The sequence below is a fragment of the Schistocerca serialis genome, chromosome 2 (assembly GCF_023864345.2).
Source record: "Schistocerca serialis cubense isolate TAMUIC-IGC-003099 chromosome 2, iqSchSeri2.2, whole genome shotgun sequence".
NCBI classification, from domain to species: domain Eukaryota; kingdom Metazoa; phylum Arthropoda; class Insecta; order Orthoptera; family Acrididae; genus Schistocerca; species Schistocerca serialis.
In genome coordinates this window covers 302,194,789-302,338,967 of record NC_064639.1, presented here as the reverse complement: position 1 = coordinate 302,338,967, position 144,179 = coordinate 302,194,789, and the positions used below count along the sequence as shown (strand labels likewise).

Here is a 144,179-nt window from a genome sequence, read left to right as displayed (position 1 = left end):
GCATGGATGTTTGTGATGTCGTTAGGTTAGTTAGGTTTAACTAGTTCTAAGTTCTAGGGGACTAATGACCTCAGCAGTTGAGTCCCATAGTGCTCAGAGCCATTTGAACCATTTTTTTTGAACTGATGACCTCAGATGTTAAGTCCCATAGTGTTCAGACCTATTTGAACCATTTTTTGACTCTACCTCGAATAGACCTCTCCCAGTGAGCCATTACGGCAGACAGTCTGATGTGTAATTCTGCTGGCCGCTCTTATACTGATTCCAGGAGAGGAGGTAAACATATTTACGTCAAACGGAGCGGCAGACGCAGAGGCATGCGGCGCAGCCGTGCTGGCTCGTCCCGGGCTGTTGGCCCACCAACGCCACCGCCAGCGCGCTCACTTGCGTCTCGCCTCGGCCAGCCTGGCTGGCCCGTAGCTCGCGAGCCGCGGCTAGTACAGACCCGGGCCGCATGGCCACGATCATCCCTTGAAGGATCAAAAGTTACACCTAACCTACCCAAGTCTGTAGTACAAATTAACGCAGCTACAGCTATTATGCTATAAAATGTGCAGGCACGCCTACAGTTGACGATTTATTCAAATATTTGACGAACAATACTTCCAAAAATACATTCATTTTAAACATAGCTACCACAAAATATTTCACCCAGCTAGCAATAGCATGACGCAGGAAACTATACTTTTTTGTAAGCGCTGTGCAGTAGATGTAGCCTTAAGAAAACCTGTATTCAACCACGACAACTAAGCGGAATGTAAAAGTAAACAGGTTTGGCGGCAGCTCCTCCAAATAATAGTATATACTTATTATATAATACACGTTTTGTGCACTTATAACATGTACTTAGTGTCTCTGAAACAATACGTGCTGCACGACGGAAATTACTTTCTGCTGAGGCACTTCATTTGCATCTCAATGATACACGACTACTAGAGAACATTGCTCTTAACGGCAGTCAATCCACTTGTAAATTAACATCATGATATCGCAGATATTAGGCAACACGTTACTAGGGATGAGTAAGGCCTTAAGGTTTGCAACTAAACATGCTACTCCTGGCTACTACTGAATATGAAGTTGATTATTAATGTGTCTTCATAACCATGTGTGCGGCGTTCGACTCTCAGTCAGCATAGACGTTTTCGTCACCTTATTTCTAGTTAAACGTGTGCACATCTCGCTGATGGTGGACCAACATTGGAGATTTCTCGTCTGTTCCTGGCTAGACAACAACGGCGGTAGGCGCTGGGTTCGAATCACGGTCAGGCAATACAACTTCAGTCGTCATTTAAGGTTCCAACCCTACTACTGGTGACAAACTGTGATATCTACATCCTGATTTTACGTACTTATTCAACAATCCGATTAGGTGCTGGGTTCGCATCCTTGTCCCCAGCATTACATGATGGCATTTCAATTTTAAACATGTGCATCCTTCATTCCTTGACAATACAACACTATACAACGTCTTTCGAGGTTAATTACCAAGAAGGTAATTGTCATGTTAGGGTTCCTGCTTTCGCACAAAATTTATCGTCATTAACGTTCAAGTTTAGAATTGATAACTGATACTGGTGCAAACGTTAATATTTGACGTCTCTTTGTGCCTAGTGATCGAGTCTCGATAAGGCACAAAGCTTTGCTTGGTTAACAATGGCTTTACGTTCTGGGTTTGCATCCGGATCTAGAACAAAGACGTTGGTCATGTCATTTAAAGTACAACTTCGTGTACAAGTAACTGTTGATGAGTAATGTGAACAATGATATTACTTGTAATTCGCAGTTAAAGTTGGGATTTCCGTAGAATGGTTTCCGCCGTTACTCACGTTTTCTTTTAACTGCTTAGTATTACATAAAGTCGATGCGAATCCACTCCCCGTTGAACGTTGAACGACGTTCAGCATGTGTTGCGTAAGCCTTTCAGACAGCAAAGAACTTGTTTCCAATTGCAATACAACTTTATAAATCCATATACTGTCTCAAATATTTAATTGTGCCTAAGGATTACAGAACGATTTATGTGACAAGACTAGTTGTCCCATAACATTTGAAATGTCACTTGTTGTAATTAAGTTTAGTTTCGAAACGTTAAGGACTGTCTGATCTCTTCTGTACTATCGTGGTGTTACTTTACATCTGGACAGACTATCGTAAAGACCAGTGTTCTCTAGTAGTCTCTAGCGGTACACATTGTGTATCTTACAACGACTGTACTGTGGACGGTTTGGACGACTTGCAACACAGATATGCAATGTTGGTTGCATACATTCAGGTGCAGCCTACACGTTGGAACTCAGGGGTGACCCACTTTTTTTGCTGTCGAGTGTACATATGAATATTTAAATTCTTCTTACTGCCAAGGAAGACATCATTTTTGGTGTGATTTATGCTGTCATTGTCAGAGAGAAGACTGACCATGTTCTTTAAGAATAATCGCAAATCAGAGAGCTCGTCAATTGGATTCATACTCTTACTAAAAGCTGTGTGCTATTAAGCACTTTAGATCAGGTATGAACAGATGGACGTACAAGGTGTCTGTCGGAGGAAGGGAGGTATAGGACTACCAAACTCTGGCATACTCAGACATCCACTGCATAACAGCTGTAGAAGCATAACACCACATCTGGAGAAGGACTTGAAGTCATTGCTATGTTGATAGGACTTAGGAAATTTCACATGAGATAAATCTTGCATATGAACTGTTGCACTGTCAAAGACAGGCTTAACATTTCACGAACTTTCTGTTGTTGTCACCATGTTAGAGAGAAACATAGCAATCCACACTTTCAGCTGCTGTCGAACATAACAATTCATCATTAGAAGAGACAAAATTTGTGATGAGTATGGTTGCTCAAAAATTTGCGAATGTTGCATGGGGGCTTAATTATATTATATGAATGCAAATACTTTTTATTTTTTTATGTCACTGTCTGTCCGATTACGAAGTCTCGTAAACGGTTGGGCCTGATTAGTATTAGTACGCAATCTGACTGCATAGAATAACAACAAATAATGAGAGAAAACTTCCGTTAACTCAATTAATTAATTAAGTCCCCAGCAACTATAAAACCTACGAAACAACAAAACACAAGTGTAGTTGTTCTGTGTGTGGAAGTGTGATTCAACGTACACATCTGGCACGGTTCTTCCTCAATAGGACCAGATATTTTAAACATCATTTATATTGAAGTAATTAGAAAAAACCAGAAATACTATAATTGAACATAGAAACCAGAAATACAGTCTAATACAAGAGCACGAGCCAGATGCTTTGTTGACTGAACCTGTAACCAATAGGCATTATTGTTCAAGACATTGAAATAATACAAAAAAAAAGGAATTTTTTTACCTTCATATATATTGACGAAAAGCACATTACAGCATCCCTAATCCAACAATATCTGGTGTCTAGCCCATCAAAACAATATGACAACATCTGAACAAGCACTCTCCACCACGACTTCTCGACAAGAACTGCCAGTGGAGGTGGCTGAATAATACTCTTTGGCGCAATCTCTGGCGCTGTGGCTCAGTGTAGCCACCTTTCATATGCCCCTCCTCCACGGGCTAGAATTTGATGGTATTTTTGCCAGCATTGGTGGTGAAAATACCACCAAATTCGTCAAAAGAAGAAAAAAATTACAGACAAAAATAAAAGATAATATTAATAAGTAAATATCACATAACCAAATAAATTTTGGCTTTGCACTGACCCTTCAATAACCTAATATATAAAATACAGTAAGGAATACAAATGCTTTCATACATATGATTTTACATAATAGTTTACATAAGTATTATTCAATCAATGGCACCCAGTAATGTTGAGCAGGTGCAGACACCAACAAGTGACATCATTTCAGTAGAAGCAGTCCATCAGTGGCACCCAGTAATGTTGAGCAGGTGCAGACACCAACAAGTGACATCATTTCAGTAGAAGCAGTCCATCAGTGGCACCCAGTAATGTTGAGCAGGTGCAGACAGCAACAAGTGACATCATTTCAGTAGAAGCAGTCCATCAGTGGCACCCAGTAATGTTGAACAGGTGCAGACAGCAACAAGTGACATCATTTCAGTAGAAGCAGTCCATCAGTGGCACCCAGTAATGTTGAACAGGTGCAGACACCAACAAGTGACATCATTTCAGTAGAAGCAGTCCATCAGTGGCACCCAGTAATGTTGAGCAGGTGCACGCACGTACAACAGTTTGAAGGCACACACAATTGCTTTTACAAAATTATTCTCAATGCTCTTACACTAAACATACAAATTATAATAAACACACAAGTGATATCAGATAATTGTCATATTAACTATTACAAATACACAAATACCAGTAAACCTATAATAATGATGGGTGTCAGTGCAAGCCACAACAAACAAGTAAAATAATATTTAGGAGATAGGTCGGTACCAATTATTTGGGATTAGGAAGGGGAAACACACAAAACACACTCACTCATCTTTCTTCCACATGAAGTACTACTGTGTAATTAAATAGTGTTAACTGTGTAAATGCAATTCTGTCCAAAATTTTATGTTCAACTTGTGTATCAAGTAGTAGTGGCAGCAATGTATAACAGTCAATAATAGTTAGTCAACGTCATAGTCATCATGTCAAGACCAATGTTTGCCAAGCCAAATCAAAATGTACGATTTCTGAACAACTGTCAGTGTGCCAAGACATGCAAATGCTTCCCCTCTCCAAAAAAAAGTATATACTGCTTAGTGACTTAACAAAGTGTGTGTGTAGGCTATCTTCCTTCTACTTGAGTGTTCTAGTCTGCCAACTTCATCCTCCTTGTTCCATATAAATCAACAAAAAAAATATGCTCCTCACTTACTTTACCTCTTATCCACCAAAACTCCAATAATCATCAGCATCACATAATCTTAATACTTCAATAATACCTCTTACGTCGATACATATAAACCTTATCATCAATATCATTTACCTTACCTCTTGTCCACGAAAACTCCAATAATCATCCACTTCACACAATCTCAATACCTCAATAATACCTCTTCAGTACGTCGATACATATAAACCTTATCGCCAATATCATTTCACTTCCATAACAACTCTTTCCTCTAGTCAGTCTCCTCGAACAAGTACTGACAAAATCCTAGAGCAAACTTCAATTCATCATCCCATACAATCCGAAGACACAATGTCCACACACAACCTCTGTGTAATCCATCTGACCCAAATCTTCTACTCATTATGAATCATAAAATACATTTTGGTTACCTTGTCCACCATTAAATAAAAGAAATGCATACATGACCTCTAACAGCCTTTAGTTTGAATAACTTTCAGTAAGGAAGTACGAGTGCGGAGTGTGAATGATCATAATATTTCACAGTGTGTACACCACTTTAAGAAATATGGCAAAACGGAAGCAAACATGTGGAGTATTTCTTGTGTCAAGTGTCACTTGCTATTTCAATTGCTCACGAAGAATGCAGTGTAATGACTGTCAATGGTCTAAACCTAGTGTTGGTATTTCATGTCGTTAGCTTCCTTCCTATTAGCATAAATTTATACAGCTTCCATAAAACCTCCAGCTTATGTGACTTCAATGAAGTTTCTTGTACCAATGTCGTTCGTAGAATTATAGCAGTTCATTTTCTTATCTTAAAATATAAAGCACTGAGCGTAAGCAAAACATGCAATAGCGAGTAAATATACCAGTAGAGAACAGAATGTCAACAAGTGGATGCAGCACAATCCCTACAACGAGGCTCTGCCAAGCGAACAATAATTAATACCATAGTGTAACCTAAACTCTATGTTCGTACACCGTAAATCAGAATTTCTATATACCAAATTAAAGAGTAGTTATGACAACAAAACAGAAATGTGTAAATATGCAATCCATACGCAAAGCAGCAAATATATATCTTACATAATAAACAGGTCATTAGCATCATATCAGCATAAGCAAATAAATGTTCATATGTAATCTTAATAAGTAAACATGAAGGCGCAAGCAGATAAATCACAAAGTATAACTTACATACATAACCATATCAGCACAACTAATCAGGTGACAATTATAATTTAAATAAATAAGCACAGCAGGCACATAATAAAAAAAAGTGACATCAGTGAAAAAGCAGTGCAGCCAAGCGATGCATAATATATACAAGTAACAACCCTGTTCATTAATAATCATTGCCAAAATCAGTTAATGTACGCAAGCACGTCGCTTCACAAGTAAATTCATAGAACATGAAATTTAGCACAAAGTATGAATCACGTAATCGGGAGCAGCAAATTACGCCTAAAGTACGTACCTAAGTGGTAATATGTTACCTGAAAAATAAACTCAATTAGTCGTTACCTTTTTAGTTTATTAGTTTCTTCTTCGAAATTACATTCTTCCTGAAAATTTTCTCGATAGCAAGTCCTCTTAACGTCGGACACACACAGAATTTACCTGAAGGTCTTAAATATTTTATACAACCGTATCCTGAAAAATACTGAACGTTAATAACATAATTTATCAAGTCACTATAGCTTTATACTGATTTTAATCAGAGAAATTCGACTGTGTATTTGTTTATGGCTGTCAGTGCATTCGCACTGAGCGCTCGATCAGCTGTAGATACGTGTGACGTAGAAGTAATTGTTTGCGGTCGACGACTCCCTTGTGCGGCGCGCAGACTTGACTGTTGCTTTAAGTATGTGCCGCCGCCAAAACACAGCGCGGTATCCTTGTATTCTCTGCATGTTTACATGTAGCTGTTAGTTTCTCAAAGTATGTCATTCCACAAAAATTTTAACGTTCGATATATGATGTATTCCCTTAGAGCGCCGAGATTTAAGAGTTTCTACTTCGACAGTGTTATCATGAATGATTTTGCGAATCCTATATGGACCGTTATAAAGCAGAAAAAAATTTGCGACACAAGCCCTTTCCTTTGTGAGACAAACGGTGAGACTTAATTAACACCTTTTGACCAACTGACAATGTTTTTAAACGACCAGGACGTTTAGCTGATTTCTCTCTTCTAGCAGCCGCAGATGCAATATTTCGTAGAGCCAGGTTGACAACTTCAGAATGCCGCAGTTTCCGTGTAGGCGGAAAAGCAACGATTCCAGAAATGCGATTTGTCGGTGCTTTATTTTTTAATATCAATATCGGCGGTAAAGAAGTTGAATCATTAGGGAGTTCATTCAGAATGTTTTGAAAAATATGAAGATACTGATCCCACGTTCTGTGATTCTGATGACAATAAAGTCGACACAATTTATTCATTTCCTTCATCCATCTCTCTGAAGCGTTATATTGAGGGTGAAAAAGTGAAATGAAAATTGGTTTAATCTACATCTACATCTACATCTATACTCCGCGAGCCACCTTACGGTGTGTGGCGGAGGGTACTTATTGTACCACTATCTGATCCCCCCTTCCCTGTTCCATTCACGAATTGTGCGTGGGAAGAACGACTGCTTGTAAGTCTCCGTATTTGCTCTAATTTCTCGGATCTTTTCGTTGTGATCATTACGCGAGATATATGTGGGCGGTAGTAATATGTTGCCCATCTCTTCCCGGAATGTGCTCTCTCGTAATTTCGATAATAAACCTCTCCGTATTGCGTAACGCCTTTCTTGAAGTGTCCGCCACTGGAGCTTGTTCAGCATCTCCGTAACGCTCTCGCGCTGACTAAATGTCCCCATGACGAATCGCGCTGCTTTTCGCTGGATCATGTCTATCTCTTCTATTAATCCAACCTGGTAAGGGTCCCATACTGATGAGCAATACTCAAGAATCGGACGAACAAGCGTTTTGTAAGCTACTTCTTTCGTCGATGAGTCACATTTTCTTAGAATTCTTCCTATGAATCTCAACCTGGCGCCTGCTTTTCCCACTATTTGTTTTATGTGATCATTCCACTTCAGATCGCTCCGGATAGTAACTCCTAAGTATTTTACGGTCGTTACCGCTTCCAATGATTTACCACCTATGGCATAATCGTACTGGAATGGATTTCTGCCCCTATGTATGCGCATTATATTACATTTATCTACGTTTAGGGAAAGCTGCCAGCTGTCGCACCATGCATTAATCCTCTGCAGGTCCTCCTGGAGTACGTACGAGTCTTCTGATGTTGCTACTTTCTTGTAGACAACCGTGTCATCTGCAAATAGCCTCACGGAGCTACCGATGTTGTCAACTAAGTCATTTATGTATATTGTAAACAATAAAGGTCCTATCACGCTTCCCTGCGGTACTCCCGAAATTACCTCTACATCTGCAGATTTTGAACCGTTAAGAATGACATGTTGTGTTCTTTCTTCTAGGAAATCCTGAATCCAATCACAAACCTGGTCCGATATTCCGTAAGCTCGTATTTTTTTCACTAAACGTAAGTGCGGAACCGTATCAAATGCCTTCCTGAAGTCCAGGAATACGGCATCAATCTGATCGCCAGTGTCTACGGCACTGTGAATTTCTTGGGCAAATAGGGCGAGCTGAGTTTCACATGATCTGTGTTTGCGGAATCCATGTTGGTTATGATGAAGGAGATTTGTATTATCTAAGAACGTCATAATACGAGAACACAAAACATGTTCCATTATTCTACAACAGATTGACGTAAGCGAAATAGGCCTATAATTATTCGCATCTGATTTATGACCCTTCTTGAAAATGGGAACGACCTGCGCTTTCTTCCAGTCGCTAGGTACTTTACGTTCTTCCAGCGATCTACGATAAATTGCTGATAGAAAGGGGGCAAGTTCTTTAGCATAATCACTGTAGAATCTTAAGGGTATCTCGTCTGGTCCGGATGCTTTTCCGCTACTAAGTGATAGCAGTTGTTTTTCAATTCCGATATCGTTTATTTCAATATTTTCCATTTTGGCGTCCGTGCGACGGCTGAAGTCAGGGACCGTGTTACGATTTTCCGCAGTGAAACAGTTTCGGAACACTGAATTCAGTATTTCTGCCTTTCTTCGGTCGTCCTCTGTTTCGGTGCCATCGTGGTCAACGAGTGACTGAATAGGGGATTTAGATCCGCTTACCGATTTTACATATGACCAAAACTTTTTAGGGTTCTTGTTTAGATTGTTTGCCAATGTTTTATGTTCGAATTCGTTGAATGCTTCTCTCATTGCTCTCTTTACGCTCTTTTTCGCTTCGTTCAGCTTTTCCTTATCAGCTATGATTCGACTACTCTTAAACCTATGATGAAGCTTTCTTTGTTTCCGTAGTACCTTTCGTACATGATTGTTATACCACGGTGGATCTTTCCCCTCGCTTTGGACCTTAGTCGGTACGAACTTATCTAAGGCGTACTGGACGATGTTTCTGAATTTTTTCCATTTTTGTTCCACATCCTCTTCCTCAGAAATGAACGTTTGATGGTGGTCACTCAGATATTCTGCGATTTGTGCCCTATCACTCTTGTTAAGCAAATATATTTTCCTTTCTTTCTTGGCATTTCTTATTACGCTTGTAGTCATTGATGCAACCACTGACTTATGATCACTGATACCTTCTTCTACATTCACGGAGTCGAAAAGTTCCGGTCTATTTGTTGCTATGAGGTCTAAAACGTTAGCTTCACGAGTTGGTTCTCTAACTATCTGCTCGAAGTAATTCTCGGACAAGGCAGTCAGGATAATGTCACAAGAGTCTCTGTCCCTGGCTCCAGTTCTGATTGTGTGACTATCCCATTCTATACCTGGTAGATTGAAGTCTCCCCCTATTACAATAGTATGATCACGAAACTTCTTCACGACGTTCTGCAGGTTCTCTCTGAGGCGCTCAACTACTGCGGTTGCTGATGCAGGTGGTCTATAGAAGCATCCGACTATCATATCTGACCCACCTTTGATACTTAACCCAGATTATTTCACATTCGCATTCGCTAATAACTTCACTGGATATTATTGAATTCTTTACTGCTATAAATACTCCTCCACCATTGGCGTTTATCCTATCCTTGCGGTATATATTCCATTCTGTGTCTAGGATTTCGTTACTGTTCACTTCCGGTTTTAACCAACTTTCCGTTCCTAATACTATATGCGCACTATTTCCTTCAATAAGAGATACTAATTCAGGAACCTTGCCCTGGATACTCCTGCAGTTTACCAATATTACGTTAACTTTTCCTGTTTTTGGTCTCTGAGGACGGACGTTCTTTATCAACGATGATAATGTCCTCTCTGGTAAGCCGTCAGGTATTTTATCGTTTCGCCCAAGGGGGGGTCCCTCTAACCTAAAAAACCCCCGTGTGCACGCCACACGTACTCTGCTACCCTAGTAGCTGCTTCCGGTGTGTAGTGCACGCCTGACCTGTCTAGGGTGGCCCTACAGTTCTCCACCCAATAACGGAGGTCGATGAATTTGCAACCATTATAGTCGCAGAGTCGTCTGAGCCTCTGGTTTAGACCCTCCACACGGCTCCAAACCAGAGGACCGCGATCGACTCTGGGCACTATGCTGCAGATATTAAGCTCAGCTTGCACTCCGCGTGCGATGCTGGTTGTCTTCACCAAATCAGCCAGCCGCCGGAAGGAACCAAGGATGGCCTCAGAACCCAAGTGGCAGGCGTCATTCGTTCCGACATGTGCTACTATCTGCAGCCGGTCACACCCAGTGCGTTCAATAGCTGCCGGAAGGGCCTCCTCCACATTACGGACGAGACCCCCCGGCAAGCACACCGAGTGCACACTGGCATTCTTCCCCGACCTACCCGCTATTTTCCTAAGGGGCTCCATAACCCGCCTAACGTTGGAGCTCCCTATAACTAATAGGCCCGCCCTCTGTGACTGTCGGGACCTTGCCGGAGAATCGGCCACTGGCCCAACAGGCGAGGCATCCTGTGGTGGCTCGGAAACGATGTCATCACCACTAGGAAGCACCCCGTACCTGTTGGAAAGGGGTAAGGCAGCTGCCACGCGGCCAGATCCCACCTTCGCCTTTCGGCCAGGCACGCGCGAGCCCACCACTGTCCGCCATTCACCCTGGAGTGATGGCTGACCGGTAAGATGCTCACTGCCGGAAGACGCAGCGACATCAGGGGTTCCATGTGATTCCAAGGCCACCGAAGTAGGCATAGGTCTCACCACAGTTGCCCCAACGCCACTACGAGCCGACGCCTGCGCCTCGAGCTCGATGAGCCTAACAGACAAAGCCTCCACCTGCCCCCGAAGAGTGGCCAATTCTCCTTGCGTCCGCTCACAACAACCACAGTCCCTACACATGACTTTGTTTACCCTACTCAATACGGTGACAAATTCCCAAGATAATCTTCTGATGAGCTACTCTGATAATCAAGAAACACTCACTGAAATACGAGACGCGAAAACTACGCTAGGTTTTCCCAGAAAAACTATTTAAAAGCTAAGCGCAGCAAATAAGTACAAAAACGCTTTATACAAACAGTACTCGCTGCTGCTGGTGCTCTCGCTCTGGCTGTCACAAGACAGTAGAGTACGAAGCCAAATTTTAGAACGAAACTGTGATCCATTATCTGATATAACCTTATCAACATGACCCACTTCTTGAAGAAAATGTTTGATGAAAGCGTTAGATACTGAACGAGCTGTTGCTTTGCGTAAAGGTGTAAAACACACATATTTTGATGTCAATTCCACTGCTATCAAAATGTACGCAAAACCATTAGTAAAACGAACCACTGGACCTAACAAATCGACTGCAGCCATGTCCTTTAATTTCGCTGGAATGATAGGAAACAACGGTGCTCTGTGAGAAATAGTTGGCGGCTTAGCCTTTTGACATAATTTGCATTTGGTAAGAACAGATCGAATACGTTTTTCCATATTACTGAAGTAGCAATTTTCTCGTAATTTATGAAAGCATTTTCTGGGACCAAAGTGTGCATAACTGAAATGTGTGTACCAAATGAATTTATTAACCCACTCATCAGGAATACAAACTAACCAAACAGAGTTGTTGACCGATTTTCGTTTAAAAAGAATATCATTGCGAACTGAATAATACTGTCTAATCGCTACGCTTTCATTTCTCCTCCACTTCTCCTTAATGTCCTTCCAGATTGGATCCTTATTTTGCTCCTTAGCGATGTCCTGGAGCGAAGACGAAATAAAATTCTCAAACGCAACACCTTGAATATACATCAAACAATAATTGTTTTCTTTGCAGTCCTCCTCAGCACTCTGTTTCAAACCCACAGGTGGACGTGATAAAGCATCAGCAATAATATTTGAAGAACCCTGTAAGTAAACAATACTAAAATCAAATTCCTGTAGATACAGCGCCCATCGTGACAATCTTCCATGTGTTAATTTTGCTGACATAAGAAGTTCCAGAGCTCGATGATCGGTGTAAACCTTAGTATGCCTGCCATACAAAAAGATGCGAAATTTTGTGAAAGCCCATACAACAGCCAAAGCTTCAAGTTCCGTAATCGAATAACTCTTTTCTGATTTAGAGAGAACACGACTTCCAAATGCAATAGTTTTCTGTACTACAACGCCGTTTTCTTCTATCTCTTGAAATAAATGAGCACCTAGGCCTTTGTATGATGAGTCCGTCGCCAAACAAAAATCTTTAGATAAATCCGGATGTGAAAGAAGTGGAGCAGCAACTAAAGCATCACGAAGTTGTTCAAATTCTGACTGAGCTTCCTCATCCCAACACCAATTACAATTATTTCCAGATAGTTCACATAAACGAGGTGTGGCCAAATCGTCCAATCTAACGAAGCGTCTAAGAAAATTACAGACACCAAGGAAACTACGAACATCACGTTTTGTAGTAGGGACAGCATAATTACGAATAGCATCTAGTTTCTCTGGATCAGGAAGAATACCGTCTGTAGAAATAATATGACGAAGAAATTTCACCTGAGAACGATCAAATTCAGATTTTTTCAAGTTCACTGTAATGCCAACTCTTGCAAAAATACGTAATAATGAATCCAAAATTTTATTATGCTCACTCCAAGAACGTTTAGCAATAAGAATATCGTCAACATATGAAGTAATATTGTCACGAAGATAAACAGGTAAAATTTCGTTTAAACTACGAATGAATGCTGCTGAAGATACAGTAAGTCCAAACGGTAATTTCCGAAATTGCTTTTGGGTAAAATAGTCATATCCGGTTATTTTTTACCGACTCTCTAGATAGATTGATAGTTGAAGAGTTGTTTTGATAGATACAAAGAATAGTAAAAGAGTAGGCAGCAGTGCAGAAAACGAAAACGGAAATAGCACTACTACAGCTCGGGGCCCTGTGCACGCTACGGCACATATTCACTTAGCGTAGTGAATCCCTTGAGGACGTTAACAGCCACACGTAAATTCCAGTTTGTGACTTAGTGGCAAATTTGGCGGATGTGCGTACGTAAATTGATCTAACCATGAACATGGATGTATGTCATTTTTAGAATTGCGAAAGATCTTAAATTTCCGAACAGTTAAGAAGTGTTTATAGTCAAAGTTTTCTCCTCGTGGCGACAGAGACCTACCGCGTCTGTCCCAGTCCGAATGTCGATTATTGTCAAGTTCGCGCGCCTGGCGCTCTCTTGTTGCATCCCGTAAATGAAATAAATTATTGTCTTCAAAGCCCTCTGCTTTCTGTGATTCTAAATTTCTTCTGCTGTCTTTTCCTACGATTTCGCCTTCAATTTGTTTGACTTGCTTTTGTAATGCCTCAAATTCCCTTTTAACGCGTTCATTAAATTTTCCCTGATTTTCAACATGCTTATTTATGTTCTGGTACTCTTCTGTTTCTTTATATGGCAATGGAGCTGTATCATACGAATCTCTGTCCCCATTTAATCTAAGACTTGTCAATTTATCTGCAATCTCCTCAACTATTTCTGATAAGTCACCTATTTGTTCCTTCTGTTTATGTACGTCTTCCGTAACTGTCGCGACTCGGGTTTCAGTATTGACACATTTAGTAGTTGATTGTTCATACTGTTGTGTTAAGTTATTTATTCTGTCATTTGATACGGATGCATCGATTCTTTCAAATATTTCTTCCTTATCGTGTGCACGTTGTAAATTTAACTCTGAAAATTTTTGTACTATCGCGCGATCTCTTCCTTCCTGTTCTCTATCCTGTTCTTTTTGTCTGATTTTTATTGAAATTAATCTATTATTGTGAGCAGTCAAAATCGGTTGTACTTCTTCTCTAATTTCTTTCTTTGATTCATCTTTCGTATTTTTGAAACATGTCCCTATTCGTGAGTCTAATCGTGTTGTCAAAGTTTCCATCTTCGTTTTAATTCTTCCTATCTCAGTTTTAATTGTTCCTATTTGTGAGTCTAACCGTGTTTCCATTCGTGATCCCAAATTTAATATAGCACTCATCAACTGCTCCATATCTTCTGTCATTAATCTCGTATTCTGAAAATTTTTTGATTTTCCGGACTATTTTCCCGACTTATTAAATTGTTTTCAACTTCATTATTCATCATCCTGTTCTCCTGTGTTGGCGAGTTCGCCAAGTTAACAATTTCGTCATTCTCACTATTCATCATTTTTGCCTTATTTATCGATCGCGTAATCATTTACAAAACATACAAAACTCGTCACTATACGAAAATTACACACAATGACACTTTATCACCAACAATATCATTCACACGAGATGCTTCCCTCAAACACGATTAACGAACAATTGAAATCTTCATAATTGCACAAAATTGTCAAACCCGTATACACGACAACAAAAATTAAATTCTGCAAAAAATACCATTAGAAGAATGACAATTACCAAATCTACACATGCAATATAGACTACAATTACTAAACTACTAATTACTACAACAATACTACTGTCTGCTATTTATACAATCAGAAGAATTCCAAGGGACGATCCGAAGCAGCGGTCGCCACGTGCGTGGGGGCTTAATTATATTATATGAATGCAAATACTTTTTATTTTTTTATGTCGCTGTCTGTCCGATTACGAAGTCTCGTAAACGGTTGGGCCTGATTAGTATTGGCTAAAATGGCTCTGAGCACTATGGGACTTAACAGTTGTGGTCATCAGTCCCCTAGAACTTAGAACTACGTAAACCTAACTAACCTAAGGACATCACACACATCCATGCCCGAGGCAGGATTCGAACCTGCGACCGTAGCAGTCGCGCGGCTCCGGACTGAGCGCCTAGAACCGCTAGACCACCGCGGCCGGCTGATTAGTATTAGTACGCAATCTGACTGCATAGAATAACAACAAAGAATGAGAGAAAACTTCCGTTAACTCAATTAATTAATTAAGTCCCCAGCAACTATAAAACCTACGAAACAACAAAACACAAGTGTAGTTGTTCTGTGTCTGGAAGTGTGATTCAACGTACACATCTGGCACGGTTCTTCCTCAATAGGACCAGATATTTTAAACATCATTTATACTGAAGTAATTAGAAAAAACCAGAAATACTATAATTGCACATAGAAACCAGAAATACAGTCTAATACAAGAACACGAGCCAGATGATTTGTTGACTGAACCTGTAACCAATAGGCATTATTGTTCAAGACATTGAAATAATACAAAGAAAAGGAATTTTTTTACCTTCATATATATTGACGAAAAGCACATTACAGCATCCCTAATCCAACAATATCTGGTGTCTAGCCCATCAAAACAATATGACAACATCTGAACAAGCACTCTCCACCACGACTTCTCGACAAGAACTGCCAGTGGAGGCGGCTGAATAATACTCTTTGGCGCAATCTCTGGCGCTGTGGCTCAGTGTAGCCACCTTTCAATGTACAGATGAATAATGCAAGATGTCTGCTGGAGTGAGGGAGGGAGACTGTCCCTTTACAGGTGCCATCCTGTTCCACACCACACAGGCCACTGCATGTGATGTGATGAATTCTAAGTTGATAATGTGGCGCTGGTCCGTTCAGAGTCGTACCTAACAGGAGAAAGCGAAAGCGACTGGTCTGGGACCTGAAGTTGTTACTCATGTGGTACTATGTGTATGCGGCGAGCTATGACTGATGATAGCGCTCAGTTACATGTGATTAGTTAGCCTGGGCCGACGACTCTGGTTCATGAAGAGCAGTGTGGGCTAGAATTGCGAGTCATGATGTGGGATGAGGTAGTGATAGTAGCCGGGAGCCGGGAACCTGATGGGGAAACGAACATTCCTTTGTCTCAGGTGAGAGACGTCAGAGAAAAACCCAGTGCCCATCTTGGATTCTACACTTACCGCAAGTACCTACTTCTGTCAACTTGAAAATACACCATCTTTGGTTTTCTGCCAGTCTATTTTTATTACAATAGCCCTTTTTCCACAGGGATGTCATAGCGGTGAGAAGGGAGAGGGGACCACTAGCATAAGTGGGCCATTTTGGACTTCCTACTATTTTATATAGAGCTATTTGCCCTATTAGTAGAGGTCTCACAACAGTGCGTGATATCATAGGGGAAGGGTGAATCTGATGTCATCAGTGATGTAATAGAGGAAGGGGGTGGTGGCATGCTTTGTTCCAGAACTTTCCTAGCCTACCTACTTCTTCCAACAAGTCGAGAGGTGCTATTCAATGGCCAAAGCATTGTGTTCAGAGTTCAGGTTAACCTGGAGTATCTGCAGGAAGTTTTACTTTGCGGTGAATCAGTTTTATCTGCTATGAAGAAATGTGAGGATGAAAGAAGGAGGCTCAAGAAAATAAAAACGATTACAGATGTAGTTCGGCTAGCTGCCAGGATCAGTGAGCTCCTCGTACAGCGTTTATGACTCCAGCATATCGATAACAGAGAATGACTACTGTCTACATAGAATGTGCTTTCCTGTCATTAATAAATTTTCATTTGAGCATGCATATGTCATAATTTTGAATCTTATACAATACCGTAAGTATATCAGAACCTGAGACCGGAAAAATCTTTGCGACCTGAAGGAAAAGTTTGTTTTTGTAACATATAGTGATTGGTACATTATATGGCATGATTAAAATATTCCAACCAGTAGCAAACATTGAAACCATGCATGTAAATTTCCAGTGCCAGTTTCAAACTACTCAACTGTCCGTTAAGTTGGGACCATACATGGCCCTCATCTGCTGGTGAATTTCTTCTGCGTTATAAACCTAACCTGAATAAAAAATAACATTTCGAAGTTCATACTAGCTTGTTATGAGCTTTTTCCGTAATGATAATCTCTATGGGAGTCAGTTGGGATTTCACAGACAGAGATCTTGTGAGAATCAGGTGCCGGCTGCTGTGGCAGAGCGGTTATGGGCGCTTCAGTCCGGAATCGAGCTGCTGCTACGGTCGCAGGTTCGAATCCTGCCTCGGGGATGGATGTGTGTGATGTCCTTAGGTTAATTAGGTTTAAATAGTTCTAAGTCTAGGGGACTGATGACCTCAGATATTAAGTCCCATAGTGCTTAGAGCCATTTGAACCAGTTTGAGAATCAGGTAGCTATGTTTGTCCATAAGGTCAAGAGAGTTGTAAGTAACAGTGCCATGTTATCTGGCTTTGCGAAGGTGAGCTGTAAGATTCCATCCTGTTGCTTAGACAACAAAACCTTAGCGAGTACTGGCCAGCTTCGTGAATACATTAATAAATGTCCATCAGATGTAACGTGGAAACATATTTTCAATGGGACAAAACCGTCAGATGCGACAGCTGCTCATTGTAACAGGGTTTACTGCAGGGTAGGAGTGGGCGAGTGTTTCTCCGCCGGAGGTTGGCGCTGGAATGTGTGCAGAAGGCAGCCAATCAATTGATAGAACATTTTTATTGGTGAACCCAAACAGACTGGGTTCAGCACATCTGAAACAGACTGCAGGCAATGGGTGATGATCCTAAAACTTCAGCATTCAGGTACTAGCGTGTCGATGCAGGTATCTCCCATGGTTAGTAGCGGCGGCCTGGCTACCACAGTATCCTGTAGGATGGCGGCTGATGGCTGTGGGGTGGCGAGGCAACGTCCGAGTGCATGGGCTGGACACTTTGACCAGCCACTCTGTCACAACACAGACGACCCAGCTGTGACGTTGACAGACTGGTCATGGTCGTTTAAATCCTTTTTCCACCTACTGATAGTCGTGGAAGGCTCCCTACAACTTGGTCAATTCAAAACATCTGAGGCGGGGTCGGTGTCCTAGTGTAGCGTAATCGATAAATCAGTCACTAATGAGACGGAAATACGCGTGGCGTGCGTCACATGGTAGCGCCGATGCAGAAGCTACACTACTGGCCTTAACATTTGCTACACCACGAAGATGACGTGCTACAGACACGAAATTTAACCGACAGGAAGAAGATGCTGTGATATGCAAATGATTAGCTTTCCAGAGCATTCACACAAGGTTGGCACCGGTGACGACACCTACAACGTGCTGACCTGAGGAAAGTTTCCAACGGATTTCTCATACACAAACAGCAGTTGACTGGCGTTGCCTGGTGTAATGTTGTCGTGATGCCTCGTGTAAAGGGAGAAATGCGTACCATCACGTATGCGACCTTGATACAGGCCAGATTGTAGCCTATCGCGATTGCGGTTTATCGTATCGCGACATTGCTGCTCGCGCTGGTCGAGATCCAATGACTGTTAGCAAAATATGGAATCGGTGGGTTCAGGAGGGTAATACGCAACGCCGTGCTGGATCCCAGCGGCCTCGTATCACTAGCAGTCGAGATGACAGGCGTCTTATCCGCGTGGATGTAACGGATCGTGTAGCCACGTCTCGATCCCTGAGCCAACAGATTGGGACGTTTGCAAGACAACAACTATCTGCACGAACAGTGCCACAACGTTTGCAGCAACATGGACAATCAGCTCCAAGACCATGGCTGCGGTTACCCTTGACGCTGCATCACAGACAGGAGCGCCTGCGATGGTGTACTCAATGACGACCCTGGGTGCACGAATGGCAAAACGTAATTTTTTCGTATGAATCCAGGTTCTGTTTACAGCATCATGATGGTCGCATCCGTGTTTGGTGACATCGCGGAGAACGCACGTTGGAAGCGTGTGTTCGTCATCGCCATACTGGCGTATCACCTGGCGTGATGGTATGGGGTGCCATTGGTTACACGTCTCGGCCACCTCTTGTTCGCATTGACGGCACTTTGAACAGTGGACGTTACATTTCAGATGTGTGGCTCTACCCTTCATTCGATCCCTGCGAAACCGCATGTTGTAGGTCCTGTGCGGGCCTTTCTGGATACAGAAAATGTTCGACTGCTGCCCTGGTCACCACATTCTTCCGGTCTCTCACCAATTGAAAACGTCTGGTCAACGGTGGCCGAGCAACTGGCTCGTCACAATACGCCACTCACTACTCTTGATGAACTGTGGTATCGTGTTGAAGCTGCATGAGCAGCTGTACCTGTACACGCCATCCAAGCTCTGTTTGACTCAATGCCCAGGCGTATCAAGGCCGCTATTACGGCCAGAGGTGGTTGTTCTGGGTACTGATTTCTCAGGATCTATGCATCCAAATTGCTTGGAAATGTAATCGCATGTCAATTCTAGTATAATATATTTGTCCAATGAATACCCGTTCATTATCTGCATTTCTTCTTGGTGTAGCAATTTCAATGTTCAGTAGTGTATGTTCTCCACCGACAGATTGTTCAATGTTCTTCAGAAATATGTCCTGAATTTTTGTATAGGGATGTGTGGTCTGCTGAGACCCCTGACAGAGTAATAAGGGAACTGCTATCAAAATTAACATTTTTTCTAGCAAAATAATATTCACAATAGTGTAGAAAAACTGTAATATATAATCATCAGAACCTACAACACCAAACACTCATTTATGCAGCAAATCACACATGAAACAAGAGTACAGCAATGTGGTTGTCGTTGCTATGAGAACACTCGGCATAGTGATGTGCTGTGTCAAGTGACACCTTTGTTTTGCCTGTGGCCAGAGAGTTTTGGCGTCTTTTCATGGCAGTGCGCCTTCAGAAGGCAGGCTGTTCTCTCAGATATTTATGTGAGAGCTGCTGGGGTCGAGGTGCAAAGACGGAAGAGTCAATGTATTAGCTGAGTGGGCGGCGAAGGAGCACAGAGACTGCTGCAGAGCTGGTGTACCGAGAGCCTGGACTGGGAATCCAATAACGGTTGACGTGAGGTGTGTTACAGAGCCTGGACAGGAGGGCAGTTGGTGTCCTTCCCAAGTCAGTCATTCCTGAGCGTACTCGAACAAGGGTTCCCATATTACAAGAGGAGCATTAGCAGTGCCCTTTAGTGACTGACAGTGGAATATTGCTCGGATGAGTTGATTCAAACGGTGTTTAGTGCACAATAAAGGGCACAAGTGGTGTGAACTGAGTGTAACAATTTACCAGCCATATTCCACACAGATCGACTGTGTTCTAATTGTGGTGTCGAGGTCACTGTGCTTTCATGCTGGATGTAATTTTGTTTCCTTAAATGATAACTGTGTTCATCTCGTCTGTTATTATTACACTGAGAGAGTAACCAGAGTTGTACGAGTATATGCTATTGTACGGAAAATGATTTGCTAGTTTTGTGTAAGTAGTGTTTAAGCTGGTGGGCAATAGTGTTGCTAGTAGTAAGTAGCTGGTGAAGGGAGTGGTTAGTAGAGTTAGTACTTAGTTTAAATGTAAATATATAAAAGCCGAGTTGAAGTTGAAAGCTGCCTTCTTGCTTTAGTATTTATATTAAGTGGTTTTGTTTGCCAGCTATTTTCATTTTATTGTTATTGTATATTGTTTGTCAAGAGGCCGAATATTGTGAGTTGTTTGTATTCTTGCTGTTGTTCCCTATTTAAGTGTTACTCAGGTGGTGTTAATATCGAATGGTTTTATTACTTTGCTGAAGAAATCTTAATTCACTTATTATGCTGTTCCATGCCCATATTTCAGGGCCTGTAACTGGACTACATACACTCCTGGAAATTGAAATAAGAACACCGTGAATTCATTGTCCCAGGAAGGGGAAACTTTATTGACACATTCCTGGGGTCAGATACATCACATGATCACACTGACAGAACCACAGGCACATAGACACAGGCAACAGAGCATGCACAATGTCGGCACTAGTACAGTGTATATCCACCTTTCGCAGCAATGCAGATTGCTATTCTCCCATGGAGACGATCGTAGAGATGCTGGATGTAGTCCTGTGGAACGGCTTGCCATGCCATTTCCACCTGGCGCCTCAGTTGGACCAGCGTTCGTGCTGGACGTGCAGACCGCGTGAGACGACGCTTCATCCAGTCCCAAACATGCTCAATGGGGGACAGATCCGGAGATCTTGCTGGCCAGGGTAGTTGACTTACACCTTCTAGAGCACGTTGGGTAGCACGGGATACATGCGGACGTGCATTGTCCTGTTGGAACAGCAAGTTCCCTTGCCGGTCTAGGAATGGTAGAACAATGGGTTCGATGACGGTTTGGATGTACCGTGCACTATTCAGTGTCCCCTCGACGATCACCAGTGGTGTACTGCCAGTGTAGGAGATCGCTCCCCACACCATGATGCCGGGTGTTGGCCCAGTGTGCCTCGGTCGTATGCAGTCCTGATTGTGGCGCTCACCTGCACGGCGCCAGACACGCATACGACCATCATTGGCACCAAGGCAGAAGCGACTCTCATCGCTGAAGACGACACGTCTCCATTCGTCCCTCCATTCACGCCTGTCGCGACACCACTGGAGGCGGGCTGCACGATGTTGGGGCGTGAGCGGAAGACGGCCTAACGGTGTGCGGGACCGTAGCCCAGCTTCATGGAGACGGTTGCTAATGGTCCTCGCCGATACCCCAGGAGCAACAGTGTCCCTAATTTGCTGGGAAGTGGTGGTGCGGTCCCCTACGGCACTGCGTAGGATCCTACGGTCTTGGCGTGCATCCGTGCGTCGCTGCGGTCCGGTCCCAGGTGGACGGGCACGTGCACCTTCCGCCGACCACTGGCGACAACATCGATGTACTGTGGAGACCTCACGCCCCACGTGTTGAGCAATTCGGCGGTACGTCCACCCGGCCTCCCGCATGCCCACTATACGCCCTCGCTCAAAGTCCGTCAACTGCACATACGGTTCACGTCCACGCTGTCGCGGCATGCTACCAGTGTTAAAGACTGCGATGGAGCTCCGTATGCCACGGCAAACTGGCTGACACTGACGGCGGCGGTGCACAAATGCTGCGCAGCTAGCGCCATTCGACGGCCAACACCGCGGTTCCTGGTGTGTCCGCTGTGCCGTGCGTGTGATCATTGCTTGTACAGCCCTCTCGCAGTGTCCGGAGCAAGTATGGTGAGTCTGACACACCGGTGTCAATGTGTTCTTTTTTCCATTTCCAGGAGTGTATTTAAATCGAGTTTGTCAAATTGCTTTTTTGTTGCTTGTCAAGGGCTTTTTTGGGGATAATGAATATTATTAGTCAAATTAACTCCACACATGTGCATTTGCCAGCCCGAACACCAATCTGCCAAAATCCTACACTACGGTTTGTAGGAGAGCATGGGTGGTCACTGTGTAGTGTGGTGCCAGAGGCTCATAGTATTAAACTGTGAACTAGAGGTAGTGACTTCTTGTCGATAGTTGATGGATAAACTAGGTTTGTGTTGAAAGATTTATAGGTGAGAAAGGCAAGCATAGTAATTATAATTAGCGATTTGTTACCGGCACGTTCTATGTACGGTAGCCAGATGAATTTATACTTAGTAGTTAGAGACTAATTTGAACCCACTGATAAGACACGGATATCAGAACAGTTGGGAAGCATGTGGAAAATGCAGTTTGGCAGGGTACTCCACTCATTCGCAGGTGTTTTGAATATCAAGGAATTTTCAGTAGATTCAACACCTGCTACAGACAATTGTTTGTTTAATATGGTATTATTGATGGAACAGAAGCAGGTTTTGCATTAAGAGATGTGTAATTCTTGCGGAGAATTTATCTTCTTGCTAGAGGTAGCTTCGAATGTGGCATGGTGACGACCATAAAGGAAGGGGATAGTTGAAAGGGATACCGTAGAAACTTTCCACTAACGTTTATATAAAAGGGGACCTCTACAAGGCCAGTTTGGGAATTGACTGATCTATATTATGGACGAGAGAAATGAATAAATGAGGCATCCAGAGAGTATGCTAGCTGGGTTCATACAACCACGTACACAATTTATCTTCACGACACTGAGAGCAAGGTGGTAACTAATATGATGGGATGATATCATGGAAAGCTTTAGCCCAGCTGTTTTCGATCAGCCCCCATACACCTTCAACGATTCAGAAGATCTAGCATATCATACTGAAGCGTCTAGTTTGTACTTATGTGGGCCAAGTCAGGGATTGTGAACAGGGTGTGAGAAGGAGATTCAAAACTTAACGACTGCTTTCGATGTGGTTTGGTAGGACATATCCAAAGAGATTACCCACAGCATAAGAAGGCGTTGGGTACTAGCTGTTGACCACATCCTAAGAGTGCAGCGAAAGGTGTCGATTCGAGAGCTGTACTTGGAGAACATAAAGCATGGTTTGTGCACCAGTGACATAGGATACCATTTGTTTCCTCTGAAATTAATAATGAACCAATATGTAGTGTGCCTGACACTGGTAGATTAGTGACAGTAGTGAGAAGTGGTGTCAAACCCACCAGGGAGTGTGTGCTAGCCAAAGTTGGATACTGATATCTTGTATGTGGCAGCCAATTCTAGTGCAGTGTGGATGTTGCGGTAGGTTTTTGCGTAGTTCAGAATCTGGAAGTTCACTTATAAATTCAAGCTAAGAGTAGAGAAGGGGCTATTCACATAACTGATTCTGTGGTCTGATGTAACTCGTAGGATGGGACAGTCCAAATTGTGCTCAAGATCACTTCACCTTACAGTTTTAAAACAATCTAACATTCTCATTTAGCCTTCAGTTTTAATCTCCTGTAATGGCATTAAACAGTGGGAAGGAGGAAGTGATGTAGTGCAATTACGTCACCTATTCCTGAGTCAGACAGAACAATTGCAGCAACTGTGCAATTAATTTTATGTGCTAACTGATAAATTAGATCTCACTAATGTAATTAAATAGTGGCGTGAATTAATTGATACTTTGTTAGTGAGATGGCTACCATGTTACTTACTGTGAAAGTGCGCGAAAGAATTAAAAGGTTTATTACAAGAGATGTTGCAGCAAGGAATTATTCACCCTTAAAGTTGCCATATTCTGCACCCATTTTTCTGGTGTCAAATCCATCTGGCAAATCTCAGCTGGTAGCAGATTACTGTAAACCTAAGTAGGTGTTGCTACCACACTAACATAAGAGATTTGGCTCGTTGAACAGCTCACGTGTTTTTCACTACCTTAGATCTGAACCACGTGTTATAAAATCTCTTTGCATGAGGAATCGAAGCACGTCGCGGTGTGTTCCACTGATGGGAATTTGTTTGAGCTTAATAGGATGCCATTTGGGCTCACAACTTGTGTAGCAGTGTTAGGCAAGCTCTCGGGTATGTAGATTTTAGGATATCAGGTACCGTTTTGTGTGCTTTTTAGTAAACATTGGTGGGAACGTATGAAACAATGGACCACTTAAGGAAAGAGTTCACGCACATTAGGAAGGCAACACTGGCAGTCCGACCGGTAAAGGCAAGGGTTGGCTTCCCCGACATGTCATTTCTAGGGCATAGTGTGTCGTCAGTGGAGCTAGACATTGATCTAGAATGTCCCCTGCCGAGAAATGTCAAGGAAATAGCAAGATCTCTGAGAATGGTTAATTTAAAAAAAAATTGTACCGAATTTCGTTCAAATGTTTATGCCTGTAAATAAGTTATGAAAATTGGGTTGCAAGTTCGAGTGGGGTGAGTGAAACAAAGTGGGTTTTGAGGAATTAACTTAGGTCTGGTGGGTGCTCCTTTTTTAGCTATATCAGACTGATAAGAGTTCACCAAGCAAATTACTGTCTCGGTGGCCGATGTACCAGCCGTACTGCTTTAAGAGTATTCCGAGGGTAGAAGACTAGTATTGTATGTCTCCAGAGGACGAACGCTATTGGAAAAGAAGTACCGTGTTTACAAGGTCGAGGCTTTGGCAGCTATGATCGCCCTGGACAAATTTAGGTTCTATCTAGAGCGTAAACCCTTCCAGTTACGCTTTGAGTTGGGTGTAGGCGCCGCTGAGGCACACAAGACGCATCACTAGGTGGACTACTGAACTTCGGATTTTAAATATGAGATAAGACACGTAAGGAGGTACATAAAATATTAATGTGGACAGGCGGAGTTGCATGTTTAAACAAGATTAAGAAGAAAATGAAGTGAGTGGACCAGATCAGGATAATAAGCCACAGGGTGCGAATCACATTTTGTGTGATTTCATAGCATTGCTGAAGGATATCACCCAGTATCAGGAAAAGGATGTGTTCTTAAGGGAAAATAAACAGAGAATAGATGAGGGGAAGTGATTAGGCCACATTCAGTCAGGAATGGTATAATGTAATGTAATACTGCGGGTTGCTAAAATGTAGACTTTCATGGCCGAAAATGTCATGTCCATTATAATTATCCGGGCTGTTATGCCGTGGTCGGTTGATGAATTCTGTGTCAATTCCCAGGAGATCAGAGAAAGGTGTTGTAGGGCCTTGACACAGAATTCATCAAACGACCACGGCATAACAGCCCGGCATAATGGACAATACTGGGGGTTGTAATCATCATCACAGGATAGTGGTGCCCACAGAAGTTACACCCAGTCTATTCACCAGTTCTCAGCAGTCACCTGGGGACATACGGGAATTTGTGAAAGGCGTACCAGGATCCACAAGGGGTGCGTATTAAAGGGTATGGAAGGGCATATTATGACAATAGTGTGAGCATGCAAAAAATGTTCCACTAGTCAACCCTAGAAGATACTAAGCACTGCTTCTAAAGCAGTAGAAACTCCGATGGAGCAATTCTATTCCGATTGTATGGGTCCGTTTCTCAGGTCAAGGGCAGAAGACTCGTGGATACTGGCTGAAGAGAGTTTCCGGTACCTTTTGTCGTTGCAGAGTGTTGGTTTCTGATAATGCCGCAACATTTACCTCCGGAGTTTTCAAGGAGTCTGTTATTGGATTGAGAATCAAGTACTCTATAGCATGGCTTATTAACTGCTCTTTTCGTTTGTGGAAAGAGTGAACTGGAGGGCTATCTTGATTGCTTATTATTATTCTGACCACACACATTGGAATAAAACTCTGCTTAATTTTTACCTTTAACAGAACCAGGCACGAGACGCAGAAGGACCACTGGCGGGATTAATGTCTCCATTTAGAATTAACTCCCCATTGTCTATGTTGTGGTCGATTGAGGATTTCTCGCTCTGTAAGGTATCACCTAAGGAGATCAGAGAAAGGTGGTGTAGGGCCTGAAGAAATACGAGGGAGTTCAATAAGTAATGCAACACATTTTTTTTCTCGGCCAATTTTGGTTGAAAAAACCGTAAATTTCTTGTGGAATATTTTCAAACATTCCCGCTTCGTCTCGTATAGTTTCATTGACTTCCGACAGGTGGCAGCGCTGTACGGAGCTGTTAAAATGGCGTCTGTTACGGATGTGCGTTGCAAACAACGGGCAGTGATCGAGTTTCTTTTGGCGGAAAACCAGGGCATCTCAGATATTCATAGGCGCTTGCAGAATGTCTACTGTGATCTGGCAGTGGACAAAAGCACGGTGAATCGTTGGGCAAAGCGTGTGCCATCATCGCCGCAAGGTCAAGCAACACTGTCTGATCTCCCGCGTGCGGGCCGGCCGTGCACAGCTGTGACTCCTGCAATGGCGGAGCGTGCGAACACACTCGTTCGAGATGATCGACGGATCACCATCAAACAACTCAGTTCTCAACTTGACATCTCTGTTGGAAGTTCTGTCACAATTGTTCACCAGTTGGGATATTCAAAGGTTTGTTCCCGCTGGGTCCCTCGTTGTCTAACCGAACACCATAAAGAGCAAAGGAGAACCATCTGTACGGAATTGCTTGCTCGTCATGTGGCTGAGGGTGACAATTTCTTGTCAAAGATTGTTACAGGCGATGAAACATGGGTTCATCACTTCGAACCTGAAACAAAACGGCAATCAATGGAGTGGCGCCACACCCACTCCCCCACCAAGAAAAAGTTTAAAGCCATACCCTCAGCCGGTAAAGTCATGGTTACAGTCTTCTGGGACGCTGAAGGGATTATTCTGTTCGATGTCCTTCCCCATGGTCAAACGATCAACTCTGAAGTGTATTGTGCTACTCTTCAGAAAGTGAAGAAACGACTTCAGCGTGTTCGTAGGCACAAAAATCTGAACGAACTTCTCCTTCTTCATGACAACGCAAGACCTCACACAAGTCTTCGCACCCGAGAGGAGCTCACAAAACTTCAGTGGACTGTTCTTCCTCATGCACCCTACAGCCCCGATCTCGCACCGTCGGATTTCCATATGTTTGGCCCAATGAAGGACGCAATCGGTGGGAGGCACTACGCGGATGATGAAGAAGTTATTGATGCAGTACGACGTTGGCTCCGACATCGACCAGTGGAATGGTACCGTGCAGGCATACAGGCCCTCATTTGAAGGTGGCGTAAGGCCATAGCATTGAATGGAGATTACGTTGAAAAATAGTGTTGTGTAGCTAAAAGATTGGGGAATAACCTGGTGTATTTCAATGCTGAATAAAACAACCCCTGTTTCAGAAAAAAATGTGTTGCATTACTTATTGAACTACCCTCGTATATTGGGGGCCATGAACAAGGGGCTAAGTATTACAATCGCCCTAATCCAGGGCTTAACAACTGGCCGGTTTTGAGCGCGAGTACTCGCGTCTGCTCAGGCATGTGCTCGCGAGCAGGTGCAAGGTCGCGGAGTAGGGTGGGAGGGGAGGGAGGGGAAATGCGCGCGCACGTTTGAATAGGACCGCAGCGTGCCTATTGAATTCGCGCCGGCTGTGTAACGTTTAAAGTACTACGATCAGATCTAACAGTCACTTCGCTGGTTAAGAATCATGTCAAGTCGCCGTTGTGTAACCCCAACCATGCTTTCGCAGCTCAACCCCCATTGGGAGGAATAGTATCTGTTTACAGAAAAAGATGGTGTTGCAAAATGTTTAGTATGTCACAAAACACTGAATTCTTTTAGGAAATTTAATTTGCAGCGACATTATATGTCGTACCACGCGAAAGACTACGGAAGTGGAAAATGTGATGGACCAGATCGTGCACAGGAAGAAGATCTGGACGACGAAGAAAAATCAACTGAGGCAGCTCTCAGAGTGAGTTACAAAATTGCTTTGCTTTTAGCAAAATCCCTGCTCCCCTTCACTGATAGCGATTTAACAAAAGAATGTTTGGTAGTTGCAGCGGAACATTTGTGTCCATCTCAAGTTGAACAGTTTCGGATTGTGCCATTATCTAACATGACCATTATGCGTCGCATACAGGACATGGAAGATGACGTCCAGAGCCAGATTGCAAATATCTTTAAAGATTTTATGGAGTATTCTCTAGCTCTGGACGAAAGTGTTGATATCTCTGGAACAGCGCAGCTTGGCATATTTATTGCAGGTGTTAATGGAGATCTTCACGTGAGGCAGGAGCTCCTCGATGTAGTAGCCATGAAGAACACTACAACCGGAGGTGATATTTTAAGTAGCGTTGAAGAAAGTCTTGCAAATATAGGATTGTCGTGGAATTCTTTTGTTTCAGTGTCTACAGACGGTGCACCAGCGATGACAGGGAAAAAATCAGGTTTCGTTGCGCTGTTGAAGGATAAAATGCAAAAACTGACCGTGCCGAATGAAATAAGAGGCGTTCACCGTGTGATCCACCAGGAAAACTTATGTGCAAAGAGTATCACTCTAAAAAATGTGATGAGTGTTGTTGTTCGTACAACCAATTATATAAGGAAGCATGGGCTACAACACAGGCAATTTAAAAGCTTTCTTGAGGATGTAGAAAGCCAGTATGGTGGCCTGCCTTATTACAGCGAGGTCCGCTGGCTTAGTCGTGGCGAATTATTAAATCGATTTTTTTGCCTATTAGATGAGATAATTATGTTCATGGAAATAACTAACATGTGTGTTCGTGAATTGAAAGAGCCTTCATGGAAATGTGATCTCGCGTTCTTAGCAGATTTAACTAGCCATCTTAATGCTTTGAGCATTTCACTACAAGGTAAAGATCTGCTGATTACTCATTTCATAGATCGAATACGAGCTTTTAAAATGAAATTGACACTTCGGGTGAGTCAGCTGGAAACAGAAAATCTAGCTCATTTTCCTAAATTATCATCCATGCAAGATGTTCACAAAGACTGTGAACGCTATTCACATAGTTCAGTTGCCCTTAAGGAAGAATTTGATCAACGCTTTCAAGATCTGACAGCACTAGACAGTGATTTTGATCTTTTCTCCTATCCATATTCAGTGAATATTGAAGAGATTCGTCCTGAGCTGCAACTAGAAATTATTGGCCTGCACTGTGACAGAGAATACAGAGACAAATTTCAGAACAAGAAAAATATTTTGGAATTCTACAGACACTTCCCTCAGGATAGATTTCCTCGTTTGCACAAACTGGCGCCTACAGTAATATCAATGTTCGGTTCCACGTACGTTTGGAACAACTGTTCTCTGCAATGAAATGTAACAAGACGCGCCTGAGAAACGCATTGTCTGATCGAAATTTAAACTGCACGCTGCGCCTACAATGCACAAGAACAATTACTCCGAACATAGACGCAATTGTAAAGGGCAAAAAGTACAAGATAACCGAGAATCCCACACTTCAGTGACACCTTTTATTGTGTAGCAGTTCACAAATTAATACGAATGTAGAGGCATACACTAAGCTAATAAAATTATGTGGCACGTGTACATTCTCCTTTATTTGTTTCATTTGTCGCAGTAATAATTCGTGAGTGATATCCCTGCAGGTGGCCGCGGATTTACATTGACTGGCGGCAGCTATGGTGTGCCCCACGTGACTCTCCCCACTCTCCGCTCTGGTCCGGTAGTGGGGGTAGCGTGCTCGCGCTGCTCCGTGCTCGCGCCTTGCTGCTCACAGCTTGCTCCACGAGCACTTATGTTGTGAAGCCCTGCCCTAATCGATTTACAGTGTGAGGAACAGGTGCATGTGAGGAAGGTACAGCTGATGAGAAAGCTCCTTTCGAAATTATTCAGTTTGTGACTCCAGTTTGTTTTAATTAAGGACATTTCTATGGGTGGTAATGTAGGGCTCAGATCTCACAACTTAAATCGACATATAATCAATAATTGACGTTGTAATTTGTGCAGCCTTGTGATATTACTGCAACTTGTTTATGCCAGAGGGTGGCATGCTTGTACAGGTACCGACACAAGAACCACATGGGCAAAACTATGAGCATGGAGAAATCAGCGTGGTCAGCCAGTGCACAACAAGTGAACACGAAGCCTACTGAGGATTTGTTGTGCCGAGGAGCTGGGTTAGGGACTCCCCTTATGGTCGACGTGGGCCGTGGCCGCAGGGTGTGGACACAGACAGGACAGGAGGGCGGTTAAAGTCTCCTGGGTGGGCGACAGAATGACGATTCCTTGGTATACGTGGATAAGGGCTCCTGTATTACGAGGGGAGCACTAATGGCGTGCTTTAGTGGCTGTCTGTGGTATGTTGATTCAATGCTGTTCGTATGCTATTTAGTGCACGGTGAAAGGCACAAGCGATGGGCACTGAGTGTAACGACTTCTCAGACGTTTGACACACAGAAGGACAGTGTGCCCAATGTGTTGTTGAAGTTACTAAATTTGCTTACAGACTGGGCGAACGTTTCTCTCGAAGGTAAAGCTATGTTAATCTCGTCTGTCATTATTATTACTGTAGCTATTGTACCGAGAGTACTATTGTAATTTTGTGCAGATAGTATTTTAGTTGGTTGGTAGTAGTGTCGCTAGTACTAAGGAGCTGGTGAAGGTAACTGTTGGTAAATCCAGTATTTAGTTGAAATGTAAAAGTATGAAACTCTAATTAAATCTGAGAGCTGATTTTCTGATTTATGTTTGTATTGAGGGGTTCTGTTGGCAAGCTATTTTCATTTTGCAACTATTACATATTGTGAAGTGTTTGTGTTCTTTTTCTTACCCCTCAGATTTAATATTACTGGGTGCTGTCATTTTCAGTTTTTATTTTTGTACTGAGAAAAGTCTTAATTCATTTATTGCGTTTTTCTAATTCCCATATTTCAGGAACTATAACTGGGTCTGTCTGCCAAACTGGTATTTTGTTAATTGTTGTGGATGATGTTTTTGGTTTAATAAAAATTATTTGCCACTGTAAGCGCATGTCTGCGCAACCCCCAATCCGAATCCCACTGACCCTTCCCCTCAAAACCTACGCTGCACTGGCACTGTGTCGCTCTTCCATTGCATTCAATAAATACATACACGAGGTGCTTATTGGTCAACTCCTAATCAGTAACCCTAAACACAGCGTTAAATGCGTAACTAACATTGACGGTAAAACAAAACCGAGACGGGAACGTGTTGTACTGAACGCAGGTACAGGGCGAGGAATAAAGTGGGAGTCAATGTTGTCAACAGTAAACACCGCGAGTGAACTGATTTGGTGCCTTTCGTAGTTACTCTTTCATATTACAAAAATTTGAAGTTTAAGTGCTGCACCACATTAAAGATCCTCCAAAAATTCCTCAGTCTTAGCGTGCATTGCTGTCCTAAACGTCACAAAATGTGATGTTGGCGTCTCACATCATTAGATCTTCGTATTATTCAATATTTGATTGCGATAGGGAAAGGCCATGCAGTCTGCAAACTTTTTAGAGAGCAGACCTTAGAACTACAGTTTCGATCAGTGAATGTCTCATCCTTCGTATCTCTGCATCACCAGTAACGTCACCTAAGTAGGCCTAAGATCCAAAGTAATAAAAATCTATGTTTGTCAGTCAGTAAGGTCCGTTACATGATATACAGAGGGGTCCAAAAAAATGTATCCACTGTTTAAAAGTCCTAACTTGCAAACTAATTGACGGAGTTGTCTCATTTTTGGTGAATGTGTAGCTTAAAGTCCAAAAGATATCACTGTAGGCGTCAGTAAGGTCCGTTACATGATATACAGAGGGTTCCAAAAAAATGTATCCACTGTTTAAAAGTCCTAACTTGCAAACTAATTGACGGAGTTGTCTCATTTTTGGTGAATGTGTAGCTTGAAGTCCAAAAGATATCACTGTAGGCGTTCGAAATGGTCACCATTAACGTCCACGCAGAAACGATGCCGCCGAACTGCAGCACCAACTACTGACTGCAACATGTTCAGTTGGATATTTGCCCATGAGTGTACGATGGATTCTCGAAGTTCATCCAATGTGCGTGGCTTTTGTCGATAAACGACGTCCTTTAATGTTCCCCAAAGGTAAAAGTCCTGAGGAGTTAGGTCTGGGGAACGTGGTGGATACTCCAAAGCACCTCTACGGCCTATCCATCTTCCTCTACGGCCTATCAAGATACGCCCTAACACAATTTTGATAGTGGGCTGGGGCACCATCTTGTTGAAAGTAAACTCTTCCGTCTCCATACAAGTCTCGGATGGCAGGTAAAATGGATGTCTGAAGCTTCTGAAGGTACCTCACCGGTAACTGTGCCGTCAAAGAAGAATGGCCCAATCAAGCCCCAGCAAGACAACCCACATCACACATTTAGTCCTGGCAAATTCACAGCTTTGTCTACATGGACGTTCAGGTTTTCGGCGGCCCAGTAGATGCAATTGTGGTGATTTACTGTACCATTGAGTTTGAACTGTGCCTCATCAGACCACACAGTCATCTGTGAAAACTCTTCATCGTTGCGCACCATGTTAGTAAACCACTCGCAGTACTCCATTCTACCATCTGGGTCGTTCATTGCGGGGAGCAATTGTGGGATGTAGCACTTCCACTTTGCTGTCTTCAAAATTCGCCGAACACTTGCGCGACTCACTTCAGTTTCACGGGCACACTGTTTCACAGACTTCTGTGGTGAGCGAGTGAATTGCTGTAACACACGACGGGAATTAGATGGACTTGTTACTGTTACAGGTCGTCCAGATCGTTGTTTGTGTACATCTTTAACACAGCTTTTGGCTTCATATTTGTCTCGAATGCGACGAATCGTTAAACGTGTCGGTGGCTCTGTTTGATACTCATTTCGCCATTGCCGTTGAACTTCATTAATGTTTTCGTACTTAAAATACCACTTCAAAACTGACTTCTTTTAATCGAATGTAAGCCTTGCGCCAGCCATGTTTACTCGAGTAACTAGGTGCAGCTAAGAACAAAACACTGACTAGAATCTAAGCCTTGCGCCAGCCATGTTTAGTCGAGTAACTAGGTGCAACTAAGAACAAAACACTATCTGGCGACTGTCATCTGACAAAACAAAACAACGCAGTACAACGCTTGTGTGGCGATTGCCGGAACTACAAACTATTGCACTATCAAAGATGAAACAACTCCGTCAGTTAGTTTGCCAGTTAAGGACTTTTAAACAGTGGATACATTTTTTTGGACCCGCCGAGGCTGCCGGCCGGTCTGTTTATCGTGAAACAACGCCTTATCGTACTTTCCTTCCTACGAGGGTGCAACAGAACCAAAAACATACGAGATTCTCTCCCAAGCTGCCAACCTAAACAGCTTAGGCACAGGCTACCCAAAAGAGCAACTTTTACAAAGTGTAACGTGTGGCAAGGTGACATGTCCGATTCTGCGTCCGTATCCTTTTCAGCGGTCATTATTCCTTAGGATTTGACCCCTTCTGCAACCGATTAGGATTTGCTCGGTGTTGCAAGCGAACGCGTTGAAGACATAACCATCTTTGGATCCGCGCACTATTTTTCCACCTCATTTTAAACTTCTTAGTGTCATTTTTGCAGCCTGACGGGTACAGCAGTGGATAGCCAACAAGAAACCGTACAAGAGGGCTGCTCTCAGTTTTTGTTTTCTGGTCACACAGCCGCGTTTGCACCTGGGGCACTCACATGATGCCTGATAATGGCTGTTGGCTGAAACATATTATGTGCTTAGGAGTGAATTAAAGATAAGTGTAATGATGAGCCCTTCTTATGATTGCTAATGCATCAGCCGACTAGTCCAACTTCATAATAGCTGATTATTCAAATTAAACCTTTGCTTCACGTGACAGTGTACACAGATAACAACAGGATGAGTAGAAAAACAAATAAGATAGTATGTAAAAGATAAAGAAGATACTGCCTCAATCGTGTTCTAGATAAAGCCGCTTACATCAAGAAACTACAAAATATTGTGCAACGTACTGTGTGTAACCCCAATGTCTCATACATTACAGTCATCGTCTTTGTAAAATCTAGTAAGCTAAACTTGACTCTGATCGCTTTTCCGAGACTGGGCCAAGTGAACAAAGTCTTGCGAAGAAAAGTGCATGAATTCACTGTTCTACTGGCCTCAAGGGATAAACTTAAAAAGGAAAATGAACATCTGGATAAAGCGAGAAGTATGGTAAATAAAAATTCGATGGAGGTTAGTGAAGTGAAACGGAAGACACTAAACGTTTCTGTTCGTGAAAGTGAATGATCACGTCATCAACTAAAGATAAAAAGGAGTGAAAAGTCGAAAGAAATACAAAGGGAGTTAGTATAAGGTACTTTGTAACACAGCCATTCTCTTGGGAGATATCATTGCACAATGTCGGATGTTTAAAGATAATGTTGATAAAGGTAGAGAAAATGTATCGGTATGGAGGAATCGAAGAACAATTAAAATTACGTAAAACTGGTTTCTTGGGAAAGCGGGTTTGATATTGTTTTTTGGATCTACAATGGTAAGATTGGTAGAATACAGATCTCTGTAGCCATTGGTGATCAGTTAGCTGTCTTCTTCATTTTAATATAACTGCTGAATCATCGCACGTCACCAATCTGCCTTATACTGTGTGTTTAAACAAAGGCGTCCGATTGTCATATGGAGATAGTGTGGGTCAAAATTGGAAAGAAGTATAAGCGGAGAATATATCCGGAAACAATGCTTGCTGAGATATAAGACACTCTACTTGTGTCCAGAGCGCCCCGTGCTCATGACGCGCCGTTCTGTCTTCTTATACGATTTGAAGGTCAGTCAGTGTCCGGATATCTACTTCGCAAAGGAGTGCGAAGCAATTCTCAAAAAGCACGTAAAATTTGCGTTTGGAGTTTACAAGATATCCGACCGCTATTTCAAATTCCATATTTACTGAAATAGTTGCTAATAGCTGAATGAGTTCGCGAGTCTCTTATAACGTAAAACCGTCAGCACGACCACACCATAAATGATAACAAATATAAATGTTAATTAATGAATACTGAGTCGCAATTTTTCATAAAAATAACATCTGTTGATTTTTAGTTAGCTACTAATCATGAAATGGTAGGGAGCTTGGATGAGGGAGTGGTACGATGCTGAGTCAAAATTAAAAAAGGAGTTTAATAATATATAATTGCCGCAACAGCATTTTAAAAATGACGAAAAACAAGTCACTAGAACCATTGTAACAGCCACTATAAAATCTTTAATAATTACGACAATGAAAATGACTCCATTTACAATTATCTTTAAAGTTTGTAGACGAGATCTTCATGCAAGGGAATCAATGTTAGCGAGCTCACAGGTTTCCAAACAATAACTCACAGAGGAGCTGAAAACAAATGGTACGATAATATAAGGCAACAAGCTTGAGCTTGCTCAGACATAACTCCGTCCCTTCAAATTTAAAACCGCACAGAGTAACATTAAAACCAGAGAGCCGCAAATTGCATCCCAGAAGATCTTCTAAGGCAGTTACAATGTTCACTAAACAATTCAAGTTTGCATAACTCTCCGCAGCAATCTTGAATTAAAGGAACTACTGTAGCATTTAAAGGAAAACGAATGTTGCAAAATGGTTGGCGGTTTTAACTCTTGAGGTGTACAACAAAAGCACTTTAATTAAAAAAATAAATTTCTTGTGAATGGATGAGTACAGAAATGACATTTCAACAGAACGATCAGTATTAAAATACAAAATTCTGTTTTTCCTTTACAAATAGGGTCATAATTTTTACGAAGAGGCTGATCCACATACAAATCTATGGCAAATTTAACCCTGAACGGAGAAAGGTAAGCAGAGAGAACCCAAAGTGAATTCCGTCCAAGGAACATGGCATTTCACGAATGGCAACAGCCGTTTTCGTCTTTTAGCTACACAGAGGTGCTCACCGTTACCTCGGTACGCCTTTGTTTGGCTGTAAGTTAATTCCAAGAGCACAGCATCCACAATAAAGGCAGTAAAAATAAAAATATATAAACTTGCCGACTCGGAAGAGACAAACGCGGATCATGTAGGCACAGGAAAGCAATGATTCTTCAGCTGTCGTATTCATGCAGTTTCCTTTGTAAGCCCATCCTTAGCTGCATGTAAATACTGGTACCACAACATCTACGGGCAAGGAAGCCAAAATGAGAAACGGGCCGTCTTCGAAGACGTGAACTCGCGATTATAGAAGCTGAAGGAGGCAATAATCCTCCAACTGTTGTATGCACTCTGTTTCCGCAGCCACCGATAACACGACGATTTGGACCGTATTCGATGAGCTACCACAGTTTGTAAACAGAATGCCCGACTGACAGAGCAGGAAGGAGTGCCCATGTTGTTAAGTGAGATCGGCGAGCGATTCCTTACCCTCTCGTGAGACGCTGAACAAACTGTCGGTTGGAAACGCCCAGCAAAGAAGTTCCATGACCGGGAAGAATCGATTGCGCAATATATATGTAAATTAGTGAGATGAGAAAAATGAAGTAATCAACTTACTTCGGTAACACTTAACAGTCTCTGAAAATAAGGAAGTGTTTTATTTGCCTCGTGGTACCCGTGGTCTAGGGGTAGCGTCTTTGATTCATAATCAAAACGACTTCGGTCCCGGGTTCGATCCCCGCCACTGCCTAATTTATGATAAATAATCAGTATTGGTGGCCGAAGACTTCCGGCATAAGAAGTCAGTCTCATTCTGCCAACGGCCTTGTCAAAGAGGGCCGACGAGCGGATAGTGGTTCAGGGCACTCTCTTGTCCTAGGGGTGGGAAATTGCCCCTAAAGGCGGAAGAATCAGCAATGATCAACGACATGAGGATGCAGAAGGCAATGGAAACCACTGCATTAAAGACACGTAACGTGTATCCACAGGACATGTGGCCTGTAATCGAAGAAGTCTCATGATGATCTCTCCATTGGTAAAATATTCCGGAATAGTCCCCCATTCGGATCTCCGGGAGGGGACTGCCAAGGGGGAGGTTACCATGAGAAAAAGGTTCAATAATCAAAGGAAGGATAACGTTCTACGAGTCGGGGCGTGGAATGTCAGAAGCTTGAACGTGATAGGGAAACTAGAAAATCTGAAAAGGGAAATGCAAAGGCTCAATCTAGATATAGTAGGGGTCAGTGAAGTGAAGTGGAAGGAAGACAAGGATTTCTGGTCAGATGAGTATCGGGTAATATCAACAGCAGCAGAAAATGGTATAACAGGTGTAGGGCTCGTTATGAATAGGAAGGTAGGGCAGAGGGTGTGTTACTGTGAACAGTTCAGTGACCGGGTTGTTCTAATCAGAATCGACAGCAGACCAACACCGACAACGATAGTTAAGGTATACATGCCGACGTCGCAAGCTGAAGATGAACAGATAGAGAAAGTGTATGAGGATATTGAAAGGGTAATGCAGTATGTAAAGGGGGACGAAAATCTAATAGTCATGGGCGACTGGAATGCAGTTGTAGGGGAAGGAGTAGAAGAAAAGGTTACAGGAGAATATGGGCTTGGGACATGGAATGAAAGAGGAGAAAGACTAATTGAGTTCTGTAACAAGTTTCAGCTAGTAATAGCGAATACCCTGCTCAAGAACCATAAGAGGAGGAGGTATACTTGGAAAAGGCCGGGAGATACGGGAAGACAAAGATTCCGAAATCAGATACTGGATTGTAAGGCGTACCCAGGAGCAGATATAGACTCAGATCACAATATAGTAGTGATGAAGAGTAGGCTGAAGTTCAAGACATTAGTCAGGAAGAATCAATACGCAAAGAAGTGGGATACGGAAGTACTAAGGAATGACGAGATACGTTTGAAGTTCTCTAACGCTATAGATACAGCAATAACGAATAGCGCAGTAGGCAGTACAGTTGAAGAGGAATGGACATCTCTAAAAAGGGCCATCAGAGAAGTTGGGAAGGAAAACATAGGTACAAAGAAGGTAGCTGCGAAGAAACCACGGGTAACAGAAGAAATACTTCAGTTGATTGATGAAAGGAGGAAGTACAAACATGTTCCGGGAAAATCAGGAATACAGAAATACAAGTCGCTGAGGAATGAAATAAATGGTAAGTGCAGGGAAGCTAAGACGAAATGGCTGCAGGAAAAATGTGAAGAGATCGAAAAAGACATGATTGTCGGAAGGACAGACGCAGCATACAGGAAAGTCAAAACAACCTTTGGTGACATTAAAAGCAACGGTGGTAACATTAAGAGTGCAACGGGAATTCCACTGTTAAATGCAGAGGACAGAGCACATAGGTGGACAGAATACATTGAAAGCCTCTATGAGGGTGAAGATTTGTCTGATGTGATAGAAGAAGAAACAGGAGTCGATATAGAAGAGATAGGGGATCCAGTATTAGAATCGGAATTTAAAAGAGCTTTGGAGGACGTACGGTCAAATAAGGCAGAAGGGATAGATAACATTCCATCAGAATTTTTAAAATCATTTGGGGAAGTGGCAACAAAACGACTATTCACGTTGGTGTGTAGAATATATGAGTCTGGCGATATACCATCTGACTTTCGGAAAAGCATCATCCACACAATTCCGAAGACGGCAAGAGCTGACAAGTGCGAGAATTATCGCACAATCAGCTTAACAGCTCATGCATCGAAGCTGCTTACAAGAATAATATACAGAAGAATGGAAAAGAAAATTGAGAATGCGCTGGGTGACGATCAGTTTGGCTTTAGGAAAAGTAAAGGGACGAGAGAGGCAATTCTGACGTTACGGCTAAAAATGGAAGCAAGGCTAAAGAAAATCAAGACACTTTCATAGGATTTGCAGACCTGGAAAAAGCGTTCGACAATATAAAATGGTGCAAGCTGTTCGAGATTCTGAAAAAAGCAGGGGTAAGCTATAGGGAGAGACGGGTCATATACAATATGTACAACAGCCAAGAGGGAATAATAAGAGTGGACGATCAGGAACGAAGTGCTCGTATAAAGAAGGGTGTAAGACAAGGCTGTAGCCTTTCGCCCCTACTCTTCAATCTGTACATCAAGGAAGCAATGATGGAAATAAAAGAAAGGTTCAGGAGTGGAATTAAAATACGAGGTGAAAGGATATCAATGATACGATTCGCTGATGACATTGCTATCCTGAGTGAAAGTGAAGAAGAATTAAATGATCTGCTGAACGGAATGAACAGTCTAATGAGTACACAGTATGGTTTGAGAGCAAATCGGAGAAAGACGAAGGTAATGAGACGTAGTAGAAATGAGAACAGCGAGAAACTTAACATCAGGATTGATGGTCACGAAGTCAATGAAGTTAAGGAATTCTGCTACCTAGGCAGTAAAATAACCAATGACGGATGGAGCAAGGAGGACATCGAAAGCAGACTCGCTATGGCAAAAAAGGCATTTCTGGTCAAGAGAAGTCTACTAATATCAAATACCGGCCTTAATTTGAGGAAGAAATTTCTGAGGATGTACGTCTGGAGTACAGCATTGTATGGTAGTGAAACATGGACTGTGGGAAAACCGGAACAAAAGAGAATCGAAGCATTTGAGATGTGGTGCTATAGACGAATGTTGAAAATTAGGTGGACTGATAAGGTAAGGAATGAGGAGGTTCTACGCAGAATTGGAGAGGAAAGGAATATGTGGAAAACACTGATAAGGAGAAGGGACAGGATGATAGGACATCTGCTAAGACGTGACGGAATGACTTCCATGGTACTAGAGGGAGCTGTGGAGGGCAAAAACTGTAGAGGAAGACAGAGATTGGAATACGTCAAGCAAATAATTGAGGACGTAGGTTGCAAGTGCTACTCTGAGATGAAGAGGTTAGCACAGGAAGGGAATTCGTGGCGGGCCGCATCAAACCAGTCAGTAGACTGATGAGCAAAAAAAAAAAAAAAAAAAAAAAAAAAAAAAAAAAAAAAAAAAAAAAAAAAAAAAAAAAAAATGGTTCAAATGGTTCTGAGCACTATGGGACCCAACTTCTGAGGTCATTAGTCCCCTAGAACTTAGAACTACTTAAACCTAACTAACCTAAGGACATCACACACATCCATGCCCGAGGCAGGATTCGAACCTGCGACCGTTGCGTCCTCGCGGTTCCAGACTGCAGCGCCTAGAACCTCACGGCACTTCGGCCGGCGGCCTCGTAGTCAACAACTTTTTTGTTGTTTTCACTGTCTACCCATATTAGTGATTCCATGTAGTATGAACATTAAGGAGGGGTGTTGTCCACCCTTCACCTTTATGAAGTCTTAATTCCACTGGTGCCGGGGTGGCCGAACGATTCTAGGCGCTACAGTCTGGAACCGCGGGACCGCTACGGTCGCAGGTTCGAATCCTGCCTCGGGCATAGATGTGTGTGATGTTCTTAGGTTAGTTAGGTTTAAGTAGTTCTAAGTTCTAGGGGACTGATGACCTTAGAAGTTAAGTCCCATGGTGCTCAGAGCCATTTGAACCATTTGAACAATCCGCTGGTATCAATTTCATTAATGTGTCCGAATGACTATTTCTCGAATGGTAGCCCATTGTTCCTGAAAAGCCGAATTCAAAAAAGTAATGATGTTGGACATTGGGGTCTGGTGTGAAGTGAGTCTTCTAATTCACCCGAAACATATTCCATTACGTTCAAGTCGGGACTCTGGACACGTCACTCCATTCCAGGAATGTTATTGTCCACAATCCATTGCCTCACAGATGCAATCTTATAATAAGGTACATCGATTGCCTCCGAACTTTTCTGTGCTTACGCAATACACAATGCTGTGAAATATGTTCACATCCATATAGCATGACCACCTCCGGACTTCGCTGTCGACACTGTTGGCATGATAGCAGGTAACGTTTTCTATGCATTCGCCAAACCGGAACCCTTCCACCGGATTACCACTGAGTAGAGCGTGATTCATCGCTCCAAATCACTAGTTTCTGGTCACTGTCCAGTGGCGTCGTTCTTTAGAATACCGCAAGTGTCACTTGACACTGATACACAAATGTGTGGCTTACGCGGAGCTTGTCTGCCACTGTGCCTCCATTCTTTATAGCTCTCTATGGACAGACATTGTGCTAGCTGTGCTGATGGTAGCGTTTTTGAACCCACGAAAGACTTCTTCCGCTGATTTCACCCAATTTTTTTACAACCGCCCTCTATAAACCTCGACGGTCCCCGTCCGTCCGAACACGAGGTTTTACCTGATATTAGTTTAGCTGTGGCTGTTCTTTCGCGTTACCATTTAACAACAACATCACCAACGGCTTACTTGGGCAGCTTTAGAAGGGTTGAACAGCCTCTGATGGGTTGTTACTAATGTGAAATCCAGTGACTAATTCACTTTAGAAGTGAATCCATTCTGCTGTCACTTCTTCACTACTGACAGCACAACACTCCCGGTCTTCTTTTATATGGCGGGTCTGCCTCTCGAGACATCTAGTGGTCAGTTTTTCGTTAATGGTGACGTCCGTATTCCTTTTGTCAAGTAGTGTAGCATTCTGCTTTACGACGTTAACCGCCTGCACGCCGGGTGACCTCCTCAGCGCCGCATTTCACATGAAAATGTGTGCAGAGGTTGAACCAGCGACTTGCTGATCTGGTACTCCTCGAATAGTTCGGAAGGCTGCGAAGCGACTGTCGCAACAGGCTGAAGATGATCTTGAAGAAGAAGATGCGATGGACATCCGAAATCCATAGCCAAAATTTTATGCATAAAGTCGGTTTCACACAGTGCGACAATACTGGGTGTAAATTTTAAGTTGACAAACAAGAATAACTCGAAAAAATAAGCTTCACACGAAAAAATGTGTAGAATCCAAAGTTGATTATTTTCGAGGGGGACATCTGCTGGTGCTAAAATTATCCCGCCGTCCCAGCCCCCTGGGGGTGGGGCGAGAGGCAACTTTAAAATTTCAAATGGGAACCCTCGTTTTTTATTGCAGAATCAGATTCTACATAAAAAACTACGTACATTTTGTCTTAAACATTTGTTTTAATTCTTGTAGAAGAATTCAAGAAAATCCATGTTCTCATTTTTGCGTGGAAAATGGTTATGGATAAATAAAAAATACTTATTCATTTCGTAAATTTTGATTCGCTAAAACTAAAATTCTCCCTCTCTCCCCATAGGGTGGGGTTTGAGAGAGAGGAATTAGAGTTTTACAAATGTTGACCCAAATATTAATTTTTTCCGCAGATTCGGATGTTTTGTTTGTTTCGTGGTCATGAGGCCACACTACTTTTAATTATCAAATAGATCATCTGACTAGCTAACTAACTAACCAAACATACTACTTACTGACGAGTGAACTCATTAACTAAATGAGAACATGGATTTTCTTTAATTACAGCGCCTAATACCAAGAATGAAAACAAATGTTTAAGACAAAATGTACATAGTTTTATGTAGAATCTGATTCTGCAATAAAAATGGGGGTTTCCATCTGAAATTTTAACGTTGCCTCCCGCCGCCCCACCCCCAGTGGGCTGAGGTGGCGGGCTAATTTTAGCACCAGCAGATGTCCCCCTCGAAAATAATCAACTTTGGATTCTACACACTTTTTTCGTGTGAAGCTTATTTTTCGAGTTATTCTGGTTTGTTAACTTAAGATTTACACCCTGTATACTACCACAAAAGCTGCCTATAGGCACACGGTAATCCCCTTGCGGTCATGGAAGCAAGATATCAGCTTCGCTTTAGTATCAATGTGTGTACAGTAATTGTGGGTAATAGACTTATAGGGCCGTAAACTTCACAGATTAAATTAACAATTTCTGTTCGACAAATTACACATCTTGCCTTTGCAGAAAGAGAAGTTGCGAGGTATGTGCACGACTGGGTAGCACCTCAATTAATACGCCTCGTAGACGGTACCCACAATAAACGTTTAGTGAATTACAGATAGGTCGATAATGTCCAGTAGCATGACTTTCCGACACATCCGACCTTAGCCAGATTTAGGGCTAAGGCTTTAATATCACTGACGTATTCCATTCTCAGCGATAACTTGTACACGTTACCGGAGAGTGGTGTCCCATGTGTGTTGGAGAAAATCTGAGAGCAGCCAGGATGTAAGCTTTGTATTTACTTTATGTATAACTGAAGTACTGAATATTCTTTTCCAAAAACTTTCTCCTCGTGTACCGTGTCCTTGAGATATCGTATTCAAATGCTGAGCAACAGTGACTGTTGTTTTTCCATGTTCTGCACTTGTGAACAGGTTCGCGAAACAAAACTTTAATTTTAATGACATGCTGAATGTGAAATAATGAAAACGAATGTAATTAAATCTCAAAAGAAGCTATCTGTGTGCTCAGTGAAAACTATTTAACTGAAACTTAATAATGAAGTACGTTATAGAAGTTACATAAAAGAAGTGCAGTGTCTAACTTGAAATATACTCAAAATAAAATACTGCTCAACTCTGAAGAAAATAACTCTTCAATATCATCAACGTTGTTCAATGTAAATTAATCTGCTTACTTAGCACAACACCTGAAAAGCTGGGAACAGGAGACCTCAACGGAGACTTCTGCCAGTCCGCTCTTCGCCTCAGTTTCTCCTCTAGCAAAATCACTAACGCCAATTGCAGAGCAAGTCGCGTTAATTATGCGTCACTTTCCAGCACCGACCAGTGCCTGCTCTGGGAAGTGAACAAATTCCCACAAAATTTCCCTTCCTCTCAACTTCTGCTATTTAGCTACTCCCAGGCCACCCGTCAAGGTTAGCATCCGCATAAAACACCAATTTTTCCGAAATTCTGACTCCCAGGAGAGTACTTCAAATTCCTTGGTCCTACGTTCCCATCGGACACTGACGTATTTCATTCTGTCACTCTTCACCTGATTTACTTCAGACTCTGAATACTTCCCTGGGATAAACTAGCCTCCAGTAAATTGACGTGTTTCCACAAAGTTTTCATATGGCATGAATTACTTTAAAACCATCACCCAATATTAATTATTCCAATACGTCCATACTATACCCTCTACAAGATGCATTGTGCCTTGTCAGTCATTTTTGTTCAGCTCTACTGTTCGCTCAACGTGAGTTTGGTGATGTTTAATGACTTCATATAAGGGGCATAGTTCTTGCCATCTTACACTTTAATTATTCTTGAGTAATTATTTGGGCCTTCAGCCGACAAGATACTTCAAGTTTTATTAAGATGCTCCGACATCTGGTACAGCAAAACATCCTGCTACTCTCTTGAGCCCATTAGTAGTAGCTCAGCATTTACATTTTATCAGGAACTCAATGGATTTTGTACCTCAATTACAGGGCTGCGTCCCGAATCCTTTTTGTAGTTGACAGATGGAGGGATAGTAACTGGATAGTTTAGTGGCCGATGGGCATCGTCGTCACTCGTGCCGCTGTCGTCATCCGGTGTGGCGGTTGGGGGGGGGGGGGCTCTTCCATGCGGGACGCGCATATTGTCAGCCATGAAAATAAAGTCATGGCGGAAAGGGGTCCCCGACTTAAACCCCATTGAGCACGTCTCTGGGGTGCGTAGGGGAGACGTATTTTGCAGCACGTCCACACACACAAACAACCGTCTAGCAGTTGTTCACTGCGCTCTTGGGGGAATGGAACGACCCATCACAAGAAAGGCCAGTATGGGAGACTTTGCAGAGCGTGCATTGCCTTCCCTGGTAATCACGCATCCCTTTAAGAACCATGTTCTGCCTTTTGTAATGTCAAGGAACCATAATAAATTGAAGTGGATGCAGTTAATTAGCGTCTTACTCAAAATTCCATCCAGCTATGCTAGTTGGCGGTAGCGTGTCATGGGAAAGCCACTTCCGTCCTTAAGTTTTTCACACCACTGTACTTGGAAACTAAACGTGTTGAATGTCTGACTAAAAGTAATAACTGATTGCAGAGCAATCTGTAGATATTATAAAAATGCATGCATGTATGTATGTCTATACATGTGTTATGTTCCACATTACCTCCTAAACCACTGGAGCGATTTGAATCAAATTTGGTACACGTATCACTTACTGTCAGGTAACAATTTCTGTGGAGTTGAGAACCGCCTACCTAACATGGTTCAGAAGATATGATGTCATAAAAATGAGATTCGCGAGAAACTACCGCGTTGTGCATGACGTTTAACATTATTACTTGTTTGCTGCTTTCTCTGTTCACAACATATCTGCCAGACAGTATCCACATATCCCACTGAACATTCACAGTACAGAAATATATCATCGCACGACACATACTTCAAGAGACGTGACGTCTTAAACACTGAGCTGTGCGATAGAATTGGAGCAGCATGCGCGAAGTTTTAAAACGTTTATTCTCTACTTTTAATACACTGTTACCGTCTAGCCGACTTAACTAAATGCTAGACACATGACAGAGGTTTTGACAGCTTTCAGCTACGGAGGGCAACGGTTGTAGGCTAAAACAATAGCCGTCTATAGAGCTATGAAGAAGTGTCGCTATAGAGACGTTTACAAAACCGCATTGAAGACACGAGAAGCAGCTGTGCTCAAGGGACAGAAAGTGTCCGGGATCATCTCACACCGAGTCTACTGCACAGTTTCAAAGATGTTTTCACGAATACATGGAAGCGGAATTTTTTCGATACTACACTACAAACACTGTCCATTTCTTGTTTTCGTTTCTAATATAAAATTGGCTAAATGAATACTAGAGCAATGCCGGGTTTGTCAGTTCGTGTGATACGTAGGCTTAGCACAAATTTAATTTATGAAGTAACTATTCATTCCACGCAAGTAGCTTGCTGACTTGTGCAACTCACTAAACATCGTAACACGCTCGCTTCTAGAGATCAATTACTTTGTCGATAAACAGAGTGACGCATAACAGAAATCACAAAGATCAGCTCTTCTGTCAGGCAGCGGTATGAATGGACTTCGCGCTTGTCTTACCTAACGACGTTCTCACGTGACGCTGACGGCGTAGTCTGCTGTAGTGTAGCCGTAGTATTGCGTAACGTGTGCGCTCCGCCGTCGGCACTACAAATATCTGGCGGAGAGTCTCAGCAGTAGGTAGTAGCAGCAGCAGCAGCAACAGGAACAGTCATGGGAATCGAGAAGTACGCGGGACGCGTGGCCGCGATCACTGGCGCCAGTTCCGGCATAGGCGCAGGTATCGCCCAGGAACTGCTCAAGCACGGCATTAACGTGGTCGGCCTCGCCAGGAGGGTGGAACAAGTCAAGGTCAGTCTGTGGAACATTCTTTACTACATTTAGGTAGTTCCTGAAGAATACCTGCGATACTTCAGTAGTTCCTTTCGGAAGGCACTCTTACACATTTCTAAGCAGGAGGGGCTATAACTATGTACATATATTTCCGTAGCCGGCCTGTCTGGCCGAGCGGTTCTAGGCGCTTCCGTCTGGAACTGCGCGGTCGCTACGGTCGCAGGTTCGACTCCTGCCTCGGGCATGGATGTGTGTGATGTCCTTAGGTTAGTTAAGTTTAATAGTTCAAATGGCTCTCAGTACTATGGGACTTAACTTCTGTGGTCATCAGTCCCCTAGAACTTGGAACTACTTAAACCTAACTAACGTAAGGACATCACACACATCCATGCCCGAGGCAGGATTCGAACCTGCGACCGTAGCGGTCGCTCGGTTCCAGACTGTAGCGCCTAGAACCGCACGGCCACTCCGGTGGGCAGTTAAGTTTAAGTAGTTCTAAGTTCTAGGGGACTGATGACCTCAGATGTTAAGTCCCATAGTGCTCAGAGCCATTTGAACCATTTTTTAAATATATTTCCGTGTATTGTCACGACAATTCCATACATAACACATTAGGTATTCAGCAGGAGACGCAACAGTTCATCATTCCCGAAAAGTGTGTACCAAACTCTTCACACAGAGTAAGCGGTAATGGACGATCATCCACCGCAAGCTTTGTTAAAGGTTTTGACATGCTGCATGTCGTAGTTTTCTAGTTCCTCCAGAGAGACCCAATTAGTGTTTATCCGTGGTCTAGGGGACGCTGGCACGGTAGTTCAGCGTGTTCGGTCAGTGTGTTAGCTGCCCTCTGTTAAAAAAAAAAAAAAACTGAGTGAAAGGATCAACGATGAACCTGAACAGGTGTCATGGGACGTCCGCCCCGGACAGATACAACAAATATTAACGAACAAAATGAGATCAGCAAAAAAGTGTAGCGTTTTGTATTTGATTACTATTAAAAACTTTTGTCGGTCCAGGGTTCCAATCCCGACACCTTTTAAATTTTCATTAGTAACTAGCATTGGCGGCCGTACACTTCCGACATAAAAAGTCATCCTCATTCTGCCAACGGCCTTGTCAAAGGGGGCGGAGGAGCGGACAGAGTTTCAGGGCACTCTCTCGTCCTTGGAGTGGGAAACTGCCCCTAAAGGCAGAAGAATCAGCAGTGATCAACGGCATGAGGATGCAGAAGGCAATGGAAACCACTGCATTAAAGACACGTAATGTGTATCCACACGACATGTGGCCTGTAATTTTAAAGTGTCATGATGATCTCTCCATTGGCAAAAGATTCCGGAATAGTCCCCCATTCGGGTCTGCGGGAGCGGACTGCCAAAGTGGAGGTGACCATGAGAAAAAGATTTTTAACCAACGAAATCATAACGTTCTACGAGTCTGGGCATGGAATGTCACAAGCTTGAATGTGCTAGGGAAGCTAGAAAATCTGGAAAGGGAAATGAAAAGGCTCAATCAAGATCTAGTAGCGTCCAGTAAACTGAAATGGAAAGAAGACAAGGATTTACTGTCAGATGAGTATAGAATAACATCAACGGCAGCAGAAAATGGTATGCCGAAAGTAAAATTCGTTATGAATAGGAAGGTAGGGCAGGGAGTGTCTTACCATGAATAGTTCAGCGGTAGGGTTGTTCTTATCAGAATCGACAGCAAACCCACACCGACAACAATAGTTCAGGTACACATGCCGACTTGACTCACTGAAGATAAAGAGATAGAGAGGTATACGAGGATGTTGAAAGGATAATACAGTACGTAAAGGGAGATGAAAATCTAATAGTCATTGGGGAACGGAATGCAGTTGTAGGGGAATGAGCAGAAGAAATGGTTACAGGAGAATATGGGCTTGGGTCAAGAAATGAGAGAGGAGAAAGACTAATTGAGTTCTGCCACGAATTTCAGCTAGTAATCTGTTCAAGATCCACAAGACGAGGAGGTATACTTGGAAAAGGTCGCATGATACATGAAGATTTCATTTAGATTATGTAATGGTCAGACAGAGATTCCCAAAATCAGATACAGGATTGTAAGGAGTAACCAGGGACGTATACAGACCACAATTTAGTAGTGATGAAGAGTGGGCTGAAGTTTAAGAGATAAGTTAGGAAGAATCAATACGCAAAGAACTGGGATACGGAAATAATAAGGAACGACGAGATACGCTTGAAATTCGCTAAGGCTGTAGATACAGCAATAAGGAATACCTCAGTACGCAGTACAGTCGAAGTAGACATCTCTGAAAAGGGAATCACAGAAGCTTGCAAGAAAAGCATAGGTGCAAAGAAGGTAACAGCGAAGAAAACATGGGTAACAGAAGAAATACTTCAGTTGATCGATGAAAGGAGGAAGTACAAAAGTGTTCAGGAAAATTCAAGAATGAAATAAATAGGAAATGCTGGAAAGGTAAGACGAAACAGCTGCATGAAAAATGTGAAGGAATCGCAAAAGAAATGGTTGTTGGAAGGACTGACTCAGCGTATAGGTAAGTCAAAACAACCTTTGGTGAAATTATGAGGGGGAGGATTTGTCTGATGTGTTGAAGAAGAAACAATAATTCATTTAGAAGAGACGGAGGATCCAGAATTAGAATCAGAATTTAACAGTGCTTTGGAGGACTTAGGATCAAGTAAGGCAGAAGGGATAGATAACGTTCTTTTAGAATTTCTAAAATCACTGGGGAAAGTAGCAGCAAAACGAGTATTCACGTTGGTGCATAGACTGTATGAGCCTGGTGAAATATCATCTGATGGTCGGAAAAATATCCTCGACACAATTTCGAAGAATGCAAGAGCTGAGAAGTGTGAGAATTATTGCACTATCAGCTTAACGGCCCATGCATCAAATTGCTAACAAGGATAATATACAGAAAGCTGGAAAAGAAAACTGAGGCTGTGTTAGATGACGATAAGTTTGGCTTTAGGAAAGGTAAAGGCAGCAGAGAAGCAATTCTGACGTTGCGGTTGATAATGCAAGCAAGACTAAAGAAAAATAATGAAACGTTTATAGGATATGTCGACCTGGAAAAAGCGTTCGATAATGTAAAATGGTGCAAGATGTTGGAAATTCTGAGGAAGGTAATGGTGAGCAATAGGGGGAGACCGGTAATGTACAATATGTACATGAGCCAAGAGAGAATAATAAGAGTGGACGACCAAGAACGAAGTGCTCGGATTGAAAAGCGTGTAAAACAGGGATGTAGTCTTTCGCCTCTACTGTTTAATCTCTACATCGAAGAAGCAGTGATGGAAATAAAAGAAAGGTTCAGGAGTGCTATTAAAGAGGAATTACATGATCTGCTGAACGGTACGAACAGTATTCTGAATACAGAATGTGAATTGAAAGTAAATCGAAGAACGACGAAAGTAGTGAGAAGTAGCGGAAATGAGAAGTAGATGAGGTTTAGGAATCCTACTACCTAGGGAGCAAAATAACCAATGACGGACGGAGACAGAAGGACATCAAAAGCAGACTAGTAATGGCGAAAATGGTGTTCCTGGCCAAGAGAAATCTACTAGTATCAAACAAAGGGCCCTAATTTGAGAAAGAAGTTTCGGAGAATGTTCGCTTGGAGCACAGCATTGTATGGTAGTTAAACATGGACTGTGGGAAAATTGGAACAGAAGAGAATCGATGCATTTGAGATTGGTGCTACAGACGAATGTTCAGAATTGGGTGGACTGATAAAGTAAGGCATGAGAAGGTTCTCCACAGAATCACAGAGGAAGGAGTATGTGGATAACACCGACAAGGAGAAGGGCCAGGATGATAGGACATCTGTTAAGACGTGAGGGAATCATTTACCTTGAAATATTCCTTCGAAGATCTTCTACATCCATACAGTCAAGAAAATATCTTTACAAACGAATTTTCATCTCCATAGTAAAGTATTCCAGATAATTTCTCCCAGATTCACGAATACCAGATCTCCTTCTCCAAAACTCCACTGCTCGCTACCATGCCTCTAATATGAATGTCCTAACGCTGCACAACTGACTGGCGACCAAGTGGACCACAGATTACATTAACCACAGAGTCAACGATCTTATCCACAACTCATTCAGTGAGCTCATGCATATTTTTCCGAGTACAGTAAATGTGAAATATTTACAATGGCAGAAAAGATACGAAAACGTTACGGGCTGAGAACTTTGTCCAGCCACAACAACCATTTCTCTGCCGCTTTCTGTAATAGCTCTCTATACCACGTTACATAGCATTATATGCACCAGCAGATGCAACTAAGAAGTTGCGAAACCAGTTGTGTGAGTCTCTAATCGAATGCGGACTGTTGAATTTTCCTTTGAGTTTTATATTTTAATAGCTTCAACCTCTGTTGCACTATGAATTGTCAATCAATTATGAATAATTACTTTAACTGTGACTGCCCCAGTTTTAAAAATCATCTGTAAACAAAACCTTTGCACATTACCATATTCGAGGAGTAACATTAGCGAATTTCCTTCTCACGTATCTGTCTACTGGGATTTCCTATCACGCACTAGCATCATCATTCCGAATATGGCTGGCCATTGTATCATTGGTGATGAAAGAACTTTGAACAATCAGATGGGAATCACTTGGTCCAGTTGTCTCGATTTAAAGAGCTTTCCGACAAATGATAGCTCGTGAAGGAGGAAGTATTTTCCTACACAGCCAATAATTGTAATTTTCTGTGATTGAAATTTTAAAAAACGTCTCCTTTGTTTTAAAAATGCAAGCACGAAATGTTTTCCACGCTTTTCGAAAGCTTTTGATGAAGTGGTTGCAATGATGGAAGTTGATTAACATTTTCTGTGACACTTCTCATGAAAACAGATCTGAGACGTCTGTTATGTTTACTGCACAAACTGAAGTGCACGTCCTCCGGCTTGCACCATACGCCGTCTTGCGACGGAAACGTCAAACATTCTGAACGTCGAAGCTTCCTGGTTGATTAAAACTGTGTGCCGGACCGAGACTCGAACTCGGGACCTTGCCTTTCGCGGGCAAGTACTCTAACCACTTGCCCGCGAAAGGCAAGGCCCCGAGTTCGAGTCTCGGTCCGGCACACAGCTTTAATTTGCCAGGAAGTTTCATATCAGCGCACACTCCGCTGCAGAGTGAAAAATCTCATTCTGGATTCTGAACTTCGCCGGCGCAGTCCACCCGGCCTCTCGCTCTCCAGTAGCGGTTGAGCCCTCGGTGTGAACACCGAAATGAGGAACAATGACTTCGATATCATGGCGTGTCACGGCACGGCCAGTCCCAACAATGCTGCAGTTGTTAGCGTTGTTTGCAGGTGTGTTGTGGATCGTCATTTCAAATCCGACTACAAACAGTTGTTTGTAAATTATAATTTCTTAAAGTTGTGTATCCTGGAATATTCGCTGTTTGTATAAGTAACTGCACTCTCGGTTCAGAAATTCAGTTCTGTATTGGCTGTAAGTTGGTGTTGATCGTACAAGCGTTTTCAGTAATAAGTAGTGTATTTCATTGTAACCCTGCTTTCGGTATTGGACTTGATTCTGGTTACGATGTGAAAATACACTCAAAGCAGACAAACAAATGATTACAATTTCAGAAAAAATGAGTGATTTACTCAAACGGAAGACCTTCGCAAACCGAGAAAGTCAATAATCCGTTGGTACACCTCTTGCCCTTATGCAAGCAGTTATTCGGCTCGACATTGATTTAGTTGTTGGGTGTCCTCCTGAGGGATATCGCGTCAAATTCTGTCCATCTGAGACGTTAGATCGTCAAAATCCTAAGCAGACCGTAACTCGTGTTTGCCGGGCTGTATGGCGCGACAGTCTGGTTGGTATCCCACCACTGTCCGAGGCGTCTCCAGAAACGTCCTCGGGATGGAATCTCATTGGCTGAAGTAGAACTGTCTTCAGTAATCAGTCCAGCTTAGAACTGAGCCCAGGTCTTGGATGCCATTTCTTTTCATAGCAGAACTCCTATGGTTGTCATCCGCGCCATCCTTACAGCACAGCGGGACGTTGGTGATATTTTATGTCCCGTTTTGTTGGCCTTAATGGCAAGCCACCTTGGGCTTACATTTCAGCAAGATAGTCCCCGCCTGCACACTGTGAGAGTTTCTGCTACTTGCGTTCGTGCTTGCCAAACTCTACCTTGGCCAGCAGGGTCGCCGGATGTCTCCCCAGTTTAGAAAATTACGGACAGGGCCCTCAAACTAGCTCGGGAGTTTGTCGATATAACGTACCAGTTGGACAGAATTCGGCACTTTATCTCTCAGGAGGATATCCAGTAACTGAGTCAACGCCAAGCCGAATAACTGTTTGCATAAGGGCCAGAGGTGGACCGACGCGGTTATTGACTTGCTCAATTTTTGAAGCACTTTCACTTGAGTAAATCATACAATTTTTCCGAAATTGTAATCATTCGCTTGTCTGTACACGTGCATCACATCTACAGATAACCGGCGCGTTTGGATAATTCCTTGGTGGTCCGACGTTTCTTTCTTTTGTGCCTGCGTCTAACTCACATAAATCTTCAACAACTTAAACGTATTTGACCTAAACACAGGTAGGCCTTGCAGCGGCCCTACTGACAGTAGTGAATAGGAAATCGCTGAAGCCTCCAACGGCTAGCTCAGACTGAAGGTGAATCACAACCAGAATATAAGTTACTGTATAGTTTATGTTTTCTTCAAATACCACAGGTGCGACACTTTTGTTGTGTACTGCTCCACAGCACACACCACGGAGATTGTCCACTTGTGTATAATAATACAGCCTGACCTGGAGCCAAGATGCCAATCACCGTTCTCCTGCTGTGAACAGAAAATCATTTCCACGCGTCGATAATAAGATTCGTTGGCCGCTAGCTCTGGCCCGGACTCCACAACCCCTCTCCAGTGCTGACCACGCGAACTTGCAGCTCCACCCTTACAGCTCACGCCCATCTCAGTTGCTCCCTTGCTGTCCTTCCTCGGTAGCTCCTCACAGATTGCCTTCCTCTCCGGCCCAGGCATCTAGCAGCTCCAGCGTGGCGGCGACATGTCGCTGACCACATGACCGGAAGACGCATCGCAACGGACGGGAATTCAGCCTGCCGTAACTTACAGCACACTTGTACTAAACGACACGTCCATTTTGTGTATTCAAACAAATTCTACATTAAAAAAAGTGCCTTTCGCTCCTACTGTTCAATATACACATTGAAGAAGCAGTGGCAGAAATAAAAGGAAGGTTCAGAATGGAATTAAAACTCGAGGTCTAAAGACATGAATGATAAGATTCGCTGATGACATTGCTATCCTCAATGATAGTTAAGAAGAATTACATGGTCTGTTGAGTGGAATGAACGATCTAATGAGTATCGAATATGGGACTGAGAGTAAATGGGAAGAAAGACAAAATTATTGAGAACTCTCGGGAATGAGAATAGCGAGAGACTTAACATCAGGACAGATAGTCTCGAAGTAAATGAAGTTAAGGCACTCTTCTACCTAGGCAGCAAAACAAGCCAAGAGGAAGGACGACAAAAAAGCCGCCGTCCAGGGAGTTCACACTGATCGGCGCAAGGGGAAAGAACACTTCTCTGATTTCCACGATGTAAAAACACTTACAGGTATATAGCACTATGCGTTATCGTTTTATGAACTTATTTTTTCATAATTCCTTTCATTTTCTTGTGAAAAAAGAAACTGTCTACTTTTCATTTCACGTAACGTTTTAGTTCTGTAACGTCTCTAACTCGATTTTGAAGATAGTAAGCAGTTAAAGAAACATGATTCTTGTCTACGTGGCAGTGTAGCATACTACCTTTTAACAAACTATTTCTTTTCTTCTTCTTCTTCTTCTGTCTATTTATTAATGGATGTTCGCGTCCACACGATGCATCTTTATTCAGTGAACCGCAACACATAAGTTACTTTGCACTTTGTAATCCCCTCCACTGCTTTATGTTACCTAATCAAGATAGCCTTCTTCTATGTTTTTCCTCTTTTACTCTATCTTCTCTTCTGTTATCAACTCTAGGAGAATATATTTGCATTTCCTTGAAATACGTCCGAAGTATCATTGTGAAATGACTCGATTTGACAAGAGTGTTCACTTGACTTAAAAATCTTGTACTGAAAAAGTGTAGTGGCTTTTAGCTTCCCGTTAACTACCTTTTCAGACGAAACATTTAGAGTGAAATGTGATTAGAAGTACAAAAGACTTTTTGAAATGGTAGTCATACTGATATTGCCATCAATTACAAGTGAATGCGGGTTATTAAATGACGTCATGGCCGCGATCATAAGCCGACGGAGTCCGCAAGGCTTGCCAATAGCGTCAAACGTTAAACGAAAGAAAAAACGAATTACTAGCGATCATTGCTGGTCTACTGTTGCAACTTCCTAAGTTTTAATCACCCATTTAGCGAAAACTCTAAATATGCACTTTGCGGCAACTGTTTAAACTGCACAATCACCTGCTATTTTTCCTACTGTACCTCACATTTTACACTATAAAAGGCAAGCAATTTATACTTCTTTATATTCTACAATTAAGTGTAACGCATATTTTTTTAAATTTAAAGCCAGAAGTGGTGCATACTCCGTGAATAAATTAGTGTAAGATGATACTTCTCTATGGACGGGACATCATAAAACTTTATGACGTTCTGTCTAATTGCTTTCGAATTGAAGTTGAAAAACAGCTAACATACAAGGTCGAGATAACACAGTTGCCGCCAAAACTTGTTTACCGCCTACTAGTCTGAACCTCCTTACTGGACAGTGACTTCATTGCTTTATTGGTACTATTTTGACAGTGTAGTTACTTGGCGAGTTTTGAAACGCAGAGGAAACAGGTTGTTACGGACCCAACCTATGAGGATCGACTGAAATGAACTCTCCTAGAGTTCTTATCTTTTCATGAACAGTTACAAAATTTCCCTGAAAACTTTTATGTGGACAACAGAATGAAGGATAATATATTTCAGTATCTATTAAGGAACACTAAATAACAAATTTCAAAACAAAACGTTTTCGATGTGTGTTGTCTTTAATGATAAGATAACGAATTAGTGTATAACCGTTGTTGTGAATGAGACCTTTATACGAAACTCGTCGTCCAAATTCATGAAAGACTGGGATGTATAATGAGAATCTTATGAAAATATAGCTCATCCTCGAAGGAAGTGGCTTATAAGGCACTTCTTCGAACGAGTGTTGAATATTGTTCATCCATATAGGGTCCTTACCAGGAAGGACTGTTAGAAAAGACACAGATGACCCTGTAGGGAAGAAGCCTACTCAAACCTTATAAAATTCACATCAGTCTTTCCATTGTGTGCCAGCCAGTCCGCTGTAACTAGCTCTGACGTCATAAATGTTGCGCAATACTTTAAAAATGAAGTAAATAACCTGAAACTTTCCTAGAATGTCAGGGGTAATACAAAATCAGTATGTGTTGGATATCAGTTCAATAACTTTAACCATTTTCGAAATTTGGATGTTTTTCTGTAAAAATCATTGGCACAACAGAAAAGAGCTAGAAACTTAAAAATTTATATTTAGATTCCTTTTGCATAATAATTTAGTAGAAACAGTATTCTGGATCTCACAAATTAAAATTTTAGTTGAAATGCATGATTTTCTGGTTTTTGTCTTAGAAATTAAGGAAGCAAGATAGATTAAGCAGGCGAATAAATAAAGCTAGGATGTTTAAATTTAAGTAGGAGGGAGATCCGCTATAATCATAAAAATGTGAGAAGTTTCAACAGAATAACTATAAAAGTATAGCTGTAGTATATCTCCAAAGAGCAAGTTCAGAGCTCGTCTACTGCGTGTAGTGTAATTAAATTAATTCTCTCACCCAAAATATTTGACTTAGCCACGTCAGACTTTTATTATGATTACTTACTTGTGTGCTGATTGCACAATTAAATTGAAAGCTTCATCGGCCATCAGCAAAGGAAGCAATGATTTATTCGATAACTTAAAGTGGTGCATTACTAGCCCAGCGGCTAGTCGGGAGAGCAGATTTGATCAGGCGTTCCCTTAGCCGTCCGCACCGCGGTTTTGTATGTAAGAACGCTGCGTGAGAAAAAGGTAGGCCCCAGTTCTCTCCAGACGCTGATTAGCGCACCACCTGTGCCGGGAGTCGCGTCGCGTCGGTATCGTTGATATAAACAGCCTCGGATGCAGTAATAAGTTACTCGGGATACGCGTAACCATGAAATCGTTTTCGATTGAAGTTTAATTTTGGGATGACGTTAAAGATCTATCTTTAGTTTGCGTATGACGTATTTTCACGTGCCGCCGCAGGACAGACATTCTACCATTATTAGCGTGGCGTTTGATGAACATTATCATCAAATTATGGCGAGCATTCACTTAAACATTTAGCTTGAACAGTTATAGTTGCATCAGCGCATTAGACTTTGAACTGCTCTGGTAGTTGGATTGTGTGGATTCTTTTTGGTCCGTGACTTTCAGAATATAGTGAACATTTTAGAGAGAATGGTTTTTGATTATGAATCCCAGACAATCTCCTAATTCCTCAGAGCTATAAGCTGTAGCCATAAATGTATTTCTCAGATGAAGTGGGCACTAGGAATTCTAACTACAGGCTTCACGTTTTGCTAATCACTTTCTGGTTGCCAATATTGTAGTTAGAGAGCCAGTGTTGAGAATGGCAAACAACAGCATTAAATAAATAATAGGAACATTAACAATTATTCCACCTGCTGCCCCACAACCCGAGGAACTGCGCGTTTCGTCTTGGGATCGTCTAGTCGGCGTGAGAGCGTTACCGGGATGCTCAATAATTTTAATTACGACTAAGCCTATTTGTGGCACATCATGATCAGCATGTAAGTCGTAAAAAGTCTTCTGAAGACTTCTGAAATCTAGGTCAAGAGCTTTTGATTGCTACCTTCAGCAACTGGTGGCTGTTTTTGTTCCCTACATTACGTGGGCACAGTTGCTGCTGCAGCCACGCTTGAGATTCCATTGGAAACCGTTACAAGAGAGGCGTTGTGCATCACGGAGAGGTTTACGATCGAAATTTCGAGAAAGCACCTTCCGGGAAGAGTCGGACGACAAATATATCTCGCTTGATGACCACGACGGGAAAATTCGAGAAATTAGAGCCAATGCAAAGGCGTACCTATAACCATTCTTCCCTCTCGCGGTAGCAGTATGTGAATTGGTCAATGGACACACTACCGTTACTTTGTCAGGTTTCTGTTTGAATTCGCGAACAGCGATGTTTGTAGCAGAGGTCACTGTCACAACAATATGACGAGTTGAACAACCAAACGAGTTTCCTTTTCTTCTTTCCGGGGCCGCTCGTATCTCATCTACTTGATTCTCAGGTACAATCGGTACGCCACCTGCCACAGTGTCTGCACAGAGGGTCGAAGCTGCAGACTGCCTGCAGTGGTGCTCATTCCCACACAACAGCGTGCGTGAAACAACCTGTCAAACCGTTCCATGGTAGAGGAACATACCAGTGACGTGTTTCACATAGCTGTTGACTTCATTATCTTATGAAGCACTTAAAAGCATTCTTTCTGTTTTTCCTTAGGCTCTTGAAGTGAAGGGGTCGCCAGGCAAACTGTACGCTCTTCAGTGTGACGTGGGAAAAGAAGAAAGCATCCTCTCAGCTTTCAAATGGATTAGGGAGAACCTCAAAGGAGTCGACATCCTGATCAACAGCGCCGGTGTGGATCACGAAACTGATTTTATATGTAAGTATGCAAACGGAAAATCAGAGATTTCAAATTTTAATTCATTTACGTTGATTTAATGTATATTTGACCAGAAATGTGAAGGATGCATTATCAAACTTCCTGGCAGATTAAAATCGTGTGCTGGACCGACACTCGAACTCGAGGCCTTTGCCTTTTGTGGGCAAGTACGCTACCACCTGAGCTACCGAAGTGCGACCAGCAACCCGCGACTCGTTGGGTAGCGCAGTTGGTAGAGATCTTGCTCACGCGAGGCAAAGGTCTGGATTTCGAGTCTCGCTCTGTCATACAGTTTTAATTCGCTAGGATGTTTCATATCAGCGCACACACCGCTGAAAATTCATTCTGAATGCATTATCACCTAGAGTAAAAATTTACTAATATTACAGCATATCCTTACATTTTAATGTCAACTAAGAAATACAACGATACACGTCAAGACAAGGAGACGAATCAGACGTGTGTCAGTACTGCGAACAGAATTAACGCCTACTGTTCCGGCACTCTGGCAACCTCAAGGTCTCTCGTCCACACTCGTGTGGCAAATGGCGGGCTGGCTTCCTGATCTGTTGTTCCACAGAAACACGATAAATGTTTAAAACAATTTACACGATTCACAGAAAGATTATGGCTTGTGAAAACTGTGGTGATTAACGAATTCAGATATATAATATCCTTAATGATACCTGCCGAAAGAAGCAAAAAAAAAAAAAAAAAAAAAAAAAAAAGAAAATAGAGGAGAAGATAGCACTTAAAAGCGTGTTAGTGTGCTGATTGAAGTAGAGTTAATAATTGCAGCACATACAGTATTTTATCATGTTTTTTGAAAAGAGATACTAGCGTTGACGATTTTATAAAAACTTTTCCCATATTCAAATCATGACCAGCTTTGGAAACCATCATGTAGTCCTATTCTCATGTCGTTATCGAAAATTGTTTTTTCGTCTTTACATATTCCATCGAGAACCAACATAAATCAGCGTTTTGGTAGCTGTATTCAGCTCCTGATATCAGCGTCCTCTATGCTTCGTTTAGTTCTATGCTTCTTCTCACAAACCTCTATCAAAGTTTTTCTATACAAAGAAAGAAAATGTATTATGTGGACACGTGTCCGGAAACGCTTACTTTCCATGTTAGAGCTCATTTTATTACTTCTCTTCAAATCACATTAATCATGGAATGGAAACACACAGCAACAGAACGTACTAGCGTGACTTCAAACACTTTGTTACAGGAAATGTTCAAAATGTCCTCCGTTAGCGAGGATACATGCATCCACCCTCCGTCGCATGGAATCCGTGATGCGCTGATGCAGCCCTGGAGAATGGCGTATTGTATCACAGCCGTCCACAATACGAGCACGAATAGTCTCTACATTTGGTACCGGGATTGCGTAGACAAGAGCTTTCAAATGCCCCCATAAATGAAAGTCAAGAGGGTTGAGGTCAGGAGAGCGTGGAGGCCACAGAATTCGTCCGCCTCTACCAATCCATCAGTCACCGAATCTGTTGTTGAGAAGCGTACGAACACTTCGACTGAAATGTGCAGGAGCTCCATCGTGCAAGAACCACATGTTGTGTCGTACTTGTAAAGGCACATGCTCTAGCAGCAAAGGTAGAGTATCCCGTATGAAATCATGATAACGTGCTCCATTGAGCGTAGGTGGAAGAAACTAAAATGAGCTGTAACATGGATATTATGCGTTTCCGGACACATGTCCACATAACATCTTTTCTTTATTTGTGTGTGAGGAATGTTTCCTGAAAGTTTGGCCGTACCTTTTTGTAACACCCTGTATAGGCTCTACTGCCAGTGGTGCTACAGGTCGTCTGTGAGCGGTTACTCCACGTTGACATCGAACATATAAGGTAATCACATTAATGTGACGGGACCGTGTGTATACGTTAAGTGTTTACCTTGTTTACAGTGTCGTAAGCTGTTAAATATCCTTTGCTAAAGCCATTTATTCTTCAATAACGATTACTCATCAATAGAGTCTCTTGTCTACAGCCGTGGTGTACAATATTTGGGGTGAATCAATTAGCATTGTACCATGTAGTTTTCTTATAAATGAATATTACTTCTGCTTTCTTCCAGTTTTGAGCATATTCGGTGCGTCCAGCACAGCTCAAAAATATGAAGTAATCTTACCCCATAATTAACTCTGCATTAACTCCATCTGTAACAATTTATTTCTACTTTACGCGAAAAATATCCACTGTAAATTCTCTTTTATTAATTTTATTGAGCTATTTTTATTCCCCATGCAAATACATTTTTCCTTCAATCACTAGTGCTTTTTCATCATACCATAAAGAAACACACTGATGAGACAAAATATTATGACCTTTGGCCACAGCGAGATTGAACGCAGCCCCGTGACGATGCGGGGATGAAAGAAAGTATATAAGCGGAGTAGCGACGATTGCAGAATCGTTCTAGTGGCGAGAAAGGCCGCAAATGTAGAAACACACAGGCATAATCGACTGTGAGGTGGGGTAGGTTGCTAAGGCGAGGCACCCAGCTGGGAACGAGCTTCTCGAAAACGGCGGGACTAGTCGGCTGGTGTGCTGCTGTCGTGTGAGCACCTGTGAAAGGCGGCTGTAGGACGGCGAAACCACGACCTGGAGACGAGGCTTCATCACAGAACGTACACGTCGGAGGCGGCGATCTGCAGACCATCTGACAACAAAGTACAGTGCTGGTCTGGAACAAGCAACGGCAGACGCCCCACGTATGTTCCCATTTACTTAAAGACACTGTCATTTAGGATCACAGATGGCATGGGGCCACGAGACTGGACCGTGGATCTTTGGAAACGTGTCGTTTGGCCAGAAGATGCACATTTCTTGTTACACCAGATCGATGATCGTCTCCAGATGCGTCGTCGTCTGGGTGTACATCTACTCAAAACAAGTATCTCATCGCACCATGGGCACAGGCCATTTGGGAGAGCAATGTATGACCTTCAATTGGGCCGGCCAGGGTGGCCGAGCGGTTCTAGGCGCTACAGTCTGGAACCGCGTGACCGCTACGGTCGCCGGTTCGAATCCTGCCTCGGGCGTGGATGTGTGTAATGTCCTTAGGTTAGTTAGGTTTAAGTAGTTCTAAGTTCTAGGGGACTGATGACCTAAGATGTTAAGTCCCATTGTGCTCAGAGCCATTTGAACCATTTTTTGAACATTCAGTTGGGCGTTTATGGGACCTGTGAAGGTAATCTAAGACTCAATGTCAGCTCGACAAGGTGAGCAGTACTGTGTGTCATATGCATCCGTCCATGCTTGATGTCTTCTCTTACGACGATCCCATCTTCCAGCAGGATAGCAGTCCACATCCTAAGACCAGAATCATGCTACAGTGCCACAATAAGATTTTCATTCTGCAGCAGAATGTGCGCTGATATGAAACTTCCTGGCAGATTAAAACTGTGTGCCGGACCGAGACTCGAATTCGGGACCTTTGCCTTTCACGGGCAAGTGCTCTACCATCTGAGCTATCCAAGCACGACTCACGATCCGTCCTCACAGCTTCAACTCTGCCAGTACCTCGTCCCCTACCGTCCAAACTCCACAGAAGCTATTCTGCGAACCTTGCAGAACTTCTACTAGGAAGTTTCACATCAGCGCACACTCCACTGCAGAGTGAAAATCTCGTTCTGGAAACGTTCCCCAGGCTGTGGCTAAGCCATGTCTCTTCAATATCCTTTCTTCCTTGAGTGCTAGTTCTGCAAGGTTTGCGGAAGAGCTTCTGTGAAATCTGGAAGGTAGAAGACGAGGTACTAGTAGAATTAAAGCTGTGAGGACGGGTCGTGAGCCGTGCTTGGGTACCTCAGATGGTAGAGGACTTGTCCGCGAAAGGAAAAGGTCCCGAATTCGAGTCTCGGTCCAGCACACAGTTTTAATCTGCCAGGAAGTTTGATGCTACAGTGGTTCGAGGAGCATACGAATCAACTCACGTTGATGTCTTGGCCACCAAATTATGCTGATCTAAGCCCACTTTAGGGCACTCTGGGGTGCAAGCTGCCGGCCAAGAAACCAATGGCCTTTAATTTAAGCGATCTGTGCGACCTGTGTGTAGGTATCTGGTGCTACGTTCTTCCAGATACGTATCGAGGACTTGCAGAATGCATTATATGTGGAATAGCTGCGATATTGTGTGCAAGACGTGGGCCGACATGATATTAAGTCGATCGTCATAACATTTTGATTCATCTGTGTATAACATGTGAGCCAGTAGGCCGGCCGGGCTGGCCGATCGGTTCTAGGCGCTACAGTCTGGAACTGCACGACCGCTACGATCGCAGGTTCGAATCCTGCCTCGGGCATGGATGTGTGTGACATCCTTAGGTTAGTTAGGTTTAAGTAGTTCTAAGTTCTTGGGGACTGATGACCTTAGCAGTTAAGTCCCATAGTGCTCAGAGCCATCTGAACCATTTTTTTGAGAAAGAAGTCTTCTTTGGTATTGCTTTACTGGAGTGTTTCCCTTTTCTGCTTCTCTAGTGTATTAAGAGATGCTATTTGGCATCCGTTTTCTATGTTATTAATACCACCAAGCGTCCTTATAGACTCTTTTAAGGCGAGACACTGAGCAGAAAATAAACTTACGAGCAATTCATTTGTTTCACCTTACTTACTAGGTTGGCCACACATGCCGCAGTCGGTCTTTGGCCTCGTCTGTCAGGCACCTCCATCTTCCCCATTCCATGTATTGTTCTCCAGCTAGACCCATCATACTTACGTCCCCTCTCATTCCTTCAGTCCACCTCAGCCGCGGTCTTTCCCTCGGTCTGCTGTCCTCTTCCACCGCCTGCCTTGTGATCTGTCCTTCTTAAGGCATTACGTGCCGGTAACACTTCAGTCACCACTCTGTAATCACAGCCACAATGTCCCACGATTTGTGCAGCCCCTGCAATTCGCGATTTATCCTTATCCTCCTGTCGTCTCCATCTTTCACTGGTACAAAAATCTGTCTCAGAATAGTGTTTTTAAACATCAGAAGTTTTATCTCTATCTTTTATGCCAGAGTCCAGTTCCCTGTTCCGTATAAGAAGACCGGTTGTATTACTGTTCTGTGGATCCGAATCTTCGTGGACGTTGACAGAAGCCTTGGCTCCCAAGTGCAAACCTTGACCTGCTTCCTGTTTGAATTCTTGTCTTTATTTCCTGGTCTGTCTTATTCATTTTCCTGAGTAGTGCCCCAAGATATTTCAGTTCTCTTCAGAGACATTACTTCCACATCTAAAGGTCTGTCATCGTTCTCACTGTTCACTGCGAGGTATATGGTCTTATCCATATTCATCTTAAAACCTAGTCCCATTGCCGCTGCCAATAACACACTTGTCACCTGGACCAGATCGTGTTAATTCTGTGCAATTATAACTAGATCATCTTCATAGGCCAGGGTGTTGACCCTTCCGCCCAGTGCGGCGGTAAGGGGGGGGGGGGGGAGGGAGGGGAAGACAATCTCCCTGTCGCATTCCAGTTCTCACCTTGAGTGTCTCTGACATCTTTCCATTCACTTTCATCGTACTTGTTCTTACTTGCATACATGCTTTTATAAGTTTGATTAGGTTTCTAGGAACCATCGTCCTTCCCAGTTCTTGCCAAACACTGAAGTGATAAAAGTCATGGGGTACTTTCCAATATCATGTCGGACCACATTTTGCTCAGCGTAGTGCGGCAACTCGACGTGACATGGACTCACAAGTTGGAAGTCCCCTGCAGAAATATTGAGTCATGCCCCCTCTATACCCATCCATAATTGCGGAAGTGTTTCCGATGCAGGATTTTGTGTAGAACTGTCCTGTCGATTATGTCCCATAAATACTCGATGGGATTCATGTCAGGCGATCTGGGTGGTCAGATTATTCGCTCGAAATGTCCAAAATGTTCTTGAAACCAGTCGCAAACAGCTGCGGTCCAGCGACATGATAGCCCATTACTGTTTGGGAAAATGAAGTCCGTGAATGGGTGCATATGGTCTGCAAGAATCCGAACATAACAATTTCCAATTAATAATCGTTACAGTTGGACCAGAGGACCAAGTCCACACCTTTGGGAAGCTAGGGAAGATTTTCGGTATTAGTACTGTCATCTGCTTGCAGGATGAACTTCGGGCTATCATGAAGACTCGGTAGCAATTAATTTTTCATGTAGGAGGCGACCACGGTATCATCTGAGAGTGGTACCGACTTCAGTCTCTCACCAAACCTCTCTCCATGTATTTTGACGGCTGCGGGAAGAATTAATTCCTCCGCCATAATGCGTCGTGATTTGAATTTTTCAATTAAGTATGCTACATCTTGAATGTTGGTAGGGCCTGCTTAGGAACAGATACCTGTTTCTTGAGGAACCAGGCGTTTCCTTTTAGTTTTTGCTCTCGGTGCTAAAAAAATTCAGTGAATTTATTCACATGGTCTCAGGGGTCTCCCTATTTTGTACTCGTGAAGCCATCGTTGGCTGAAATCAAGAACTCATCGTGGCCTCCCTCGTTATTCAAAAGAATGCTGGCAAAGCCTAATGTCAGATAACTGCTGTTTACGCACTCTGGTTTTGCGTTTAGAACTCACGTTGCTGATAAGAACGCCACGCGGGATTATCCTCGGGCATGGGTGTGTGTGTTCGTCTTTAGAATAATTTAGGTTAAGTAGTGTGTAAGCTTAGGGATTGATGCCCTTAGCAGTTAATTCCTATAAGATGTCACATACATTTGAGCTGATAACAACAGAGGAAGACACGCAAGAAGAATCTACTTTGATTTAACTCGAATCTTTTACTTATTAGAAATGCGTATATTCGGAGGAGAAGAACACTCAGTGAATCACTACCGTGGGCTCCCTTGTTACCACTGCGATTCTTCCACTCATCCATTGGAATGGCGAATCTAGTATTGCTTTATTTCAAATCCGGTTAACTACTTCCACTGTAAATGCACTCGAATTCAACTTCTAGCGCACTTGGGCCCACTACCTTTCAACTGACTTCGGGAGCCTGGCTGAAATCGAGTGTACAACGACAACGGTTGTGGTTAACAATCTGTTATTTTAGTCAGCATGCCAAGGAAGTGGCGGTCATATTGTCAAGCGCCTTAGTGTCATTAATTGTAATTTAATGCTTGGTAAGTAGCTAATCCTGAGGGCGATCGTCGACGGTTTCTCATCTTTCCTACTGATAGGACCTACTGGTCAGTTCTCGACAGATAAGACAGCATTTTAACGGTGGAGGAACAGCCTTACTTGGTTCATGGGACTGAGAAACAGACTCTAGGTACCACCAACTTGCACAGTGCCGCCGGCCGGGGTGGCCGAGCGGTTCTAGGCGCTACCGTTTGGCATGGATGTGTGTGATGTCCTTAGGTTAGTTAGGTTTAAGTAGTTCTAAATTCTAGGTGACTGATGACCTCAGAAGTTAAGTCCCATAGTGCTCAGAGCCATTTGAACCATTTTGCACAGTGCCTTGTTGGCAACTTGGGTCCATGGCGTCTTGGGGTTTGGGCCACAGTCATACTTTACCATTAGCTGTTACCGTCTGAAATCGGGACGCATCTAGCCAGTCAACTGTTTTTCAATCGTCTAGTGCAGCCTTCCTCGAAGTTGGTAGCACATGTCACTTGGGGAAGGTATGGTGGGGGGGGGGGGGGGGTGCAGAATAATAGAGGGAGGCGCCGGCTTGGAATATTTGCATTTTACATTGTGCAGTAAGAAGATTTCCGGTGAACGAATACTGCTAGCCGCAGGATTATTTGATTATTGAAGAAGCATGCAAATAAAGGTAACAACAGGTTTTACCAAAAAATGAATATTTGATATTGAGAAACACGTTCTTGAATGTAACACAAGAAATGTGAATCATAACTGTGGAAAGACAAGTGCTGTAAGAACACTATCTAGAGTTTTCTGAAAGAGTTTTTGAGAAATGAGTACAGAAAGTGAAATGTATCAGAGGATAATAGAGGGTTTCGGAATTTTGCCGCGAGTTGTGATTGTGCAGGAACCCTGAAGATGTATCAGCATGGAAAGGAGTTCCTTGACAGCTACATGTTATATTTTCATTTGTTGTGATGAGCACAGCTAAATTAGGGATCAATGATGTTGTAGCTACATTTAATAGTAGAAGCAGTGATGAACTGAGAATACTTGTGGAACTAGAAGTGAGTTTGGGGAACTGTACGGCGAAAGAACTTCATGAGACGGATACACGAGGTGTAAAGGAAGCTGCGGCTTCATTTTTTAAAAAAGGAAAAAAAAGAAGAAAATGTCTAGTGTAATGAAGAGAAGGTAGTCACTCGATAAGAGGGGAGTTAACGATGACTCGCAATATGGTCACTGTTGCTTCTGTTTCACACTGTGTAACAATAAAGATAAAAATCTCGTATGCAATTTTAAAATGTGTCTTTCTGAGTTTTTCAACCTGTTGGTTTTAAAACATTCAAAAAGCCATGGACCAGCAATTGCGAATATAAATTTATTTGGTTTAACCCCTAACTCACAAGGCGAGGTCACTCAGATCGCGTGAGATTTTTTAACTCTTTCTCTACGGTCATTTCTGTCAGAATGCTTATACACCCTCCCTACCCTCTTGAAATCGCTAACCCTACAAAGTTTCTCCGTTGGTTGCGTTATCGATACCCGTATTTGTTGTTGACACGCGTTGCTGAGACGTGTCGACGTCTCCTAGAGCGCGACTCGTGAACTTCCTCCCTGTTTTCTTCAACATAGTACAAAATGTGTTCGCAGGAATGCGTAAATTTTAACGATCCTAAATGTTATGAATTTATTTTTCGGTGGATGGAGGAAGATGTCAGGGGCGTAGATGAAGAAATAGGCGAAAGAGACGACCATTTTTCAAAAGGCACTGATCATAGTTCTACTAGCGGAGAACCATTCAAAGGAAAAACTTCAGGACAAATGTGATGTTGACCTTTCCAAAAACGTAGATCCCAGTAGTGAATGACAATTCTGTAGACTTTCTTTTTGTATCTATAGAGCGTAATTTTCATGTGAAAGTTTAAACTCTGGAATTTAGTTTTATGTGAAAATTTGCTCTGTACGAAGACATATAATTTTTTAGAATGTAAAAGTCACTTCTCTAACTGTTCGTTTATGTGTACTAGTTTAAAAAAATGCAAAAAGCTAAGTGGTTTTGTGTGACAAAATTTAAAATACTGCAGGAGCTTTTTAGTGTTATTAAATTAGAATGAGTATTTAAACAACACTTAAATAATTGTAAAAATAGATGTTATTTGACTTAAATGGACAATTTCAGAAGAACTACTTCTTTGATCTCGATTTAAACGTAGGGACCTCAGAGCCACCACCCTGTGACATACGTTAAGAAAAGTCACGTAGTGAGTTAAAGGTTAATTTTATTACATTTACGTTGTCGAAAAGTCTATCAGCAGTACAGATATCGAGTAAAAACTGTGGGAGCATTCGTATTAACGAAAACGTCTTTGTTGTTCAAAGCTACAAAGTGAAACTACAGTTAATGTAAGGTATAAATTCCATATCTCTGTTCTAAACAGCCTTTCAGGTAACGAGTATTGATCAATGTAACTTCAACGCGAGCACAACACGTAGCAGGTCTCCTTTTAACTTATTTTCTTGATAGGTTTCTTTTTAACCATAAATTCCCATATTATCATCTGTGAAAGGTGAAATAAATTTTTATTACCTGTCTCTTTCTCTGAAACTGCTGCGTCAAAATTGCGCTTTAAGTTATCTGACTATATTTAGAAAATTGACTGATGCTCAACTTTGTTGACTTGTTCAGCCGGTAAAACAGAACACTGGAGGCAGATGATGGAGGTGAACGAGCTTGGCCTGGCCATCTGCAGCAGGGAGGCGGTCCAGGACATGATGAGGAGGGGCGTCGACGACGGCTTCATCATCCACATCAGCAGGTAGGAGCCAGCGATTACGTGGCGACGCTCGTAACACACACACACACACACACACACACACACACACACACACACACACATATATATATATATATATATATATATATATATATATATATCAGTATATATGGGATGGCGCTTAGATAATGAGGCTCCTATAGGCGGCCACACATACACACACCACACACACACACACACACACACACACACACACACACACACACGCGTACAAATAGTTCCGTAAGAAGATACTGCACTAATGACTGTAGTGGAGTTAACTCTAATAGTGATACATCTGTCACTCCATAAGTGCTTTACGTCCTTCTTGACATTTAGAAATATACTATTTCTCTTCTTTACGTTTCCCAAAATTCTTGGTAGTCACAAATCAAATGTTTACTGACGTAATGAGTTCGCAGTCTTGGTAACGATTATGAACGTTGCCACACTCTTTGTTCTCAGATGACTTTCGATTGCGTGGCATTATACATTCGGACATAGTGTATGGTTGTCAATTATATAGTATGATATTTCATACAAGAAAAAATTTCTGTTTTCGACTTAGCTCTATTTATTGATGCCAAATTTAATTGCTTTCGATTTCACTCCCAAGTGGTTAGAATTTCAGGCTTCTTACTCAGATGCAAGAACTGTTCTAAAACTTCAAAATATGTCGTCTCTTAATAATGAGCATGAAAAAAATTTATTAACGTGTCAACAGTGAGTCCGAAGACTCCTTAACCACACCCATCGAGACACCCAAACTGTTGTGGATTTAGGCCGAGAATTTCATCCTTGTCAAGTGCTTGAAATGCACAACATGTAAATCTAACAAATATATATACAGTTGAGTGCAAAAACAGAAACAAAACATGGGAACATGCTTCTTGGTTTTCAAAACGTAGCCATTTGCAAAAAACGATGTTTTTCCTTTTCTATCCTTGAAATAAAGATATTTTGACACCTATGCGTTACCTTGTTTTTTTTTCTGTAAAATGTTATTAAACGCTGTTATTTGGTCTTCTCTGCCAGAGCTAAAAACTACAGCAGCGGAAATTTTTACCTTCTTGTGAATACTCACGTGAACTGCATTAATTTTACAAACAGACTGCACAGCTCATCCTGATTCTATGGGTTTTATGGCTTGACGCCTTGTCATCTCCAAAGCAATCGTAGGAATATCTTTGACTGAAGAGTAATTATTTTTGTATATTTTTTCCGAGGTTAACGGTAGTAGATATGTCGTTTTAATGCTGCACGTCACACACCAAGGATGCACAGTACAGTGGAAGACATAGTTATAAATACATTACGTGGAAAAACGTATGCAGAAGCCCGCTAATTAGTTTCAAATAGTGTTAGTCGATCTAATCAATACTAACTTTTAAATCTTTTTGAATATTGCTGTTGATTAGTGTCTGAGCTGTCTCAGTGGTCGTGGGAATTTTCCATTCTGTAGTGGAAACTCTAGTGACAACATGTGGTCTCCATTATTTTGGAACCAGGAAAGATACCTGACATCAGGAATTTTATTCCGTAATTCTCTTGAACGCCTGCTGAATGATGCTAACACTAATAAAAAAAACGTCTCAAAATGTCTACTAGCAAGAGTCTGATTCCGAACATTAACTTTTGATCCATGGGTATAGAATGTTACAGTCAACGATTAACCCTCTAAAACTATTAATTGATGAAATTAATAACGCAGTTTAAACATAATGCATCGGCATCTTCAACAAAACTTACAGGTAATGTGACTTGCAAAATTAAACCATGGTTGCTAAAAATTTTCCCCTGAACAGTGTTTTATGACATTTCTCGACAATGCTGAGTTCGTATGGGAACGATCTAGTAAAGGCCGGGAACGTACGAGAGCTGCAGAGAGAATAATGAGGAAGTGTTCGTAACTATTTTGTCAATAACCAGCTTATCGCCCGCTGTTTCGCTCGCGTATACTGTATGGTCTGCACATATGGTTTTTGTGTTCTTTTATCGCGGTTTTATTTTGCTGACAGACTGCAAAACGTTCGACACTTTTCACACTAATTAAGGCCATAGAACTATGGTCTTGTCCGAAAGTACTTTCGGCCAAAAAACGATTCTGGCAGCTTTAAGCTCTAGGTTTTTGTTGATCATGATTTTTACGTTATTGCGTTCATATTTCAATAGAAACATTCATCCTCTAACACATATTTCTTTATATCTAACCGATAAGAGAAATACGAGTTTTCATAGAATCAGCTTTAAAAAATTTTTAATGTGACGAAATAGTTTCTTAAACATTTTCATCTCCTGTCACACACTAAGGGGTCATATTTGCAAAAGCGGTGACACATATATTTTTTATTTGTAACGCAGAACCCAAATACAATTTTTCATAGGTTTAGCTAAAAAATACTTTCATGTTGGATTATTTTCATAAGACATTCCACCCCCTGTTTCACCCTCTTAGGGACTGAATTTCTAAAAACATTGAAACACATATGTTTTTATTTGTAACCGAGAGGTCAAACAACAATTTTCGTAGAAGTAGCTTTAAAAATACTTCAGTAGTTCTTTAATAATGATTTATTTTCAAAAAATTGGGGCTAACTATCCAAAAATGTTTAAGCACGTATTTCTTTTTTCTGCCCGAGAAACCAAATAGCAATTTTAGTAAGTCTAACTTCAAGCTTTCCTTAATAGCACCATGTTTTCAATAAAATCTTTCATCGTCTGTTTCTCCCCCTTAGGGGTAAGATTTCGAAAAATCCCTTCTTAAACGACGCCTTAAGTACAAGTTTAACACCGTCTGCAAATTTCTAGTTTCTATCCTTAGTGGTTTGGGCTGGACGATGATCAGTCACTGAGTCAGTGAGTCGAGACATTGCCTTGTATATACTGTAGAAGCGTAGTCTGTCAAATTGACGCCGGCCGGTGTGGCTGAGCGGTTCTAGGCGCGTCAGTCTGGAACCGCGCGACCGCTACGGTCGCAGGTTCGAGTCCTGCCTCGGGCATGGATGTGTGTGATGTCCTTAGGTTAGTTGGGTTTAAATAGTTCTAAGTTCTAGGGGACTGATGACCTCAGATGTTAAGTCCCATAGTGCTCAGAGCCATTTGAACCATTTTTCCAAATGACACATGTAGTGGGAATGCAGTTTCCACTGTTCAGAGTTGCTCTCCTCGAATCTTCCTTGTGGAACGATTAATGCCCAATGTCGTATCGCCCTGTGTTAAATGTGTAGATGTCGGAGGCGCAAGATGTGGGCTGTACAGTGAGTGAGGTGGGGGTGGGGGGGTGGGGTGGGAGGGGGTTGCAAAGTAGTACGTTTCCTTTACGCCAGATTGTTCTGCCGCAGTCATGTGCATTCGTGTAGTATAAAGACGAATCTGCATCAGTGCATGCGCCCTTTCATCCTGATGGTGCCTCCAAGCTTCTTAAGGGTCTCATTATGTCACTGAATGGCGGCGATATAGCGGATTCCACAATATCCTCGAGAATGAGGACGATTACATTAGGAAAGTTAGTTATCACCACTTTGTGTGCTGATCGCTAGAATAATATTTCAAGTCGAGTAGATCTGTTGTCTTTTTCTGGATTATTTCTTAGTTTCCAGGAAATAAAAATATGCTGTTTGACAGTTGCTAGGGAACAACTGATAGCTGCTACGGAACAACCGACCAATGATAGCAAAAGGAAATGTGGACGTGTTAATTCCAGCGAAGGCTGTGTACGAACGCTCTGAATGTATTCGACAGTTCATGCAGTACGGTGTGTGGCGAAGGTTTTTGTGGGAACGATTAGTGCGACATTCCGTGGTACGGCAATACATCTGAATGACATCATCTGAGTGCTTATGATCGTGAACGAACAGTTGAAGGGCTTCAGGCCGGCCAAAGTTTCGCTACTGTAGACACAGTAATAGGCGTTTCCAAATGTGTCACCTCGCGGTTAAACAACTGGCCAAGTGCGATAAGGTTTCGCATACTGAGGGTTCCGCACAAACTTAATGATATGGACAGTCCATCAATTCCGTGAATTCAGGATCTCGACCATTTCTGCCTGTTATCGACACTGATGTCGGCTAGGTACCGGTCGCAAGAATTCCAAGATTTTCGATAATATTTTAATTTCAATAATACAAATAGTCACGCAGCAGGCAGGCGACCATCCATTCAGGATGACGGTGTCGCTATCCTAAAAGTCAGACATCAGGCAAGGAATGCCTTTCTTGCTCGTATGATGCCTTTCGGAGTTTATCCGTCATCAGATATCCAGGAGCGATTACTGTCTCTAGATATAGTGTTTTAAGTTGCGTGTGAAAGAACTATTCGCAGACTAGTCAAAAATCGTCAGACTAGTCAAAAATCGTCAAAAGTGGACAAGGCCCCAGGGACCGATAGGATCCTAGTCAGTTTATATACATATTTTGCAGCTGTGTCAGGCCCTTTTTTAAGCATGATATATGGTAAATCTCTTGAACCAATAATTCTGACCCGTGACTGGTCAAAGCAGAGGTGACATACAAAACTAGCGACCGATATTAGTGACATCCATGTGTTGTAGAATCTGAGAATATATTTAACACATCTTTGTGTTTCAACGACAGTATTTATATTTCAGAATATGAACTTTATTCCGATATCTCAATTATCTATGAAATTTTCGATTATTTTTTCTTATAAAAATAAGAGACGTGACAGGTTTCCTTCTTCTTCTTCTTGTTCTTGTTCTTCGAGACTCACAGTTAAATTGTATCATTCCGGTTTCATTAATTCTGTTGTGAAATAACATCTTTTAAGTAATTTACGACTTTATTTTGGTAACTGATTGCATTACTCTATCGTTCCCGTAAAATGAAATACTTTTGGCCTTTTAAACTGCTTGAGAGTTGTCAGTTTTGTGACGCAGTGATCGATCGTCATAACCGCGCTATCGTTTTCACATTTCGACATTTATATGACGAACATGCAGTATACACTTTTACCCATGTCTGGTTGTAATTATTATTATTGTTATTATTATTATTATTATTATTATCATCATTACTGTGCAGACTGTTTCTTTACATTAACAACAATGACACGTTCTTGTAATACCAACGACGACTAGTGGGCCTGAAGCAAAACTCACATCAATAAAGAAATAATCTCTTACAAATTCATTTCATACCATAAAAAATGATTAAGGTTCAATGCCTTCTTCCAAATTTTCGTAAGTATATGTTTTCTTTTCTTGCTGGCAATGTGATTTGTCTTGCTTCGTTAACATTTTACTTCCTTACTTAAATATAAAATCACAGAAATCCACACTGGAGGGAAAGGATACATTACAGTTCTCAGATCAAATGTTGCGAGGTGTCTAGAACGGAATGGAGAAACCAATTCCCGACTTGTCACATGACATCGTGAAAACCATGGATGGAAGTAACGAGACAGATGCTATTTTTTCTGCTGGAAAGCATTTTAGTTTGTACTACACCAACGCTTATGACGGCCGTTAATATGGTGTATAAAACGATGCCTGTGAATGGATTAAGAATTTTTTTGTATGGAGGTTCCAACATGTTGCGTAGAGAGTCATCGACAGGTGCAGAAGGATCTTCAGGTCTGTCCAGAGCAGTGTATTAGGAGCCTTGCCATACGTGTTATTTATTTATGATATGGCAGACATTATCATAAATTCAGATTTTTTGCAGATGAGGCAGTTATCCGCAGTGAAGTATTGCCTGAAAACAAACTGCAGAAATGTCCATACAGATATTGATAAGGTTTCAAAGTCGTGCCAAGATTGGTTACTTGCTTTAAACATTCAAAAATATAAAACTGTGCACTTCACAAAGCGCAGAAACAAAGTGTCCTAAGAGTACAATTATTATGAGTCACAACTGGAAATAATCAATTCTTCAAAATGCTTTGACATTGCAATTTATCGCTATATGAAAAGGAATGATCGCATAGGCTCAGCATCAGATAAAGCATGTGGCAGACCTCGGTTACTCGGTGGGACGATGAAACAGCTGAATTGTCGGGCACGTGAAAACAGACACAAACTACCCCACGAAAGCCTAGCTACAAATTTTCAAGAGCCAATGTTGAAGAGTCTAGGAATACACTAGCACCTCTGACGTATCGTTCTCTCAGGTACTGCGAAGACAAGGTTCGATTAATTACAACTCACGTAGGAGCAGATTGGTAGTCAATCTTGCCGCCCTCCTTTGCTCTGCCATTAATTTCACAGCAGTTTATAGAATGGGAACTTGATACGGAGCAACCTGAGCTTCGGTAAAGCTTTATGACTAACTTTCCTTTGCAGTACTGCGGCCCATATACCGATTTTCAATGATGGCCTCGGGATGCACTCAGCCAACAAAACAGCTGTGAGGATTATGGCTGAAGGACTCAGGAAGGACCTCGTCGCCAAAAAGAGCAAGATTCGTGTTGGGGTAAGACAACATTTCTCGACCTGTCAATAACATATACTCATGAAGAAATCCTTTGATTAATGTGTTGTTATTGCGGTTTTCAGTCCGAAGACTTGTTCTGTGCAGTTATCCAAGCTAAGCTACATGAGCACTTCTCTGAATAACTATTGCAACCAACATCCTTTTGAGGACTATTGTTGCAGTCAAACTTTTTTCTCCCTCTACAATTTTTATCAACACACACATTCCTACATAATGTGTCCCAGGATGTTTCCGATCAATCATTCCGTTCTTTTAGTCAACCTATGTCATATATTACATATTTCCCCAAGTAGACCGACTTGTTACTTCCTTATAAATTATCCGATCCACCCATCTTCAACATTCTACTGTATCACCACATTTAAAAAGCGTCTGGTCTTACTGTTTAATATACATGTATCGCTTTCATAAAGTACCATAATCCAGATTAGCACCCTCAGAAAATACTTACCTGCTTTTCAGAAATGCATTCCTTACTATTGGAAATCCTCATTTTGCATTCTCTCTACTACGGCAATCGTCAGTCATTTTAGTGCTCAAATAACAAAACTCATCTACTGTTCATCCGCACTGTTTCTGACAGAATTACGATGTCATCGCCAAACATAAATGTTTTTATTCTTTCACTTTGAAGATTGGCTTAATTTCTTTCCCAGGCCCTTTTTAACTTCTACTTCTCTTTCATGTCCTTCGATTCTTGTAACTGTAATCTTGCTTCTGCATAAGTTGTAAATAATCTTTTGCTACTTTTATTTTATCCCTACTACTCTCAGAGTCTGAGGTAGTGGATTCTAGTAAATGTTGTCAAAATATTGTCTAATTCTATGAATCCTATATGAGTACACTTGTCTTTCTTCAGGCCGCCTTGTAGGATATGTCGTAAGGTCAGTACTGCCACGCGTGTTACTCCACCTTTCCGAAACACAAACTGACCTTCCACGAGAGTGGCGTCTACCAGGTTTTCCATTCTCCCGTAAATAATTTGGATCCGCATTTTTAAAAGATGACTTATTGAAATGATGTTTCGGTAATATTTGCTACTGTCAGTTACTGCCTTCTTTGGCATTGGAATCACTGCATTCTTTTGGAAGGCTGAGAGTATTCCGCCTTCCTCATATGTCTACCATACTAGGTGGAACAGTTTTGTTATATTCTCCAGAAGATCTCATTAATTATTATGAGAGAGTGTTGTCTTCTCGAGGTGCCTTGTTTTGACTTCGGTTTTTCAGTGCTCTGTTAAATTATTCTCACAATGTGGCATTCCTCGCGTCATTTTCATCTACTTCCATTTCCTTTTCTAAAATATTGTCTTCAAGTTCCTTTCCCTTAGACAACCCAGCTATATATTACTTCCATCTTCCAGCCTTCCCTTCTTTGCTTAGTAAGGGCTTGCCATCTTAATTCTTGATACTCATACAGCTGCTTCTCTTTGCTCCAAAGGTCTCTCTGATTTTCCAACAAGCGACATCTATAATTCCCATAGTCATGCATGATACTACAGCATTGCATTTCTCCTCCAGCCATTCTTGCTTTGCCATATTGCATTTTCTTTCACATTTTTTTATTTTTTTAAGACTTCTGTATTCCCTTTGTCTGCTGCAATAGCTTCATTTTGATATTTTCTCCTCTAAGTTAAATCCCGTGTCTCGTGTGTTAAACAAGAACTTCACACTGAGACTTACCCTTTGGCTCTATAATTCTCTGCCGCCGTCGCTATTTCGTTTCGCAATGATGCTAATCCATCTTCCTTTCGCCTGTTTCAGTCTATTGTTGCCGAATGCTACCTTTGAAACTCTCAACAACCTCTGGTTCTTTTCATTATGAAGATCCCTTATCCTTATATTCCTACCTTTGTATAATTTATTACGTTTTATTCTAGATTTCATAAACAATAAGTTAAGGTTGTAATCCACATTCGCGCCTAGTTCCGAAACCTCGGTCTTATCGCTACATAGACTGTAACCTACAATTAAGTAATATATCGGGTGTGAAATAAGTTTCACCTTCACAATTAACAAACAACGTAGCTTTTGTAATTGTAATTTTTACAAACGATGTTGCATAGGAAGGGGGGAAAAATATTTTTACATTGGCAGAGAAGTAGTAGAGAAGTATGTCTGTAACAAAACTGTCTGCTATATTGAGATTCTGAGTCACACATTTGACTTTCCCTTGGGAAAGGCGGCTTCGAGTCTCCGTCTCAGACATAATTTTGTCAATATCACTAAGCGTCGATGTTACTCTGGTTTAGAAGGAAAGATTTCAGCTCAAATATAGTTTCGGTAAGGAGGTATGTTTCCAATGGTAGCTATAATAAGAAACCATACAGTTGTTCTGTGACTGAAATAGGTTGGCTTTAATTTAAAAAGAATCAAGAATACCGATAACGAAAAATTGCAATGTTTGTGACAATACATTACAAAATTCCTTCATTTCCAAGACAGAATTACAGACATCATCTTGTACCACTGTACATGTATTAAACACTAACAATTAATGTCTGTCTTTGCAGCAAATTTCTCCAGGGGTCGTAAAAACCCCTGTGCTTACCCAGTCTGAAAAGTTTGCAAAGACCTTCGCGAATATGCCCTGCTTGGAAGTGGAAGATTTAGCAAACGCTGTTGTCTACATGCTTTCCCAACCCCCAAGGGTTCAGGTGAGTTTTCTTCTGATTTTTCAAGTTGCCTTATTCCAGAAATGTTCGAAATTTCCATTTAAATTTTATTAATATGCATGTAAGCGTAGTTTAAAGATTACTTCAAAAACAGGTAACTACGGAGATGGTAATCGCCAACACCTGCATAAATATGTACCTAAGCAGGAAACGAATTCGACTGACAGCCAAGGGAAATCAACAGCAATTCACTGACAACAGTTTGAGAAGGCGGGACCCATTCTGATGGTTGTCATTCGCTATTGCAATAGGGACATGGCTGCGTACCCTGGTCGCCGATTTGTGAGCGCGCAGTTTTGAGGCACGTGAAAGAAAATAGTAAGGGCAAAAGGAAGAGGGACGGGGGAAGATGACATTGAAGGGGGAATAAGGTAAAGTAGCGTGTTCAGAAGAAGAAGAATGGAAAGGAATGGGTTTGAAGGCACTACAATTGAGATGGAACAAAAATGTTTGAAAGGGAATAATCGAGAAATTTGGATAGGATTGTGTTGGGCAATAGTTGCCTAAGACCTAACTTTCTACGTTATGTAGACGCCTGTGTACAGATTTGCTTTGATCAATAATGAAGCAAAGAAAAATGAATCAAGCTATTGTTGCAAACATTGCGACGGGTTGCGTTTTGTTCTATGCTTAGAACACTTCCACGCAAAAGATGAATGTGTACCTCCTACTCCACTGAAAAATTCTGTTGATCTCAATAAACAAATTTACCGGTGGAGCAGCGATGAGATTTAAACAAAGAACGGGATAAGGTCGATAGGTTGAGGAAGTGGGAATAACGTCGAAGTTTGCTCCGGGTGCTAGTTACATCAATGGTCCTAGTCGGGAAGTTCATAATGAGATATGAAAGATATAGTTCGCTTGCTCAACCATGTCGACACAACTCCTTGTGCTAGCAAAAAAATGAAAACAAGTGAAGTTCAGACAAACATGTTATAAACCTCTTTCCGAAATTCAAGGAGGGAGTATGATTTCAGAACTCAATGATCATTTAAAAGCGGTTATAACTTGTGAGGTAGCGTAGTGGCAAATCAAATTGAGTGTCTACTGAGTACAGTCTCAGTTGTGCAACTGGATTCGTGATTTCCTGTCACAAAGGTAAAAGTACATAATGGCGGAAAATCAACGACTAAACAAATGTCATAATCCGACGTTCTCCAAGATAGTGTTATACGCCCTTCACTGTTCCTAATCTATTTAAACGATTTAGGAAACAATCTGTGTAGCCCGCTTAGATTATTTGCGGATGGTGCTGTGATTTACCGTCTAGTAAAATCATCAGAAGATCAAAACCAATTGCAAAATGACTTAGAGACATTATGCGTATGATCTGAAAAGTGTCAGTTGTCTCTGAACAATGAAACGTGTGAGGTCATTCACATGAGCAAAAAAAGAAATCCGTTGAGTTTAGGTAAAAAAATATATCACAATAAATCACAAAAAATTCACAAAAAAATCACAAAATATATACAGGGTGTCAGGTCGACTAAATAGCCAGGGAATTATTGTTACGAACAACGTAATATGGAACGATCACTTAGATATTGTGGAGAAGGCGTATCAAAGGCTTTTAACGGCAGAACACTTAGAGGGTGCAACAGGTCTACTAAAGAGACAGCGACAGGCACGTGTTCGTCCTCTGCTAGAATAGTCGTGTGCGATTACAGATCCTTACTAGGTCGGGTTGACGGAGGAAGTCGAAAAAATTCAAAGACGGGCAGATCGTTTTGTATTGTCGCAAAAGAGGAGAGAGAATGTCTCGTGTATGATACGCGAATTGAGATGACAATAATTAAAATAGAGGAATTTACGTAGCGGCAGGATCGTCTCATCAAATTTCAGTCACCAACTTTCTCATCGGAGTGCGACAAGAGAAATGAGAGCTCCCACAGAAAGATTTTAGTGTTAATTTTTCCAAAGCTGTTTTAGAGAGTGGACTGGAAGAGAGATAATCTGAAGGTGGTTCCAAGAACCGTCTTCCAGGCACTTAACTGTGAATTGCAGAGCAGGCATGACGAGGCACCACGAAAGAATTATCAGAATGGGACGGAAATCGGTAGCAGTGCTATACATGTACGGGCAAATAGAAGATTACGATTGGATGATTTATTCAAGAGAACGAGGTTCACAAATTGAGCAAGTCAATAACGCGTTGGTCCATCGCTAGCCCTTATGAAAAGAGTTATTCTGCTTGCATTGATTGATAGAGTTGTTGGACGTAGTTCTGAAGGATATCGTGCCAAATTCTGTCCAATTGGCGCGTTGGATCGTGGAAATTCCGAGGTGGTTGGAAGGCCCACCCGTAGCGTTCTAAACGTTCTCAATTGGGGAGAGATCCGGTGACCTTACTGGCCAAGCTACCCTTATGCAAGCTCGAAGACAAGGAGTAGGAACTTTCACCGTGTGCGGGCTGCCATTATCTTGCTGAAATTCAAGTCCAGGAAGGTCTTGCAGGAAGAGCAACAAAATGAGGCGTAGTATAAGGTCGACGTGCTGCCGTGCTGTAAAGGTGCCACAGGTGACAATCAAGGGGCTCTTGCTATGATGAGAAATGGAACCCGAGACCATTACTCCTGGTTGTCAAGCTGTGTGGCGGGTGACAGGTTAGTATCCCACTGTTGTCCGAGTCGTCTCCATGAATGTCTTTGCTGGTAATCGGGGATCATATCGTAGCGGTACTCCTCACGGAAGGTGATTCTACTTCAGTCAATGAGAGATCAGGCCGAAGATGTGTCCAGTAACGCCCCAGGCAGCGGTGGGATAGCAAGCTGCCTGTCATCCGCCATGCCGCCCGTCACCCAGGAGCGATCGGCTGGGGTGCCGTTTTTTCTTGCATAGCAGGACCCCTTTGGTTGTTATCCGCGGTACCCTTACAACACAGCGATACGTCTGCGATTTTCTACGGCCCGTTTTGTTGCCTTTCATGGGCAGCCATCCTGGGCTTACATTTCAGCAAGATAATGCCCAGCCGCATCTACATCTACATTTATACTCCGCAAGCCACCCAACGGTGTGTGGCGGAGGGCACTTTACTTGCCACTGTCATTGCCTCCCTTTCCTGTTGCACTCGCGTATGGTTCGCGGGAAGAGCGACCGCCGGAAAGCCTCCATGCGCCCTCGAATCTCTCTAATTTTACATTCGTGATCTCCTCGGGAGGTATAAGTAGGGGGAAGCAATATATTCGATACCTCATCCAGAAACGCACCCTCTCGAAACCTGGACAGCAATCTACACCATGATGCAGAGCGCCTCTCTTGCGTAGTATGCCACTTGAGTTTGCGAAACATCTCCGTAACGCTATCACGCTTACCAAATAACCCTGTGACGAAACGCGCCGCTCTTCTTTGGATCTTCTCTATCTCCTCTGTCAACCCGACCTGGTACGGATCCCACACTGATGAGCAATACTCAGTATAGGTCGAACGAGTGTTTTGTAAGCCACCTACTTTGTTGATGGACTACATTTTCTAAGAACTCTCCCAATGAATCTCAACCTGGCACTTGCCTTACCAACAATTAATTTTATATGATCATTTCACTTGAAATCGTTCCGTACGCATACTCCCAGATATTTTAAAGAAGTAACTGCTACCAGTGTTTGTTCCGCTATCATATAATAATACAATAAAGGATCCTTCTTTCTATGTATTCGCAGTACATTACATTTGTATATGTTAGGGGTCAGTTTCCACTCCCTGCACCAAGTTCCTATCCACTGCAGATCTTCCTGCATTTCGCTGCAATTTTCTAATGCTGCAACTTCTCTGTATACTACAGCATCATCCGCGAAAAGCCATATGGAACTTCCGACACTATCTACTAGGTCATTTATATATATTGTGAAAAGCAATGGTCCCATAACACTCCGCTGTGGCACGCCAGAGGTTGCTTTAACGTCTGTGGACGTCTCTCCATTGAGAACAACATGCTGTGTTCTGTTTGCTAAAAACTCTTCAATCCAGCCACACAGCTGGTCTGATATTCCGTAGGCTCTTACTTTGTTTATCAGACGCCAGTGCGGAACTGTATCGAACGCCTTCCGGAAGTCAAGGAAAATGGCATCTACCTGGGAGCCTGTATCTAATATTTTCTGGGTCTCATGAACAAATAAAGCGAGTTGGGTCTCACACGATCGCTGTTTCCGGAATCCATGTTGATTCCTACAGAGTAGATTCTGGGTTTCCAGAAATGACATGATACGCGAGCTAAAAACATGTTCTAAAATTCTGCAACAGATCGAGGTCAGAGATATAGGCCTATAGTTTTGCGCATCTGCTCGACGACCCTTCTTGAAAACTGGGACTACCTGTGCTCTTTTCCAATCATTTGGAAACTTCCGTTCCTCGAGAGACTTGCGGTACTCGGCTGTTAGAAGAGGGGCAAGTTGTTTCGCGTACTCTGTGTAGAATTGAATTAGTATCCCGTCAGGTCCAGTGGACTTTCCTCTGTTGAGTGATTTCAGTTGCTTTTCTATTCCTTGGACACTTATTTCGATGTCAGCCATTTTTTCGTTCGTGCGAAGATTTAGAGAAGGAACTGCAGTGCGGTCTTCCTCTGTGAAACAGCTTTGGAGAAAGGTGTTTAGTATTTCAGCTTTACGCGAGAGTCTCCATTGCTTGTCTTCGTGCTTGCCAAACCTTACCACGGCCAAGATTGGAGGATATCTCGCCAGTTGGAACGTTGGAGCGCTATTGGGAGGGTCCTCCAACCATCTCGGGTTTTTCACGATCTAATGCGCCGTCTGGTCAGGAGGAAACCCAACAGCTCTATCATCAGTACCAAGCTAATTAACTGCTTTCATAACCTCCAGAGGCGGACCAACGCGTTATTGACTTGCTTCATTTGTGAAGTTTCTTCTCTTTAATAAGCCATCCAATTTTTCTGTAATTTTAATGATTTAATTGTCCCATTCGGATAATTTCTTTGTGAAAGTATACGTACTAGGGCTGTCTGTCAATAATGCGGCCCTTGTTTGCTACTTGAGAAGCAAAAAGTGCTGATATTTCACTGATTGCTTCTCTCGTAGTTTAATTATTTTGCTCTACTTTACGTACGTATACCTACGTCTGTATCTACACTCCATATGGCGGAGTGTACACCTACGTTGACATCATTACAAGTGCACAGCTCACGTTTGGCGCCTCCTTCGCTCACTACCAGCACAACCACCGCCGACATTCCAGGAACGCGACCCGCTCTCGAATCGTACGCACTTCGTGAAAGTTCTTGTCGCCTATTACGCCTGTTCAGTGACGTGCCATGACGAACATGCTTGGTATCGGACTTGACCTGTAGTGCTTTTACACACCGTTCCAGTCCACATGTGATCGTTGTCTCTGGTGCTCAGTCACTGCAATTCTACTTACTGTGTACTTTGTTGCTTCCAATACAATAGTAGATACTACTCTCCGCAAATCACCTTATGGTGCGTAATTGAGGGCAATTTTGGAACTAATGTCCATACTCCCTTCAATGTTCCATTAGCGAATGCTTCGCTGGGATAACGACCGTCGATGAAATCTCCTCATCAGCTTTTTTTCTAAGATATTTTCGTCCTGGTGAGTTGGGAGAAGTACAGAGATGTAATCTGCTGCCCGACGCTCCTTGGAACGTACGCTCCGGGAATCTGAACAGTGATATACAAATCCTCTCTCTTAGCGACTGCCTCTGGAGTTCGTTCAGTACTTGTAACATTTTCTAAGCGGTCTATTGACAAAACGAACACTTGTTTCTTGTTTTTTCTCTATCTGCTCCATTAATTTAACATTTTAAGGCTCTTAGACTGATGAAAAATACTAATGAATCGGTCTTACGACTGTTTCGTAATCCACCTTCGTGGATAGATCTTATTTTCGTTATCTACTATGGAACTTGCAAATCTTTAGATTCTATTCATCATATAGAAATACATAAAAGACACTTCTGTATAATTACTAAAGAGAAAACTGCAGGGTTACATTCCACAGAAGTCTAGCAAATCTTGCGTAGCACCAAGCTAAGCAGAATTCACGGCGCTTCGTACAATGTTTCTGCTTTGAAACTCGATCACTGTCCAGTTCAAACAAGCGCCGTGGTACTCTAGTACTGTCCAGGCTCGCCCTTGGGGCACATTCGCACGTGATACCCCACACGAAGCCACGACACATTGGTATTCCGTGGTTCGCAATTGAGAAATATTGTGATGTTTTACTTGCTTTACGGACCACAGTAGCCGCGCGGGATTAGCCGAGCGGTCTTAGGCGCTACAGTCATGGACTGTGCGGCTCGTCCCGGCGGACGTTCGAGTCCTCTCTCGGGCATGGGTGTGTGTGTTTGTCCTAAGGATAATTTAGGTTAAGTGGTGTGTAAGCTTAGGGACTGATGACCTTAGCAGTTCAGTTCCATACGATTTCACACACATTTGAACATTTTTTGAACCACAGTAGAAACAAATTTATGAGTGATAACAATCTTTTGCACAAGCTGTCATAATTTGGATTAGAATATCGGTACTGTGTAGCTATTTTCAAGTGTCTAGCGTAGCCCATCACTTGGACATGATAGCGTTAAAGTCAGAACTTACGCTGGTCACACATTGTTACAACAGAGCTCGATGTCTTAGTTTTAAAATAAACAAAACACCAACTGTCACGAGTTTATGTCCTACAACAAATGTTCCCAAATTAAAACTTTCAAGTGAAAAATGTTTAGTATGTAAAAACGTATGACGGTTTTCCTTACAAATCTTCCCAAATCAAGAGTAGAAACTTTGCTACGTACTTCGGCAGTGAAAATGTTATCAGTGTCGCCGATTATATGTAAAGAAGTTTTGTTGCTCGTATTACGGACAGAAAAAAAAACACAATTATATTTAATATTCCTTCACATGTACTTACGTGAGGCCGATATACACTCCTGGAAATTGAAATAAGAACACCGTGAATTCATTGTCCGAGGAAGGGGAAACTTTATTGACACATTCCTGGGGTCAGATACATCACATGATCACACTGACAGAACCACAGGCACATAGACACAGGCAACAGAGCATGCACAATGTCGGCACTAGTACAGTGTATATCCACCTTTCGCAGCAATGCAAGCTGCTATTCTCCCATGGAGACGATCGTAGAGATGCTGGATGTAGTCCTGTGGAACGACTTGCCATGCCATTTCCACCTGGCGCCTCAGTTGGACCAGCGTTCGTTCTGGACGTGCAGACCGCGTGAGACGGCGCTTCATCCAGTCCCAAACATGCTCAATGGGAGACAGATCCGGAGATCTTGCTGGCCAGGGTAGTTGACTTACACCTTCTAGAGCACGTTGGGTGGCACGGGATACATGCGGACGTGCATTGTCCTGTTGGAACAGCAAGTTCCCTTGCCGGTGTAGGAATGGTAGAACGATGGGTTCGATGACGGTTTGGATGTACCGTGCACTGTTCAGTGTCCCGTCGACGATCACCAGTGGTGGACGGCCAGTGTAGGAGATCGCTCCCCACACCATGATGCCGGGTGTTGGCCCTGTGTGCCTCGGTCGTATGCAGTCCTGATTGTGGCGCTCACCTGCACGGCGCCAAACACGCATACGACCATCATTGGCACCAAGGCAGAAGCGACTCTCATCGCTGAAGACGACACATCTCCATTCGTCCCTCCATTCACGCCTGTCGCGACACCACTGGAGGCGGGCTGCACGATGTTGGGGCGTGAGCGGAAGACGGCCTAACGGTGTGTGGGACCGTAGCCCAGCTTCATGGAGACGGTTGCGAATGGTCCTCGCCGATACCCCAGGAGCAACAGTGTCCCTAATTTGCTGGGAAGTGGCGGTGCGGTCCCCTACGGCACTGCGTAGGATCCTACGGTCTTGGCGTGCATCCGTGCGTCGCTGCGGTCCGGTCCCAGGTCGACGGACACGTGCACCTTCCGCCGACCACTGGCGACAACATCGATGTACTGTGGAGACCTCACGCCCCACGTGTTGAGCAATTCGGCGGTACGTCCACCCAGCCTCCCGCATACCCACTATACGCCCTCGCTCAAAGTCCGTCAACTGCACATACGGTTGACGTCCACGCTGTCGCGGCATGCTACCAGTGTTAAAGACTGCGATGGAGCTCCGTATGCCATGGCAAACTGGCTGACACTGACGGCGGCGGTGCACAAATGTTGCGCAGCTAGCGCCATTCGACGGCCAACACCGCGGTTCCTGGTGTGTCCGCTGTGCCGTGCGTGTGATCATTGCTTGTACAGCCCTCTCGCAGTGTCCAGAGCAAGTATGGTGGGCCTGACACACCGGTATCAATGTGTTCTTTTTTCCATTTCCAGGAGTGTATAACTAAATACTAAAAAATTCCTTGTAGTTACAAAGAAATAATTTATTCTTACGAAGAAAAAAATTTGCATCTTATTGTTATACAAGGTGAGTTACTAACTATTGCCACCTAGAATAACTCAGAAAGTATGATAGTAGCTGAAAAGTTTGTGGAACAAATATTGCATGGGACAACGGGAGCCATAATATGACGTTGGTTTTTTGTTACTAGCTGGGGTCACATCAGAGATATGAAGTTCAACTTTGTTTTCTTAAATGGGATGCTATAGTTTGGTACTTATTTTCTGATAGCGGCTATCGAGACGAATCCAACGATGTGTAACAGTAAGGTCTTTGAAGGTCAGCGTAGGTCAAAAAGGCGGCATGAACGTCCGTTTACAGAAGGTGTTCGAAGTGATGACCATTCGCATCAGTGCAGTGCTGCAATCTTCTTATCATGGATTGAGTGGAATTCCTTATCACGTCGGCACATATCGAAGCACATGCTCTGACAATTCTCTCTCGTATATCGTGCAAATAGTAAATATTCGCCGAATACAGCGTATCCATCTAACATGCCATTGACATGTAAACATCATTCGACTGTTTCGCAATACAACACTAATAGGAACGGTAAGACTAGTATCGTCGAATCAAGTAAATGTTAATGATATACTCTTTTGAAGAACAAGTCGATATGCATCTCATTTACGGAGAATGCCAACGAAATTCAGTGAGAGCTAGAGACTTTTACAATGAAAGATAACCTCAACGTACTCACCCTACACGTCGTACATTTAAATATATGTATGATAAATTGAGAACAACTGGTCTTTAACGCATCGGAAACATATCCGGCAAAGGAAAGTTACGAACGAGGAAACGGAAAACTGGTACTCTTGCCACTGTGGTTCGAGATCCTTGTGTTAGTTAGCGTCAAATCGCAAGGAAATCTGGCATGAGCCAGAGAAGTGTTGTTCGTGTTCTGCATCGCCATAAATATCATGATATCATAAATAGCAGTCTCCACCAAGAATTTACTGGTACGGATTGTATGTGTCGCATTGAATTTTGCCGATGGGCTCAACTTCAGATTCAGAGGGCTGACACGTTTATTAATTTGATTTTATTTACTGATGAGGCTACATTCACGAACGATGGAAATGTTAATTTGCATATCATGCATTATTGGGCAACTGAAAATCCATGCTGGATGCCGTAAGTTGCACACCAAAAAATCGTTGTCGGCGAATGGATGGTGTGGATTCTGGAGGACAGAATTATAGGACCCTATTGCATCGAAGGAAATGTTAGTGCTAGGAAATACACCACATTCCTGCAAGAAACATTAGGTCTGTTATTGGAAAAAATACATTTAGGAACAAGGAACAGAATGTGGTATCAACACGATGGGTGTCCGGCACATTTTTCGCTGATGGCTAGAAATGAGTTGCAGAGACAATTCCCAAATTGTTGGATTGGACGCGGAGGAGATGTGTCGTGGCCGGCTCGTTCGCCAGACTTGACGCCTCTGGATTTCTTATTGTGGGGATTCGTAAAAGACATTGTTAATAAAGACATTCCAACCACACCTGGAGATTTGTGAGAGAGAATTGTCAGAGCATGTTCTTCGATAAGTGCCGATGTGGTACGGAATACCACGCAATCCATGGTAAGAAGATTGCAGCACTGCATTGATACCAATGGTCATCACTTGGAACACCTTCTGTAAATGGACGTTCATGCCACCTTTGTGACCTTCGTTGACCTTCAAAGACCTTACTGTTACATTATCATTGGATTCGTCTCGATAACCGCTGTCAGAAAATAAGAACCAAACTACAGAACCCCATTAAAAAAAAAAAAAAAACCAAGTTGACCGTCATATCTATGAAGCGACCCCTCCTAGCAACCAAAAACCACCGTCATGTAATGGTCCGCGTTGTCCCATGCAACATTTGTCCCACAAATTTTTGCCGGCCGGCGTGGCCGAGCGGTTCTAAGCGCTTCAGTCTGGAACCGCGCGACCGCTACGGTCGCAGGTTAGAATCCTGCCTCGGGCATGGATGTGTGTGATGTCATTAGGTTAGTTATATCTAGGGGACTGATGACCTCAGACGTTAAGTCCCATAGTGCTTAGAGCCATTTTTCACCCTGTAGATATCATTTTGTGTCAATAACGACTCTCCATTATCTATTCTAGCGATGACATTAAGCGTTCAGCTAATTATTGCATGCATTTTAAATAAAATAAACTAATAAATTCACCCAGGTCTTAATCAGTGAGACAAATTACTGATAGGTTTTTTGTGCCTGTCTTGGTACACAACAGTAAGGAGAGGTGGGTTACAGAGTGGTGTGGTAACTGCCGTTGTAGGGAAACCGGACAGGAGCAGAAATGGTTGTGAACAAATTAACAGTAAACAGCGGGTTGACTTAAACTGTATTTCTCCAAGCATAGTACGACTCATTACAAATACTGCAGCAAGAAATAGAGTTCAGCTTATACAAGAGCAACAAGGATGAGGTTCTCTGAACTAAAGCAGAAATGATGGTGTTGGAGCAGTGACTAGGAGGTATCGTGATGTAGTAAAGGGGCTCAAAGTGCGGCTGTTGCCGGCAGTCCTTCATCTCGGCGTTAGAGGGCGCCCGTAGTACGGCGCCGCTGGAGGCGTGGTTCAATGGGCGTGCTCCATTAGCCCGCCAGATGCTGTGCGACCACTATCGGCGTCTGACGGAAACAAGCAGTTCCGTTGCCAACTTTATGCCGCCTGTGGGGCCGTATTCATACGTGCAATGAACGTTGACTAATGTACCTCCACTGCAATGATTACATTTCGACTAATAAACTTTATTGTCTGTAAAATTCATATATGAATTCATAGGCTGGCAATAGTGTTTAAATACTTGATTTCTAAAAAGCTCGAGCTCCAGTACAGTGGTTGGTGAACACATTGTACAAAAATGAGAAAGACCCTAGTTGAAAAAGAAAAACCAGCGTCCACAGCTAGACATTAACAGAAACTAAACACACTACCTCGCATATAATAAGAAACTAACCGACACACAATTCACTGAATATAAGTGTTGATCAGTTGAAGAAATTATTCGAAGTCTCACAGTGGCAAACTGAGTTCCAGACTCAGTGCACAAATATATAGTCCAAATCAATTTCAGACGCAAAAATAAAGCTTCTGCTGAACTACAGGCAAGATTAAATCAGTACCCTGTCTATTTTAGCCAATCGCTAAACCCCAACAAACTTGGGAAAAATATTACGAAGTGTCGCGACTGACGATACAGACGATCTACAGGGTGTTACAAAAAGGTCCGGCCAAACTTTCAGGAAACGTTCCTCACATACAAAGAATGAAAATGTGTTATGTGGACATGTGTCCGGAAACGCTTACTTTACATGTTAGAGCTCATTTTATTACTTCTCTTCAAATCACATTAATCATGGAATGGAAACACACAGCAACAGAACGTACCAGCGTGACTTCAAACACTTTGTTACAGGAAATGTTCAAAATGTCCTCCGTTAGCGAGAATACATGCATCCACCCTCCGTCGCATGGAATCCCTGATGCGCTGATGCAGCCCTGGAGAATTGCGTATTGTATCACAGCCGTCCACAATACGAGCACGAAGAGTGTCTACATTTGGTACCGGGGTTGCGTAGACAGTAGCTTTCAAATGCCCCCATAAATGAAAGTCAAGAGGGTTGAGGTCAGGAGAGCGTGGAGGCCATGGAATTGGTCCGCCTCTACCAATCCATCGGTCACCGAATCTGTTGTTGAGAAGTGTACGAACACTTCGACTGAAATGTGCAGGAGCTCCATCGTGCATGAACCACATGTTGTGTCGTACTTGTAAAGGCACATGTTCTAGCAGCAAAGGTATAGTATCCCGTATGAAATCATGATAACGTGGTCCATTGAGCGTAGGTGGAAGAACATGGGGCCCAATCAAGACATCATCAACAATGCCTGCCCAAACGTTCACAGAAAATCTGTGTTGATGACGTGATTGCACAATTGCGTGCGGATTCTCGTCAGCCCACACATGTTGATTGGGAAAATTTTCAATTTGATTACGTTGGAATGAAGCCTCATCGGTAAGGAGAAAATTTGCACTGAAATGAGGGTTGACAGATAGTTGGATGAACCATTCGCAGAAGTGTACCCGTGGAGGCCAATCAGCTGCTGACAGTGCCTGCACACGCTGTACATGGTACGGAAACAACTGGTTCTCCCGTAGCACTCTCCATACAGTGACGTGGTCAACGTTACCTTGTACAGCAGCAACTTCTCTGACGCTGACATTACGGTTATCGTCAACTGCACGAAGAATTGCCTGGTCCATTCCAGGTGTCCTCGTCGTTCTAGGTCTTCCCCTGTCGCGAGTCATAGGCTGGAATGTTCCTTGCTCCCTAAGACGCCGATCAATTGCTTCGAACGTCTTCCTGTCGGGACACCTTCGTTCTGGAAATCTGTCTCGATACAAACGTACCGCGCCACGGCTATTGCCCTGTGCTAATCCATACATCAAATGGGCATCTGCCAACTCCGCATTTGTAAACATTGCACTGACTGCAAAACCACGTTCGTGATGAGCACTAACCTGTTGATGCTACGTACTGATGTGCTTGATGCTAGTACTGTAGAGCAATGAGTCGCATGTCAACACAAGCACCGAAGTGAACATTACCTTCCTTCAATTGGGCCAACTGGCGGTGAATCGAGGAAGTACAGTACATACTGACGAAACTAAAATGAGCTCTAACATGGAAATTAAGCGTTTCCGGACACATGTCCACATAACATCTTTTCTTTATTTGTGAGTGAGGAATGTTTCCTGAAAGTTTGGCCGTACCTTTTTGTAACACCCTGTATATCACCGAAAATGTCTGCAGCTGCTCTACCACTCAGCCCGAGATAGCTTTTGCCTCTTCAGTTTTATTCCAAACTGTGATCGACTGCGAGATGGCCGTTGTCCTTTTAAGGCCCCAGACCTCCCCTTCATGGAAACGCACTGAGTTTACGTCACTTAATGTGTTGTACATTCAGCAGCCTGATTCACAAAAAAATGGCTCTGAGCACTATGGGGCTTAACATCTGTGGTCATCAGTCCCCTAGAACTTAGAACTACTTAAACCGAACTAACCTAAGGACATCACACACAGCCATGCCCGAGGCAGGATTCGAACCTGCGACCGGAGCGGTCACGCGGTTCCAGACTGAAGCGCCTTTAACCGCACGGCCACAGCGGCCGGGCCTGATTCACAACTTTTAACGCATGTATGATATCCAAAATGTAATTGCGGCGTTAGATGTGCGCTAAAATCCTAAGCAAGACTGAAACTTCACACTTAATTTTACCGAGCGGTGCTAGGCGCTTCAGTCTGGAACCGCGCGACCGGTACGGTTGCAGGTTCGAATCCTGCCTCGGGCATGGATGTGTGTGATGTCCTCAGAGTAGTTAGTTTTAAGTAGTTCTAAGTTCTAGGGGACTGATGCCCTCAGATGTTAAGTCCCATAGTGCTCAGAGCCATTTTTAACTTATTTTTACGTGCAATAGTTCGTCCAATATATAAGGTGAAATAAATGCAAAGTTTGATAGCAGTGCTGAAAATCAGTTCATAACCTCTGTGGTGTAACTTATTACAGTAAATACGTATATGACGCCATCTTCTTATGAGATTTTTTCTCCTCTTTCCATTGCACTACTCAGAATTAGGCTAAGTGTAGTAGTTTTTAACCTACTGGCGAAACTACGCAAATTAATAAAGAGTAAATTTAAAAAAAATTAATATCTTATGGACAAAATGTTAAACGTGGTTTACCATTATGTTCGGCACGCATACTGCGTTGTTAATGGTGTGTGTATTGAATTCCAGATTTTAACTAAAGTTCAATTAAAAAGTGTCTCACAATTAATCAATTATGATATGTTACATGTGAGTAGTTCAATCGAGAGGCATTATTAAGAACCACAATTAGTGCTTGATCTCCTTTGTAAACAAGTATTAGAAAAGTTATTAATGATATGTTGAAGTTCAGGTACATACATCTTCTCGTATTTGTATCTTCTCATATATATTAACCACAAATCTCGGCTGCTTGCTGGCAGAATCACTTTGATCTCTTCTTTAATTTGATTTATCGTCCTTGTCTGTCCGTGTCATGGTTTGCAACATAAAGTGAGCAAACGCGAACGATAGAAATGAACCCCCTGTGCATGATGGCGGCGGGAATGACGTCGGCCCGCTGGTTTGAGTCTGACAGGTCCACGTGGCACGGCCGGCCACTTTCGGTGGTCAGCCACGTGGCACAGGGATCCGCCGTGCAGAAACAACCGACACGCCCACCACGGCCCTGCCTGGAGTCTACAATGAAGAAAACTTAAGGTTTACTCCACAAGCATCCTGCAGCACATACCCACCCACCAGCAGAACGAGCTTCTGGTGTCATCCTCTGTCTCCGTTCCAACGCTGTGTCTTAGAATAAGTCAGTGGTGGTCAGCCTGGTCCCTGCATCACTACTGGGCGTTCCGGCATTCAAGGTGGGCAGAAGGCGGTTTGGGTGTTAGAAGCATTTTCATTAGATTTTCAGAAAAATTTGACATAAAGTAATATGTCAGTAATAATAAATACACTCTGTAACTTTCTGTAAGTATGGTATATAATTTTTACCAACTAACGTTACTTCCCTACTTTATAAATCACCATTACTCTGCGGCCGATGGGCAGTTAAAAAGTTTTGCTGTTACGAGAGATACAGAAGTAGGAGATAACTAATAAAAGGTTGACTACTCCTTCTGTAAGCTAATGAAAAAAAGGGTAGTTATGGAAACCGAATGTCCTAACATATCCTATCAGTATTTTCTTCCCTACTTCTCCTCCTAACTAATGTATTTAATCTGTTTCAGGTGCACGAAATGATTATCCGGCCAACAGGCGAATACTACGACTGAACTTGCACTGAATGTTTCTTTCAGTGTACTGAAATTTCTGATTTTAAGATTAATAAAACATCTGTTTTTAAACTGCATATGTGTTAATTGCTTAGTGCATATACGCCGTCAAAGTAGCTAAGTATGACCTCCACACTGCCAAGCCTGTAACACAATACGAAGTCCTTTCCTAGTTCTATGTGTTAAAATGCCTTCCCCATGCAGTAAGTACTACAGTCATCCTGATGGACAATGTGTAGTGCTTTAATAATTTATGGAGGGGCACGAAGGTCGTCTCTCTCCACGAAAGCTGGCCATGTGTGTCCCAGTGTCTTTCCTACGCAGTGTCCAACACCACGACAAGCTACAGTCTGAGAAATGTAAGCATGAGATACCTGACAGCTGATGAATGTCACTCGAAGGAAATAAAGTAACTAATGTGTAATGGGCTGAACCTCTCAAACGGCATCCCCGACTGAAATGATAGCCCCATAAATATTTTAAGTATTATTTGAGCTAATGTAACGTCTAACCACCATCGACACATTATCAGGCAAACATATTCAATCATGAACATCCACCTCAGTGCCTTAACAAACAACCTTAGCAAAGTGAAACACGTAGAAAGTAAGTTAAGAATATATTTTCTGATGTAAACAAGATTGGATATACATAGACAAAATAACCAACGAAACAGGACTCAAAAGAATATTTGACTACATTATGTTAAATAAATACGTGAAATGTACAGAATCCTCAGCTACAGCTGATGGTTGCAGACGGCTGCGGGAAGTAATTCTGAGTACTTGGCATTTCAAAAACTTCTGCAACTGATCACTCATGATTTTGTTTTATTGCGTGTTTTATTACAAGTGATACATTCCCTCAAACTTTTACGTTTTTCCCCTTGATTCTGCTTCTACTTAAGTAGTTGTAAAGTTCATAAATTTTAATGTACTCGGTTAGCATCACATTCACCACTAAGTTTCACAAATAATGACCTAGCTTGGGATTACATAGCCTCCCTGACACTGCAATAAAATCTCTGATGCCAACAGAAAACAGACGATCTACCAACAAGGTTTTCAACAATCGATAAAATTCAGCGGATTGGCGTTTTATGCTGCCACTACACCATTCGGCGTTCTGAAAGTCTTAACAATTTAGTGCAGATGTAAATAATTATGCGCTATAAGCAACTGCATCACAGCACTCACACGTGGAGACTGTCATTGACTGATTACTAAGCGACAATATCTCTGGCCTTTGACTCAAGGAAGTGAAGCTTTTAACTTCGCTGATGAAATGTTTGTCAGATGAAAGATAGTGTTAAACGACTTCATTTTGCGTTATGAAGGAGATATCATTTTTCAGTATTACGACGGAGACATCCAGGATAACTGACCACACTGCCAGCGCAATTTGTGATTCTCTTGTCATGGTAACATTATGTTAGCATGATGGAGACGCCTGCAAGGGAAAGATAGCTCGTTGACGGGATAGCGAAACTGACTGTGACGTGTGTCTCTACACACATCATGTTGTATGTAAGGGATTGCTACCGTAGGCTAATGAAATGTTTTAACAAAGAAAAAATAAAGTTAGCTGACGAAATCAGTTGCCACACTTATACTGACCATGACGTGGGCTACCTGAAAATGGTATTCTGTTTCGTGAAACCAGTTAATGAGTTGTTGCATTGCGTAATGATCTGTTTGCTGACGGTATTTCCAGCAGCGTAAAAATATTCCGATCGCAGATTACTTGAACAATTATTAGTATTTCACTGCAAGTTCTGGTTATTTGCTGTTGACTGGGCCTCGATGAATCTGTTTCACGCTTTTCGCGTTTTTCCCTCTACAGCATCTTCTAGGACCATGGAAGTTTTTTCCTGATGCCTTAAAAGATGTCCTATCATCCTGTCCCTTCTGCTTGTCAGGGTTTTCAACATATTCCTTTCCTATCCGATTCAGCGCAACCTCCTTATTCCGTACCTCATCTATCTACCTACTTTTCAACATTCGTCTGTAAAACCATATCTCAAATGCTACGATAGTTTTCTGTTCTAGTTTTCCCAGAGTCCATGTTTCACTACTATACAGTGCTGTGCTCCAAGCGTACATTCTCAGAAAATTCTTCCTCATATTAAGGCCTACGTTTGATACTAGTGGACTTACCTTGACCAGGAATGCCCTTTTGGCCAGTGCTACTCTTCTTTTGATGTCTGTCATTGGTTATTTTGCTGCCTAGGTAGTAGAATTCCTTAACTTCATTAACTTCTTTACCACCAGTTCTAATGTTAAGGTTCTCTTTGTTCTCATTTCTCCTACTTCTCATTACTTTCGTCTTTCTTTGATTTACTCTCAGTGCGTATTCTGTACTCATTAGGCATTTCATTCCCTTCAGAAGATCCTGTTATTCTTCTTAGTTTTCATTCAGGATAGCAATGTCATCAGTGAATCGTATCGTTGATATTCGTTCACCTTCAATTTTAATCCCACTCCCGAACCTTTCTTTTATTTCTGACATTTCTTCTTCGATATACAGATTGAACAGCAGAGGCAAAATACTACATCCATGTCTTACACCATTTTTAATCCGAGCACTTCGTTCTTGGTCGTCCACTCTTATTATTCTCTCTTGGCTGTTGTACATATTGTACATTACCCGTCTCTCGCTATTGCTTACCCTTACTTTCCTCAAAATTTCGAACTTCTTGCACCATTTTACATTGTCGAACGCTTTTTCCAGGTCAACAGATTTATAAACATTTCTTCATTTTTCTTTAGCCTTGCTTGCATTATCAAACGCAACTTCAGAATTGCCTCTCTGGTGCCTTTACCTTTCCTAAAACCAAACTGGTCGTCGTCAAAATAGCCTCAATTTTCTTTTCCAGCCTTCTGCCGTTTAGCTGACAGTGAAATAATTCCCACACTTGTCATCCCCTGCATTCTTCGAAACTGTGTGGATGATACTTTTCGACTGTTAGATGATATGTCGCATAGACTCGTACATTCTATGCGCCAACGTGAATAGTCGTTTTGTTGCTACTTCCCCCAGTGATTTCAGAAATTCTGATGAAATGTTATCTATCCCTTCTGCCTTATTTGATCTTAAGACCTCCAAAGCTCTACTAAATTCTGATTCTAATCCTGGATCTCCCGTGTCTTCTAAATCGATTACCGTTTCTTCTTCTATCACATCAGACAAATCTACCCTCTCATAAAAGCCTTCAATGCACTCTTTCGAACTATACGCACACTCCTCTGCATTTAACAGTAGTTTTTCCGTCATAATGTTAACACCCTTGCTTTTAATTTCACCGAAGGTTGCTTTTACTTTCCTATATGCTGAGTCAGTCCTTCCAACAACCATTTCTTTTCCGATATCTTCACATTTTTCATACAGCCTTTCGTCTTAGTTTCCCAGCATTTCCTATTTATTTCATTCTTCAGTGGCTTATGTTTCTGTACTCCTGAATTTCCCTGATCAGTTTTGTACTTCCTCCTTTCATCAATCAACTGAAGTATTTCTTCTGTTAGCCATGGTTGCTTCGCAGTTACCTTCCTTGTACCTACGTTTTTATTTCCAACCTCTGTGATTTCCCTTTTTAGAGATGTCCATTCCTCTTCAACTGTACTGCCTACGAACCTATCTCAAGAGTATCTTGTCCATCCTTAGGACTTCTATGTCCACTTCTTTGCAAATTGATTCTTCCTGATTAATCTCTCAACTTAGCCTAGTGTTCATCACTACTACGTTGTGATCTGAGTCTATATTTGCTCTATATCTGATCCTGGGTACGTCTTACAATCCAGTATCTTGTTTCAGAATCTCTGTCTGAACATGATGTAATCTAACCGAAATCTTCCTGTATCAACCGGTCTTTTCCACGCATACTTTCTCCTCTTGTGGTTCTTGAACAGAGCGTTCCCTGTTACTGGCTGAAATTTATTACAGAATTCAATTAGTCTTTATCCTTTCTCGTTCCCTGTCCGAAGCCCATATTCTCCTGTAACCATTTCTTCTGCTCATTCCCCTTGTAACTGCATTCCAGTCCCCCATGACTATCAGATTTTCATCTCCTTTTACCTACTGTATAATTCTTTCAATATCTTCATATACTTTTCTATCTCTTCATCTTCAGGTAGCGACGGTGGCACGTATACCTGGACTGTTTTTGTGGTGTTATATATATACTACCTGAGTACTTGGCATTGCTTGTCTACGTATTTATTCCAATCTTCCATTAATACATCTCCTCATTCCCCCACACTCTGTCCATTTCCCCTTCCCCTTCTCTCTGTCTATCTACTCCTTCTCCCTCCTCTTCCTGTCCATCTCCTCTTTCTTTTGCAACTCTCTTCTCTCATCTCTGTCCATTTCTTTCTTCCCCTTTCTGTGGCATCTTCTCCCCCCATTTCCACCGTATCTATGTCCATGTCCTCCTTCCCTCTCTCTCTGTCTGTCCATCCTGTCTTTCCGCCTTCTCTCTCCACGTTAATTCCCTCACCGTACAGGAAGTTGGTTGTCGTAACAAGCAAAGTATTTCTTTCCAGATGGTAAATAACATGTGTACCAAATCTGTTTGAAATCATTCCAGGAGTTTAGGACGAGCTTTTTACGAATGACTTTGCCCGAGTACGTTCTGGTCAATATATTTCACACATACTTAACGTATTTCTCACGTATTTGTACATACATTTCACATGTATCTCTAGAGAATTCACCCTGTAGTTTCACTTTTACGCAGCTCAATGTTTATGACGTCGTATCTCCTGAGCCATGTTCGTACAATGATATAATAATAAGCGTACCACATCCAAACTACAAATAAAATGCGCATCATAAGACCATTCCTTCCGTACTTTACTGTTGGTACTACACGAGGTGACACGTAACGTCCTCCATACTATCGCCAAGCCCAAACCTTTCCATCGGTGTGCCATGGGGTACAGCGTGGTCCATCACACCACATCCCTCGCTTCCAGTCATTCCCTGTTCAGTGGCGTCGCCCCTCACTCTGCCACAAGCGCCGGTTAGCATTGAATACAGAGATGTGTGGCTCAAGAGGAGCTGCTCCACCAATGTATCCCGTTCCTTTTAATTGCCCACTGACGAGCATTGGGATACATGGACTGCTGGTACCACTTTGGAATTCGCGAGTATTCCGACCGCTGATTCCACGCGAATTTTTGCAATAACCATTCGCAATCATCGACATTTCCTGTACGTCAGTACATGAGTTCTGCCGGGTCTTGTTTTAAATGTGGTTGTATCTTTGCGTTTCGACTTCACAATCACAATATTCGACTTTGGTAGCTTTGCAAGGTTGAAATGTCCCTGATGGATTTGTTACCCGAGTGATATCGAATAACTAGTCTACTTCCGAAGTCACTGACCTCTGCCTGAACCATTCTGCTGTCGCTGCTCCTCTGCTGACAACACAACACTCCCCGCCTCGTTTTATACTGGTAGGTCCGTCCCTCGTGACATCTAGCGGTGAATTCCACAATTACGTAAGCGTGTTTTGTTACTAATCAGATACTGTATATACACAGTAAAGAGTGGTACTTACACCATTATACATTACATCATGCATAAATTCTCACGCATGCCACATATTCTCACGGAATACCTGTGTGTAAGTCTGTGCACAGTTTGAAATGATCATGCATGTCTCAGGGATACGAATTCTCAAGGAAAAACACGTGCTGGAGAAGTTAACACAAAATTCAAAACGAGCATTCAACAGATTAACACGAAATTTGAGTTATTGGATGGAGTTAGTATGCCAGCTGCGTGGGTTAATACTCTGAGAGATATAGCTAGGAAACTGTAAACATACGTCTGAGAATACAGGCCGGCCAGGGTGGCCGAGCGGTTCTAGGCGCTACAGTCTGGAACCGCGCGACCGCTACGGCCGCAGATTCGAATCCTGCCTTGGGCATGGATGTGTGTGATGTCAGATTAGTTAGGTTTAAGTAGTTCTAAGTTCTAGGGGACTGATGACCTCAGAAGTTAAGTCCCATAGTGCTCAGAGCCATTTGAACCATTTGAGAATACAGAGTTGCACTCTACCTAAAGTTCTGTTTAGTATGCAACAAGTAAAGTACATTACCAAAATATAAAGTCTTCGATGCACGTACTTCAGTTCGGAAGCGATTACGACTACTAAGATAAAAACAGCTGCACAGGTACTATTCTCTCACAGAAATGTTTAAATCTAGAATGAAGACATCAAAGGAATTCAGAGATGGGCGGCTAGATTTGTTACTAAAAAGGTCGAACAACACCCAGTTACTACTGAAATGCTTCGGGAACTCAAATGGGAATCCCTGGAGGGAAGGCAACGTTGTTTTCGGGGAACGCTATTGAGAAAATTTAGAGAACTGGCATTAGAAGCTGACTGCAGAAGGAATCTACTGCCGCCAACGAACATTTCGCGTAAGGACCAAGAAGATAAGAGAACTTAGGGCTCCTACGGGCTCATTTAGACAGACGTTTTCTCTCGCTCTGCTTGCGAGTGGAACAGGAAAGGAAATGTCTAGGAGTGGTACAGGGTACCCTCCGCCATTCACCGTTCGGTGGCTTGCGGAGTACGTGTGTAGATGCAGATGTACTGGAACTCCGGGAGGACTCTTGCGGACTAGAAATATAAATGGTGAGAAATAGGAGTTTTATATCAGCAGGGTGAAACGTGATACGTATTTAGAGTAAAACTTAAAAATGTACGCAGAAATATTGCGCGTGACGAATGTACATAAGAAAAACAGTACACCAAGTACGAACAGAAAGCCCTCACAGTAATAAGTAAAGAACATTATGAAACCAGCTTTTGAGCAACATGGTGACTTTGATATTGACATTGCCGGCCGAAGTGGCCGTGCGGTTAAAGGCGCTGCAGTCTGGAACCGCAAGACCGCTACGGTCGCAGGTTCGAATCCTTCCTCGGGCCTGGATGTTTGTGATGTCCTTAGGTTAGTTAGGTTTAACTAGTTCTAAGTTCTAGGGGACTAATGACCTCAGCAGTTGAGTCCCATAGTGCTCAGAACCATTTGAACCATTTTTTTGATATTGACATTCAGGATAAAAGAGGACAAAGATCTCAGCAATATATATGTTACTATAACCACAATAAATTGTAGAATAATGTAATCTTTTCACAGCTTCGACCACTACCGGAAATATCCTTCATACGAACGAAACCATGTCAATCATTTTGCAAAACGTACAGCGACGTTTTATTGAATTACACTGACGAGCCAAAACAGTACGATCACCTGCTTAAAAGCGTGTTGGTCCATCTTTGGAACGCAATACAGTAGTGATTCTATATGCCACGGATTCGACATGTACCTGGTAGGTTCCCACAGTTTTTAGCAGCATATGCGTACGCACAGGTCATACAGTTACCGTAATTTACGGGCGGGTTGTTTGTGGACGAGGAGCTGGCACCCGACTGCTCCTCAGACTAGGACGATTCTGACCTTTTCCCACAGACAGTTGTGCTTTTGGAACATATCATCGATGCTGAGGAAGACTTCAAACATAAGGAGTGACGGGTGATCCCTAATAGTCCACAGCTGTCATCTTACCTTCGATTACTACCACAGGTGCCATGGAAACCCAGGTAAATGTCTTCCAGGACAAAATACTGCTCCCACTAGTCTGCGTCGGTGCCGTGATGCAAGTTTCGATGACGACGTATCTAAACTCTACCATCGACCTGGTTTAGCAAGAAAAGTGGTTCATCCGACAAGGCGACATGATTCCATTCATCCACGGCCCAAAACACTTTTGCCTACGTCAGCACTGTTCTGTGTTGTCAGATCTGCCACAGATCTCGTGCTTTAGAGAGTGGGCAAACCTCCGATCCCTATGTGCTGTGTTGAGCTATGGACTTCCAATATTTTCAGCATTCTTTAGCCACTATCCACAGATGCTCACGGCAGTAGCACGCGAACAACCGACCAGATTCGACGTTTCCTAGATGCTCGCTCCCAAGCATCGGACCACAAGGATGTGGCTTTTGTCAAAGTCGCTTAAGTCCCGCGTTTGCATCACTTAGCAGCGCTGGAATGATTCCCCAATGATCTCTCCTCCGCTCATATACTTCTCTTACCGCGTTACGTGTTCTCAGCATCATTAGGCAGCACACAACCACACGGTGGGCAGTGGTCATAATGTTTTGTCTCGTCAGTGTATAATCTATGGAGATGGTGGACCGAGAATTCCACATACCAGCGTGCAAAGTATACCTGTGTAGACATGCCATAATACGAAACTTGGTTGTCTTATGGTAGGCAGGTGCTGTACTCATAGATATGAAGCAATATTCACAGGAGAACAATGGCTTTAAATGCATTTTAGGAGTTGTAGATGCATACACAAAATCTGTATGGACTTCAACCAAGATGAACAAAGATGAAGAAGGCAGGTGAACAGACGATGAATCAGTTACTACAGATAGGGACGAATCACTGTCCAGTAAACCCGGAAATCAATAGTGGTGATGACGGTACTGGGGTTGTATGGTATATACCACAACTCAACACTCATACAAGTGAACAGACATACTCACAAAAACAACTCAGCAGTATAACAGGACTGTATTTTGGACAATAAAGATGAGGCCAGGTGACATTCATCATGATGGACTTCTAAACTTGATATGCAGCCATACTGCAATACTGGGATATCGCAAACAGAAATTTAATGTAGGTGATTGCCTCCACATTTACAACTGCATTACTGCATTCGAGAAATAGCAAGGAAACTGGTCCGCTGAGTATTCTTGGCATCCGAGGTGCAGTAGAAAGATCCCAGAAAACACGTTTTAAAGAATACCAAGTACTGATGAGCAGCGATTGCAAGGTAGGACTGCCTTATACAAAGAGCTGATATTGTTTAATAAAATGTAAGAGAGTGGAAGGCAGCAAAATGGATGGATAGACGATGTGAAAGAAGAAGTAGAATGTCTCAGAGAGTGTCAGAAACCGTTCTCGAGAGGGCAGAATAGAGGTAAATTGTTGAAAAGACTAAATCCCACGTTACAATAGTAACGCAGCAGAAGAAGAAGATGTAACGAGATAGCTGGCAGTTTCTACACTTAACTTACAGACGAGCTGTATATTAGGTACGTTTCTCGTAATGAGTGGCATGAGACATCAAGGTAATAAGGCAGCTGTTCGATGGTTTGGATTTCCATTCCCACACAACACCTAGCTGGATATAGAAGACTTGCCTAATGACAATGCTTGTAAGTAATCAGACTTTGCAGTATCATAGCATGCCTTGTGGGAAGCGCATCATGCATGGTGGTGGTAGTCTTCTAGACAATCTGCCAGTAGAACTGCACGGTCTGGAAATATCGCTAGCAAGTGCTGATAAAAGATGAAGCTTGGAAGGGCCACAATATTACATACGCGATAAGTAAATATGAAACTGAACGGTGCACTGTAAATCGAAATTTCGATGATGAAACTGTGTGTATACGTGGAAGAAGAGACATTGGTACAGGACAGTTCATTGCAACATTCATCGTTGATTGAACAGTACATTCCAAACTTGTGTGCTAGGATAATTTTTTGTGATTACTTATGAAAGCAACTCATCAAATGATTTAAACTAGATATCTGTATGGTGCGAAAAGTGGCAGATGATTATGAATAATGAAACGTCCCAAACCTTCCACATGAGTACTAAAAAGAAAATGTTAAATTTCATTTGCACTATAACCCACAAATCTAAAGGCTGTCAATTCAGTTAATTGTTTAGGAATTATGACTATGAATATGTTAAATTGGAACGATGACGTAGATAATGTTGTGGGGGAAAGCTAACCAAAGACTGCATTTTGTGGTCAGAATAATTAGAGAACGCAACAGGTCTACTCAAGAGCTGCCTACACTATGCTTGTCCGTCGTCTTGTGGAGTAATACTGAATGGTATGGGATCCACATTAGATAGAATTTACAGATGATGTGAAAACAGTTCTAAGAAAGACGGCTCGTTTATCGTGAAGTAGGGGAGAGAATGTTTGGGGGGGGGGGGGGGGGGAAGGGGGAATGTGATATGCTCGTTAGAGAGGCAGTCGTTAAAGCAAGGGCGTTTTTCGCTGCTGCAAGATGTATTCACAAAATTTCACTCACAATCATTATCTTAGAAACGGGAAAATATATTGTTGGTGCCCACCTACATCAGTAGAAATGGTCATCATAATACAATAAAAGAAATCAAAGCACGGACGACCGCTGTGGCCGAGGGGTTTTAGGCGCTTCAGTCCGGAACCACGCTGCTGCTACGGTCGCAGGTTCGAATCCTGCTCGTACACGGATGTGTGTGATGTTAGGTTTAAGTAGTTCTAAGTCTAGGGGACTGATGACCTCAGATGTTAAATCCCATAGTGCTTAGATCCATTTAAACCATCAAAGCACGCACGCAAAGATTTCAGTGTTCGCTTTTCCCGGACGTTGCTCGAGAGTGGAACGGTAGGGAAATAGCATGAAGGGAGGGGCGATGAATGTTCTGCGGGGCACTTAATGCTGAGCTGTAGAGTATCCATGTAGATGCAGAACAACTGAAAATGCCGAATAAGCACAAGAACAATCTCATGAAGCGAACAGACACAACCATAAAGCCTGCAATTATTGGGAAAGAAATATATTTAATGCCATACAGATACGAAATATATCTGCCTCCATAGCCGAGTTAGCTAACTCATAGCTATGCAGTGGTGCTTGAACAGACGTAGACAGGTTCGAATCCTCGTGGTGGAAAATTGTCATTGCCACTGTGTGAAGTTCCTGATCAGCAGTCCTTGCGCAGTTGTCCTGGATTAAATTCCAAATCTCTTCACAGTGTGCCATGGATTGAGGGCGTGTGACACTTTTGATGATGATCCGCCCGTTGGATGGGGACATTAGGATGATAGGGACTTTAAGCTGAACGGTCCTCTTGGTGCTGTGTAGGCTGCAGATTCCTCGACTTGCGCCAAAGGGTGGATAGGTTTCGGGTTCCGCTGAATAGGTCAGGTGTCCACTACACGCAGGAGGCTTCTACACGGGCAGCAGGGGCTCTGTGGCGTGGACTGGGCGGTTTTTTAGGTTAGAGAGTTTCGGGAAAACACAAGAAGGGCTTCAGTCACAAAGGGTGCAGGCTGAACACAGGAAGAACGTATATACAGGAACCATTGGTATAACAGTTGTACATTGTCGTAGCTGTGTTGGGAAAGTACCAGAGATCCAAGCGCTAATAGAAAGCACTGATGCTCAAATCGTTATAGGCACTGAAAGCTGGCTAAAGCCAGATATAAGCTCAGCTGAAATTTTTGCGAAGAACCTAACTGTGTTCCGGAAGGATAGGCTAAACACGGTTGGCGGGGACATGTTTGTTGCTGTCAGAAGTAGTTTAACTTGTCGCGAAATTGAAGTAGATACTGCCCGTGAGTTAGTATGGGCAGAGGTCATTGTTGGCAACCGGAATAAAATAATTATTGGATCCTTTTACCGACCTCCCAATTCAGATGATACAGTTGCTGAAAGGTCAAAGAAAATTTGAGTTTGATTTCAAATACGTACCCGACTCATGCGATAATAATTGGTGGTGACTTAATTTACCCTCGACATGTTGGTAAAAAGACATGTTTAATTCCGGAGGTACGCATAAAATATCATCCGAAATTGTTATAAACGCATTCTCTGAAAATTATTTCGAGCAGTTAGTTCATGAGCCCACGCGAATAGTACACAGTTGTGAAAACACACTTGACCTCTTTGAAACAAACAATCCTGAGTTAATAACGACCATCAAAACCGATTCAGGGGTTAGTGAACACAGAGTTGTCGAAGCGAGATTGAATGCTGTAATCCCCAAATCCTCGAAAAATAAGCGAAAAATATACCTGTTCAAAAAAGCAGATAAAAATTCACTTGACGTATTCCTGAGAGACAATCTCCACTCATTCCAAATTAATAATATAAGTGTAGACCAGATGTGGCTTACATTCAAAGAAATACTATCGGCAGCAATTGAGAGATTTACGCCAAATAAATTAACAAACGACGGAACTGATCGTCCTTGGTACACAAAACGGGTTAGAACACTGTTGTAGAAGCAACGAAACAAACATGCCAAATTTTAACAGACGCAAAATCCACAAAATTGGCGATCTTTTACAGAAGCTCGAAATTTAGCGCGGACTTCAATGCGAGATGCTTATAACAGTTTCCACAACGAAACTTTGTCTCGAAACCTGACAGAAAATCCGAAGAGATTCTGGTCGTATGTGAAGTATGTTAGCGGCAAGAAACAATCAATGCCTTCTCTGTACGATAGAAAAGGACATACTATCGAAGACAGTGCTGCCAAAGCAGAGTTACTAAACACAGCCTTCCGAAATGCCTTCACAAAAGAAGACGAAATAAATATTCCAGAATTCGAACCGAGAACAGCTGCCAACATGAGTATTGTAGAAGTAAATATGCTCGGAGTAGTGAAGCAACTCAAATCACTTAATAAAAGCAAGTCTTCTGGTCCAGACTTTATACCAGTTAGGTTCCTTTCGGAATATGCTGATGCATTAGCTCCATACTTAACAATCATATACAACCGTTCGCTCGATGATAGATCTGTACCCAAAGACTGGAAAGTTGCACAGGTCACACCAATTTTCAAGAAAGGTAGTAGGAGTAAGCCACTAAATTACAGTCCCATATCGTTAACGTCGATATGCAGCAGGATTTTGGAACATATATTGTGTTCGAACATTATGAATTACCTCGAAGAAAACGGTCTGTTGACACACAGTCAACATGGGTTTACAAAACATCGTTCCTGTGAAATACAACTAGCTTTTTATTCACATGAAGTGTTGAGTGCTATTGGCAAGGGATTTCAGATCGATTCGGTATTTCTGGATTTCCGGGAGGCTTTTTACACTGTACCACACAAGCGGCTCGTAGTGAAATTGCGTGATTGTGGAATATCGTCTCAGTTATGTGACTGGATTTATGATTTCCTGTCAGAGAGGTCACAGTTCGTAGTAATTGACGGAAAGTCATCGAGTAAAACAGAAGTGATTTCTGGCGTTCACAAAGGTAGTGTTATAGGCCCTTTGCTGTTCCTTATCTGTATAAACGATTTGCGAGACAAACTGAGCAGTCGTCTTCGGTTGTTTGCAGATGACGCTGTCGTTTATCGACTAATAAAATCATCAGAAGACCAAAAACACTGCGAAACGATTTACAAAAGATATCTGGGTGGTGCGAAAAGTGACAGTTGACCCTAAATAACGAAAAGTGTGTGGTCTTTCACAATTGTGCTAAAAGGAACTCGTTACACTTCGGTTATACGATAAATCAGTCTACTCTAAAAGCCGTAAATTCAACTAAATACTTAACTATTACCAGTACTAACAAATTAAATTGGAAGGAACATATAGAAAATGTCGTGGGGAAGGCTAACCAAAGACTGCGTTTTATTGGCAGGACACTTTGAAAATGTAACAGACCTACTAAGGAGACTGCCTACACTACGCTTGTCCGTCCTGTTTTAGAATACTGCTGCGCAGTGTGGGATCCTTACCAGCTAGGACTGACGGAGTACATCGAGAAAGGTCAAAGAAGGGCAGCCCGTTTGGTAATTTCTCGAAATATGGGAGTGTTACAGAAAAGATACGGGATTTGGGCTGGAAATCAGTGAAAGGAAGGCGTTTTTCGTTGCGACGGAATCTTCTCACGAAATTCCAATCACCATCTTTCTCCTCCGAATGCGAAAATACTTTGTTGACACCGACCTACATAGGGAGGAACAATCGCCACGATAAAATAAGGGAAATCAGAGCTCGTACGGGAAGACATAGGTGTTCATTCTTTCCGCGCACTATACGAGATTGGAATAATAGAGAATTGTGAAGGTGGTTCGATGAACCCTCTGCCAGGCACTTGAATGTGATTTGCAGAGTATCCATGTAGATGTAGTAGATGTAGATGTTCGAAATGTGTAAGCTATGTAGTGCCATCTGGTTTCACTTTCTTCCTTCCCTTCAGCTCAACACTACATTGTGCAAGCTGTCATCATAGCCATTCACGCGACGTAAGTACAACCTTGACTCTTCATAATAGGTTAGTGGAAGGCAAAGGTAAAGCCGCTCCACTAGGACCTTGCCTTGAATAGCTTCTGCTCCCTTCTGCTGTGGAACTACTTTGACTTGACGTGAGACATGAAGTGGGATTATTCATTAGTGATCAAAAAAGTCTTCCAGCCAAGTTACTTTGTTGACGACTTAGAAATGTCAGTCTGCTTAAATTCGTCATAAAGGACGGATCTCAAGATTTCGTGTTCATGAGACATTCATTACACAATGCCGTGTCCACGGTCATTTGCCGACCACTTCTGCTGACAAATATACGAGTACAGCTGCATCTAGCGGGTTGCCGTGCTACAGACGCCCGCCGGAACCATCCTACGTACTGTATCTTCGGCATGCGCACGTGAGGTACAGCCTTGCTCACAGGAGAGCAAACATAAATGTCTGTGCTATGGCCAGCGAGCAGTGTGGATATCCATCCGTCTGCCTATTTCAACGCTGATCGACGACTGACAGCCAGCATTTGCACACACACGGGACTTTATGCCGGCCATACCCAGCGTTCGTTCACTAGAGCACAGGCAATCATCCAAAATTCGCTGCAAGCTTATCGCCCGCAGTGCCCAGCGATTTATCAGTTTGAGCACAATCTCACTCATCAAGCTATGGACACATTCTTTGATTAGCTGCACTCATTTTTCATAAAAACTGTGTTACCGTATACTCCCTTCCTACATTATCAACATGACTGTTGTCTATTCCTGAAGCTCGGGATTCAATGTCCTCATTCAAATTCGAATTTTTATTTTCGGCTACATCTACAGTTTCATTTCTGCTAATTAGTCCCGATGCATTACTGAAATTCATACCAACACTGTTCTGACTAACCTTGTCCCCATTAATTACAACCGGCCGGAATGGTCGAGTGGTTCTAGGCGCTACAGTCTGGAACCGCGCGATCACTAAGGTCGCAGGTTCGAATCCTGCCTAGGGCATGGATGTGTGTGATGTCCTTAGGTTAGTTAGGTTTAAGTAGTTCTAAGTTCTAGGGGACTGATGACCTCAGATGTTAAGTCCCATAGTGCTCAGAGCCATTTGAACCATTTTGAACCATTAATTACATCAGCATTCTTTGTTTGACTCGCCATTGTTATTCGATTCAGTGGATTGAAAACGCGATTTATAACTAACGCTTCACTGTCTATATTTATTTTCCTCTCCAACGTTGCTTGAAAAATTGAGGCATCGCTAAAAATTCCAAATTTACTCCCCATACCGGATCCGAAGACTGTTGCAGGATGTGACGTCCTTGTCACCGGTCTCCTTCTGTGTATTGACATATCCTGTCAATGGAAGTGGGCTTTTTCTATCCTCAAAATCTTCCACAGCCAGTCATTGTCCACTTCCATGCGAGCAAGAAATTCTAAAGCAAAGGTTTCTCTTGCTGACTGGTCAAAAAAAAAAAAAAAAAAAAAAAAATTGGTTCAAATGGCTCTGAGCACTATGGGACTTAACATCTGAGGTCATCAGTCCCCTAGAACTTAGAACTACTTAAAACTAACTAACCTAAGAACATCACACACATCCATGCCCGAGGCAGGATTCGAACCTGCGACCGTAGCAGCTGCGTGGTTCCGGACTTGCGCACCTAGAACCGCTCGGCCACAACGGCCGGCGACTGGTCAACAGTAGGCGACTTGTACACATGAGTAATTTTGAATGGATAGCAAAGAAGGATGTTTTGTAGGATTTTACGCACCGTGCTCACTGGTATGTCCAGTGTTCGGGTACTACACGTTTGCAGAGCATTACTCGTCTCCTCCTACAATGCTGTGGCCACTGCTTCCAGGGGACTGATGACCATAGATGTTAAGTCCCATAGTGCTCAGAGCCATTTGAACCATTTTGAACCACTGCTTCCACTGACGTCGAAACAATTCGTTTCCTCCATCTACGAGGTAGTACACCAGAAGAACCCGCCTTTTCGAATTTTCGAATCATTTTCTGGAGGTCCACGGCAGTCATCGGACCAACGCCTTTTTCAAACCCTTCAGTGTCCGGAATTTCTGCAGAGCGACGTGTGCACAGTCACCATTGCTGTAATACAGCTTTGCAAGCAGAGCGCGATCCTGCAATGAGACAGTCATGGCGAACGTCGCTAACGCGAAAGGAGGAAAAGCTGTGTACCCGACGTGTTTATACCAACTTCAATGAGTCTTGCGCATGACAAGGGTAACCATTTACGTATTCTGACACATACAGCACCATCTATTGATCAATTTTCACACTATTTTTTTACTTCTGCCATACTTTTCCCCCTTCTCCAAAATATTCCGTTGCAATTTGACGTTATTCTGACCAGTGGTGCTATTTCTACAGGGGTTTTGAAAGTTTAATTATAATCACCCTGTATGTATAGGGGAAATACTGCTAGCAGAAACCTCGAATGGTTCTTGACAGGTTTACTATTAATTTTTACACAATACTCAAATAAGATTTTATACGGGCCTACACAGAAACACATATACACTCAAATATAAGGTGGCAGTTATTGAACTACGTGCCTCCTCTCATTCCCTCTCGCGTCTGCCCTTCTCCCCCTTTATTAGTCCTCTCCCTCCTTGTTCCCCCCCCCCCTTTTCGTTTTTTCCTCTCCTCCCACCTTGTTTTTCCCCCTACTCCAGGTCCCCCCCCCCCCACCGTCTGCCTTGGATCGGGAGTGCCATCTTTGTGCCGCCTTTTTCGAGCAGTGTTTTAAAGTGTGTTTTTCCAGTGCGTGCTCCGTGTTGTGTCTTTTGGGAAGTGTAGCGAACAGCCATCATACTGTCGCTGGGTGTGCTTTTTATCACTTGCGAACAGAAACCAGACTGTCGCCATGTTTTTTAATTGTGTGTCTACTATGTTACTTGTCTGATTCCTGTGTCTTTTATCTACATTGCCAACCCCTTTTGCTTTCTGTTTTAACTTTCCGCAATTTTACGCCATTTTACACTTTAAATCGCCATTTTATCGCCTGTTTTTCCTTGTTTCTTTCTTCTTCCTTTATTTAAAAAACGTCTGTAGGCTGTAGAGCAGCATAGTAAGCTGCTGCCGGCCCGCCCCCTTCGGGGGGAATTGAAAATCAATAAAGAAAAAAAAAAGAACTACGTGAAATTAAATCGTTATCACTCCTGAACGGTGTGCGTTGTTAGTATGCGCATTGTTGTTTGGTTTAGCGACGAAGCCCACTTTCATTTGGATGGGTTGGCCAATAACCAAAATTGGCGCATTTGGGGGACTGAGAAACCGTATTTCGGAATCGAGAAGTCTCTTCACCCTCAACTGGTGACTTTATGGTGTAAAATGTTCAGTCACGGAATAATCGGTGCGATATTCCCTGATGACACGGTGACTACCGAACGGTACGTGAAGGTTTTGGAAGATGATTTCATCCCCATTATCCAAAGTGACCGTGATTTCGATAAGATGTGGTTCGCGCAAGACGAAGCTAGACCCCATAGGAGCAGGAGAGCGTTTGATGTCCTAGAGGAGCACTATGGGGTTCGCATTCTGGCTCCGGGGTACCGAGAGCCCACTGGCATGGGCGTCGATTGGTCGTCATGTTTTCCGGATCTGAACACATGCGACTCCTCTTTGTGGGGCAGTATTAAAGACAAGGTATATAGCAATAACCCCAAAACCACTACTGAGCTAATAACAGCCATTCAGGAGGTCAGCGGCGGTATCGATGTTCCGAGACTTCAGCGGGTCATGCAGAATTTCGCTACTAATCTGCGCCTCATCATCGCCAATGATGGCAGGCATATCGAACATGTCATAACCTAAATCCGAATATCTGGAGTGACGTTTACACGTTTGAATAAACTGTGCTCGCTGTAGTTTGTAACTAATTTACGTTGTTTTTTTTTCATATAGTTCAATAACAGTCAACCTGTACATATAATATTGTTGGCACAAAGCTCGAAAAGTTCTTGACCGATTTACTTCACACTTTTACACAATATTCTCATCAACAATATGACAGACATAACCTATATATATTTTAATTTATTCTTATGCATATGTTGTTAGCAAAAAACTAGAAAAGTTCTTGACTGGTTTATCTCAATTTTTGCGCGACACACTAATAAACGATCACCGAGCGAGGTAGCACAGCGGTTAACACACTGGACTCATGTTTCGGAGGACGACGGTTCAAGCCAGCCTCCGGCAATCCAGATTTAGGTTTTCCCTGATTTCCCTAATTCACTCTAGGAAAATGCCGGGATCTTTCCTTTGAAACGGCACGGCCGATTTCCTTCCCCATCCTTGACGCTATCCGAGATTTTTCTCCGCCTGTAATAACCTTGATGTCATATGGATGTTAAACGTACCTTCTTTACTTTCGTTCCTTCTAAAAACAGTCACACCGTCTTCGGATATATATTTTTTTAAGCAACAATATACATGTTTCTGTTAAAATGAACCGCGAGAAAGAAAATGCTGTGGTGTGCTGTCAAAACGTGCGGCTTCGTTTTAACTACGGAGCAGGGTATTTAAACCATCTAACAAATGGTTTCTCCCATATACAAGGTGAATCACCTTGCACACCAAATGTTGCGGAATTGGAAAATGCTAGCAATGGGCGCTTTTCACAGGCGCCGGAGCTCGCATTGTCAGCCAATCAACAGATTGTAATAGTACTTAGAAATTGTATATTTTTCTCAAACATACACCTCTTTAAATGGAACAATGTCAATTGACGTTAACAAACTAAAAGCAGGATAAATTAGAATGTCTGCGGTGTTTGTTGTGCGAGTCGTTTATGAGATATCATGTTTTGAAGAAGTTCCCATATCGACACTTGTACAATACCTGTGGCAGCACACACTAAAGAACGACGCAAGTGCGTACAATAGTGACGTGGATTCTGGCCAGTAACGAGACAATTGACCATCACAGGTTGTGTTCAAAATGACCACCGACAGCCTCACCATACGCTTCCAGCCTACTGCGAAACGACTGTTGCGCACGTCAGCGTAAATGTCCGAGCAGGCTGTAGTAACACGTCTTATCTTCATAGTCCATCTGTGAAAGTATGTCAGAGGCAGTAGAACTTTTCTGCAATCAGCTTGTAATATCGGTTTCCAATAGCGTTCCTTGAAAAGAACATCGCACTTCCCCTCCAGGATACCCATCTGAGTTCTCAAAGTATCCGCCGACTAATTTGACGGGGGGATATGCGAATGACTCTGTAGGGCTATCTTCCGAAGGAAACGTAGGTCTGCAGACTCGTACATATTTGGAATGTGGTGGTCAGTAGACATATATTTTGTTATTGCTCCTGGTATGTCCATCATGGTGAATTGTGGGTTGTGAGTCGGGAGTGGTACAGCCCTGACATGTTGGCGGAGTTTCATGGCCCGGTGACAGCAGTGGAAGCTGTTCACATGCAACCCAGGGATGGAAGCATCATAGGGATGGAGAAGAAAGTGCAACATCCTACTGCCCCCATAGATCAACAAGTTCAAATGGTTCAAATGGCTCTGAGAACAATGGGACTTAACATCTGAGGTCATCAGTCCCCTAGAACTCAGAACTCAAAATGGCTCTGAGCACTATGGGACTTAACATCTGTGGTCATCAGTCCCCTATAACTTAGAGCTACTTAAACCTAACTAACCTAAGGACATCACACACATCCATGCCCGAGGCAGATCAACAAGTCTCAGCAGGATTGGTTTGGGAGCAGTATACCAGAATTCCAAATGACTTACTTCCACCACCATTGCAAGGCAACCGAGAGGCGGAACACAACTAGCATTGGATGTCTTCAGCCATTTGATGATGGTTACGACCCATTTTGGTATTGGAGAAAGTGACAACATAGCCTGTGGGAAGCCTCCATGGACGTTACAAAAGCGTCTGTAATAGTTACCTGACAAGTGTAACGCGACTGTAGGAAAAAAAATTACCTGCCATGCAAACGTATTCTCATAATCCGTTTACTCAATTATCCTATCAATTTTATATTATTGACGTTCCGCCAGGCAGATGGAAGCGAGGGTGAGGGTAACATGGATATGAATCGAGAGTTGGAGCGATAGTTAGGCGTTTCTTCGTTGCGGCGAGATGTTTTAACAAAATTTCAACCTCCCACACACACAAGCAGAGATGACCATCGTAATATCATCAGCTGTATTACTGAATTTGTAAAGTGATAGTTTAAACTTGATATTTAAAACCGATATTTACAGCTTCCCTCTGTTGTTACCTTGAGAGGCCTTCATATGTGATGAGGCATTTTGTTACTTTAAAAGACTCCGAAAGTGAGGAGGCATCCTGTGACAGACTGAGAGCATGCTCTTGGCGCTCTGTCATGAGCCACAAATGGGTTTAATATTCTAGCCCTGTGATGTGAAGGATCTTGAGAACAAGTAACGATACTTAAGCAATGTGAAAACGTGTATATGATACTATTTCTTCTATCTTTTTTTCCTTTTATTATTATTTCCATTCCCCATCAGGGGTGGACTGGCAGCAGCACAAGCGCTGCCCTTCAACCGAAAGACAAAAATAGACAGGAAGACATTTAAAACAATATACAGAAGAAAACATGACGGAATACAGAAAACAAAAAAGGCGGCACAGAAGAAAAGAAAGAATTCAAAGTGGTGACTGTAAATCGGAGATAAAAATCTAAAAAAAGTAATTCACACAAAAAAATACACACTTGATTAAAAGGCAGCAGGCAAAGCATGGCTGGAGCAGAAAAGTCATAAAACTAAATAAAAGAGCGACGTGACGGACGGCGTAGCACGGACCAGTCATGGACGATAAACAGGTCGAGCACATAATTAAAACGCATAGGAGAGCAGCACCAAACGCAACACTGATGTAGCACACTGATGACGATGAGCAAAACACACGATCTGCCAGGGACATGGAGATAAAATGTAAATGTCGTGCGACCAGGGCCTCCCGTCGGGTAGATAGTTCGCTGGGTGCAAGTCTTTCGATTTCACGTCACTTCAGCGACTTGCGCGTCGATGGGGATGAAATGATAATGATTAGGACAACACAACACCCAGTCCCTGAGCGGAGAAAATCTCCGACCCAGCCTGGAATCGAACCTGGGCCCTTAGGATTGACATTCTGTCGCGCTGACCACTCAGCTACCGGGGGCGGAAGCCATCGAGATGAGGGAGAACGGAAGAAGAGAGTGAGGGGGGTAGAGCGGTTGCGTCGAAGAGTGCTGGGGTGGGAAGGACGTGGGAGGGGCATTGTTGAGGAGGGGGTGCAGGGATGCAGGGGGGGAGGAGGAAAATCTGCTCTGGGAGGAGGAGGGGAGATTTTTTTTCTTTATTGGATTTCGATTGCCCCACGGGGGGGGGGGGGGGGGGGGAGCTGGCAGCAGGACAATACGCCACTCTGCAGCCTGCAGAAAAGTTAAAAAACAGAGTTAGGAGATATGAAACACAAAACAAAAGCAGGCGATAAAATGGTGACTGTTAAAAACTGAAACATGGAGAAAAATATATGAAGAAAACGTAAAAACAAAACAGTTGACGATGCTGATTAAAACACATAGTAAATAGACAGGCACAATTAAAAAACGCAGCGACACATTAAAAAATTCACAACTAGCGACAGTATGGTGGCTGTTCGCAACACTGACAGGAGACCCACTACACTGAACACTCACTTAAAACAGCACTATACAGGCAACATGGTGTTAGATGCGGGGAGGGGGGGGGAGGACCGGACCGATGAGGGGGGGAAAAGGGTGGGAGGAGAGGAAAGGGAAAAAGGGGGGAGCCGATGAAGAGAATGTGTGTAGAAAAAGAGTGGGCTAGATGGATACGAGAAGGAGTGGGAAAGGCAGTGGAGGGGAGAGCAAAGAGGACTTGGGGGAGAGAAGGGAGGCAGGGAGAGGGTAGGTGGGGAAAAACAGGTTGGAAGGGGAGGGAGAGAGAGCCCAGGAAAAGGACAGAGGAAGGGAGTGGGGGTGGTGGTGAGGATCGGAGGTGAAGCCACCCTGGGAAAGGACATGAAGGGTGTAGAGGTGGAGGGTAGGGGGGACACAATGATAAAGGTGTGGCACCAGGTGGGGGTTGGAGAGGAGAGGAGCAACCAGGGGATGCGGGAAAGGTGGCCCGAGGTGTAGAGGAAGCGGATATGTTCGAGGAAAAGGAGTAGATGGGGGAAAGGAATCAGGTTCAAAAATGGTTCAAATGGCTCTGAGCACTATGGGACTTAACATCTATGGTCATCAGTCCCCTAGAACTTAGAACTACTTAAACCTAACTAACCTAAGGACAGCACACAACACCCAGCTATCACGAGGCAGAGAAAATCCCTGACCCCGCCGGGAATCGAACCCGGGAACCTGGGCGTGGGAAGCGAGAACGCTACCGCACGACCACGAGATGCGGGCAGGAATCAGGTCATAGAGGATCTGGGTGGGGGATGGGAGGCATATATGGGAGTAGAGGCAGAGTGCATGGTACTCGAGGATCTGGAGGGACTCACAGAATTTGGGGCAGGGGGTGGATATCCAGGCTGGACTGGAATAGCAGAGGATAGGATGGATTAAGAGGTTGTATGTGTGGAGGATGGTAGAGGGGTTCAATCCCCTGTCTAGCCAGAGAGGAGTTTTAAGAGTCGGAGGCAGTTGTGGGCTTTGGATTTGATAGAGCGGAGGTGAGGGATCTAGGTGAGGTGACGGTGAGTGGTGAGGTCAAGGTTGGTGAGGGTGGGGGAGAGGCGGATAGGACTGGCGCAGACAGTAATGGAGAAATCAAGGAGTCAGAAGAAGCAAGTGGTACGATCTCAATGATTGCCTGGGTCTTGGAAAGATTGATTTTCAGGAGCCACTGGTTACACCATGCAGCAAAAAGGTCAAGGTGATTCTGGAGAAGGTGTTGGGACTATTGAAGGGTAGGAGTGAGGGCAAGGAAGGCAGTGTCATCGGAATATTGCGGGAGGAATCTACATTTTGCATCAAAAATTCCAGGTGTATTGACAAAACACCTCCTAGTTCCAGTGGATATTTTAAAGTGAGGAGTCTATGTCAGGGGTGGACCTGCAGTTAGTCCAAGTCTGCCATGGCCAGCGACAGGAGGACTCAGGAGATGGTTGAGTGACTGAAAGTCGCACCTTAAGGCTGTCACGAGTGGCAGCTTCCCGGCTGGCCGGCTTTCCAGGTGCACAATACACTCGACAGATGGCGCTGGACTATCCTGTAGGTGACTGTACAGTTTTTTTTTTTTCGTCTTCAGACGCCGTGTTCAAGTAAGATAACGAGCACTCTAGTCGTAGAAAATATCATACAATATATTTACCATGTTTCTCTTGGCTAGGATGCAGCTTGCGACTTGTAAATAGTGTAAGAGTGTTTCATTCCCAAATTATGTTGCTACGTGAGTCCTGTATATAGGGGAAGGGATTTATAGTCACATCCACCCCCACTTAGTTTTTCTCCTCCCCCTTTCTTTCCGCTCATCTATCCAGGTCCACCCCATCTGCCTTTGGCTGTGGTGTGTCATCTTCGTGCCAACTTTTTAGTGCAGTGTTTCAAGTGAGTGTTAAGTATTGCGCATCTTTCCCAAAGTGTTATGAACGGAATTCTTACTGTCCCTGGGTGTGATTTTATATTTCTTGCGAACAGAAACCACACTGTCGTCGTGTTTTTTTTTAAAAAAGCCTGGTGATCACGGAGGATGAGGGGTTGGCAGACCTGAACTCACACCTGGACCTGGAATCTGCTCTGCCTAATGTATCCACAATGCCTCCAGTCCCACCTATATCATTTGGGTCTCTTCTGAGTCCGCTCCCTCCATCGAACACCTCCTCACCCAGGGTGCCCTGATTTTCCACTGTCACCACCCTGTTGAATCCTCCAAATCCCCTCCTCAAACCTACCACTGCCAGCACCACCTCATGTACAATGATCACCTGATTCCCAACTGCAAACTCCCCCCACCCCCCCCCTCTTCTGTCCTGATTGCAAGACCTCCCACTTTCTGAAACACTGCCCTAAATTCGCCACCCCTCCTTCCTCTAACACCTGCCATGGCCTCCATCCCGCCTAGTCCCACAAGTGTAAAGCTAAACTCCCTCCTGCCACCCTCGAGCTTACTGTCCCTGTCTGTCCCATTGATCCCCCTGTCTACCCCAACAATTCCCTCTGTCCATCCCCCATCGCTGAAGACATCATCTGGTTCCTCACCATAGTCCTCCAAAACATTCACTCTTTTCATTGCCCCCACACCCTCCAACAAATCTGCCTCGCTGCCTGCTCTGTCTTTCACCTGAACATCTTCGCCACTTACTCCCACAACCAAGCTCACTTCACCTTCACCCACCTCGACACCCTAGATTAAGCCTCTTCCCTCCCCTCTCTTCACCCCCCTCTCTTCCCGCCATGGCGTGGCATGAGTGTCACATCCTATTCCAGGATATCTGCTCCTCCTGCATCAAGAAAAACCTACTCATGAACACCCTCTCCCTCCACCAGGTCGACACCTTCCTCCTGAAGGAAACCTATCTCCAGCCCCACCATACTGTCTGCACCTCTCCCTATATCCTCCACCACACTGATGCTCCTGGTCCTTGAGTGCAGGGTGGGGTCGCCATTGGCCACCTTAAGCATATCCCCATCTGGCCACAACCACTCCTCAATGACTCCACTGAACACCTTATCCTCAGAATCTTCTTCCCCTCCCTCGCCATTACCTGCGCCACCATCTATGTCTGCTGCACAGCTCCTCTTCCCTATGACTTCATCTCCCACATTGACCGCACCTTCTCCACCTATGTGATTGCTGTTAACAACAACATCAACAGCTGCTCCCCTGCCACCCTTCGGCGGTGGAATCAGTTCCTCTCCACAATCCAAGGTGACCTTTGTTCTCCTTCCCCATAAGTGACACTACCCCTGACATTGTCATTGCCTCTGCCAACCTCCTTGGTCGTATCACCATTGACAACCCACAGGTGGAGACAATCTCCCCATCCTTCTGACCATAACATCTGCTTACCAAACCCCTATGGCTCCCTGCCCTGCACCCCCTCCCAAGGTCGTCCATGACTACCATCGAGTCGACTGGGATGCTTACTGGGAATTTATCACCACCCAGGTCGAAAGCTATCCTCTTACCTATCACCATCCTCACGACACCATCCATGCCTCCTCCTTCTTTCAGAAGGTAATTACTGACGCCGTGGAGGCTCATGTTCCTACTATAACCATCCAACCCCACCGACCAATTCTCCCTCCGAGTGCTGTCCTCCTCCGCAAATCCCGCCGCCTCTATCGCTCCTTCCTGCACACTCATGACAGGGATACACTCTAACGCCACCAGGAAATACAGTGACATGTATGGAACCATATTACAGCAAAGAAACGCTAGGACTAGCGCCAGACCTGTACACGACTCAACGCCACCCTTCCTATCAACTCCACCAAGTACTGGTCCGCCTTCCATCGCCTTACTGGTTCCCATTCCACACCCTATTACCCCATTGTCCATAACGACCGCCACCTTCCCGACAACCTCAGTAAGGCCAACCTCTTTGCTTCCCACCATTCTGAGGTCTTCTTCGTCTGTGATGATCCCCACTTTGATTATTCTCTTTTCCCCACCGTCATGGAACATGCCAATACCTTGGTCACTAAACTTGCTCCTTGTGTCCAGTACTTGGGGCAGTTGCCCCCTCTGACAACAACACTCCAATCACAGCACAAGACATTACACTTATCCTCCAGTCAAAATGTAACATGGCCCCTGGTCATGTCTGTGTCACCTACCGCCACCTTAGAGAAAGCCCCTTCTCCTTCCTGACTGTCCTTGCCAATCTCTATGTCATCCTCTCTACTGGCTTCTACCCCGACCTGTGGAAGACTTCCCACATCCTCTTATTCCTCAAACCCAACAAACCCCATTCTGTCGCCTCTTCCTATCATCCCATCTGCCTCACCTCCGTCTTCAGTAAGGTCTTCAAATCTGTCCTCTCCCGTCATATCCATCAGCACCTTAATCAACACCACCACCTCCCCCTTACCCTGTGTGGCTTCCAAACTTTCTCCTCTGCTGAAGACTTCGTCCACCTTCTCTCCCTCCAGCTTAACTCCCATTGCTCTGCCATTTTTGTTTCCCTCTACCTCCAAAAAGCCCATGAGCACATATGGCATCCCAGTCTCCTCTTCAAACACCAAACCTAGCCCTGCCTATCAATTTTGTCCGTCTGGTCACTTCCTTCCTCTTACACCATCCTTCCTATGTGACCCTCCACAACACTGACTCCTATATCTTTTATCCCACTGCTGGCATCCTCCAGGGCTCCATCCTCTCACCTCTCCTCTATCTCCTGTACACCACCGATATGCCCAAGCCACCCGTCCCTCCTCATCTTCTCCAATATGCTGAACATCACCTTCCTGGCTCTCTCTCCTATCCTTCACTGGTCCCAACACACCCTCTAAAACCCATGCAATTATCATAGGCTGCACCACCCACTCCTTCCGTTTCCATGATTTGTACCTCACCATTTATGGTCGTCCCATCCAGCTCAACCCCCACCCTGAGATACCTTGGCCTCACTCTCGACCGTCACTCACCTGGACCCCTCACCTCCTGACCATCCAGCAGAAAGCCCATTTCCACCTCCGCCTCCTGAAACTACTGTCTGGCCGGAAATGGAGATTGCATCCTTCCGCCATCCTCCACACCTAAAAATCCCTCATCCATCCTATCCTCTGTTGTGCTGGCGTTGTCTGGATCTCTGTACCCACCCACTTTTACAAGGCTCTCCAAATCACTGAACACCATGCACTCTGCCTTTCCTTCTTATCTGCCTCCCTTCCTCCACATGGCTCCTGTATGACCTCATCTCCTTTCCCCACATCCTCCTTTTCCTCCAACATCTCCTCATCCATTACACTCTCCCTAGGCTTGATCCCCTCCACCCCCTGGTTTCCTCCTTCCTCTCCATCCCCACCTATTGCTGTGCCTCTATCGCAGTATCCCTCCCTCTCTCCACCTCCACACCCTCCATCAGGGCAATTTTCAGCACCTCCCCCTCCCAGATGTTGGACTTCACTGTGACATCTACCCTTTCTTCCAACTGTAACCTGGTCTTGTCCCCCCTCCCTAGAGCCTCCTTTTTCCTCTCCCCTCCTTCTCCCAGAGTGGATTTTTCTCTTTCCCTCCATGAGTCCCTGCATTCCCTCCTCAACTGCTTCACTTCCATGTCCTTCCCTCTCTGGCCCTCTTCAGCCTACCCCCACCTGTCTCCCCCATCTCCTCCCCTCCCTCTCTGCTTCCCTTCTCCCCACTCTCCTCCCTTCCTTCTTCCTTCCTCTCTCATCTGTATGCCCCTAGCAGATGCTCTGTGTTTGCTCTTCGTCATCAGTGTACTATGTCAGCATTGTGTTTGGTGCTGTTCTCCTGTGCATCAAGAGCCATGATTTTAATTGTGTGCTGGACTTGTGCATAGTGTTATTGCCAGTGATTGTTATGCACTATGCCATCCATTGATGCTTTTATGATCCAGTGTGTAATTTTGTTTTGGGTGCACAACTTTTTTACGTATTTTATCTCCATTTTACAGTCCTCCTCTTTTTGTCCTCTTCCGTACTATTTCCCATTTTTTAGTTCTATGTACTCCATATTTTCTCCATTCTGTTATTTTAAATGACTTCTTTGTATACTTACTGTCTTTTGGCTGAAGAGCAGCGCATTTGCTGCTGCCAGCCCACCCCAGGTGGGGCATTAAACACAATAAAGGAAAAAAAAATAGCCACACTGATCCAAGACCCAAGCAATCATTGTAGGTCATACCACTCGCTCCTTCCAGCTCCTTAATTTTTCCCTTACCATCTGCATCTACCTTGGACTCACCATTGACCATCACCTTATCTGGAGCACTCATTTCCACTCTATCCAATCCACAGCCCACAACCACCTCCTTAAACTCTTCTCTGGCCAGACATGGGGATTGAACCCCTCTACCATCCTCCACACATACAAATCCTTAATGCATCCTGTTCTCTGCCAGGCCAGTCCCCCCTCTGCCTTGTCTTCCGTATACACCTTCCATCACCCACGCAGATCCTCTGACCTGATTTCTTTCCCCCATCTACTCCTTTTCCTTGAACACATCGGAGTCCTCTACATCTCCTGCAGACTTGATTCCCCTCCCCATCCCCTGGTTGCTCCTCTCCTCTCCAAAGACCACCTGCTGTTGCACCTTCACCCTTCATCTCCTTTCCCTCCCAGATGAAGACCTCTCGCCCTCCATTTATCTCTCCTATCAACTCTGATCCTCACCTCCCCCTCCATACCCCTGTCCTTCTCCCAGGCTCCCTCTTATCGTCCCTTCCATCCTGTTCTTCCCTGGCTACCCCCTCTTTGACTCCCTTCTCTGCCATGAGTCCTTTTGCATTCCACCCCTCTGCCTTCCCCACCCCCTCTCGCATCTGCCCTGCCCCCTCCTTTATGTGTCCTCTCCCTCCATCGGCTTGCCCCCCTTTTGCTTTTTCTTCTCATCCCTCCACTTTTTTTCCCTTCATCTATCTGGGTCCTCCTCCCTCCCCATCTGCCTTAGGCTGTGGTGTGTCATCTTCATGTCTACTCTTTAGTGCAGTGTTTAGTGCATGTTAAGTGCTATTAATCTTTCTTAAATGTTGTGAACTGTGGTGTCACCGCCAGGCACCACACTTGCTAGGTGGTAGCTTAAATCGGCCGCGGTCCATTTAGTACATGTCGGACCCGCGTGTCGCCACTGTGTGATCGCAGACCTAGCGCCACCACAAGGCAGGTCTCATGATACGAACAAGCACTCGTCCCAGTTGTACGGACGACCTAGCTAGCGACTAGATGTACGAAGCCTTTCTCTCTCATTAGCCGAGAGACAGAATAGCCTTCAGCTCAGTTAATGGCTACGAACTAGCAAGGCGCCATTAGCCTTACAGTGATTGTAATTAAAGTCTCCTGTGTATAGTCAAGAGCGATGTACCACAATGATTGATTAAAGATAAGTATTAATCCAGCTACGTACTTTTCTTCATAGCATTAATTACGTAGCCTGTTCCAGTACTTCACGCCCATCTGCATTAGTCTAGCGTGCATTTTCAGTCATCTCGACCTACAAGGTGTTGGCCCAGCTGCCGACACATCTTGAACAGAAACCAAACTGTCGCTAGGTGTGATTTTTTATCTCTTGCGAACAGAAGCCAGACTGTCGTCATGTTTTTTTTAATTTTCTGTCTGCTTACTGTGTGTCTTAGTTACCATCGCCAACCATTTATTTTATGTTTTTTACCTCCATAACTTTCCGCCATTTTATAGTTTAAAAAGTCACCTTTTTATCACCTGTTTTATTGTTTATTTCTTCTTATTCCATTCTTAAATATTCTGTAGGCTGAAGAGAGGCGTACTAAGCTGCTGCCAGCCCCCCCCCCCCCCCCCCAAGGGTAATCGAAACCCAATACAGGAAAAAAATCGACACTGATTGTTTCCATCTTCCGATACCCGCTACTTGGAGCAGTTACTGCCCTCAGAATGGAACACTCCTATCACAGCGCACAGCATTAAACTCATCCTCTCCTCCAAACGAATACCGCTTCTGATCATGATTTCGTTACCTACCACCACCTCCAGGATGCCCTCTCTCCTTCCTCACTGCCCTTGTCACCTTGTACAACACTGTCCTCTCCACTGGCTGCTCCACTACCTGTGGAAGATTTCCTACATCCTGTTGTTCGTTAAACCTAACAAACCCCCTTCTGACATCTCACCCCCATGTTCAATAAGGTCTTTGAGTCCATCCTCTCCTGTCGTATCCATCACTACTTAACTCAAAACCACGTCCTCCCTCTTGCCCAGTGTGTTTTGTGGCCCTCCTTCTTTGCTGACGACCAGCTCTTTAACCTCACCTCTCTCCTCTCCCTCCAACTTAACTCCTGTTGCTCTGCTATATTTGTTTCCCTTGACCTACAGAGTGCCAATAACTGTGCAAGGCATTGTGGGCTCCTTTTCAAGATCCAGACCTACACCCTTCCTATCAACTTTATCCATCTCACTGCCTCCTTCCTCTCCTGCTGTCCTTCCTATGTCGCTATTCATAATACCATTTCCTGCATCCTCTACCCTACTGCAGGTGTGCCCTAGGGCTGTGTCCTTTCTCTTCTGCTATATCTCCTGTACATCGCTGATATGCCCAAACCATCCCCACTTGTCCATCTTCTTCAATATGCTGATTTCACCGCCTTCCTTGCCCTCTGTCCTATCCTTCAACGGTCCTACCACTCCCTCCAAACGCTTCTAAACGAGTAGAGCACTTGGTGCAACCAATGACTCCTTTGAATTAATCCTTCGAAAACCCAGGCAATCATTATAGGATGTACTAACCCCCCCCCCCCCCTTAGGGCTCCATGATTTCTACCTCACCATCTAAGACCACCCTCTCCAACTTATTCCCTCCTTAAAGTACCTTGGCCTCAGCCTTGACGACCATGTCGCCTGGACTCCCCATCTCCTTACCATCCAACAGAAAGCCCACAGTAGACTCCGCCTCCTGAAACTCCTATCCTCAATCCATTCCATCCTTTGTTACACCTGTATTGCCTGGATCTCCACCCCTCCTAAATTCTATAAAGCCCTCCAAATGCTTGAATGCTATGTGCTCCACCTCACTTTCTGTATCCATCTCCAATCTCCCATGTGGCTCCTCTATGACCTCATCCCCTTCCCACATCTCCTGTTTTTCTTTGAACACATCCAACTGCCACCTCTGTCCCCCTTATCCCTGGTGTCTCCTTTCTTCACCACTCCCCATCTGCTTCCACACCTTTGCCAATGTGTTCTACCCTCTCTCTCCATCTCGACCCCTTCCATTCCTCTCCCAAAGGAACCTTCAATGTCTCCCCATCCGGAATCATGTGCTTCACCTCAATAAGTTTCCTTTCTTCCTACTCTTCCCCCCCTCCTTCCTTGGGCCCCTCTCCTTTCCCTCACCCCTCCGCTGCTTCTTCCCTCCTCCCCTTGTCCTCCTCACTTCTCCTTTCCCAGTCCTTGTGACCACACCCCATGTCCTTCCCTTGGTGTACTGCCAAATCCACCCATTCCACCGCCTTCCTGTACCGCCTACTCTATCAAACACCCATCTCTCTTTCCTCTCTCCCTGCTCTTTGACATCCCCTCCCTTGGTAGGCCCTTCAAATTTTAATGCAGGTACTTCATTGCATTTTACCGCTCACAGTGTTTGCAATATAAGTGCAGTGTGTGTTCAGTGTCGTCCTCCCATACTGTGAACGCCATTTTTAATTGTGCTACTCGTGTCACCAGTGTTTATGTGCTACAGCTTCATCGAGTGCCATTTTAACTGTATGTGGGTTTTATGTAAATGTGCCTCATCAAACAACCCTTTCTTTTGTATATTTTGTGTCCAATTCCTTCCCCTTCTCATGTGTAAATTTCACCTTTTATCCCTGTATTTTTTATATGTGCTGCTCTTCTGTGATGTTTTATGTAATCGCTTGGCTGAAGAACGGTGAATTGTGATGCTGCCAGCCTACACCTGCCCCCAAAGGGCAGGGGAATGAAATGACAATAAAGGAAAAAAGATAGCCACACTGGAACAGAGGTCGCTGTTCTACTGGTATTACCCATCTGTATTGTTCTGGCGTAACATCAAGCGCCGGCATGTTGGCCTGGAACATAACAGCAGAGAAAGCTGTGAGATGACATCAGCCAATAGTACACTGACTAGGACAGCATCATGACAGGAACGGCACCTATACTAAGAGAATATAAGCGCTGCTCCAGCTAGCCTCGGCAGCACTAGATGACAGGCACTAGAAGACGAGCTGTGATATAAACTCTAAAGCAATGACTTATGAACTTATGTGATTTGTTCCATGGAAATTGTATATATTGAAGAACATTGTTTAATTGCATGTCGTCAGTTGCTTGCTACACCTCTTTGTAAAAAGGCACAGTTAAATATTGTCAATTCATTTTACTGTAATAAACTCCATTAATAAGATTTGCTTCCCACGCACCCTATATCATGCAAGTGGGCGGGACACCACACTTACGTTCTTCCCAGCAGCTATTCATTTGTAGATCAGCAGGCGGATATTACTCGGTACTTCAGTGGTAGTTTGCTGTCCTATTATTATTACCCATTACCCATTCTCTCCATATAGAGCTATTGGCTAGACTGGCTGGAGCACTCTTCTGCATCCAGTAGTTATTGACGAAACTGGATAGAGCTACTGTCAACAGCTCAATAAATGGTAACTATCCAGCCCCACTTCCATGCTTCACACCCTGAGGCAAAAATTGCGATCTGCCCATTAATTTTTGGATTTCCTGCCAATAGTAATAGGGGAGTTCTGGGTCTGCCATCTTGGATCGCGATGTCATAATTAGACTGTCAGTATTCCAAAGATGATATGCAAATTGAATTTCTATAAATAAAGAATATATTATTATTATATCCTCTACAATACGGTGTAATTAACATTTGAATTTTCCTCTAAAATTCGAATTTACTATGAAGTTTGGAATTTCCCGCCATTTATGAATTTGGCACCAGAATTTGAATCGCACATCACTCTTTATGAGTGGGGGTACCAACGTGCCTGCCAGGGCAAACTCATGACTTCATCAGGGATGCGGAGTAACTAATTGGTCAATTAATTACTTTGTATAATTAATTTGATATCAATTTCATATCGAAAGTGTTCCAGAACCCGATTTGCCCTTCTGCTGTCAGCCTCTTCCACGGATTTGACGATCACGCTGACGTTACGTGCGTAAGCTAGTCATATTGTTTTTATATTAAGTGTCTGAAAGGCTTGTAGAGAACTATGAAATTTATTCAACAAAAGATCTTTTGCCATGAGGAGAAAAGGCATTGAGAAGGGACACCCCTGTCCTACTCCATGTTTGTTCGACAGCGAAGCTGTCAGTTGTCCATTAATCTTCAGCCTCGATCCTATGTCAGCTATGCATTTTTTTATCAGCTTTATGACTGGTTCACTAAAACCCATTTTCTCTGTGGTTTGAAACGAAAACCAGTTATTAAAGCTGTCAAAGGCTTTATTAAAATCTAAAAGCCTACTGCTAATCTCGTTTTGCATATCCATATTAAATGTATACTTTCTCTGTACTCGACTAAAGGATTTATCATTGACCTCCCTGACATTGGTTTATGACGGTCCAATTACTTTACGGAGTTTTTGTTTTATTCTGTTGTTTATAATGCGTGTTAAAATTTTCACGTTGGCTCTGAACAATATAGAGCACAGAAATTTTCCAGCCTCTTGCTCTGGGCAGTCTTTGGTGTGAGAACTATCATTCCCTCCGTAAGTAGTCAAGGAAAGGTTATTTATTAAGAGTTCGTTGTATTTTACGATGAGTTCCTCTCCTATTATATCCCAAAGCTCTACGTAAATGCAATCCATCTAATCCAGCAGCTTTCCTCTCGGAAGCGTCGATAATGATTAATTTGGCATTCTCACTTGTCATCGTAGCGATTAGTTCATCGTTATCACCTTGAGTCAAGACAAGGTGTGATATTATTCAAAAAGCAATCTGCCAATATCTCTTCTACATTCGACGCTAACTAGAGGTCTTCATGATATCACACAAGACATTCCTTTGCCGTAATTTGTTGAATACATCCATTTCCACCATCATCTCCAAGATTATCAATATTTGTTTGACCCTGTTTGTTTCTCTTACTATGTCATAGACGTATGCTGTTTCATGGTTAACGTCATTGATGTCTCGAGCTGGTCCTTAATACCAAGTTATATTTCACGAACTCGTGCTTTTATTTGTGCTTTAATCCTTTTAATTTTAATTAGGCTGGCCGTAAGCGAGTCCTGTTGAGTGTATAGTTCTCCCAAAATTTTAAAGCAATATTCCTCAGTATCTCTCCCCCGGCATGATTTATTCTGTGAAAAATGTATGACGCATTTCTTTTGTTTGTGGCTTTGTCCAGTCAGTCCCCCATAGCACTCTTTCTCTGTCTGGTCTATCTAAACATTTACTCTAAATGTTTTGAATTTCTTGCCTTATGATATTATCGTCGTGAAGCCACATTTCGACTGCCATACGCAACGCCCTAGAAAAGTATTTTATATGGTGTGCGTAACGGTTATATGACAAGTGCAATGGTCGGTAAAGTGGAGCAGCCATGTGACACAATCTTGTAGGTTATTTAACATGTATTTGGCGTTAGAAATTCTGTCTAGTCTGTTAACACCAGGGCGGAGATGGATTCAGGTGTCTTTGAGATCCAAGCCCTCTACTAAAGTTTTTAACTCTGGGCAGAAGCCATCATTCGGGTTGTGATCTTCTTTCCTTACTGCGCAGTTGGAGTCTCCTCCTAATATTATATGTCGAGAAGCATTAGTAATGAGGACTCCGATTCCGTCACGAAATAAATCACTTCTCACTCTCTTACCATTTGTACCCGATGGGGCGTGTATGGCCCGCCGGTGTGACCGAGCGGTTCTAGGGGCTTCAGTCTGGAACCGCGCGACCGCTACGGTCGCAGGTTCGAATCCTGCCTTGGGCATGGATGTGTGTGATGTCCTTAGGTTAGTTAGGTTTAAGTAGTTCTACGTTCTAGGGGACTGATGACCTCAGATGTGAAATCCCATAGTGCTCAGAGCCATTTGAACCATTTTGGGGCGTATATGTTGAGGAGGAACATGTCAGCTAGCAAGGCAGCAGCGCCTCTTCCTGACTCTAGGCATGCTTGAACCGTTTACTGTACACCCTTCGTGCATAGAATCGTTGTTCCAGATTCTTTACCAATATTGAGCATCACATCAGATTCAATCATATCTTTAGTCTCTGTCGTGGTCACATCTTTGAAAGAGCTACGTCTACATGCGTAGAATGTAAGTAATCTCTTAAGCATTTTAGTTTTACGTCTTACTGAATTCGGTTGGTGCTGACAGTCGCTACTTTGTATAACTGCATGCTCACGTCCAACAGTTTAGAGTACTTTGACCAGATTTTTTCTACGTTTTTCAGGTGTGCCGTTGCCAATGGTTGTTACTGTCGCTCATCTACGTTCATAGTAACACCCTAGCTCGAGTAGAGTCGGCAATATCGTGCGGTCTATTGCAAACTTATCTTCAGTTTTGATTTTCCCTCTTATTTCCCAAGTTAATTTTCTTGACCGGAGTCGTTTCTATTAAGTTCACTTTTTGTTCCTCCATTCCCGTTATCTTTCAGTTCCCTTTCCACATCTTTCTTATTTTCTTTTTACTTGTCATTTTTGATTGGGTTTGATTTTCTTGCTTGGTGCCTTCGCTACACCTTCAGGTTTTGAAGCTTTCTGATTGGTGCTGCTTCCCTTCTCTCCCAATACTGTGTGTTTCTTGATTCTGGGATGATAGTGAAATTTAGTTCCGCACGATCTTTCATGTTATTGCCCTGTTTACAATTGTGTCAGTAACAGCTCCTGTGTTTTCACTCAGTTGGTCCTGTGTTGTTGCCTGAGTACTGCTTCCTGCATAGGATGTTTACTGTCCTGCTGCAGACATCTCAATGGGCTCGCAACTTCTGGTAGTTGAGACTGGAGAACAGCTGTTTCCCAGTGATTTTCCGTCAGCATTTCGAACCCACCCTGTATCATTGCAACGTTATCAGACTACTGTTTCCTGGGTATCTGTGCCGATTTCTCTTCGGAGTCCTATTTGGAGCTCGTACTTCCCTTCCCTAGTGACCGTTTCTTGTTTATTAGATTTGGATGAGAACTGGAAAAACTTACATCGCTCTTACCTATTTCGTTTTGTCTGGTGAATTGAAACTTAATGGACTTTGTAGCTGCTTTCCTGGAAGATAGTTGCAGACTGGTGTTTGTCGGCTTCATCCTCGTCAGCGTTGTCTGATTTCTCAAGTAATTCATTTTTTGCTGGTCCCTTGGGAATTCCCGTGTAGCTAACATAAGAGATTTGTCAATGGATCCCACGGGAGTATTGTCGGTGTTGCCCGCTGCATTGCTTGTGCGGATCTTATCTATGCCTCAGTTGTCCGCTCTTGCAGGTTACTTCGTACAATAAACACCCATCTTGGACAGTTTTTCCCGAAGATGTTCTGGTTCATTACCCGCATCCGTACATCCAGAGTTTGGTTTCCCGTGATTTCCCTAAATCGTTCCAGGCAAATGCCGAGATTGTTCCTTCGAAAGGACATCGCCGATTTCCTTCCCCATCCTTGACACAACCCGAGCTTGTGTACCGTCTCTAACGAACTTGATGTAGACGGTGCGTAAACTCAATCTTCCTTCCTGCCTTCGTTCTTCTGGTTCAATGGGCACGTGACATGTGGGAGTTGGCCTTGCACCCGCCTACGAGAATGTGGGACGTGGTATCGTATGTAAAAACATTCGGATGGACCAAATCCCCTGTAGCACTGAATCTTGTATCTGTTAGACCACTTTTCGAATTCGATCCTTGCGACGTCTTCATAATTAGAAAGTAGCTGTGTCATGTTCTTGTTGTCTAGTAGCCGGCCGGAGTGGCCGTGCGGTTCTAGGCGCTACAGTCTGGAGCCGAGTGGCCGCTACGGTCGCAGGTTCGAATCCTGCCTCGGGCATGGATGTGTGTGATGTCCTTAGGTTAGTTAGGTTTAATTAGTTCTAAGTTCTGGGCGACTGATGACCTCAGAAGTTATGTCGCATAGTGCTCAGAGCCATTTGAACCATTTTGTTGTCTAGTTCTAGGGAAGATACAGCACCCTAGCAGTTTTCAGTCCACTGTTGTGTTTACTTTTATCAACGGTTCTGACAGAATCAACACGATGACGGAAAAAAAAGTTTGCTCTGGGTTTTCGGTAATTTTCTGTGTAAGTAGCAATTTAGCAAAAACACGGTATTTCCACTAGCCATTCGAATGAACTCAGCAGTAGCGCCAGAAATACTGAAACTGTCATGCAGCCATTCATGTATTTCCGAAGCTGTAGGTTGCACATTTATTGTATTCTTGTCGAAGGCGAACTTCAACGTACGTTTCCTGTTCGAATCCATGGACGTGATTTACAGCTATGAAACGGAAGCTCCGCTTCACGAACAGACAGAAACACGATGAACAGGAAGTTCACGGACAAGTTGACTGACAAGTTCGGTGGCTGCACAAGGAAACGCGATGTTCAAATAGAGCAACACTTGTTTACGTGAATAGTCAGGAGCCGGCCGATGTGGCCGAGCGGTTCTAGGCGCTTCAATCTGGAACAGCGCGACCGCTACGGTCGCAGGTTCGAATCCTGCCTCGGGCATGGATATGTGTGATGTCCTTAGTTTAGTTAGGTTTAAGGGGCTCCGGAAAGGCTCAAAATCATGAAAAGTTCAATTTTTACTTTTTTGCGTTTTCTGAATCTGCAGACTATTAGATTTTAATAAATATATAATTTATTCAATTCCGAAGACTACAACTATTTTTAAATTTTTTTTGAAATGTGTTCTACATGGGCGTGACCCACTGTGGCGCTGTTAAACTGCTGTCAAATGGTGTTATTATTAACGTCTGTGTTCATCAGGTACATTTTAGTGATGTGAGATAAAGTATGTGTTGTGGCTAACCTGTGATGGTTCAATATACGTATATCGCTGGTGTGATTGTCGATTGTTTCATATTTATTTACTCTGTCGTTATCTCGAGAATATTCGTAATTAATTCTGTTTCTTGAGTCTCTGTTTTGTTGAAGTATAATAATGAGTAAAAGTAAAGTTATTAGAAATCCTCTGAAGGCTTTTAAGAAAAGGAGAAATGTTGGAAAGCCAAAGGTATGTGTTATTACTGTAAACAATAAAGACGATAACCAAGTGAGTGAACCTAACCTCTCAAGTACATCTGCCCATAGCAGTCAAAGTGGGAAAGAAAATACTTCACAAAAGAAGCTTGGTTCAATGAGTGAAAACTATGAATGTTTTCTGGGCGAATCGGATGTGAATGAAATATTTGATATGTCGGTTCTCAAAGGAATTTTTTCAAACTGTGTAAGATGTATTCATTGTAGTGAAGTTGGTCTGGAATTCTCCATAATAAAGCACGTAGGACTTGCTAGTGAAATACAACTTAAATGTGATAAGTGTTCATACATGACCACCTTTTGGAACAGTGTTGCAGTAACTGCAACTGAAGAAAATGGTGGCAAAATCTACGAGCACAACAACGAGCGATGCTTGCTTTAGACAAGGAACGCCTTCGGGCTGCAGACAGGGCTGTAAAGAGTCTAGAAATACAAGCAAGAGTAAACAGGAGGAGGAACAAGAGGAAGCTGGAGGAGGAGTTTGCATAGGATGAAGATAATCCATCCTATGGACCTGGAATGCACTAAAAAGTTAATCCAATCTTTGTCGCTCGATTCCCAAAACTTTTATTTTCTCATACTAATTACATGTTTTCTAAGGATCTTCCGAACATATTTGTTTCAAACTTTCAGTAAATGTTACACGGTACCTTCTGCATAATTTAACACAGCCTTTTTCCAAAAAACTGTATATTTTGGAGTATATAAATAAAAAATTGCAAAAAATGTTGTGAATTTTCATTACAATTGAAAAAAAAATCATCTTTAATAACTGAACTAAAATTTTGTAAAATCCCTGTGTTAAGCTGTAGCCCATATTCCAATAAATAATCTGTAAAAAGTTCAACTTCCTACCTCAAATACTTTGTGAGGAAAGATGTAATTTATAAGCGTTATTTTAACATTGCAAGTATAGGGCGTTCCGGAGCCCCTTAAGTAGTTCTAAGTTCTAGGGGACTGATGACTTCAGATGTTAAGTCCCATAGTGCTCAGAGCCAATTGAATTGAATTGAATAGTCAGCAGCGCCACACCGCAAGTCCACACAGGCTGAGCACTCGTCCTCGAGTGCCCGCTCGACTGCTGAGATTGCTCTGCTAGATGCGTAGAATGACGGGTACTCAAACTACAGCATGAAAACACAAAAACGTTACTAACTCGGACGTCATTAACTTTGGTTCCCATATTGATAATCAAAGGTTTGTTTTTAGACGATCTTTCGATGCATAGCATTGAAAATAATAATTTTCGGTCATCAACTTTGATCTCGATTTTTTTCAGAACCTAGCAAGTGTTTGGCAGAAAGCCGAAATATAGTGTCTCTTTACTTCAATGTAGAACGTCCTTTCAAACTCGGTGACCCATATGTCAGAACCTCTCTTGTAAGTTCATCCATTAAGGAAGTTTTTACGCACTTAAAATTTTATTATAAAAGTGTTTTGTTCTCTCAGATTTCAAACATAACATGAAGTCATTTTTCATTGCATCATTCGAGGGTAATACAGGACACAAGCACGGAAATTCTGCCGAGCTCTACAAATATCGGAGTATTGATTTATGGTGTAACACAGTATAAAATATCGTAGCATTGTGACGGTTGTTAATTCATGTATCGTTGGTAGTTAACTACCGCTGTCACAGTTCACTAAGGAGAGTACGATATACAGGGTGTTACAAAAAGGTACTGCCAAATTTTCAGGAAGCATTTCTCACACACACAGAAAGAAAATATGTTATGTGGACATGTGTCCGGAAACGCTTACTTTGCATGTTAGTGCTCATTTTATTATTTCTCATCAAATCACATTAATCATGGAATGGAAACACACAGCAACAGAACGTACCAGCGTTGTTACAGGAAATGTTCAAAATGTCCTCCGTTAGCGAGGATACATGCATCCACCCTCCGTCGCATGGAATCCCTGATGCGCTGATGCAGCCCTGGAGAATGGCGTATTGTATCACAGCCGTACACAATACGAGCACGAAGAGTCTCTACATTTGGTACCGGGGTTGCGTAGACAAGAGCTTTCAAATGCCCCCATAAATGAAAGTCAAGAGGGTTGAGGTCAGGAGTGCGTGGAGGCCATGGAATTGGTCCGTCTCTACCAATCCATCGGTCACCGAATCTGTTGTTGAGAAGCGTACGAACACTTCGACTGAAATGTGCAGGAGCTCCATCGAGCATGAACCACATGTTGTGTCGTACTTGTAAAGGCACATGTTCTAGCAGCAAAGGTAGAGTATCCCGTACGAAATCATGATAACGTGGTCCATTGAGCGTAGGTGGAAGAACATGGGACCCAATCAAGACATCACCAACAATGCCTGCCCAAACGTTCACAGAAAATCTGTGTTGATGACGTGATTGCACAATTGCATGCGGATTCTCGTCAGCCCACACAAGTTGATTGTGAAAATTTACAATTTGATCACGTTCGAATGAAGCCTCATCGGTAAGGAGAACATTTGCACTGAAATGAGGGTTGACAGATAGTTGGATGAACCATTCGCAGAAGTGTACCCGTGGAGGCCAATCAGCTGCTGATAGTGCCTGCACACGCTGTACATGGTACGGAAACAACCGGTTCTCCCGTAGCACTCTCTATACAGTGACGTGGTCAACGTTACCTTGCACAGCAGCAACTTCTCTCACGCTGACATTAGGGTTATCGTAAACTGTACGAAGAATTGCCTGGTCCATTGCAGGTGTCCTCGTCGTTCTAGGTCTTCCCCTGTCGCGAGTCATAGGCTGGAATGTTCCGTGCTCCCTAAGACGCCGATCAATTGCTTCGAGCGTCTTCCTGTCGGGACATCTTCGTTCTGGAAATCTGTTGAAATGGTTCTGAGCACTATGGGACTTAACATCGGAGGTCATCAGTCCCCTAGAACTTAGAACTACTTAAACCTAACTAACCTAAGGACATCACACACATCCATGCCCGAGGCAGGATTCGAACCTGCGACCGTAGCAGTCCCTCGGTTCCGGACTGCAGCGCCTAGAAACGCACGGCCACCGCGGCCGGCTGGAAATCTGTCTCGATACAAACGTACCGCGCCACGGCTATTGCCCCGTGCTAATCCATACATCAAATTGGCATCTGCCAACTCCGCATTTGTAAACATTGCACTGACTGCAAAACCACGTTCGTGATGAACACTAACCTGTTGATGCTACGTACTGATGTGCTTGATGCTAGTACTGTAGAGCAATGAGTCGCATGTCAACACAAGCACCGAAGTGAACATTACCTTCCTTCAATTGGGCCAACTGGCGGTGAATCGAGGAAGTACAGTACATACTGACGAAACTAAAATGAGCTCTAACATGGAAATTAAGCGTTTCCGGACACATGTCCTCATAACATCTTTTCTTTATTTGTGTGTGAGGAATGTTTCCTGAAAGTTTGGCCGTACCTTTTTGTAACACCCTGTAGAAAAGTGAGGGACAGATACAGTACCAGTCATATCGTTGACTACAGGGCTGGAGTGGACGTATATGTTTTGTGGCGGAAGTTTGGCGGAGTGAGGCGCGAGCGCCGCGGCTGTGTTGACAGCGGCTGGTGTGGCGGTAACGAGGCGGTGCGACGCGAGACGCGTGGGCCGTGTTTGTGCCAGGGCCGGGGGCCAAGGCGAAGGCCGCTGCGCCGTCAGCGGCGATCGATTACAACGGCACCGGCGGCGGCCAGGCCACACTACAGGGCCGGCAGGGCGCAGGGCATAGGGCGTAGGGCCCTTCCACAGCGCCCAGCTAGGGGGATGGACTCCACCGGTCGGTCTCCCACACATCACTTTACATGCAAAGTATTCGCAGTTACGAATACGAACAACTACCACCTGTACAAGGGGATGACAACAGTGAAAACTTGTGCCGGACCGAGACTCGAACCTGGATTTTTTTGCTTTACGCGAGCGGTCGCCTTAACCGCTTTGGCTATCCGTGCACGACTCACAGCATGACCTAAACTTCCGTATGTCGTCGTTCCTGCGTAACAACCTATGAGGATAATCCCAAAAGTGAGGTCACCTATTTGTTTATAAGTACATAGGCCCATTTATTTCTACAATGGTTTACATCAGTTTACAGCTTGAAAAAAAAAATGGTTCAAATGGCTCTGAGCACTATGGGACTTAACATCTGAGGTCATCAGTCGCCTAGAACTTAGAACTACTTAAACCTAACTAACCTAAGGACATCACAGACATCCATGCCCGAGGCAGAATTCGACCCTGAGACCGTAGCAGCAGCGCGGTTCCGGACTGAAGCGCCTAGACTCGACGGCCAGCACGTCCGGCTTACAGCTTGAACATTGAAACACGTATGTAACATAGCAGCGATGGCGAGGCATTGTAGCATCTGTGACCAGAGAGTATGCGCTTGTCCGCGCGAGTGTTGCGAGCAGTTCGCTAGTTGTCGCTATGCAGAGCAGTTCTCTGTCGGCAGTCGTTGCGAGTCTGTAGCTCTGTGTAGTCGTGCAGAGCAGTACGCTAGTAGTCGTCATGCAGAGCGGTCGGTCAGTAGTAGCAGCCCAGTGCGGTTGTGTGATGTAGGCGGTCGGCAACACTGCTCCCCACAAAAATTTTAAAAGAAAAAAGAATGACAATACTTAATAGAAATGGGAGCCGAGTGTAACCTCCCCACAATATTTTAAATGTAATGACAATAGTTAATAGAAATGCTACTGGTCATTGCTCTATGCGTAACCTGGCCACAATGAAATGCACTGACAATGGCAACAAAAATGTGAAATTCGCAATCTGACTCAAATATAAACTCTTCACCAAAAAATTAAAGTCCATTCAGTGACAAGAAAATTCAATTAAAACGAAACATCGGTCTTTGGCCCTGTGTAAAACAATCATAATTAAAGTCTTACCTCAGAATAACTGGATGTCAAATTTCTGCTCTTATTTCTGCGCACGGCTTGGAGGAACTGCATTGCAAATAATAATATTCCTTTTTTCTGTGAATTTACTGAAATTTTTCTTCAAAAGAAGTGGAATGAAATGGGAAGTGCAACGAAATCTTTAGTTCAATAAAAAATAAAATTTTTGAAAAATGCTTTTGAAATCAAAATTATTATTGGGGGACTTGTTAGAGATTGATTACAATAAATAAGTTTTACATTGTCTAATGATTATATTAATTAACAGTGTACCTCATTCACCATCTTGACCAGTGTTGCCGACCGCCTACATCACACAACCGCACTGGGCTGCTACTACTGACCGACCGCTCTGCATGACGACTACTAGCGTACTGCACTGCACGACTACACAGAGCTACAGACTCGCAACGACTGCCGACAGAGTACTGAGAACCGCTCGCAACACTAGCGCGGTCAAGCGCAAACTCTCTGGTCACAGATGCTACAATGCCTCGCCATCGCTGCTATGTTACATACGTGTTTCATAACCCTCCACTGGGGGGGCAAAAATTTGGCAGCGATGGTGAGTCATTTCGACTTGCCAAGCGCGGCAAAATTTTTCTTTAATTAACAAAATTCTACAACTTACAGAATATTTAAATGTTGTGCACACGCACTAAGTACAAAATATATCAGACAAAGACAAAATGTGAGTACAAAACATAGTAGCAAATCAGAAAAAATGCATATACAAATTATTTGACAGATAACAAAGTGCACAGGCACTGAAAAAATTCTTTAGCATATTCAGAACAAATAAACAGACTGGTAAGAAAAAATATCATGATGACAAGTGACATAAGTGTACTCGCATTGGAGTTCAGCGAATCGAAAAATGTATAACCTATGAACATAAATGATGTTACCAAAAATTTTATTTCTTTATGTGACAAGAATTAGGATAGGAAAGGGAAGGATTGCATCATGGTTGTAGCACTTTAGATTGCACACAGCTGTTCTGAAAGTCCATATCTTTCCACAGAAGTACAACACCAAGTGACACAACTTGAAGTTCTTTTCCCATCAGAATTTATCAGTGTAGCCAAGACATTGAACTGTCGTAGTAATGTTCCATGTTTTCATTTTGGCAGTACCTTACGTACACCAAACAGTGGGACCATAATAATGTCTTCATCGCTCACGGTGGTGGACAGCATGTCGTGTCAACACCACTCTCTTACAAGGCACACCAACGTAGAATTAGTGCAAAACCAAATATAGTGCTCCATGATCACTAGGATAAACAGGACAAATGGACATTGCAATAATTCAGGGTAGTTAGCTCATGAGGTGAAGGACATTATGTCACATACCATTGACAATTACAGTCTTCATTAGTAGTTTGCGGCATTCATAGCCCAGTTATTGAACATTTCTGTACTAAGTATGCAGTATTACAGAAAAATGTTCATTAATTGTTTTACATAGAATCAGTAGCCTTTTTCCTGGTTACAAAGTATTATGAAATAATCGCATTCTTTTCAGTTACAGAGTATAATTAAGAATCATTAACCTTCTCCTAATTACAGTTAATTAATCATTTGTCATTCCAATAATAATCATTAGTCTTCTCCTAATTACAAAGCATTATTAAACAGTCACATTCCTTTCTGGTTACAAAGTATCAACATTGGAAACAAGAGCTAATCAATGGCATAATTAATAACAATTCGTGGAGTGACATTAATTATTGGCACTCAGTGGCCAGCAAGTATTGAATAGAATCATCATTCAGTATTATTCAGATTATTACGAAGTCATTATTAAAAATCAGCTAATTAGTCATAGCATTAATAATCATGGGCATTATAAGTACTCATTACAATAAACAGTGTTCCTCATTCAGTAGTATTCAGATCATTACAAAGTCATTATTAAAATCAGTTAATTACAATCAAAGCATTAATAATCACAGGCACTATAAGTAGTCTCATTACAATAAACAGTGGCAGTTATTAGCTAGTGACAAAGCATTATCTTAAATATATACCCTTTTTTTTTGTCTCATTAAGAAGTCATTACTCAAGTGACGTACTATTCAGAGCTAATCAGTATTATTCAGAATTGTCTCAAACTGGTGTCACTATTTGGGACTGGTAATACCTCTTTTAGCAATGCATTGCGTTGGGATCGATAATTAATTGGTGAGGCATAACACTATTTGCTTTTGACCTATTGCAGCAAACGAGGATAGGTAACGTCATTCGTCATGAGTCAGCTGTAGCAAGGTTATGTAACAAGGCAGTATATGTGATCACATTTATAAATGATAAACACAAATGGGTAAAAATACAAAAAAAATGCAAGTACTAGAACAAGTATAATAAGTAACAGGTTTAGCAAGTATCATGAAAAGCTTCTCCTGGAAAAAATACAAAATGGATTATTGACCTGAAAGAAGAAACGCACACTATGCTGAAAAGTAGTGAACGTCGAATTAACAGGTAGTGAAATGTGTATAAAAATGTGTTCCATAGCTGTCCTTTCCAAAACTTTCCGTCATCCTACTATGCAATATAACACCTGCTGTCAAAACAAACTGCAACAAATACTTAAATAACTACATAGCATAAATATAAAACTTCAACATTATCCTCATCTGTAAAGAAAAAACTTCATTATCAATCACTTCATTATCCACATTATCATAACTTCATTATTATCATCACCTGTAAAGAAAAACTTCATTATTCATAATACCATATCCTTCATCATTATTCATCAGTATTCATTATCATCTGCAAAAAAATCACTTCATTACTCATTATACAACTATTCCTTATCTCTAGCATATTTCATCACTAAAACTAAGATGTGTAGTTCAGTCTGACAGCCTGCATCAATCACCTTGTATTCTGAAAGAAATAATTAGTTAAGACTGCTATTCTGTGATGAGTATAGTATAGTCTTGTTAATGCTTGTTAATCCTGATCCATTTACTCTTCCTCATAAAGTTATTGCATCTCCTTTCGTTTATTCCGTAGGTGAAATTCCCATTTATGCTAAATTTATTTCTTAGAATCATCATTCCTTTCTGAAATTCATGAACAAAGATTAATGTCTTGCATATAAATCATATACCCACTAAATAATGACTGGTTTATGGTAACATACTTAAGCATACAGCATAACATGACAGAAAACGTAATATGTCAAAGACATTGACAGTGTTCAGATGCAAAATATACACAGAATAATACAATGCAGCAGCAAAAAAAAAAAAATGTGAAACAGTCACGATGTTGAGATGTCATAAGGCAAAAAAAATGTCAAAGTCGACTGGTGCGTGTTATATCTTAACTATTTCATAGTGCATACAAACAAAACTGGAGTACAATCATATACACAAAAAAGTGGAAAATGTGCACGGTCTGATGTGTAACGACAAGAAAAGCGACCTGCTAACCTTACCTTGCCGGGCACTTGCCAAGAAAAAATACGATAATCATCAGTAATTAGTCACGTGAAATAATTGCATTAGTAAATGGCATCATAGTGTGTTGAATCATACAGTGGTTTCACTCAATAAACGGTTTAATGTTTGAGATATGGTGATTGCCTTTCGATTTTCTAGTTCTCAAAGTTTCGACGTGTACAACATTGGGGTGAGGGATGCTGCGAATCCGATACGGACCTGCGTATAGAAGTTCAAATTTACTGCACTTACCTTTTAATTTGCTGGATAAATAGTGTGTACGTACTAGTATCTTCTGTCCAACGTGAAAGACGCGGCGTGTACAAACCTGTTTTTGCTGTCTTCTCCGGCGCTCTGCTGCACGTTTGATGTTCTTCAGCGCAATGTCAATTATTTCGTGGTGTCGTAATCGACGAGATGTAGGAAATGTTATTAATTCTTTAATTTTGTTAGGTGGTTCAGTATTTTTCAGTATAACAGACGGAGATAGCATAGTGGATTCATTTGGAATGGAATTAATTACATCTTGGAATGAGAATATGTGTGTGTCCCAATCAATATGTCTTTTGTGGCAGTATATTCGGCACAGTTTACCAATTTCTTTCATTAATCTTTCACAAGGGTTCGAAGAAGCGTGGTACTTGGATATATAGATCGGAGAAATGTTTCTGGCTCGTAACATGCGTGTCCATACGCTACTACGAAATTGTGATCCATTATCAGAAATTACTTTCATTACATGCCCTACATGAGATAGAAAATGTTTTACAAATGCATTTGAAACAGTTTTAGCAGTAGCTTTGCGTAATGGAGTGAAAGTAACAAATTTTGAAGTGAGCTCAACAGCGACAAAAATGTAGCAAAAACCTCTGTTAGTTCTCGGAATCGGACCAAAAATGTCTACTGCGGCCATGTGTCTTAATTTAACAGGTATAATGGGATATAAAGGAGGAATATGTGAAGTGGTGTCTGATTTAGCTTTCTGGCAAATTTTACAAGACGCTAAAACTCGTCGTATACGTTTCTCCATGTTGGTAAAATAACAGTTCTGTCTCAGTATAAGAAAACATTTTCGTGCTCCGTAATGTGCGTAGCTTAAATGAGTGTACCAAATTAATTTGTTGACCAGTTCGTCAGGAATGCATAATAACCAATTGTTGCTGTCAGGATGAGAGCGGCGAAACAGAATGTCATTGCGTACTGTGTAGTGGTTCCTAATCGTAACATTATTCTTATCTTGCCAAAGGTGTTTAATTTCTTTCCACACATTGTCTTTATTTTGTTCTTGTGCTATGTCCTGTAATGACGATGAAATAAAGTTTTCAAATGCAACTTGCTGAATGTACATGACACTGAAATTTGTTTTGCAGAAGTTGGTTGCTACGTCTTGCTGATTGTTGCCGAGAGAACGCGATAGCGCGTCTGCTATAACATTTTGTGTGCCAGGAATGTGGACAATCGTAAAATTAAATTCTTGTAAATATAGTTTCCATCTGCTTAACCTGTCGTGAGTAAATTTAGCCGAAAGCAAAAATTGTATCGCTCTGTGGTCTGTGTAAACGGTGGTATGTCTGCCATAAAGAAAGTGCCTAAATCTCGTAAAAGCCCATACAACACATAATGTTTCAAGTTATGTAACGGAATAATTTCGCTCAGCAGGTGACAAAATGCGACTTGCAAATGCGATGTTTTTAATTACTGTAGAACCATCTTCTTCAATTTCCTGGAAAATGTGTACGCCTAAAGCGGTATTGGAACTGTCGGTGGCAATGGAAAAATTTCTAGTAAGATCTGGATGCGATAACAGTGGAGCATTCAACAAAGCATGTTTCAAATAACATTCTCGTGAGCAAAATTCTGCGTGTCAAAAGTAATGTTTGCGTTACTGTAATATGCAATCTGTGCTGTATCTGGTTAAAATTTATCGTACGTGTTATTATTTACGAGAGAATGTTGTGGCATATCCACTATATGAATTGTTCTGTTATTTCTTACTGACGTATTACGCTATCGATGACACCTATTGTCTGGATCATTCATGATAATGTGTTGTTGCTGTGTTCTTACTGCTGAAAAGATTGACTGTTATTAAAATGTACGCTGAAAATTGTGCTCGTTATTTTTTTTTTTTTTACGTCCGTCATGATACTAATTTTTATACGGCGCATTGCGATAGGAATTCAAATACTGTGTTTTCTATACGTAGTTATTTCCTTTCTGCTGTGCGTTACTATTTGTTGGATCTGGTACTACACGTGCACGCGGCGAAACATTAAAGCCTGGTTGACCTTGCAGACCGCATTGTTGCTTAGGTACGCCAAGCGGCTGACTTTCATGCTATTGTGGTGTAAAGGTCTATTGTTACCAAAAATGCGCTTGCTGTTAATTTTACACATACTGATGATTACGATTTTATCCGTTATTAAAATTACGCTGGTTCTGGAGTGCCTACTGAAAATTGTCACATTCGGTAAAAGATTTGTCGTATCCGGTTTTCATTACATACGTTTCTTAATTCTACAAAGAGCAATAGTTAAAGAGCTGTTTGATAGATATAAAGGATAGTAGAAGAGAAGGCAGCAGTGCAGAAAACTAAAGATGAAACAGCACTACTACAGCTCGGGGCCCTATGCTCGCTACGGCACATATTCATTAAAGCGTAATGAATCCCCTGAGGTCAATCACGCACTGGAAATAAATTTTAGCTTTTGCGTTGCACGCAATAGCGGTAAAATTTCCAAAGCAAATCGCTGTATTCTTGCTAATTCTAGTTTCATCATTATAGGCAATGCTGTTGTAAATACAAAAATAAATTGTCGCATCTGGTTCAAAGCTAGCTTTTGCATTACAGGTAATAGCGGTGAATGTACAAAGATAAATTGTCGTTTACAGTGCAAATCGTGTACCTGTACGCTGTCATTATTAAATTCTTTACATTTTCTGGCGGATAAAATTTGCTCGTAATCTACATTCTCGTCATTGAATTTGAAAACACGTTCGGGTTTGTGTGTGAATCTGTTTGTCTGTGTCATTTCGGATTTCAAGTTGGCGTAGCTTTTCAGATTTTAAGTCGCGTAGCTTTTCGGATTTTAATTTGCGTAGTCTCTGTAAATTGTTCACATTATACACGCTGCGTGACTCTGACAAATGCTCGCAAAGTGGCGGATTCTGTGACGTATTGGTGACTGAAATAATTGTTAATTCTGTTACTTTAATACTTTCGTCAATCTGGTTATTGTGTCGTTCACTTTTCTCGTCAACTTCCGTATTCGGAGTGTATGAAACTTCCACTGACTCTAAATTAACTTCGTCGCGAATCTGTACTTCGTTTTTAGGACATTCTTCAGTGACTGCATTAATTTCGTGTATCAGTGTTTCGTTTGCTGAACATTGTTCAGTGACTGCAATAATCTCGTCTTTATGTGATTCGGTTGTGCCTACACGTGTGCTACTGAATTCTTGTGCAACAGTGCCAACCTTTTCATTACTGTTATTAGCACAAGTCTTAGTATCATCACGTAGTTGTTCCTTACTGTCCTGACATTGCACGGTAACAGCTGTAATCTGCTCACTAACTTGTTTGTTCTGTTCTTTACGGTCGTCTTGTTTTTGTGCAGTGATTGTTTCCATAACCTGACGTTTGACTTTATTTTGATCCTGAATAAATTTGCGGAAACGCGTATCACTGTTTTGTATGTGCTGATTAAAGCGCTCGTTAATCTGAGTGTTCTGCTGTTCGAATTTCGCGTCTATCTTTGCGTCCATAGTGCGCGAAAGTTCTACCGTCATTGCTCTAAACTCGTCCCGTAATTGTGTAGCTTTTTCAGAGCATTGTTTAGCGACTCCGCTAATTTCGTCTCTGAGTGTATCTGTTGCGGCTGTTTGCATTTCTCTTAATTCCTGCGCAACAGACTTAATTTCTTCGCTATTTTTTCGTGAACAAGCCTCAATTTCCACGCGCAACTGTTCCTTAGTGTCATGGCACTGCGCAGCAACGGCTCTAATTTGTTCACTAAGCTGTCTGGAATTGTCTAATTTTTCATTTAAGTGTTGTTTGAGATTTTCATTATCTTGTTTGTTCTGTTCCCTAAGTTGTTTGAGATCTTCGGCATTATTGTCAAGTTTTTTGTTCTGTTGTTTGTTATCTTCCCTAAGTTGTAGCAGTATTGCCATAATTGGATCCGAGCCAAAATTACCATTTCTATTATCTGTACTGTTCAATAGTGGATCTGGAATTGTTTCACTTTCTGTAACCATTTGGTCATTTTGAAATTTACAAAAAGGTTTGTCAGTCAAATGTACACTATCAGTCATTGTTTCGGAATTAAATAAATCCGTCCTACTTTCGGTACATTGTTCATTTTCACTAGACAAATTTGTCTGTACGTTACTTGAATTTTCCAAATCGCGTGTATTAAGCTGGGCAGCGCTCATTACAATAGAGCGTCCCGCGTCATCAATTGTCGTCAAATCAACAGAGGACATAACCGAGTTCGTTTGTTCATTATCAGGGTAAAAGTCATCACTAGTGGTTGGAATGCACTGATTGTTAGTGAACGCAGGATTGTCATCATTACACTGCGTATCATATGTCCTATCGGTAAAGTTGTTTGAGTCGGTAATTTCATTCATAATACCTCGCGATACACTATTCACAGTCTTTCGCGGCATTTTTACAATAGTCAAAAAATATTCACAAAACAAATAAGCACAATGCAAAAGTAACACACAAATACAACAGAGCAAAGAATTGCCGTTGACCTGTAGAAAGAAAGTCACATGTTAATAAAAGCGTTGCGCCAAATCCTAATTATATCTAAGCAAATAAGAGCAGATATCTGACTGTTGCTCAAAAGACTCTCAACGAAATACGATCCTGGACTGGGTGTCGCCAAGTGTAACCTCCCCACAAAATTTTAAAAGAAAAAAGAATGACAATACTTAATAGAAATGGGAGCCGAGTGTAACCTCCCCACAATATTTTAAATGTAATGACAATAGTTAATAGAAATGCTACTGGTCATTGCTCTATGCGTAACCTGCCCACAATGAAATGCACTGACAATGGCAACAAAAATGTGAAATTCGCAATCTGACTCAAATATAAACTCTTCACCAAAAAATTAAAGTCCATTCAGTGACAAGAAAATTCAATTAAACCGAAACATCGGTCTTTGGCCCTGTGTAAAACAATCATAATTAAAGTCTTACCTCAGAATAACTGGATGTCAAATTTCTGCTCTTATTTCTGCGCACAGCTTGGAGGAACTGCATTGCAAATAATAATATTCCTTTTTTCTGTGAATTTACTGAAATTTTTCTTCAAAAGAAGTGGAATGAAATGGGAAGTGCAACGAAATCTTTAGTTCAATAAAAAATAAAATTTTTGAAAAATGCTTTTGAAATCAAAATTATTATTGGGGGACTTGTTAGAGATTGATTACAATAAATAAGTTTTACATTGTCTAATGATTATATTAATTAACAGTGTACCTCATTCACCATCTTGACCAGTGTTGCCGACCGCCTACATCACACAACCGCACTG

General features: G+C 42.7%; 1 protein-coding gene across 1 annotated transcript; it reads left to right on the top strand.

Moving 5' to 3' along the window:
- Window positions 1-46,224: 46,224 nt before the first annotated feature.
- On the top strand, window positions 46,225-92,436 carry LOC126455529 (dehydrogenase/reductase SDR family member 11-like). The gene is made up of 6 exons (XM_050091280.1): window positions 46,225-46,382; window positions 57,947-58,109; window positions 67,880-68,009; window positions 74,305-74,434; window positions 76,968-77,111; window positions 92,353-92,436. Exons 1-6 carry the CDS (start codon window positions 46,245-46,247, stop codon window positions 92,395-92,397), a joined length of 750 nt encoding a protein of 249 aa, XP_049947237.1. The 5' UTR covers window positions 46,225-46,244; the 3' UTR covers window positions 92,398-92,436.
- Window positions 92,437-144,179: the final 51,743 nt, after the last annotated feature.

Excerpts from the sequence above, each read along its gene's own strand:
- LOC126455529 (XM_050091280.1), top strand. The coding sequence starts at position 46,245 with ATGGGAATCGAGAAGTACGCGGGACGCGTGGCCGCGATCACTGGCGCC. Across the intron at positions 58,110-67,879 it reads TCACGAAACTGATTTTATAT|CCGGTAAAACAGAACACTGG; the intron begins GTAAGTATGCAA and ends TGACTTGTTCAG. Across the intron at positions 77,112-92,352 it reads CCCAACCCCCAAGGGTTCAG|GTGCACGAAATGATTATCCG; the intron begins GTGAGTTTTCTT and ends AATCTGTTTCAG.